Source organism: Muntiacus reevesi, chromosome 7 (assembly GCF_963930625.1).
Source record: "Muntiacus reevesi chromosome 7, mMunRee1.1, whole genome shotgun sequence".
Taxonomy (NCBI): Eukaryota; Metazoa; Chordata; class Mammalia; order Artiodactyla; family Cervidae; genus Muntiacus; species Muntiacus reevesi.
This window is the reverse complement of record NC_089255.1, coordinates 641061-749362: the sequence shown is the minus strand read 5'-3', so window position 1 is coordinate 749362 and position 108302 is coordinate 641061. Positions and strand designations below refer to the sequence as shown.

The following is a 108302-nucleotide window of genomic DNA, read 5'->3' as shown; positions in this document are numbered from 1 at the left end:
TAAGTTTATTTGAAGAAACTAAATATACACAAAGAATTCATATCCATTTAAAGTCACATAGGGGATTCCATGGCAGGATTTTGGCTGCTTTAAAATCAGGTCATGGTGGAGAATTTTGACAAAATGTGGCCCACTGGAGAAGAGAATAGCAAACCACTTCAGTATTCTTGCCTTGAGAACCCCATGAACAGTATGAAAAGGCAAAAAATAGGACACTGAAAGATGAACTCCCCAAGTTGGTAGACGCCCAGTATGCTACTAGAGATCAGTGGAGAAATAACTCCAGAAGAATGAAGAGATGGAGCCACAGCAAAAACAACACCCAGTTGCGAATGTGACTCATGATGGAAGTCAAGTCCGATGCTGTGAAGGGTAATGCTGCATAGGAACCTGGAATGTTAGGTCCACGAATCAAGGCAAATTGGAAGTGGTCAAACAGGAGATGGCAAGAGTGAACACTGACATTTTAGGAATCAGTGAACTAAAACAGACTGGAATGGGGTAATTTAACTCAGATGACAATTATACCTACTACTGTGGGCAAGAATCCCTTAGAAGAAATGGAGTAGCCATCACAGTCAACAAGAAAGTCCAAAATGCAGGACTTGGATGTAATCTCAAAAACAACAAAATGATTTTGTTCCTTTCCAAGGCAAACCATTCAGTATCATGGTAATCCAAGTCTACGCCCTGACCAGTAATGCTGAAGAAGTTGAAGTTAAACAATTCTATGAAAACCTACAAGACTTTCAGGAACTAATACCCAAAAAAGATGTCCTTTTAATTATAGGGGACTGGAGTGCAAAAGTAGGAAGTCAAGAGATATCTAGAGTAACAGACAAGTTCGGCTTGGGTGTACAAAATGAAGCAGGCTAGTGGAGTTTTGTCAAGCGAACACACTGGTCATAACAAACACCCTCTTCCAACAAGACAAGAGGAGAGTCTACACATGGACATCACCAGGTGGTCAAAACTGAAATCAGATTGATTACATTCTTTGCAGCCAGAGATGGAGAAGCTCTTGTTAGCAAAAACAAGACCCGGAGCTTACTGTGGCTCAGATCATGAACTGCTTAATTCCAAATTCAGATTTAAATTAAAGAAAGTAGGGAAAACCTCTAGAACGTTCAGGTAGGACCTAAATCAAATCCCTTAAAATTATACATTGGAAGTGAGAAGTAGATGCAAGGAATTAGATCTAACAGACAAGAGTACCTGAAGAACTATGGATGGAGGTTCTTGACATTGTACAGGAGGCAGGGATCAAGAACTTCCCCAAGGAAAAGAAATGCAAAAAGGCAAAATGGTTGTCTGAGGAGGCCTTACAAATAGCTGTGAAAAGAAGAGATGCAAAAGGCAAAGGAGAAAAGGAAAAATATCCCCATTTGAATGCAGAGTTCCAAAGAATAGCAAGGAGAGATAAGAAAGCCTTCTTCAGTGATCAGTGCAAAGAAATAGAGGAAAACAATTGAATGGGAAAGACTATAGATCTCTTCAAGAAAATGAGAGCTACCAAGGGAATGTTTTGTGCAGAGATGGACACAAGAAAGGACAAAAATTCCATGGACCTACAGACACAGAAGATATTAATAAGAGGTGGCAACAATACACAGAAGAGCTATACAAAAACATCTTCATGACCCAGATAATCAGAATGGTGTGATCACTCACCTAGGGCCAGACATCCTGGGGTGTGATGTGAAGTGGGCCTTAGGAAGCATCATTATGAACAAAGCTAGTGGAGGTGATGGAATTCCAGTTGAGCTATTTCAAATCCTAAAAGATGATGCTGTGAAAGTGTTGCACTCAATATGCCAGCAAGTTTGGAAAACTCAGCAGTGGCCACAGGACTGGAAAAGGTTAGTTTTCATTCCAATCCCACAAAATGCTGACAGCCACCCAATTGCACTCAGCTCATATGCTAGCAAAGAAATGCTCAAAATTCTCCAAGCCAGGCTTTAACACTACATGAACCTTGAACTTCCAGATGTTCCATCTGGATTTATAAAAGGAACAGGAACCAGGGACCAAATTGCCAACATCCGCTGAATCATCGAAAAAACAAGAGTTCCAGAAAAACATCTATTTCTGCTTTACTGACTGCACCAAAGCCTTTGACTATTTGGATCACAACAAACTGTGGAAAACTCTTAAAGAGATGGGAATACCAGACCACCTGACCTGCCTCCTGAGACGTCTCTATGCAGCTCAGGAAGCAACAGTTAGACCTGGACATGGAAAAAAAGACTGGCTCCAAATTGGGAAAGGAGTACATCGAGGCTGTATATAGTCACTCTATTTATTGAACTTATATGCAGAGTACATCATGAGAAACACTGAGCTGGATGAAGCACAAGCTGGAATCAAGATTGCTGGGAGAAATATCAATAACCTCAGATATGCAGACGACACCACACTTATTGCAGAAAGTGAAGAAGAACTAAAGAGCCTCTTGATGAAAGTGTAGAGGAGAGTGAAAATGTTGGTGTAAAACTCAACATTCAGAAAACTAAGATCATGGCATCTGGTTCCATCACTTCATGGCAAATAGTTGGGGAAACAATGGAAACAGTGAGAGACTTTATTTTGGGGGGCTCCAAATTCACTGCAGATGGTGATTGCAGCCATGAAATTAAAAGATGCTTACTCCTTGGAAGAAAAGCTATGACCAACCTAATAAGCATATTAAAAAGCAGAGACATTACTTTGCCAACAAAGGTTCGTCTAGCCAAAGCTATGCTTTTTTCCCATCAGTTCAGTTTAGTTTAATCAGTCGGTTATGTCTGACCTACTCTTTGTGACCCCATGAACTTCAGCGCGCCAGGCCTCCCTGTCCATCACCAACTCCCGGAGTCCACTCAAACCCATGTCCATCGAGTCAGTGATGTCATCCAACCATCTCATCCTCTGTCGCTCCCTTCTCCTGCCCTCAATCTTTCCCAGCATCAGGGTCTTTTCCAATGAGTCAGCTCTTCGCAGACATGTATGGATGTGAAAGTTGGACTATAAAGAAAGCCGAGCACTGAAGAATTGCTGCTTTTGAACTATGGTGTTGGATAAGACTCTTGAGAGTCCCTTGGACTGCAAGGAGATCCAACCAGTCCATCCTGAAGGTAATCAGCCCTGAATAGTCATTGGAAAGACTGATGCTGTAGCTGAAACTCCAATACTTTGGCCATCTGATGCGAAGAACTGACTCATTGGAAAAGACCCTGATGCTGGGAAAGATTGAAGGCAGGAGGAGAAGAGGATGACAGAAGGTGAGATGGTTGGATGCCATCACTGATTCAATGGACATGAGTTTGAGGGAACTCCGGTGGTTGGTGGTGGACAGGGAGGCCTGGTTGCTGCAGTCGGTTGGTTCGCCAAGAGTCAGACATGACTGAGCGACTGCACTGAACTGAACTGACAATTCCTAATGAGGTAATTGTTATGGGAGTAGGAGACCACAGGGACCACAGGCGCCAGTGAAGCCTTTGTATGGAGGAAATAAAATGAATTAGACTTGAATAGGCTGAAAGGGTGGAGACAATCCAAAGAGGGCTGAGACTGATGTGAGAACAGAATTTTAAAAGCTCATTTGGAAACTTGCTGTGAGTAGAGGAATGAAAGTGGGAAATGGGGGACAGATTGACCATGAATGAATGAAAGAGTCTTGCTGGAGTGACTAATGGATAGAGTTTGCTTCCTGATGTTGACTGTTTTTAGAAAGGATGAGCCAAAATTCCAAAGAAAGAAAAATGTGGGCTTGATGCATCTATCTTTTAGGGATCATGGCTGCTGGAAATAATTAATTAAAAGTAAATTTTTATTCAAGCAATTTTGCATTTCAGCTTTTCTTCTATTTTCTACTTTAATATGATGCTGATAAATCCCACCTTCATTTAATTCTTTCTGTAGCAGCTCCCTCTTTCGTGTATTCTTTTAATATTGATTCCGTGAGCCACTCCTAATACCAGTTGAAAGATTTGAAAAGGAATAATTGGCTAAAGGCAGAATTAATGAAAGAGTATATTAAATAATCCCAGAAAGTAGTGATTACAGAGGTTGGAATATCTGGACAGCTTGAAATCCACAAAGATGATTTCAACATTTCATTTTTTACTGTGTGCCAGTTTAAAAAGTCTTCTATAGGTATTTACCTCTAATTTTCGTTAAACATTAAACCTTTTTTTTGTTCTAGATATTCCTTCCTAATCCTTTTTTATATTTCATTCCATTTTCTCCTCAATGCTTTAGTTTCTACTCCATACCTTTTCTAAATTTTCTAAATTGGAAATATTTAGTATTAGCCACTTCTGTAATTTCCTCCTGTTTCCCCTTTGACTTCCTTGTGTATGAAGTTTTTAATTAAGTTTCTTTTTCTCTCATCATTTTCTTTTGTTTGCAATTTTTAAATGTCTATTCCTGGTTATTTTTTCTGAGACAGTAAATTAAGTGAAAGTCTTTCTCTTAAAGGGAAGGCTCTTTATAATCTAAAATACACAAATACATTAGAAAATTATTAATACTGTATACATTCTCTTGATACTAAGAGCATGAGTATTATAGTGAGAAAAATTATACACAGTCATATATTATACTATTATTCTAGCAGATGTATATAGTTTTCATTAGACTGTTCTACCCATATCTTAAGCATTTGGTTCCATGATCCTCAACTGGGGGCAAGACTTGTTGCAAACAAATATCCCCTTTTTAATAAATTAATGCTAAGCCCTCTTTGCTCTTTGGGAATGTAGTTTTGTTCAGAAAGGAAATTGACCTTGTTTATTGCTTTCTTTCTTTTGCTGCCCCGAGTGGATTTTCATGCTTGTGAAAATGAGATACTGGCAGGGGCCAGATTAAAAGGAGGAGGATATTGGGCCCATTTCCTCCTCTGACTCTGCCAAACCAACTGCACTCTTATAAGTAACCGTCCTGCTCTTCCAGGCTTGAGCCTCTCCTGTGCAGAAAATTAAGACAGCATCTGAGGAGGTCTAGGACAAGGACAACCGTCCACCAGGGACCAAGCTAAGATTGGCAGACCAATTTTCACTTGTGAACAATGCCAGAATTCAACCCATACGTCTCCCATGGTGAAGCACTGTAGCATGTCATTAACCCACTGAGCCACTTAGCAGCTTCTCTCTGCTTGCTGTCTTGTGAATTAACATCTCAGCTGCCACCACACAAGACCCCGGGTTGATTTCTTTTAGGAGTGTGGCTGAATGAATAGCAGTTCTCTGTAACAAGTGATCAGGGCATAGCACTTTCAAATTTTCAACTGAAAGCAATAGCAATTTGCCATTCAGTCCTATCTTGTCATCATCATTAGGTTGGGAAATCGCAATCCTAAGGCTCCTTGCAATGTGCTGTCAACCTGATATCTTGTAATTTTAATATGTCTCTGGTTAATAATTAATTACTTTAACTCAGTAGGTGGGATCTGAATTTGGCTTCGAAAAAGAAATCCCTCTGAGCTGAAATATTCTTTGAGACTCCAACATCTTTTGAAGTTCCCCCTCAATCAGCCTCCTTGCCTTCTTATTTAAATGATCTGCCATATAATAAAATCTGCATCAAAAGCTCCAAGCTTAAAATATACAACAAAAAGCTGCTTCTGGGTGAAGAGTTTGGATCTAAATCAAAACGTTTCTGTGTGCTGGCCATTATCACATGCAGTTAACTGCTGGGAAATACTGATGTTCAAAAGATATGGGGGAAAAAGGCATCTGCTTTCTCACGCTGGTGTATATTTGTCGTCTTGATAAAAACGCAAGGCAGCATATGCAGAACTTGTGCGGAAACGCCATTCACAGGTCATTCCTTTGTATTTGAATAATTTCTTTCCAGGTGCTGGAATGAATAGCAGACTCGGGGAGGGTTTGAGCACCTCCCTGTCTTAAGTTCTTCCATGACCATATTTTAGTGTCTCATTCATTTTTTGATCAAAGTAAACCACTTTGTCAGGTCTTCAGAATGAAGGTACTGTCCCTTGACTTTCCTGGATCATAAGCTATAATGTAGAAAGGTTTCTCACATTTTTGTCTGATGAATTACTGAAAATATAGCCAAGGTAAGAACTTACTAACTCTTTCTCTCAGCCCAGATATTTGGTCTACTACATTTAACAAGTGGAAGGATATGTGGGTAAATTAAACGATGCCTACCATAAATCAAGCCTGTGATAAATCTGAGTGATATTTCCACTTGCAGGTTCCAACTGTGCTCTGCATTCCCATAATATTAGGTGCACTGGCTGCTTGCTCTCATATATACCTGCCCAATGTTGAAATTCAGGAACTCTGAGCATTATTTTATTTCTATCAAGAAAAGCTTAAGACTTTTCAAAAGTTATTCTGGAACTATACAAAATCCTTAAAAAGTCTACAGCATGTTGAAAACAGAAAAAAAGTCTATATGTAAATGTCTATGTGATATTATACCCAGAGATGGTCCCAAGGCTTAATCTCATATTCAGTTACAATTAAGTACTAGTGATGTGCTTGAGGATCCACGTTGAGGCGGACAGGCTATGACCAGCCTCTGAAAGTGCAAGTTCATTGGTAAACCAATGGTGTTTGTTATTTAGTAGAAGGTGGAACTATAGCTCATACCCCACAGCCTTCACTCGGACCCTAGGAAACTGCTTGTGATAGACCTGTGGTGAAGTGCATATGGTAACCAGCTGGCAAAAAGAGAATTTCAAAGTCTCAATACATATTTTTTTTCTTAAATTCGTCAATACCTCCCCTCAACCAAGTCTTCTCAAATCTCAAAGACCCTTCAGAGGTAGCCAAATTGTTCTTTTTCTGCAAGAGGCACTTTTATGACTACGTATATTCTTTTTTTTTTTTTATTTTAATAAAGATATATTAAACATTAAAATATCTACATTAAACATTACATTAAAGTATCTTATGAACTCTGGTAAGAAACATGATTCATCATCATCCTAAAAATGCTGACATAAATATGACAATAGTGATGATAAAAAAGATTAAGATGAAATTTCTTCTATAGAATTCCTTTACATATTTGATCTGTTGAGAAAAGATTAGAGATCAATTAGAATTACTCTGAGATTTAATTTATGACAATTTAACATTTTAATATCTTTGAACTTTAATTTTGTGAACAAAGTTTTAATTATACTGTTTGATCAATTTGCATTTATTGAACATCTACTATATAGCAAGTACTATACCAGGCTCCCACAAAAAGCTTAAAAGAAATGACCCCTGAAATCTTAACTCACATTAAAACATCCCACAAAGTAATTGACAAAGGAATAATATGGGGGGAAAAGTTTTCTACAATGGAATATTACTCAGCCATAAAAATAATGAAATAATGCCATTTTCAGTAACATGGACGGACTAGAATTTGTCACACGAAGTGAGGTAAGCCAGACAGACAAAGACAAAAAGTCATGTGATATTGCTTATATGTGGGGTCTAAAAAGAAGTGATACAAATGAACTAACTTACAAAACGGAAGTAGAACCACAGGCATAGACAACAAACTTTTGGTTACCACAGGAGAAAGTCGGGGGATAACTTAGGAGTTTGGGATTAACATATACACACTACTATTTAAAAAAAAATACTGCTAAGCATCTTTTGCAGCACAAATACTGCCAAGATAATAACAAGAGGATATAACACAAGAAAATTAAATGCCTTTTTAAGTGGAAAAATTCAGAGAACTCACAGTAGCATATAAACTCTACACAGGGCTATTATGTTTTCTCCTGCAACGTATAATTTTTACAATGTGTACAAACCCACAAGTGATAGTTTAAGGCAGAGAAGCTGCTTCCAAAGTGAGAATAGTAAACTGAACTGAGATTTACTACTTTGGTAGTCATAATGCTGAGGTTAATGCTGCCTGGGATGAAAGGAGTGTGCTCAGTGAACCTTCCAGGATACCCAGGATGCAACGCGGCTTTTTACAAGAATGTGCACAGTGCCTCTGATGCTAGGAAAAGACAGACTCACACCACGTGCTTTACCTATTGGCGCTGACACATTTACTGTTTTCCCAAGCACTCCATATTTATAAATACAAATGGTTTACAAGAAGACTCTCAATTAAATAAAACATTTCCTATCTGGAAGAGTAAATACTACAAACAATCTGAAGCCTTAACTCAAATGGGGACAAGCAGAGGTTACTTGCTGCAGTAGCAGCTAGAATTCTGGGGAGAGGCTCCAGAGCAAAACAGGAATACATGAAGAAGGCAGGAAATAGTAGGAAGGCAAAGAAAGGGATGTGGAGAGGTACTGAAATTCCATGGATGAGGCTGTACTGTTAGCTCTTCCTACTTCCCTGTTCTCTGACAAAGCCCTGCATGTGATGCAAGGCCCAGCAGAGATTTGGTGCTGCCAGGCTGCTCCAGCCACTGTGGCCTCATCTTTTCTCTGCCATCACTGTGGCCCTCACCCAGATTCCTTTCTTGTCAAACTTGTATCCAATCACCCAAGCCCTGTGAGTCTATGACCTCTTGGTCAAACTGTCTGTTACCCAGGACACAAATAGATTGAGGGTGTCAGATAACATGGTAATTTGGTGAGGGAGAAGACAGTTGGAGCACAGTAATGCCCCTTTCCCCCACCATATGCATCCTTTAAAGTATCAATAAATGTCCTTTATCCATCTATGTTTCTCTGTATCTCCAAGTCACCAGAGGGCAATTGAGTGTGATTCCTATCTTTTAAAAAATTCATTTCCTTTGATCTGTTCATTCTCTCTGGGAAGCTAATGGCTAGAACATTTGAGTCAATTCTCTTTGTCTTGGGGGAAGAGGAGTAACACAAAGCTGGGTGATGATAAAGTGGGCTGTATTGCTCGATGGGCATCACAAAGAATGTCGTGTGCGCTGAAGTTAGAGCTGTGACACTGCATGAAGCAATGGACATCCTGCAACCACATCTTAAATTCAAAACCATTTCTTCTGGAACTGATTAGTACCCAACTAATACATACACATAATAATACTCCCACATGCTTGATGCCTGCTGACTCTCTGAAAAACCTTGTTCACCCGTGTCTCAGCTGCCACCCTCCCCCACCCCTGGAAACTCTCGGGATCACTATGAACACACTGAAGGAGAAGCAGTGGCCTTTCACGAAGCTAGGACACGACCGTGAGAGTAATGGAATGATGCAGGGTTCACCCCAGACACCCAAACCACCACAGCCACTTTATCACACACCCAGACACAAAGATTTGGGTGAATGCTCTCAGTAAAAATTATGAGCTCATACGGTGGAGGTGGGGAGGGGAGGGAAGTTTACCTGTTCAAAAAATATTTTCTGAGAGGTTATTATGGGTCAGGCACTCTATTTTGAGTAAAGCAGCTATTTTACATAGAAATAAACCAATCTTCTTAAGAGGTTCAAGAACTGTTGTGCACGTTGGTTGGCGATTCCTGAAAGCTTTTGTAACATCACATCTTTCTCCTGCTTGTACCCACTTTATCTCTTTCCTTGAATCGGGGAGAGAGAAAGGAGTCAGAGAGGCAGAGACAGACATACAGAAAGGGAATCACCTTTGCATTCAGGGATTTGCTAACGTTTTCAGGTGAGGGCACAAGAACTCAGGAGGTGCACCGCTTCTCCAGCTCTTGTTATCTTCTTGCAAGTTCTGTACATTGGACTGGGCACGTGGATCTAACACGCAAGTCAGTACCCTTGTAACTTTCTATCATGTATGTTTAAAGAAACAAGAGGTCTGAGTAGGAAAACGGCAGGACCGGGCGAGTGCGGCTTGCGGTGGGACCTGAACTTGGGATTTCAGCCCGAAACCTCTGGCCAGGGCTTGCGCGGTTTCAAGACTCGGGACCGGACACCCGCCCCTTGCGCCGCCCACTGCACGCCTCCACTCGGGCCCAGCTCCCGCTCAGCTCCCTGCACACCCAGCCCTGCCTCCGGGGTCCACCTGGAGGCGCCGGAGCTGGCGCTTGATCTCCGGAATCAACCGCTCAGCCTGGGCGGTCCAGATCCCCTGGGCTGCGGCTCCTCCTGGAACCGTAGCTGCTCCCACTAACCTTTGGAAGAGAGAAAAAACTGTTCCAGACCTTTCTGTGTACCTCAAGTGTGGGAGGAAAGGACGTGAGCTTGTGTTAGAAGGTGTAGACATTGGGCTCCTCAAGGAGAAAGACTGATCCGGGAACTCTGAGCCCTGCAGCCCCCACTAGACCCCGGCCGCCGGCAGCCGTCCTTGGGGAAGTGGCCGCCAGGAGGGTCGGTGCGTCGGACCGGTAACATGGCCGAGGCAGCACTGGACGCCGAGCTCGCTATAGGTGCTCTTTCCCAGGATCTGATAGATGATTCATTTTTATACGTAATGTTTTACCCCACTCTATAGCTCCGACTGGTTAATGTTCAACCCCGGGGCTTCGAGGGGCAGCTTGGAGGGAGGCAGCCAGGGAAGACCCATTCAAGGAATTGGCCGCTTGGGAGGAAGGCGAAGAAGCCCCAGAGAGGGTGAGGGGGATGCGGTGTGGCGGGGTCGGGGGGCTCTCCTCCGGCCAGGGCCTCGCTAAGCCGCCTCCCAGAGGGCAGACAAGCAGGCGGATCCGCGGTCAGAGCCCAGCGCGCGTCCCTGGAAGCGCAGCCGGGAGGCCGCGCCCTGGCCGGCCCGACCGCCCACGACGCCGCCGCCCAGGCCCTGAGCGGCGCGTGCAGGGGCGGCGGGCGCTTCGGCCCAGCGGGACTCTGAGGGCAAAGCTGCGGCTCCCGGGCCGCCTGGGTCCGACGCTCGCCCCGGGCGGCAGGCAGGCTAGGCACGCCGCGGGAGGCGGGGTGGGGGTGGGGGGCGGCGGCAGCTGCGGATTAGATTCCGGTTTTGTTGTCGGGAGGGAGCCGAGAAGAGTCCCCGGAGGTGCGTAGGTTGCCCTCTGGGCCGCCGCTTCTCCGGGTGCCTCTGAAAATACCGTCAGGGTCGTGCGAGGCGGCACGTCTGGCCACCGCCCTTCTCCCACGTCGCCGGCCAAAAAAGTGGAACATCAAGATAAAGCAGCTGTTGTGGTCAATAGCAAGTGGTGCCGGAGCCACAGTTCGGGCGGCAGGGAGGCCCAGGGTGATGCCGCCCCCCGGCGCGCGTTCGGGTGGAGCGGCGGCTCCGCGGCTCCCCCGCAGGGCTGGGCCGCGCGGCCCTGCAGAATCCAGGGGTCCAGAAGGCCCGGGCCAGCTGTCCAGGCTGGCACTCCGGGCGCGGGGCGCTTGAGGCAAGCAGGCTCCGGGCTGGGGAGGGGAGCTTCGCGCCGGGAGCTGCAGCCCTGAATTTGCAGACCGGAGTTTTTCGCCCCTGTCGGAGAATCTGACAACCAAGATCCTGCCTCATCAGATAAGAGTGGCTCCTGTGATTTCACGGGTTTTAGGCTGGGGTGGAGGCATTGAGGTTAGGAGAGCCCTGTGAATGAACATCCCCCGGAGGCCCAGCGCCCGCCTAAGAAGGGTTTTATTTTACTTTCTTTTGTTGGATATTATCTTATTTCCTAACAAAGTGACCTGTCCTCTGTCGCCCTGGGCTCTGGCAGTTGGCAAATCCCTTTCTGTGGCGCTGGGGACAGCCGGCAGGGTCTCCACCTCTGCCGTGCCCACATGCAGGGGTGTATCAGTCAGACTCACGGTCCATCCAACACGGGCGGCCGCGTGAAGTGACATTGGAGAAGGCTGTGCCAGTTCATCCGGGAGGACCGAGAAAGACGCCATCAAGTTGCATCTGGGTGCAGTAACCCCACCCAGATATCCGCCCAGAGAAGCAGGGTTGAGTGGGCTGGGTTGTTGATACTAACCAGAACGGAGAAAGGGCCCCCAAACCAGGTTACCATTAGTCGTGGTTCCAAGTCACGTTCCATATGCTGTTCCACCGACTTTTCAGGGACAGCACAAATGACTCCAGGTCTCATCTCCCCAAAGGAACGAAGATAAAGCTTCCTGCCCAGGACTGCCTGCAGGGGGGACTGCGGTAATAAATGTTGACCTGCAGCAAAAATCGATTGAGTGGGACCGAGGTGGTGGCAGTAACGATGGTTGGGGGAGTGGGGGGAGACCCGCGTGGAAGCGGGAGGGGCGAGGGAACCGACTCCGGCAGCTTGGGAACTAGACTTTTCTCACTTGAAGGGAAAAGGAGGTGCAGAAAGGGGCTGAAAGGCGAGCCAGGGTGGGTTGGGAAAGCGAGGTGAGGAGGGTCATTCTCCCTTCTGGGAGTCCTGGGAAAGGCCGACTACGTATATTCTTAAACTGTAATCAGACTGAAGTATTTGGGTTTTTTAATTTTTCTGTGTAAGGTTTAATGTTTGAGGCTATTAATTCATAGCTAGATTTCCAGACAATAAAATATACTATCAATAGGGCAGTGGTGTGTCTCCACTAGGGGCTCAAAATCAAAGCTCAAAGACTTCAGCTAAAAATATGGTTAGGGTGGAGAGGGAGGTGGGAGGGGGGATCGGGATGGGGAATACATGTAACTCCATGGCTGATTCATGTCAATGTATGACAAAACCCACTGCAATGTTGTGAAGTAATTAGCCTCCAACTAATAAAAAAAAAAAAAAAAAAAAAAAAGATACTCCTCATACATCATAAAAAAAAAAAAGATGGTTGGGGGATGAGAGAAGTGATGAACTGGAGCTACCTTATATCAGTCTTTGAAAGCACATTGTTAAATTCTCAGTACTCTCGTGAGCAAGTTGTTGCACAAAGCCATTACTAAAATTGTATAAACTTACAGTTAAATAATCTTAAAAACAAAAGAAATGCATTCTTAAAATTCATCAATTCCTGATTTAACTACAATTTGCTATTATCTGTGCTGCGAAGTTACTTATAGGATTTATAACTATATAGTAAAAATAGAAACAGCAATGTGTGGATTTGCAGGTCTTTCCTGCTCTGACTTCAGTGATTATCACATTGGTGTCTTGTAGTTTGCATGATGTAGGCATTTACATCACAATAGTTGTCAAATGCTAAAATAAGAGCATGATCTATGAGGTTAGCTGCCTAGATCATGGAGCAACAAACTTTTCTGTAAAAGGCCAGATAGTATATATTAACAGCATGTAGAACTTTAAATATATACTTTATAGTTTATATGCAACTAGAGAATAATGACTGACCTTTAGGTTGATAATTATTGAAACACTTTTCTATGTGTATGTGTTTAAATATTCTATAATCAAACAGAAATAAAAGGAATGCAGACTCTAATGCTATAGTACAGTTAGGCTTCTTAAAATTCTCTCATCTTGAGAAAGGATTTTCTTTAACTAGAGACAACTTTTTAAATAATGTTCAAACCAATTTGTTAGGCAGCCATAAAATATATGTCTAGTTCGTTAATTCTACTTTCTTCCAAAAATTTTTATACCTTATCCTCTTTCCTCCTTTCCCATGCTTACTCTCGGGTTAAAACATTTAGAGCAATCAGAACAGATTTTCATTGGCATCTGTCCTCATATTCCCCACCTACTCTTCCTTCCATGTTTCTAAATACAGTTCCTCAACTTGTAGCCTAGATAATCAAACCCCTTATGTCTACTCAGAGACATTTTCCCATCAGTTTTCTCCTTTCTTTCTTATATTATCGTCTTCCCTCTCTTCTTGATTACTCTTGTGCTATTATTTCTCTCATCTTAAACAAGAACTTCTCTTTTTTATATTTTTTAAATCGAAATATAGTTAATTTACAATATTGTGCTAGTTTTAGGTATAGCAAAGTGATTCAATTCTGTATATCCTTCAGATTATTTTGCATTACAGGTCATTACAAGATACTGAATATAGTATCCCCTACTAAGCAAAGTAAGTCAGGACAAAGACAAATATTATATGATAGCACTTTTATGTGGAATCTAAAAAGATAATGCAAATGAATCCGTGTATGAAACAGAAACAGATTCACAGACGTAGAAAACAAATTTATGGTTTGTTTTATGTTTATCAAAGGGGAAAGGGATGGGGGAGTGATCAACCAGGAGTTTGAGAATAACAGATAACAGACTACTGTGCATAAACAAGAACTTCTCTTAACCACACTTCCCCTGCCAGCTGCCATCACATTTCTTTGCTCCCCTTTATACTAAGACTCTTAAAAAGAGATGACTGTATGGGTTTCTCCAACTTCTATTAATATATTACCAGTCTCCACTACTCCACCAAAAAAAAAATGATATTATGGAGCTTACACATAACCTTCATTACAGCTAGATGAGTGGCTGGTTTGGGGTTCTCATGCCATTTAGTCTCACTGTATGACTTGACAGTGTTGATCACACCATCTTCCATGATTAGATGGTCTCATTTAGCTTATAAGTCACCACACAGTTTGCTTTCTCCTGCCACCTCACTCATTATTCTTTTCCCCGTCTCCTTTGCTGGCTTCTCCTTATCTCTTTGATTCTCATTGCTGTGGTCCTGAGTTCAAAATTTGATGTTCTGATTCTTTACTTACATTCACTCCCTTTAAGATCTCATCCAAATACTGGCTTAAATATCACCTACATGCTGACAGTATCCAAATTTATGTCTTTAATAGTCACCCAAATAAGAAAATGATTTAAAAAATAAATCTACATTTCATTGAAAATTTTATTATGTCTTTTCCCAGCAAAATTAAGTTTCTCAGGTAAGAATTTAGTCATTCATTAAAGATTTGGGTGTATTTTCTGTGTACCTAGTGGCTGGAAGTCAGAGAAGGGAGATCAGAAAAAATTTAAATTATTGGGGAAGACATGATTACAGAAAAATTATATGTCTTAGGTATTTGACAAGCAACAGTCTATGTAGGAGAGCCTTACGGTGCCCTTAAAAATAGGAGTGTTAGAGCCTGAATTAGAGAAACAAGGACAAAATGAATCTCTAAAGTCATTTCATCTGTCATCTCTCAATTCCTCTGGAGAAACTTCTGATTGCAATAGTTTTCAATGACTCAAGGGTTAGAAGTTCAAATACTTTTCTTGTAATGTTATGTCACAGTTATAAGTGACATAATCATTCATTTAATTTTAAAACTCTCTTCAAAGTCTTTACATTACATTTTGCTAGAGAGTCTTATTTATCCCATAGTCAACTACTGCAAAAAAATAAAATAATAATAAGATCTCACTGGGAAACATTTTTTCAATCTTAAATAGGTTAGGACTAAATCTGAATACAGGAGTTATTTGATAGTCTAAATGAAGAGTGGAGTTGATTGTTTCAAGGTACTATCTATAATTGAAAATGGAGGCTGATACTAATACTGAAACAATTTTAATAAAAGTTCTAATACTTGTAAATTCTTTAGTGGGATATTTTCCCCTTACCATACATTTGTTATCTCTTTGGGATACTGGTCAGACAAGTTCTAAACAGGATACCCACATTTAACCACGTATCATTAGATCTTATACACTGTAAGAGATTTGTTGGATACCAAGCCACTTAGCAAGCGTGTGGTCAGCCAAGCTGAATCACTGAAGATGCTGTTTGGTAACCGCCGGGCCACTGTGGTCTGGGGACGGTTATTTAGGCTTTGGCTCTCCATTCCTAATCTCCTGGAGAAGTGTTTACCTTCTCTGTTTACACTTCTAGTTCTACACCAAGTTGTGGCTTGCATTTTAGATTTTAGTGTCTTCTGGAAATCGGTTGGTTTATCTTTTTCAAGGTTTGCCTTGAGAGTCTGTGTTTCATTGCCAATTAGATAGGTTTCTTAAACTATAGTCTAAAGGGGAGAAAAAATTTCTAAAAACATTAACCATAATAAATAGGTTTTATAAAAGTTTTAAATTCCACTATAGTTAATCAGTTTGAACAAGACATTTAAGCTCTAAATAGCATTTTAAAGTAAACAGAGCTTCATACAAAGTGACAGTTAGAATTATATTTTCCGCTTCTGAGTGTGAGAAAATTAATGTACCAAAATAGTGCCTACTGTTTAAAGATGTCTTGCTCCAGACATATTTAACAACTGAGATTCGCAGTGGGTAGACCACTGAAGTGTCTCGTCATTAAATTATGCACTGTACATTAGAAACAGATGTACTCCTGGAAGTCTTGCATGACAACATTGTTTTGCAATTTCCCGATTAAGACATTGCTAAAAGTGAAAATGGAACCGAACTAACAGGTCAGGTATCTTACTTTAATCATGGAGGAGAGCGGTTGGCTTTGAGAAGGCCTGGTGCCTTTCCTTGGCAGTTTGATATAAACTCTAAATGCTATTTCTTTACCTTGTTTTCCTCTAAAAGCTAAGGAATTAATGAAATTACTTATTTTAAATATTGCTTGACCTTAAAGTATTTAGATTTTAATAGGCCAATGTCACAACTACTTAATATATTGAGTCACAAAACAAATCTTACAAATCAAGTGGAAAAAAAAAACTGGGAAAAATGTTATAGTCATTCTTTCTAATCCATGGAAAAATAGCTATGTATCTCTCTGGAAATAAATTGTATTGAACAATATATAAAAGAAAGTGAAATTTCACTGAAGCATAGTTATGTGGATGGACTTGGACAAAGTCAAAAGATAAGAATGGAGGGTCGTACTTCTCTGGTGGGTCAGTGGTAAAGAATCCACATGCCAATTCAGGAAACACAGGTTCAGGGTCTGGTCTGGGAAGATCCCACCTGCCAGAGATCAGTTAAGTCCATGAGCCACAACCACTGAGCCTGTGCCCGAGAGCCCTGATGCTGCAACTACTGCATCCTGAGTGTCCAGGGCCCATGTTCTGCAACAAGAGGAGCTACCACAATGAGAACCCTGAACACCGCAATGAGAGAAAAGCCCGTCCAGCAGCGAAGACCCAGCACAGCCATATGTAAATCAATAGTAAGGTGTTCCCAAAATTAAAAAAAAAAGAAGGGTTATTATCTGGCACTAAGAGGTAAAACTGAAAATCACTGACTGGTTCTAGTCTAGGAAGTATTTTTGAAAAGAATAGATGTTAACTATAAAAATCTATCAATTTATATTCCAATGTGTGATATATTTTCCATGGAAATTAATTTAGGAAAAAACTTCAAATTCAGGTCATATATGTGGAAATTCTTTCTTTTAAACTTAACCGTCCTCGAAAGTGTTAGTAATTACAACTTATAAAAGAGTCAGAGTTTGCTGGACAAATAAATTGAGATCAGTTTTGGAAATTTTATTTTATGAAATGTTATACAATGGAGGCTTCTGTTTGAAGTGTCGTAAAATTAACAAACCAAATATTTGACAGAACTGGGGGAAAAAAGGCTTCAAATTGTCTTTATCTGTGGTTGCCATTCTCGAATATGAAACAAGAACAGTAATTTTCCCCTATTTTTTTAAACTGTAGGCCACATATTTTTGACCACCATCTATTTATTCGCATATGTATTTCTTCACTAAAAACGTTTTGTTTCAAAAAGTAAATCTACAGTTGTTCTATATCCACAGTTAATTTTCTTGTGTCCAGATACACACATTTTTATTCCAACAAGATAAACATTCCAATGAGATAAACATTTTCACTAAAAGGTTGCGACACTTCAAAATGGCCACAGATGACTGATTCTTTCTTAGTTACTGCCTCATTGTAAATCTTTGAGCAAGAAAGAATTTCTTCGTACATTTCTCATTCCTTACAAATACAGGTTAGAATAGTGTGACTCTAGGGAAAATAGCCCCAATTCATATTTTTCTAACCTTAATTTTTAAATAATGTCCAATGAAAAAATTACCCATTCAGTTAGTTTTTAGTAAGTTTGTAGTTGTCTCAATTTTTTTGGATGACTGCAATTTCATTAGTTAAAGATACTGTTATATATGTAGTGAGGTTTTACGGGGATGGGAAAAATGCATAATGTTATGAAAGACAGACACATGTTCAAAATGTTGCCATTTGTTTTACATGAATTAGAAAATGATGACACGGCTCTGTTTTGAAATCATCAGTCTTCATGAATTATTTTATAAATAATATAGTTGAAATAAAACCTCAAACTTATTTTTTTACCACATTTCCCCCTGTGATCTTTAAATCCAGGCATATATTTAGGAAAGTTAAATCCTTAAGTTTTAAAGTTATGTATACTTCATGCACCAAAAAGAAATTCGAAGGCTTTTTTTCCCCTCTTTTTTGGCTCCCTAAATCTTTTGAGTAGTTTATGTTTCTTTGTTATAGAGAGGGCTGTAAGTCCTTTTTTTTTTCCTGGTAGAAACTGGGAATTGTGCTTTGCTAAATGTAAACAATATCAAAAACTAAAGTATCTTCTGGATTTGGATTGGATCCCTAAGTCAATGCGATTCAGTAGCTTCTTATATTGGCAAACTATGCTCCCATCTACCAAAGATGAAAAATGGGTCAACAAGTAGCTTAAGGATTTTTGCCAGATATTTACATATGAATCAAAGGTGATGTCTCCTTAAATTGTACTTAATATAGGAAACAGTCTGTTTGATTTCAAACTTAAGTGGTATTTGATGTAGTCATTGCCTGTTCATGATTAAAATCTTACAGAAAGCCCACCAATGATGAGCAATCTAACATTTGCAGTCTCAGTTGTCAACTGTGCCAATTTCATGAAAATCATATTATCATAGTTGGATCCAGGCTAACCACAGAGAGCTCTTTCTCTATCCATAATTACATAATTAGATTATTTTTATCTTAAAGCTTACTTTAAGTAACATTTTCTCTATGGTATATTATTAAAGAATCATGCCTTCTTGAAGTCTCTTTGTAAGCCAAGAAACCCACATGTTACACATTATAGGGGGAAAAAAATAGCTTTCATGTGATTTCTGCCCAGCTTTGAATCAAGGTTCAGGAACTGTATTACAGTCTGCCAGTGACATTTTGGGAATGAAGAGAATACAGTTGCAGAGCAAACTTTACTAAAATAATTGATGAGACAAGATATTGGATGTTAAAAAAATGCTATTACTCTTAGTGCCAAACCTATCTTTCTCAAGAGTTAGACTTGGACATTTGAGATAAGATTTTAAAACTATGTTCTCTATATAGAAAGTGCATCTGCTATCGTAGGCTGAGGGGAGGAGGCAGTCTTGATCTGCAATAAGTCTATTTTGTTTTAATGTTTGGTTATTAATATATACAATATCGTTCATCCTCATTCTCAGTTTTATATAAGCCAAAGAGAGTGTAAATTCATCAATACTACACAAACCAGGCATACAGAGTTTGGTAACTGACTGTGAATTCTGGTAAATTGCTTATATTTCTCTAGAAATCTTGGTTTGCAGATCTCATGCTTGATACGCTAGAAATGTGTGACAAAGATATTGCTCAAGATAAGGACACAAAGCCTAGGGAAATAGAAATATGTGAGATGATAACCCCACTCAACCAAATAGACAATGTTAGTTAAGTAGTGAATGTTTTTATTTCATTTATTTTATTTTCTATAGATTTATAAATGAAAAAAAGATGAGCTTAAGAAAGAAGGCTGCTCTGAATCAAATATGGAAGACTGTCCATTTCAAGTCTTAGCTAAATCTGAGTCTGAAATTGCTTATCAACTTTTTTTTTTAATTACAGAATGCTGCCTTATGCAGATGTGCAGTGAATCCTTGAACAGGAGAGTTATTTGTCCTCCCAGTCTTCCCTGTATCAAAACCCATTGACAACACAACTAAAAGTAAGTTATTAAACTTGTCCTTAATTCTGCCTATAGTGATACAGCTCTTTGAGATTTCTCACAAAGCTTTTCTCCAGGTTGGGATTCTACTCTGAGGAATTATAAACTGGAGTAAATTTCAGTTTCCTATATCTAAAGTTTAAGATCACTGTCGCATCTTTGTTGTATCCTGTGATGCACTGCATCACTGATACATCATTGGATATCTTCCCAACTGTATTAGAAACTCATGGTTTCCTTCTACCTTTAGTAAATTTTCTTTCACTGGCTTTGTTATTTTTCCATGATGCTGAAATTTGAGCATGGATATTTGAGTACACTATAAAGCATCCAGGGCAAATTGGGTTTGGTTATGTCACAACCCACTCCAATGTTTTTGCCTGCAGAATTCTATGGACACAGGAGCCTGCCAGGCTACAGTCCATGGGAACGCAAAGAGTGGGACATGACTGAGCAACTAACACTTTCATTTTTCAACCCAAGAAGGTCTGTGGGTTCATGGTGCAAATTCGCCTATCTCCATTCTAACAATATAGACCTATGTATCGATCATTAAAAAATAGTTCTCATCACTGAACTAAAATTATTAAAGACAATATGTATCCACTTTTAGATAGTTTACTACGCATTAGGGGGAAGTGTTGATTTAATGACACTTCTCCTCAGTTGTCTTGTATATTGTTGTTGTTGTCATTTAATCTCTCAGTTGTGTCCAACTCTTAGCGACCCAATGGACGTTAGCCCACCAGGCTCCTCTCTACATGAGATTTCCCAGACAAGAATACTGGAGTGGGTTGCCATTTCCTTCTCCATGGAACCTTCCTGACCCAGGGATCAAATCTCCATCGCCTGCATTGGCAGGTGGATTCTTTACCACTGAGCCACGAGGAAGCCCTGTTTTGTATATGATAACTGAAAAGGGAGAAAGACAGGACACTGAAAGATGAACTCCCCAGGTTGGTAGGTGCCCAGTATGCTACTGCTGATCGGTGGAGCTATATCTCCAAAAAGAATGAAGGGATGCAGCCAAAGCAAAAACAACACCCAGTTGTGGATGGGACTGGTGATGAAAGAAAGGTCTGAGGCTGTAAGAGCAATATTGTATAGGAACCTGGAATGTTAGGTCCATGAATCAAGGCAAGTTGGAAGTGGTGAAACAGGAGATGGCAAGAGTGAACATCAATACTTCAGGAATCAGTGAGCTAAAATGGACTGGAATGGGTGAATTTAACTCAGGTGACCATTAAATCTACTCCTGTGGGCCAGAATCCCTTAGAAGAGTGATAATCTCTAAGAGCAGAGGCACATGATGTGGTTGTACCAACATTACAGCTTAATGATTGGAAGGACAGCACAGGGATGGGGATCCCAAGTGGAGCCAGGTAATCAGGGTAAAGGAAGCAGAGATAAAAGCTCTGGAAGGCTGAAGTGGAATGAACAGTGAATGTGGGGCAGAATATGAGAGTGGAGGGGGCTGCATAATGAGAAAGTTCTGGAAAATTGCAGAAGGGTCACCTTGAGTCTTTGGTTAAGTACTGATCTACACAAACATTAGGGGAAACTCTGAAATTAGAGAAAGAACCTGGGAAAGGCCAGGAGTGACAAGTTTTTTGAGTTCACATAAGATGGAAGTAATTTCTGTTCTTGAAGTCAAAGTGGAAAGACCTCATGATACATCAGGTCTTAGCAGTGAAAGCAAGTGAAAGTAAGTTAGCCTTAAAATTCTCTGTGTGTGCCTGCTTCATCGCTTCAGTCGTGTCCAACTCTTTGCAACCCTATGGACTGTAGCCTACCAGTCCATGGGATTCTGCAGACAAGAATACTGGAGTGGGTTGCCATGCCCTCCTCCAGGGGATGATCTTCCCAACCCAGGGATCAATCTTAGGTCTCCCCCATTGCAAGCAGTTCTTTACTGCCTGAGCTACCAGGGAAGCCTTTTTAACCTTTTTTAACATGTTTAAAAAGTTAAAAAGAAAGTTTTGAAAAATTAATATGACCCACATGTAACCTAACTGTCTGCCTGGTGAAAATACAGTGCTCTTTAAAGGTATATATAAAAAAAAAAAAGTCCTTTATTGTACAATATGAAATACACAGTGTCCAGCATCTAGTCAAAAATTACTAGGCAATCAAAGGAACAGAAAAATACAGATTTTAATCAGGAGAAATATAATTTGATAGAAATAAATGCAGAAATAGCACATAAAGGAATTAACAAATGAAGAGTTTGGAAAGCTGGGACAACTTCCAGTTTATGGTCTACAGTATAGAAATCTTAGAAATTTCACTTCATTTTCAGAAAAAGAAAAAGATGAACAAAGTAAAAATCAGCAATCATTTTTAGATATATGATATACATCAGAGAATTGAAGGTCACAGGGCAAACTACTGCCCCAACTGGAGACAGATTCATATACTGCAAGTCAAAGTGTTTTCTTCACTAGGAGCAAAAGTCTAAGAGCAGAAGTCTGTTAGAAATACTTAAACAGCAACTGCTGAATTGTTGGAAGTTCTGTTTGGATAAGCTTGAATGTTAAGAGACTCCAGGCAGGCCAGTCATACAAGTTGTCTCATGCTTATGAGAGTTTTACCCCCAATAGTCCCACTAGCTTTTGAGGATGAACATTAGAGAGAGATGTCCTCATGATTCCCACAGTGTGAGAAGAATGCAGCATTCTGAAATATTCCAAAAGCATCCTATTATCCTTAACAAAGAATACCCTCTAAAGTTACTATTTTACCAAAATCTGACTGACTTGTATTTTAATAAAGCCTATCTGACTTAGGAGAAGGGAAATATCAAACTCCAGCCCCATTTTACCTTTGATGTGGGGAAAGGGAAATAACCAACTTCAGAAACACCTCTTCATTTCTGTGTCACCCAAGGTGAGAAAACTAGAAAAATAGCAAATTAAATCCAAAGTAAGAACAAACGAATAATAAAAAATTAGGGTAGAAATCAGTGAAATTTAAAACAGAAATCAATAAAGGTGGCAAAACCAAAAGCTAGCTCTTGGAAAGTATCAACGAAGTTGATGAACCTCTAGTCAAATTAACTAAGAAAAATAGTGACCAGTGGTTGCCAGGGATTAGGGTGCTGGGAGTGAGGGATGAGCAGGTGGCACAAAGGCCTGGGAAGCTATCTGTATGTTACACTGTAATGGTGGAGACCTGACATTATGCACTTGTCAAAACCCATAGAAATATACACACAAAGAATGAAGGCTACTGAATGAAGGCTACTGTAATCTGTACACTTTAGCTAATGATAATGTGTATGTATAGGCTTATCAATTGCAAAAAATTTGCCACACTACTCTGAGATACTAAACATGGGGAAAACTGTCTAGTTTAGGGGAAATTGAGTATACATTGGAATTTTTGTACTTTCTGCTCACTTTTTTCTAGAAACTTACTGACTCTATATAGTGTGCTAATTTAAAAGGTAGCTGAGATAAACATTAGAACTTCTCTATAAAGGATATAAAAGAAAACCTGAACATGATGAGATCTTAGACACAATAATCATAATGAAGTTGTAAACAAAATTCAGATAGATTTTCTAGAGATTAAAAGTACAACATATACTTAAAAAAATACACTGAATGTTATTATAAGTATATAAGTCACAGGCAACCTCATTACATTTAAAGGCATGCTAATGAAAAGTATGTTAAAAAGTCATAGAAAAAGATGAAAATAAATTTCACTATTAGAGGGATATTATCAAGTATTATAACACATTAGTAACTGGAGTCCTAGAAGAAGAAAAAATAATGAGGCAGGAAAGAAATGTGATGAAATAGTCATGAAAAGTTTATAAATTTGATGACTGACAGACACATAAATTCAATAATTTAAATAATAACAAAAGCACAATGGTGGTAATGAAACCAACACTAAGGTTTATAATAAAATCACTGAAAACCAGAGACACTAAGAAAATCTTAAAAGAAGGTAGAGAAAAAAGACACATGACAAAGAGAAAAATATACATCAAAATGAAAGCAGACTTCAGAAACTATAAAACCAGAAGACAGTGGCATAAGATCTTTAAGATGCTAAATGAAAAATATTTCTTGACCTAGAATTATTGCATGTATCACAATATTCTTCAAACTTACAGGCAAAAATATGTTTCAGACCAAAAAAAAACTTGTGAGAATTAAGAAGATTCATACTAAAAGTAATACTTAAGGAAAATATTCAAACAGAAGTTAATTGGTACCAAACGTATATTTGAATCTGCAAAAAGAGTGAGAGTGCTGGAAATGGTAAATATTTGAATGCTGTTCAGTTGCTAAGTCATGTCTGACTCTGCAACCCCATGGTCTGCAGCCTGGCAGGCTCCTCTGTCGATGGAGATTCTCCAGGCAAGAATACTGGAGAGGGTTACCATTTCCTTCTCCAAAATATTTAAATAAACATTCAAATATTTAAAGAAGATATATGTTCTCACTTTAAAAAATTTCTGTAGCAGATCATTTCCTTGTCATTATTAACAAATATACTTGACATTTATTATTAAGAAGTAATAATGCATGGTTTCGTTTATAGAATTAGCAGAAATAAAACATATGACAACAATACAACCAAAGAGGAAAAGTGAATATGGAGTTACACTCTTATAAGATTTTTATACTGTATTTGAAGTGATAATAACATAATCTTAATTTAGACTGTGATAAGTTAAAGATGAATATGGTAAACTCTAAAGCGATTACTAATAAGAAAAAGGAACAAGGTGAGCTAACTAAGAGTAAAGATACAATAGAATCATATAATTAATCTCATAACATCATTAATATAAAAATGCAGAAATATTTGATAAGAGAAAGATGAGATGGAACAAATAGAAAATAGCTTTAACTTCAGTCTTATTGATAGCCACACTGAATATATTGTGTCATCCAATGCCAAAGTCACATTTAGGTATTAGGGACATATATGTTTAGGCCAAATTGAAATGTGGTATGAGTATAAAACATGCATTGGCTATCAAAAACTTAGTATGAGTTAATCTAATGTAAAATAGTCAGTAATATATTTTTACATTGATTGTTTAAATGAGAATATTTTTTGATATATTTGAATAAATAAAGCAAAGTATTGAAAGAGTATTTTAACCCTTTTTGGTGTGTCTACTAAATTTTTTAAAAATTACATAAATGTGACTAATATTTGTGGCTCACATTTTATTTTCATTGGATAGCACTGGCCCAAATACCCCAATTAAAAGTCAATATTGTCAGATTGGATGAAAACCAAAACCTATATATACATGTTGTCTACAGGAAACCCACTTTAACTATTAAAATATAAATGCTAAAGAATGGAAAAAGTTATAATATGAAAACACTACTTAGATGAAAGCTGGAGTGCTCATATTGTATCAAACCAAGTTGACCTCAGAACAAGGAAAAATGCCAGGACCAAGAGAGACGTTATATATTAATAAAGAGGCCAATTTATCAAGAAGCTATAATAATTCTAAATTCAGTAAGAGAAGTTTGAAATATGTGAATAAAAAATAACAGCAGACTGACATCTTAAGAAATGCTAAATCAAGCTAAAATGATTCATTCAGGCTGAAGAAATGATACCAAATTCAAATTGGATCCTCAGAAAGAAATGGTAAAAATAAGGGTAAATGGAAAACTGTATTTCTCTTTATATACTTTTACAGTAAAAAATGGAGTTCATTGAATTTATCATCTGTTTAGGCTCATTTATATATGTAGTTGTACTGTGTCTACAATTTACATGAAGTGGTCCAATTTTAACTCTATGTTGGTTAGGAAAAAACTAAATATGTGCACTGTAATCCATCAAGTTAAGAAAAAAAGAAAGGGAAAAAACTATAGTTATTAAGATAGTAGGTAAAATAAAATTTTTTACGTATTCAAAAATCAGAAACAAATGAGAAAAGGGGGAACAGAGTAACAAAAAAAGGGGGATAAATGAAAAAACTGCATGGCAGATCTAAATTGAATCATATCAATAATTATATTAAACACTAAGAAACTAAACACCCAAATTAAAAACTGTCCAAATGGATAAAAGACCCAACAATAAGTCATATAACAGATACAGTTTAAGTAATAATACATAGAAAAGTGCTGCAATTCTAAGATAAGCACAGCCCTGTTAATAAGAGATTTACTTAGTAAATGGCTAATGAGGAGAAATATATTTAGCATGCCAAGAGTAAGAAAAGAAGGCTGTAGTGGCAGTGTTAATAATAGATAAAACTGACCTTAACACAAATTGTATTCCTAAAAATAGAGATTTCACAATGATAACTCATTTCATTAGGAAGACAAAATTATCATAACTATGTGCTTAAGAATAAAGTTTAAAAATATGAAGCAAAAATGAACAGGATTAAAGAAACAGATAATTGGAAAAATAAAGATTTTGATAGAGACTTTCTCCTCTTTAAGAAATTGATAGAGAAACTAGACTTTAAGCAATCAAAATCAATTCACCTTCAAAGAAGATAAAGTATCAAATAATTCAATATATATACATGGAGATATGTATATAAAAGCGAAAATAAAAATTTAATCCTTAAAAAGTTTTGGCTCTCTACATTTTATGCTTCATATCAGAAGATAAAACAATGTCTTTTATATAAAACAATGAGAACTAGGTTTACTTTCTTTTATTCTGATGTCTTTGTAAAAAGTTATTTTCTATTTTGATTAACCTTGAAAACAAACATTCAGCTATTAGGGCAAACAATGGCAAATATATGACATTTTATTAAGCCCTGTTCTAAACTAAGTCAACACCACCTTTGCTTCACCTTCTTACTTAGAAGTTAATGGCAAAAAAGTCAACGGCTAAAACTGACAGTAGTTTTTGAAAATTTGATTTCTTTTTCTCTTAGCCATGTGAGTGATATGCATGTGCCCCCTCCCTCACCTGATAGCTCAGTTGGCAAAGAATCTGCCTGCAATGCAGGAGACCTGGGTTCAATCCCTGGGTTGGGAAGATAAGATCCCCTGGGGAAGGGAAAGGCTACCCACTCCAGCAGTCCATGGTGGGCCACAGAGAATCGAACAGGGCTGAGCGACTTTCACTTTCTCCCTTACAACAATTTCCCCCTCCTTTTACAACTGGCACTTTTGGTTGGTGATATGTGTAGAGTTTTCCTGTTGCTGGTCCCAAATCTGGCATTATTTCTGACAGTCATTTTCTTTGGATAAAATCCAAATATTTTAGAAGATTGAAGTAAATTAATTGTGTTATCTATTTCAATAAAAGAGCCACCACAGCCAAGCCAACATAAACAGGCTATAACAGTGATGGCCAATTTAAAGGTTCATTAACAAATACCAGTAGTAGCACTATAATTTCCAACCTTTTATCACTCAAATAGGCATTGAAGACACCAGAGAAGAAACTATGTCACACCACAGACTGTCGATCAGTTTTTTACTTATCATTATAAACTTCCAAAATGTAAGTTAAGTTCTCGCTGTCTTGCTAATTTTCAGATTTAATTGTGCCCCCAAAATGATGACAGTGTTTTAGTTGTTCTTTTTTGTGCTTCCTTTCCCATTTGTCTCCTCTGGCAAACACTTACTTTCTGATCATTTACCCTCCTTAACGAATCTCCTTGTTTAATTGTTTAAAATGATCTATATAGTTTTAAGTGAGTTTGGAGCCTCAATGTTTACTTCACTTGTTCACAGTGTGATGGCAGAAAGATGTAGAGGAAACAAAAATGACAGTGGTACCCTAGAATTGAGGTATGGTTTCTGCTCTCTCTTCTGGGCAGAAAAGAAGTCACAGTCACAGGTAAGTTGAACTCCACCTTACAAAAACACCTGGTTGTAACTTGTGTACAAGAAAAAGCTAAAAGTCAAAGTGACAAATTGGGAAAAGCTATTCACAAAACTCTGTAGATTAATAATATTTATTATTCATCTGCTATAAATTTGTGAATGTTTTGCCTAGTTTTAATAATAACATTAATCATTTCTCTGCAAAAGACTTTTAACCTTTCAAGTGGCAATTTTAAAACTCTTAAGAAATGAAAATTGATTAAAATTTATAAAAAATTATAGAGGAAGAAATCTAAACATAAAGATAGGAATGACTTTTCACTCTTATCTGTGCCTTCATTTGTAATAATAGTACAATAAAAGAGCACACAGTTTTCACTCATCCTCTTAGTAATGAAAATTGAGGAATAGTGTTGGGTACTGTTGAGGGTGGAATGAGACAGGAAAAGTAAGTGCGGATGGTGCTCAGGGCCGATGGGACATTTATGCACTCTCTCCTTTGACATTCAGCTGCAGGGAACTAGACATTGTAAAATTCAGTGAGATAGTCACGTTTATGAACTAATTGTTTGAAGTACAAATAAGTATAATATTTTTGATATGTATTTGGTATGTGCTGTGATAATTTTAAAAGTGAATCAACTCTGATATTCTAGTGTGAGGAAACAATCACATGTTTAGACAAAAACTTAACTACTAAGTTGATTCATAACATAATACCATATAGTAATGGAAAGTCAGATATAATCTAGATAGCCAAAAGCATGGCTTAAAAGAACCTGACAATCTTTATGATGACATGTCATGCAAACAGTGAAAGAGAATATCAGGCAATATTTATTAACACGAGAAAACATCTATATTGTGTTGGTTGTTAAAATCAGAGGCAAAATTGTTTATAATATAAGCACGATCTTGTCAAAAGATATGTATAATGTCATTACATACATATTCATGTAATTATATAAAATTATATAAAAATTTAGTTTTATATATTCATATTTAAGGTCAAAAGGAAATGATGGTCTCTATCATCACTTATATTCGTCCACTCAAACTGTTAAAACACCATAGACTGGGTGGATTAAACAACAGAAATATATTTCTCACAGTTCTGGAGGCTGGAAGTCTGAGCTGAGGGTACTGGAAGGGTAGGTGTCTGGTGAGAAGTCTCTCTGGACTGCAGATGGCTACTTTCTCACTGTGTCTTCACATGGAGGAAAGAGAGAGCTCTTCTTATAAGGACACTAATTCCACCATGAGGGTCTTACCCCATCCCCCATGATCTCATCCTAACCTAATTCCCTGCCTATGTCCATACATTCAGATATCATCACCATGGGATTTAGGACTTTAATGTATAAATTTAGGGGATACACATACAGTGTAACTGAACACTTCACAGATGACTTATAATTTCTTCTTAAACAAAGCAATTAATCATATTCCATAGATTCTAAATAGGTTAATTTTTATATTAAACAGTATTAAAAACAGTTGAAACATTAAAATTCTAAATGGCAGGATGATGAATCTGGTTTCATTGTATGCTTCTGAGCATTTCACAAAGCTTCCCTTGATCACTTCTCTCATATTCAGTAACTTTTTGAGATCAGAATGACAATCATTAGGCATCCTATTTCTTAGTTATGCACATTAGTATTTCAAATAAGAGTCATAATTTAATCAGGGTGCATAGTTGCTACTAGGGCAAAATTGGGAAAGGAATAGTTTTAGATTCCTAATGTTTTACACACTATAGCAGTCCTGCTGTGTTTCCAGTAAAATACCTTGGAACATAGTCCATGACAAAAACAGATCAGGCTTTTCCTTCAAACATTAATTACTCAAGTACGAAAGTGCCAGTGAGGAAATAGTGCCAACTACAGGGATCACATGGGGGCAAGAATGAGCCTGCCGGGAACCCCTTCTTAAAACTTTACAGCCCAGTTCTATTTTTCCTAATGTATGGCAAACAAAACCATGAAGAAAAAGAGTAAGGAAGAAAGAGTAGGAGAGGAAGGACGCAAAGAAGGAAGAAGATGAGAAAGGAAGACAGGGAAGGGAAGAAGGAAAGACAGCAGGAAGGAGAGAAAAGAGGAAACAAGTGATACGAGGTTTGGCCCGCAATCCAAAAGTTAATCCTGTTAGGGGAAGAACTATATAAGCCAAATTTCACTGGTTGAAATTTTCACTTAATTCGTTACAAAATTGTATGAGAAGATGCTTTGGACTTACTTAGCTTTCTGGTTTGTTTTTGTTGGCTTAATAAACATACTTTGGAAAGAGAATGTACATTTGGAGCCCTGATATACCTCTACCCTCCCCAGGATACTCTACCCACTCCTGCCTCTAAGGAGGCAGAAGCCTTTGGTGCTGAAGCGCTGGCAGCACACTCGGGGCAGACAGTATCCTTAAAGACCACAGCCTGCTGGAAAGCAGAGTTGCTGCAAAAAGCAAGCTCCTAGTAGCTATCTCAAAACACTTTTCTTCTTTTTCTCCCTATTTTGGTCACCCTGGGAAACACTTTAAAAAAAAAAAATCAACTCTATTGAAATGTAATTTACATAAAATAAATATTACTCTTTTAAGTGTATAGCTTGGTGAATTTTGACAGATGTAATTATCCAGGTAGCTCCTGGAACAAACAAGATGTTATTTCCTTCACTCCAAAACTTTCCCTTATACCCCTTCCCAGTTATCTTTCCTATCTCCAACACCATTCTGTTACTCTGAATTAGATTTGTCTCTTAGGAACTTTCATATAAATAGACTGGACTGTTTTGTGCTTAGCGTTTTGTAGTTAGAAAGTTTTTGAGATTCATTCATACTGTTGGACATATCACTAGTTTATTCCTCTATATTGTAGTAGATATAGTTTTACCGCTCTTTCCTGTATAGTCGATACATTTTCTATTTTTTGTCTAGTCTTACTGCTCAAGGCCTTTAGTCAAATAAGTGATAAGAACATCCTTGCCTTATCTCCAATTTCAGGGGGAAATCATTAATTCTTTCAGCACTAAATGCTTGGCACAGGGTTTTTAGACATGCTCTTTATTAGGCTGAGGAACTTACTTTCTATTTTTAGCTAGATAATTTTAACATATTGAGTGTTTAAGTGTTTTAATTTTTTCTTACATCTGTTGAACTGATCATATAATTTTTCTGTTCAAATAATGAATAAGGTGAACAAAATTGATTTTTATGAGCTATTATTCAACCTTGCAATTCTATTAGAAACTCCAGTTGCTCATTTTACATATTCTCAAGCTCAATTTGTTATTATGTTTTAAGGGAGTTTTGATCTATGTTTATAAAGAATATTAGTCTGCAGTTTGATTGCTTATAAATGTCTTTGTCTTGGTTTAACAGAGTAATACTGGCCCTGTAACATCAGTTAGGAAGTGTTTCTTTCACTTCTATTTTCCAAAACATTTTGTTTGGGATTATTGCTCTACTTCCTTAAAGTTGAGCAGAACTCATCAGAGAAATTATGTAGTCTAGAATTTTATTTGTAGGGAACTTTTAAAGTAAAATTCAAATATTCTTAGTAGCTAAAAACTAGGGTTTTACAAAGAATTTGGCATGTCATCTAGTCTGCCAAATGTACTTGCCTAAAGATTTCATAACATCCCTATTATCAGATTAATGTCTGTAGGTTCTGTAGTTATATTCTTTCTGTTTCATTCCTGATAGCTAAAATCTGTGACTTTTCCATTTTCTTCTTGATAAATCTAGCCAGACATTTTTCAGATTCATTTTTTTCCTTCAAATTACCGATTTATGTTTCTGTTAATTTTCTCTATGATCTGAGCCACCAAGGATGCTCTTATCTTTTAAAATGTTCTTCCTTATACTTAATTTGGGTTTACTTTATGCTTCATTTTTTAGCTTCTTAAGGTAGAACCTTAATCTATTATCTTAAGATAATAGATTCTATATGTTCAATATAAGAATATTAAATCTATACATTTTCCCGTAAGAAATATTTTAGCTGCACCACACAATTTTTATTATATTTTCATTTTCTAAAACTATTTTCCAATTTCCCTTGTGCTTTTCTTTTTCCTTTGACTCATGGGTTATTCTGCAACACTTTGCATCCTGCCAAATGATAGAGTATTCTTCTATATATCCTACTAATGTCCTTTTTCTGGTCCATAATATGAATTAGGTTCTCTCATTTCATTTAGTTGTCATGTCACCATGTCTTCTGACAGTTCCTTAGTCTTATTCAGACATTTGAAAAATGAAAAAAAAAAAAAAAAAGAGTACCAAAATTGGGCAGGTCATTTATTTTTGTAGAATATCTCTCAACTTTAATTCTTCTGGCGTTTTCTCACAATTACATTAAAATTAAATATTTTTTTGGTAAAAAAACACCACAGAATGGATGTTATGACCTGCTCAGCGCATCATATAAGAAACTCCATGTCTTTGATGTATCTTGTGACGAGTAGCATTCAATGTGATCACGTGGCTAAGGCGGCACCTCCACTGTAAGTGTGCCATTTCATAATGACGCGTATTGTGGGAGATGCTTCACACTGTGCAGACAGCTTCTCAATGTGCCTGTGTCACACTGATTTTAATATTTCTCAAAGGTTCTGCCTTGTGATGATTATTACTGAAAATGAATGATTTTCTATTTTCTTTACTCCTTCTATATTCAGTGATGAAAGTTTTACTGTAAGAAAGAGCTGGCCCTTGTGATTCTTCCCCTTTTTTGTTGACATATTCAATTATTTATATTAGTATGGACTCGTGGATATCTTATCTTCTTCTCGAGGTTATAAATCTAACTATCTTTATTATTTTACAGCTCAAAATTTCCCAGATTTGGCTATGAGAGCTCCTTCGGGTTGGGTTTTGTGTCTTCTTCAAAAATCTCCATCATCATTCTGGGAGCACTTTCTTACTTTCTGGCATCAAAATATCCCCGACTCATCTTACATTTTCCTTGCCCGATCCTGATGCCAAATGTTTCTCCAAGGATCTTGACTCCTCTAATTAGGAACAATATTCTCATTGTTACTTCAGTGGTATTGCTTCTAGGCCCTTTTGCTGGAGGAGGTAGGAAATATATATATATATCAACTCATACACTCATATACATCTATGTTTCTACATTTATCTACTTGTCTGAGTACTAAAAACATACCATATGCTTTTCCCCCTAGTCTAACACTACAGCATTCATGCTGGCCTTCCCTTTTCCCTCATTTGTATCAATAACTATTTTCTGAGAGTAGACGCCCAGGCTTTCATTATCCACCATATATTTACTTTTTGCTCAATCCTAGCACACACACAAAGTAATTTCATATCTACAAACTCATAACCTTGTGAAAAGCACATTTACAAACTGGAGTCTAATATTGTTCACACAGTTCTTTTTTGTCTTTAGCCTTACAGATACAGTCAATTTGTGTGTGTGTTTAAGACTTCTTTTGCTGGTTTTTTCTGCCCCAGTCTAATCAATGTGATTATATTTATCATTTTGTAATAGAGTCAAGTTTGTTACCTTTTGAATTTTATTTTGTATATACCGTATTCTGACAGGTTTTAATCGCTTGAGACTATGGGAAACATTATCACCATTCTAAGAGTCATAGCTCAAAATATACTCAACAAAGTGTCATTTCTTCCTCTTCTGTCATGTTTCATTTCCAGCTGGGCTCTGAGGGTGAACTGTCTCAAAGGTTTCAAAATTACATTTCCTGCGTATTAATATCTTTTGCACAGAAGATCATGCATACATATTTCTTAAATCCTATTTTTTCTTATTGTATACTAAGGAGAGTCTTTTGCACTTTGTTTTTTATTGCTTGCTAGTTTATTATGTTCAATATCAAAATAGTTAAATATTGGTATAAGAGCTCCAATAACATCCTTTTTCCTGAGTTCCCAGAGAAAACCCTTCTCGTTTCTGAATTTGTTTCAGTTGTCTGATTTACTCCTGATTGTGGCTCATGTTGTCTTGCTTCTTGCCATGCTCAGTACTTTTATGTTGGAGTCATGTCTGCACTGTTGTTTTCCTTGAAAGAGTCTGTCCTTTCATCTGGCAGCAGTTTAAGCTACTAGCAGATCTGCTTGATCTCTTTAAGGCCTCTTGTTAAGCTTTGTTATGGTTGGCCTAGAGTAGGCTTCACTCCAGATAGAGTTTAGCTCTAGTAGTAATGCATGACCCAGTGGATTATCACCAGGGACCCTCAGTGGCCTGATCAAATGTCTTTCTACTTTCTCTGATCTCTGGGATTGTTCAGCTTACAAGTTACGGACTATCCTTTGTTCAGCCTCACGAACTTGAACTCTATACATAGACTGATTAGTTCTCAGCAAAAATGCAAGAGTACCCCGAGCACGTTTCTGAAGCTTTTTCCCCTTGTACTTCTTTGTCTGCAACTTTGCTGTGCAATCTCAGCATGCTCCTCCATGGTTTCTGTATCCTCAACTCAGCAAGACCTGGAGGATTTGCTTGGACTCCCTCTTCCAGTGCCCATGATTCAATAACGCAGCCAAGCAGAACATGGGTCCTCATGTGCTAATCTTGTTTCCTTTCTCTCAAGGTTCCCTGTTTCTTCTGTCCATTGTACAATGACTGAAAACAATCGATGCCTATATCTTGTTCAGCTAAGTTTTTACCTCACTAAAGCAACTTTGGTTTCTGTTTTTACATCAGGCTTGAAGGCTGAAGTTTGCCCTTTCTGAGTCAGTGATAATCAGATTATAAGCAGCACCCACTAGCCAGCATGCCACCTTTGTGCATCGTGGGATTAGTTGTCCATTCTTTAAGATGCTTAGTCACCATTCACTAATTGTGACAATAAATAGTATGCCAGTCTCTGAGGACTGTGATATGAACAGTGCTTCTGTGGCCGTGAGATGTATAACCTAAACCTGCACAAGTAATGAATTTTGACTCTGAAAGGATTCTAGAAAGAGAGAAGAATTACTGATACCACATCCTGAGAATGTATTATGGAATTCTACTTGCAGAATAAAATGGGCACTGTGATCTTATGTTTTTGTTAGAGGCTATGATGACTTGAAAGAATTCTTAAAACAGATTAGAAATATTTTGACTACTAAAAGAAATAGGTATATAGGTCAAGAAATAAGACAAGCTAATAAATATAAACTTTGAGAGGAACGTTGTGAAAAACCAGTCAAATGGTTGGATGCTGGAAACTAAACTGCAGGGTGTGATGCAATGAAGACATTAGGGATTCCCAGGATGTATATAATTATACACACACACACACACACACACACACACACACATTATAGGTGTATATATGTGTGTGTGTGTGTGTGTGTGTGTGTATACACCTGTATACACACAAAGATTATGTATATTATGTGTGTGCCTACAGAATCACACATAATAGTTAGTCCTTGAGTCATTTTTATTTATGAGAAATCAGTTTAAGTAAGCAACAGAAAGACTGCCTTAACTGGGAACAAAAGGCAAAAATTAGATCTGAAACTGTGGACAACCTGTCTCTCTTGATGCTCACTTGTTGACAAGTGAACTATGGGATTGAGACCTTTTTTAAAACCACTAGCAGATTAAATAATTCTCTGTCCTTAGCATCTTCTTGATTTACTGCCTAGGCATTTATATTATGGAAGTTCTCTAACTTCATCCACTAGTTTATTGACCCATCTAATAGCCATTATGATATATAGTGCCATGACAAATAAGACAAATAAAATGTGACCTTTGTCTTTGAGCATTTTATAATATTGCAGGAGGGATAGACAAAAGAAAAGTCATTTCAATGGAAGTGATAGCTTTCCAAAATGAACCGCATATGGAAGATGAAATTTTAAGGCGTATTAGTTGTGTAGAAGCATCCTCCCAAATCATTATAATCTACAGACCTCTCTCACTGCATATATGTCTCCATGCGACTACATGTATATATTTGTATGTTCATTTAGAGCACAGTGTTTGTGAATCCTTGTAAATAATTAACATAAGGTGTATTAAAGTTTTTGCTTCAAATCATATATTCTCTAGCATCAAAGGTAGATATTTATTGCTCTGACAAATATAATTTCAGTAATTAATGTGTTTCATGTAACACTGTCATATCCATCAGGCTGTATTTGGTGAGAATAATGCAGTTGCAATTGCATGAGAGCTTATATCATCTACTGCTATCTTTTGGGCTTCCCTGGTGGTTCAGAAAGTAAAGAATCTACCTGCAGTGTGGGAGATCCAGATTGGATCTCTGGGTCAGAAAGATCCCAAAGAAAGGAATGGCTACCCACTTGCTAGTAGTAAAGAAACTGCCTGCCAATGCAGATGTTTAAGAGACACAGGTTCGATCCGTGTGTCAGGTAGATCCCCTGAAGAAGGGAATGGCAATCCACTCCAGTATTCTTGCCTAGAGAATCCCATGGACAGAGGAGCCTGGTGGGCTACAGTATGGGGGATCACAAAGAGTCAGACATGACTGAAGCAGCTTACCAAGCATGCATACTACTGGTTTTTGCAATGGAACTCAGTGAGCTTGCTACATTTCCAGTGAAATTTAGCAGACAGGTTGCTAAGCTGAATGAGGAGCATTAACATCTAGTGCATTTGTATGGAAATACAAAAAACCTCGAATAGCCAAAGTAATCTTGAGAAAGAAGAATGGAACTGGAGGAATCAACCTGCCTGACTTCAGACTCTACTACAAAGCCACAGTCATCAAGACAGTATGGTACTGGCACAAAGACAGAAATATAGATCAATGGAACAGAATAGAAAGCCCAGAGATAAATCCACGATCCTATGGACACCTTATCTTTGACAAAGAAGGCAAGGATATACAATGGAAAAAAGACAACCTCTTTAACAAGTGGTGCTGGGAAAACTGGTCAACCACTTGTAAAAGAATGAAACTAAAACACTTTCTAACACCATACACAAAAATAAACTCAAAATGGATTAAAGATCTAAATATAAGACCAGAAACTATAAAACTCCTAGAGGAGAACATAGGCAAAACCCTCTCCGACATAAATCTCAGCAAGATCCTCTATGACCCACCTCCCCGAATATTGGAAATAAAAGCAAAACTAAACAAATGGCACCTAATGAAACTTAAAACCTTCTGCACTACAAAGGAAACTATAAGTAAGGTGAAAAGACAGCCCTCAGATTGGGAGAAAATAATAGCAAATGAAGAAACAGATAAAGGATTAATCTCAAAAATATACAAGCAACTCCTGAAGCTCGATTCCAGAAAAATAAATGACCCAATCATAAAATGGGCCAAAGAACTAAACAGACATTTCTCCAAAGAAGACATACAGATGGCTAACAAACACATGAAGAGATGCTCAACATCACTCATTATCAGAGAAGTGCAAATCAAAACCACAGTGATGTACCATTTCACACCAGTCAGGATGGCTGCTCTCCAAAAGTCTACAAGCAATAAATGCTGGAGAGGGTGTGGAGAAAAGGGAACCCTCTTACACTGTTGGTGGGAATGCAAACTAGTACAGCCACTATGGAAAACAGTGTGGGGATTTCTTAAAAAACTGGAAATAGAACTGTCATATGACCCAGCAATCCCACTTCTGGGCTTACACACTGAAGAAACCAGATCTGAAAGAGACACGTGCACCCCAATGTTCATCACAGCACTGTTTATAATAGCCAGGACATGGAAGCAACCTAGATGCCCATCAGCAGATGAATGGATAAGGAAGCTGTGGTACATATACACCATGGAATATTACTCAGCCATTAAAAAGAATTCATTTGAATCAGTTCTAATGAGATGGATGAAACTGGAGCCCATTATACAGAGTGAAGTAAGCCAGGAAGATAAAGAACATTACAGTATACTAACACATATATACGGAATTTAGAAAGATGGTAACGATGGCCCTATATGCAAAACAGAAAAAGAGACACAGAAGTACAAAACAGACTTTTGAACTCTGTGGGAGAAGGTGAGGGTGGGATGTTTCGAAAGAACAGCATGTATATTATCTATGGTGAAACAGATCACCAGCCCAGGTGGGATGCATGAGTCAAGTGCTCGGGCCTGGTGCACTGGGAGGACCCAGAGGAGTCGGGTGGAGAGGGAGGTGGGAGGGGGGATCGGGATGGGGAATACGTGTAACTCTATGGCTGATTCGTGTCAACGTATGACAAAACCCACTGAAATGTTGTGAAGTAATTACCCTCCAACTAATAAAAAAAATAGATTAAAAAAAAAAAGATCCAGTGCAATACCTGATCCTAAGGATTTCCAAATGGATCACACCCATGGTCCCAGTGAGCAGCCAAACTGATGTCCTACTAGAAAAGATGAGACAGTACTTAACACTGAGAAATAGAAAGATAGATCTTGTGGCATATAATCAGTGGGGAAATCTTAGAGCTGTGTTAAAATATAATTTACTAAAAGGATAGTTTGCCCATTGTATTAGCTCTATTGTTGCTGGAACAAATTACTACAATCTTAGTGTCTTAAAACAACCACTGTATTACCTTACAGTTCTAAAGTTCAGACATCTGAAATAGTCTTGTGTGGTTAAAACCAAAGTCTCTACAGGCCTTTCTGAAGACTCTAGGGAAGTGTTTAGTTCCTTGCCTTTTCCAGTTTTCAGAGGCTTCCTCGGCTCAAGGTCTCTTTCTAATTTCAAAGTCAGCAATCTCATCATTCTGACCTTGGCTTTGGTTGTCATATTTTCTTCTCCTCCTGTTCTCTTCCCCTTATGCCTGTTTCACTTATAAGGACCTTTGGAATTACACCAGAGGCCACCTGGGTAATCTTCCCATCTCAGTGACATCTGCAAAGTTTCTCCTGCCATGAAGGTATCATAGTCTCAGGGCAGGACTTAGTCCATATACTTCTTTAGGGGGCCATGATTATGCCTACCACACCCAGACTGTCATTTTTTTTTTTTAATTTCACCATGTTATTAATTTTGGTAGGTTATATTAGTTAGCTGATAATATTAAAAAAGTAATTCTGAGTTGCTGACTTAAATTAGGCATAGGAAACAATTTGATATTCAAGGTAAATTTAACTAAGTGTAGAAAATCTCTTTGAGATGATACAATACCTTTTCGTGTTGAATCTGTTACTAGAAATGCCTGGAAGCAAGGAGGCCTTGCATATTTAAAATATTTGATTTATATTTCTGTAAAAGAAGATGTCCAGTGTCTGCAAACCAGCTTGCTCTCTCTGTACTCCTGGTGCTTGTCTATCCGTTGGTTATTGCTGAGCATGGATACCACAGAGTACTTGGTCAAAACCTCCTTGTTGCTCTATTAGAGAACTTAATTGATTCTGCGTTATACTGGTGGCTGAGCAGAGAATCAAGTTTTCTGAGGACACATATTTTGGCTCTGAGAGTAGATTTTGGGGGAAAACAAACAAACAAAAAGCCTAAGCTGCATCCTATCTGCTAAATACCTCCCAGGCATCAGAAAATGTACTTGTCAGTAGCCATTATACCTAACTGCAAGGGGGAATACTTAAGGCAAATAGTCTAGGGACCTGGTTTCTGTTGCGAAGATTTTTTGCAAAATTCCTATTTACCCTGGACCCTCCCTTACCTCTTACAAGCAGTCCCTCAGAGCTGAGAGGCTGTCTTCTGGGTTTACATCCTCAGAAATTCCTTCAAATAAAACATAATTCTAAAACAAACAAACAAAGAAACAAAACAGCCTGTGTGTTTTTCCTTTGCTGAAGCATTCCTGCCAGGGCAGTGTCCTCTTCTGACTTTGAACAGAAACCGAGTCCCTTGAATCTCTGTTACCAGGGGTCTTATTTCTCTTCCTCTGCATCCCTCAGCACTGACTTGGAAGTTAGAGAAGGAAATGTGTGTTGTGTGCTGTGCAGAGATCCTCACATCGTTGGATGGGATGAGACTTAGTGGTAGTGGGTGTTAGCTATATTGGGCACATGTTATTGACAACTGACTCTTATTTCCTGTTAATTATTATCTTATGGTGTCGTCTCATTAAGTAGCAGGATGATCGGATTTTGAATAAAGGAGATAACCATGCTTTAATTTTCGTTTTCGGGGGGGAATCCTAAAATTTGATTATATTATTATAAAATTTTATTATATTAAATAATTTACATGGATACATTTATTTAAATCTTCACCAGTTATTGAAAATCTGCTTACTCCAGGAGTCCCTGTGCTTATTAATATGTGATTAATATATGATTCAACCATTTAATAAATACTGCTTATTTATATTTTTATAGGGTCTAGAAGAGGCATCTTGTGAATGAAGAGAATAAAAATACATTTTGAAAATGATAAATACCCTAGATAATTTTTAAATTTTGTCTTCTGCTTCATATCAGCAGAGATAATAAAGTAGTTTGGTAGCAGTGAGTTAAGTGGTTATATATTTACTCCTTGGAAGGAAAGTTATAACCAACCTAGACAGCATATTAAAAAGCAGAGACATTACTTTGTCAACAAAGGTCCGTCTAGTCAAGGCTATGGTTTTCCCAGTAGTCATATATGGATGTGAGAGTTGGACTACAAAGAAAGCTGAGTACAGAAGAATTGATGTTTTTGAACTATGGTGTTGGAGAAGACTCTTGAGAGTCCCTTGGACTGCAAGGAGATCCAACCAGTCCATCCTGAAGGAGATCAGTTCTGGGTGTTCATTGCAAGGACTGATGTTGAAGCTGAAACTCCAATACTTTGGCCACCTGATGCGAAGAACTGACTCATTGGAAAAGACCCTGGTCCTGGGAAAGATTGAGGGCAGGAGGAGAAGGGGACGACAGAGGATGAGATGGTTGGATGGCATCACTGACTCAATGGACATGAGTTTGGGTAATCTCCGGGAGATGGTGATGGACAGGGCGGCCTGGTGTGCTGTGGTTCATGGGGTCACACAGAGTCAGACACAACTGAGAGACTGAAATGAAAGATAACTTCATGTAAAAAATTGGAAATTTCTGAAAATTAATTATCTTGTTAACTTTATTGTTGGTTTCAAAGGTAGCTTTAAAGATGTTAAGAATATAATGAAATGTTCAAGTGTCCTGTCTGTATGATGTGCACCCATCAGATGTTGAATTTGATGAGCATCTCCCAAGAAATATCTCCAATGAGTGGAGCCCAGATTATAATCCCTGGAACCTCTGATTATGTTTACATGCATGGAAACGGGATTTTGCAGATTCAGTTAGGTCAAGGACATTTAGATGAGGAGATTATCATAGATTATCCAGGGAGAGTCAGTATACTCACAAGTGTCCTTACAAATGGAAGGAATCAGAAGAGAGTCAGAGGGAAGGATGACTGTGGAGGAAAGCTTGAAGTGATGTGGTGTAGTCAGTCAATCAGTTCAGTCGCTCAGTCGTGTCCGACTCTGCGACCGCATGAATCGCAGCACACCGAGCCTCCCTGTCCATCATCAACTCCTGGAGTTTACACAAACTCATGTCCATCGAGTCGATGACTCCATCCAGCCATTTCATCTTCTGTCGTCCCCTTCTCCCCCTGCCCCCAATCCCTCCCAGCATCAGGGTCTTTGCCAGTGAGTCAACTCTTCGCATGAGGTGGCCAAAGTATTGGACTTTCAGCTTCAGCATCAATCCTTCCAATGAGCACCCAGGACTGCTCTCCTTTAGGATGGACTGGTTGGATTTCCTTGCAGTCCAAGGGACTCTCAAGAGTCTTCTCCAACACCACAGCTCAAAAGCAGCAATTCTTCTGCTCTCAGCTTTCTTATAGTCCAACTCTCACCTCCATACATGACTACTGGAAAAAACATAGCCTTGACTAGACGGACCTTTGTTGGCAAAGTAATATCTCTGCTTTTTAATATGCTGTCTAGGTTGGTCATAACTTTCCTTCCAAGGAGTAAGTGTCTTTCAATTTCATGGCTGCAATCACCATCTGCAGTGAATTTGGAGCCCCCAAAAATAAAGTCTGTCACTGTTTCCACTGTTTCCCCATCTATTTCCCACGAAGTGCTGCGACCAGATGCCATGATCTCAGTTTTCTGAATGTTGAGCTTTAAGCCAACTTTTTCACTCTCCTCTTTCACTTTCATCAAGAGGCTCTTTAGTTCTTCACTTTCTGCCATAAGGGTGGTGTTATCTGCATATCTGACGTTATTGGTATTTCTCCCGGCAACGTTGATTCCAGCTTGTGCTTCTTCCAGCCCAGCGTTTCTCATGATGTACTCTGCATATAAGTTAAATAAGCAGGGTGACAATATACAGCCTTGAGATACTCCTTTTCCTATTTGGAACCAGTCTGTTGTTCCATGTCCAGTTCTAACTGTTGCTTCCTGACATGCATATAGGTTTCTCAAGAGGCAGGTCAGGTGGTCTGGTATTTCCATCTCTTTCAGAATTTTCCACAGTTTATTGTGATCCACACAGTCAAAGGCTTTGGCATAGTCAATAAAGCAGAAATAGATGTTTTTCTGGAACTCTCTTGCTTTTTCAGTGATCCAGCAGATGTTGGCAATTTGATCTCTGGTTCCTCTGCCTTTTCTAAAATCAGCTTGAACATCTGGAAGTTCACGGTTCATGTACTGCTGAAGCCTGGCTTGGAGAATTTTGAGCATAATGATGTGGTTTAAGAAGGGCTCAATTTTCTTTTGCTCATTTAAAGATGTAGAAAGGGGCCATGTGCCAAGGAATGTGGGCAGTCTCTAAAATCTGGAAAAGGCAAGGGAATGGATTACCCTCTATAGAGTCCAGAAAAAAAATGTAGTCTTTTGGACACTTCTGTTTAATCTCATAAGGGACTTTTGACTCCTGACCTTAAGAATTATAAGATATTAATTTTGCATTAGGCCACTAAGTTTGTAGGGATTTGTTATAGCAGCAATAGAAAACTATGCACATGAACCAGAGAATATTAGAATTATTACTATTGGTTTACATGCTACAAGCAGGTAAAATCATCTGTAGTTTAAAGTGAATTACAGAACTTTCAGATTGTTCCAAGAGAGAAAAAATGAAGAACTCTAAAAATTATTAGCTTTAATTAAAAAAAAAAAGATATTCATGCAAGCCAAGTTTTGAAGCCAACTTAAATTTAGAAAGTTATGATTTTTTAAAAAATATTGAATAGTTGATTTATTATGTTATGTTAATTTCTCTTCTATATAGGAAAGTGGCTCAATTATCCAATATATTCTTTTTCATATTTTTTCCATTATAGCTTATTACAGGGTATTGGATATAGTTCCATGTGCTATATAGTAGGACACTGTTTATCCATCCTATATATACTAGCTTGCACCCACTAATTCCAATTAACTCTCAGTCTTTGGGAGTTTGACCCTCCCTTGGCCAACAGTTTGTTCTCTATATCTGTGTGTCTTTTCCGTTTTGTAGGTAAGTTCATTTGTGTCGTAGTTCAGATTCCACATCTAAGTGTTGTCATATGTATTTGTCTTTCTCTTTCTGACTTATTTTACTTAGTGTGATGATCTCTGGGCTCATCCATGTTGCTACAAATGGCATTATTTCATTTTGGATGGCTAAGTAAATACTCCATTGTATGTATTTGCCATACTTTCTTTATCCATTCATCTGTTGATAGACATTTAGGTTCTTTCCATGATTTGGCTATTGTAAACAGTGCCGCTATGGACATAGGGGAACATGGATCTTTTCAAATTACTGTTTTGTCTGGGTAAATGCCCAGAAGTGGGATTGCTGGATCATATGGTAATTTTATTTTTACTACTATTTTTATTTTTACTACTTTCTACAGTGTCTGCACCAATGTACATTCCCATCAACAGTATAGGAGGGCTCCCTTTTCTCCACTCTTTCTCGAGGGGTCTTCCTTGGTGGCTCAGATGGTAAAGAATCTGCCTGCAATGCGCGAGACCAGGGTTCAATCCCTGGGTCAGAAAGATCTCCTTGAGAAGGAAATGGCAACCCACTCCAGTATTTTGCCTTGAGAATTCCATGGACAGAGGAGCCTGGGGAGTTACAGTCCATGGGGTCACAAAGAGTTGGACAGGACTGAAGAACTCCTTATTGCCCAATTCAGACTTAAATTGAAGAAAGTAGGGAAAACCACTAGACCATTCAGGTAGGACCTAAATCAAATCCCTTACAATTATACAGTGGAAGTGAGAAATATATTTAAGGGGCTAGATCTGATAGACAGAGTGCCTGATGAACTATGGACAGAGGTTCATGACATTATACAGGAGACAGAGATCAAGACCATCACCAAGAAAAAGAAATGCAAAAAAGCAAAATGGGTGTCTGAGGAAGCCTTGCAAATAGCTGTGAAAAGAAGAGAAGTGAAAAGCGAAGGAGAAAAGGAAAGATATCCCCATGTGAATGCAGAGTTCCAAGAAAAGCAAGGAGAGATAAGAAAGCGTTCTTCAGTGATCAGTGCAAAGAAATAGAGGAAAACAAGAGAATGGGAAAGACTAGAGATCTCTTCAAGAAAATTAGAGATACCAAGGGAAATTTTCATGCAAAGATGGGTACAGTAAAGGACAGAAATGGTATATGTCTAACAGAAGCAGAAGATATTAAGAAGAGGTTGCAAGAATACACAGAAAAACTATACGAAAAAGATCTTCATGATGGAGATAATCATGATGGTGTGATCACTCACCTAGAGCCAGACATCCTGGAATGAGAAGTCAAGTGGGCCTTAGGAAGCATCTCTAAGAAAAAAGCTAGTGGATGTGATGGAATTCCAGTTGAGCTATTTCAAATCCTGAAAGATGATGCTGTGAAAGTGCTGCACTCGATATGCCAGCAGATTTGGAAAACTCAGCAGTGGCCACAGGACTGGAAATGTCAGTTTTCATTCCAATCCCTAAAAAAGGCAATCCCAAAGAATGCTCAGACTACCACACAATTGCACTCATCTCAAATGCTAGTAAAGTAATGTTTAAAATTCTCCAAGCCAGGCTTCAGCAATACATGAACTGTGAACTTCCAGATATTCAAGCTGGTTTTAGAAAAGGCAGAGGAACCAGAGATCAAATTGCCAATATCCACTGGCAAGAGAGTTCCAGAAAAACACCTATTTCTGATTTATTGACTATGCCAAACATTTGACTGTGTAGATCACAATAAACTGGAAAATTCTGAAGGAGTTGGGCATACCAGACCACCTGACCTGCCTCTTGAGAAACCTGTATGCAGGTCAAGAAGCAACAGCTAGAACTGGACATGGAACAACAGACTGGTTCCAAAGAGGAAAAAGAGTACGTCAAGGCTGTATATTGTCACTCTGCTCATTCAGCTTATATGCAGAGTACATCATGAGAAACTCTAGGCTGGATGATGCACAAGCTGGAATCAAGATTGCCGGGAGAAATATCAATAACGTCAGATATGCAGATAACACCACCCTTATGGCAGAAAGTGAAGAAGAACTAAAGAGCCTCTTGATGAAAGTGAAAGAGGAGAGTGAAAAAGTTGGCTTAAAGCTCAACATTCAGAAAATGAAGATCATGGCATCTGGTTTCATCACTTCATGGGAAATAGATGGGGAAACAGTGGAAACAGTGTCAGACTTTATTTTTGGGGCTTCAAAATCACTGCAGATAGTGACTGCAGCCATGAAATTAAAAGACGCTTACTCCTTGGAAAGAAAGTTATGACCAAACTAGAAAGCATTTAAAAAGCAGAGACATTACATTGCCAACAAAGGTCTGTCTCGTCAAGGCTATGGTTTTTCCAGTAGTCATGTATGGATGTGAGAGTTGGACTATAAAGAAAGCTGAGAGCAGAAGAATTGCTGCTTTTGAGCTGTGGTGTTAGATAAAGCTCTTGAGAGTCCCTTGGACTGCAAGGTGATCCAATAGGTCCATCCTAAAGGAAATCAGTCCTGAGTCTTCATTGGAAGGACTGATGTTGAAGCTGAAACTCCAGTACTTTGGCCACCTGATGTGAAGAGCTGACTCATTTGAAGACCCCGAAGTTGGGAAAGATGGAGGGCAGGAGGTGAAGGGCACGACAGAGTATGAGCTGGCTGAATGGCATCATCGACTCAATGGACTTGAGTTTGGGTGGACCTTGGGAGTTGGTGATGGACAGGGAGGCCTGGCGTGCTGCGGTTCGTGGGGTCACAGAGTCGGTCAGACATAACCGAGTGATTAAACTGAACTGAACTGTTGGGAAAAACCATACATTTGACTAGACGAACCTTTGTTGGCAAAGTAATGTCTCTGCTTTTTAATATGCTTATTAGGTTGGTCATAGCTTTTCTTCCAAGGAGTAAGCATCTTTTAATTTCATGGCTGCAGTCACCATCTGCAGTGAATTTGGAGCCCCCCAAAATAAAGTCTCTCACTGTATCCATTGTTTCCCCAACTATTTGCCATGAAGTGATGGGACCAGATGCCATGATCTTAGTTTTCTGAATGTTGAGTTTTACACCAACATTTTCACTCTCCTCTTACACTTTCATCAAGAGGCTCTTTAGTTCTTCTTCAATTTCTGCAATAAGTGTGGTGTCGTCTGCATATCTGAGGTTATTGATATTTCTCCCAGCAATCTTGATTCCAGCTTGTGCTTCATCCAGCTCAGTGTTTCTCATGATGTACTCTGCATATAAGTTCAATAAATAGAGTGACTATATACAGCCTCGATGTACTCCTTTCCCAATTTGGAGCCAGTCTTTTGTTCCATGTCCAGGTCTAACTGTTGTTCCCTGAGCTGCATAGAGACATCTCAGGAGGCAGGTCAGGTGGTCTGGTATTCCCATCTCTTTAAGAGTTTTCCACAGTTTGTTGTGATCCAAATAGTCAAAGGCTTTGGTGCAGTCAGTAAAGCAGAAATAGATGTTTTTCTGGAACTCTTGTTTTTTCAATGATTCAGCAGATATTGGCAATTTGATCCCTGGTTCCTGTTCCTTTTATAAATCCAGATGGAACATCTGGAAGTTCAAGGTTCATGTACTGTTAAAGCCTGGCTTGGAGAATTTTGAACATTTCTTTGCTAGCATAGGAGCTGAGTGCAGTTGTGTGGTTGTCAGCATTTTGTGGGATTGGAATGAAAACTAACCTTTTCCAGTCCTGTGGCCACTGCTGAGTTTTCCAAATTTGTTGGCATACTGAGTGCAGCACTTTCACAGCATCATCTTTTAGGATTTGAAATAGCTCAACTGGAATTCCATCACCTCCACTAGCTTTGTTCATAATGACGCTTCCTAAGGCCCACTTCACATCACACCCCAGGATGTCTGGCCCTAGGTGAGTGATCACACCATTCTGATTATCTGGGTCATGGAGCTGTTTTTGTATAGCCCTTCTGGCTATTGTTGACACCTCTTATTAATATCTTCTGTGTCTGCAGGTCCATGGAATTTTTGTCCTTTATTTTGTCCATCTTTGCACAAAACACTCCCTTGGTAGCTCTCATTTTCTTGAAGAGACCTATAGTCTTTCCCATTCAATTGTTTTCCTCTATTTCTTTGCACTGATCACTGAAGAAGGCTTTCTTATCTCTCCTTGCTATTCTTTGGAACTCTGCATTCAAATGGGGATATCTTTCCTTTTCTCCTTTGCCTTTTGCATCTCTTCTTTTCACAGCTATTTGTAAGGCCTCCTCAGACAACCATTTTGCTTTTTGCATTTCTTTTCCTTGGGGAAGTACTTGATCCCTGCCTCCTGTACAATGTCAAGAACCTCCATCCATAGTTCTTCAGGTACTCTTGTCTATCAGATCTAATTCCTTGCATCTATTTCTCACTTCCAATGTATAATTTTAAGGGATTTGATTTAGGTCATACCTGAATGTTCTAGAGGTTTTCCCTACTTTCTTTAATTTAAGTCTGAATTTGGAAATAAGTAGTTCATGATCTGAGCCACAGTAAGCTCCGGGTCTTGTTTTTGCTAACAAGAGCTTCTCCATCTCTGGCTGCAAAGAATGTAATCAATCTGATTTCAGTTTTGACCACCTGGTGATGTCCATGTGTAGACTCTCCTCTTGTCTTGTTGGAAGAGGGTGTTTGTTATGACCAGTGTGTTCGCTTGACAAAACTCCACTAGCCTGCTTCATTTTGTACACCCAAGCCGAACTTGTCTGTTACTCTAGATATCTCTTGACTTCCTACTTTTGCACTCCAGTCCCCTATAATTAAAAGGACATCTTTTTTGGGTATTAGTTCCTGAAAGTCTTGTAGGTTTTCATAGAATTGTTTAACTTCAGCTTCTTCAGCATTACTGGTCAGGGCGTAGACTTGGATTACCATGATACTGAATGGTTTGCCTTGGAAAGGAACAAAATCATTTTGTTGTTTTTGAGATTACATCCAAGTCCTGCATTTTGGACTTTCTTGTTGACTTTGATGGCTACTCCGTTTCTTCTAAGGGATTCTTGCCCACAGTAGTAGGTATAATTGTCATCTGAGTTAAATTACCCCATTCCAGTCTGTTTTAGTTCACTGATTCCTAAAATGTCAGTGTTCACTCTTGCCATCTCCTGTTTGACCACTTCCAATTTGCCTTGATTCGTGGACCTAACATTCCAGGTTCCTATGCAGCATTACCCTTCACAGCATCGGACTTGACTTCCATCATGAGTCACATTCGCAACTGGGTGTTGTTTTTGCTGTGGCTCCATCTCTTCATTCTTCTGGAGTTACTTCTCCACTGATCTCCAGTAGCATACTGGGCGTCTACCAACTTGGGGAGTTCATCTTTCAGTGTCCTATCTTTTTGCCTTTTCATACTGTTCATGGGGTTCTCAAGGCAAGAATACTGAAGTGGTTTGCTATTCTCTTCTCCAGTGGACCACGTTTTGTCAGAATTCTCCACCATGACCTGATTTTAAAGCAGCCAAAATCCTGCCATGGAATCCCCTATGTGACTTTAAATGGATATGAATTGTTTGTGTATATTTAGTTTCTTCAAATAAACTTAAGATTAAGTAACACACACACAAAGTATTTTTTCAATAAACATTTTGAGATTATATTTCTCTTTTGCATACATGTGTGCTCAGTGTAGTCCGACTCTTTGTGACCCCGTGGACTGTATCTCACCAGTCTCCACTGTCTACGGAATTTTCCAGATAAGAATACTCAAGGGAATAGTCATTCCCTTCTCCAGGGGATATTCCTGACCCAAGCATCGAACCTGCATCTCCTGAATCTCCTGCATTGGCAGGCAGATTTTTTACCACTGAGTCATCTGAGAAGCCGATATTTCTCTTTTGACTTAGATATTCATTTTGATATACCAGAAGAGCTAGCATACTGCCTTTCTCAGAGTAGTAATTTAATAAATATACCTGAAAAAATGCTCACTATAAAATAATTACAACTTCTTCTTCTTTGTTAACAGATTGTCCTCCCCAATTCTAATATTTGAGACATTCAAAAAAATTAAATGTTTTTTTGTATTAGTTGGAGGCTAATTACTTCACAACATTTCAGTGGGTTTTGTCATACATTGATATGAATCAGCCATAGAGTTACACGTATTCCCCATCAACACTAAGCAGAATCATTAAATTCTCTATTATTAATTTGATGATGACATTTAAAAATAATAAGACTGCATTTTGATTTTAAAACACTTCATTCAATACATGGAATATTAGGATATAACTCAAGTGCAATTTTGGATTCATTCAAAACAAATTGTGACAAATTAAAATTCTTTAAGACCCTCCAAGACCCTTCCTACAGAGCATAAAATCAGTTAACATTTAATTTTAGGCATAGTAGAATGTCAACTAGAAATATTTATGCTTCAAAGTAGTTGGAAAGACAACATGCCAAAATATATCCCACATTTAGATTATTTGAAACACTGAGATGTTAAGAACCTGGAGGTCCACATTGGTGGGACGGTGGTCCATGTGAATTCTTCCAGTCAAGTAGTTTTGAAGAGAATAAATAAGGGAACTACTCATTGAATAATTTTAATGGGATAAAAGAATGTTTGAAGAGCTACATACCCATCCCTTCTCTGTGTTTTTTGTCTACTAATGTTTAAAAACTAATCAAAGCAGGAAAGTTACCATGTTCCTCTTCACTTTCTCTTCCTCGTTTAGAACCATTCAGTCTATTTCTCCTAAAATACAGGAAAGTCATCCTTTCATGTGATGGTCAGTTTCTTGAGGGGGGAAGAATGCTGTCTATGCCTGTCTTAAAGTTTAATGCTTCTCCTCTGATCTTTGATGCTCTGACTTTCTGCCCAAGAAAGAGAGACAGATGGACATGGACACACACACAAGAAACAAAGTAGAAATGACTGAAGGGAGAAAGGAAGAAACTCAAGGGGAAAGCGGTGGCCACTACTGGTACAATACATTTTGAGGGATGTATCAACAAGGGCTGCACTGTAGTTGTGGCAGGAGACAGCAGACTGAGAACACACATAACTCTGTCCATGGGAAAGCATTTGGTCTGGATGGATTGCTTCAAGAATCTGGTGTCACAAAGAAAAATGACAATAACAACAAAGACGTGAGCTATGAAATTTCCATAAGACAAGGGAAAATAAATACGATTCGAGATGAGTTTCTATAGCCAAGATTACAGCCAGTGTGCTGGCACTCATCTAGATGTGGCACGCAGACTACAAGTGGCAGAAATTTATTTTTTTCAGCTCTCAAAGTAACCAGGGGGAACCTGACATATAGCTGGAACCCATGAGCACTCAAGTTTGCCCTGATTCAAATGTCCCTTTTCTATGTGTTTGAAGAACGATACCAGAAAAAAACAAAAGAAATGATAATAAAATTATTCACTATCCCTGTAGTAAATAAAATGGCATGATTTTCATGAAAAAGAAGGAAAAGACGATTAAGTATTTAATGTCTATATTTGTTTATGTTACCATCAATTCAAACATGAGGTTTCTGGATCAAGACAGATTGTTATTACTGACAGTAATACTTGTGTCAGTTCACTACACAACAATTTCTACCTTCTTCTGGGGTGATGCTATATGGACAAGCTGGTGTGTTTGGGTGTCACATAACAGGAGAGAAGCCATGAAATTAAGAATCAGGGATTCAATACACATGCTGTCCAGTTAACATCCTTCCTTCCTGAGAAGAGAAATGATTCTCCCTTATGCAAACAAACTCTCCTAGGGTAGAGAAAGGGAAGTTCCCTTGTGGGAAGTAAGTAGTGGTCTCTAGACGAACTGTAAGTCAAGTGTCTCCAGGTTTATATATCCTGGTATACACCCAAGGTTCCAGGTTTCCTTCCCTTTTGGAATGTAAATATATAGTTTGGGGAGGTAAAGTTCTCTTTATGGAAAGCACAATCACAGAAAACTTACCAAACTGATTACATGAATCACAGCCTTGTCTAAATCAATGAAACTATTAGCCATGCAGTGTAGGGCACCCAAGATGGACGGGTCATGGTGAAGAATTCTGACAAAAGGTGGTCCCTGAAGGAACGGAAAGCCACTTGAGGATTGTTCCATTGAGAACCCCATGAGCAATATGAAAAGCCAAAACTATGACACTGAAAGATGAACTCCCCATTTTGCTCGGCGCCCAATATGCTACTGGAGAAGAGCGGAGTAATAGCCCCAGAAGGAATAAAGAGGATGAGCCAAAGTGGAAACAGCCAGGTGTGGATGTGTCTGGTGGTGAAAGTAAATTCTGATGCTGTAAAGAACAATATTGCAACAGAAACCTGGAATGTTAGGTCCACACATCCAGGTAAATTGGAAGTGGTCAAACAGGAGATGGCAAGAGAGAACAGTGAAATTTTAGGATTCAGTAAACGAAAATGGCCTGGAATGGGTGAAATTAACTCAGATGACCATTGTATCTAGTACTGTGGGCAAGACTCCCTTAGTAGAAACGGAGTAGCCCTCACAGTCAACAAAAGAGTCCAAAATGCAGGTCTTGGAGGTGATCTAAAAAATGACAGAATGACCCCTCTTTGTTTCCAATGCAAACCATTCAATATCACAGTAATCCAAGTCTGTGCCCCAACCACTAATGCCAAAGAAGCTGAAGTTGAACAGTTCTATGAAGACCTACAAGACTTTCTAGAACTAACACCAAAAAAAAAAAAAGAAAAGATATCCTTTTCATCACAGGGAACTGAAATACAAAAGTAGGAAGTCAAGAGATACCTGGAGTAACAGGCAAGTTTGGCTTAGAGTACAAAATGAACCAGGCTAACAAAGTTTTGTCAAGAGAATGTACTGGTCATAACAAACACCCTCTTCCAACCACACAAGAGATGAATCTATATGTGGAGGTCACCAGATGGTCAATACCGAAATCCAATTGATTATATTCTTTCCATCCAAAGATGGAGAAGCTCTATACAGTCAGCAAAAATAAGACCAGGAGCTGACTGTGGCTCAGACCATGAACTCCTTATTGCCAAATTCAGACTGAAATTGAAGAAAGTAGGAAAACCACTAGAGCATTCAGGTATGACCTAAGTCAAATCCCTTACGATTATACAGTAGAAGCGACAAATAAATTTAAGGGATTAGATCTGAGAGAGAGAGAGTGCCTGAAGAACTATGAACAGAAGTTTGTAAGACTATATAGGAGATGGAACCATACCCAAGAAAAGAAATGCAAAAAGACAAAATGGTTGTCTGGGGTGGCCTTACAAATAGCTGAGAAAAGAAGAGAAGTGAAAGGCAAAGGAGAAAAGGAAAGATATCCCCAGGTGAATGCAGATTTCCACAGAGTAGCAAGGAGAAATAAGAAAGCCTTCCTCAGTGTTCAGTGCAAAGAAATAGAGGAAAACAATTGAATGGGAAAGACTATGGATCTCTTCATGAAAATTAGAGATACCAAGGGAATATTTCATGCAAAGAGGAGAACAAAAAAGGATAGAAATGGTATGGATCTAACAGAAGCAGAAGATATTAAGAGTAGATGGCAAGAATATACAGAAGAACTACACAAAAGAGATCTTAATGACCCAGATAATCACAATTGTGTGATCACTCACCTAGAGCCAGACATCCTGGAGTGTGAAGTCAAGTGGGCCTGAGGAAGAATCACTACAAACCAGGCTACTGGAGGTGATTGAATTCCAGCTGATCTATTTCAAATCCTAAAAGATGAGGCTGTTCAAGTGCTCAACTCAATATGCCAGCAAATTTGGAAAACTCAGCAGTGGCCACAGGACTGGAAAATGTCAATTTTCATTCCATCCCAAAGAAAAGCAATCCCCAAGGTGTTCAAACTACCACACAATTGCACTTATTTCACATGCCAGCAAGATAATGTTCAAAATTCTCCAAGCTAGGCTTCAACAATACATGAATCCAAAACTTCCAGATATTTTAGCTGTATTTAGAAAAGGCAGAGGAAACAGACATCAAAATGCCAACATCCACTTAATCTTAGACAAAGCAAGAGAATTCCAGATAACCATCTACTTCTGCTTCAGTGACTATGCAAATCCTTTCAGTTGTGGATCACAACAAACTGGAAAATGTTTTAAGAGATAGGAATACCAAACCACCTTACCTGCCTCCTGAGAAATCTGTATGCAGGTCAAGAAGCAAGATACAACCAGACATGGAACAATGGACTGGTTCCAAATTTAGAAAGGAGTACATCAAGACTGTATAATGTCACCCTGCTTATTTAACTTATATGCACAGTACATCATGTGAAATGTCAGGCGGCTGGATGAAGTACAAGCTGGAATCAAGATTGCCAGGAGAAATATCAATAACCTCAGATATGCTGATGACACTACCATTATGGCAGAAAGCAAAGAGGAGCTAAAGAGCCTCTTGACGAAGGTGAAAGAGGAAAGTGAAAAAACTGGCTTAAAACTCAACATTTAAAATAAATGGATTAAAAAAAAAAAAACCTCAACATTCAAAAAAATGAAGATCATAGCATCCAGTCCTATCACTTCATGGCAAGTAGATGGGGAAACAATGGAAACAGTGACAGACTTTCTTTTCTTGGGCCCCCAAATCACTGCAGATGGTACTGCAGCCATGAAATTAAAAGACGCTTGCTCCTTGGAAGAAAAGCCATGACCAACCTAGATGGTCTATTAAAATGCAGAAACATTACTTTGCCAACGAAAGTCTGTCTCGTCAAAGCTGTGATTTTTCCAGTAGTCATGTTTGGATGTGAGAGTTGGACAATAAAGAAGGCTGAGTGTCAAAGATGTGATGCTTTTGAACTTTGGTGTTCGAGAAGACTCTTGAGAGTCATTTGGACAGCAAGGATATCCAACCAATCAGTCCTAAAGGAAATCAGTCCTGAATATTCATTGGAAGATCTGATACTGAAGCTGAAGCTACAGTACTTTGGCCACCTGATGTGAAGAGCTGACTCACTGGAAAAGACCCTGATGCTGGGAAAGCTGAAGGCAGGAGGAGCAGGTGACAACAGAGGATGAGACGGTTGGATGACATCACTGACTCAATGGACATGAGTTGGAGCAAGTTCTGGGAGATGGTGAAGGACAGGGAAGGCTGGCTTGTTACTGTCTGAGAGGTCACAAAGCATCGGACACAACTCATTGATGAACAACAAAATCTTTCTAGATTTCTCACTAGAATGCCTGAAAGAACTATGGACAGGTTTATAAGACTATATAGGAGGTGGTAATCAAAACTATGTATTTTCACACATCTTTAACTTCCATGGCTTGTTTATTAACTTTTGTTCCATTTATTCCTTGCTTAGAGGGCCCTAACCTTGCAGAAAGATGAAAATATTTACTTGTTGGCAAAGAAAGAGAAAGAAAAAGCTGAGGTAAAAAGATGGCAGAATACAATAAAAAGGGTGGGGGAGGGTTACAACAAGTAATCAAATTCTAGGAACTAACAAAAATGTTAGTCTGAGCTAGACAACCTACAGAACTCATTCAAAACTGCGTGAATCAAGGTAGACCTGTGGGATTATAAATGAGAAGGCAGCTAAAATAATACAAAAGATGAAAGTAATGAGCTGAGGCACTGTGAAGACAGTCCTGAGGAACATGAACTTGTACGAGACGAAGACCATTGCAAGGATCCCAAGAGAGAATATCCATAGGACTAGAATCTAATCAAAGGAATCTGTAGTGTTACAAAAAGGAGAAAACTTTAAGATGAGCAGGAATGTCAAATATTATTTTAAGCAATTTAACAGAGGAAAAATATTGTTACGAAGTATAATAAATAAGAAGATATTGGCTAAAGATGTTCGTAGGAACACAAAATGTGTTCAGACTCTGTGAGGAATGATTGGATGGCACTGAAGGGGTGATACAAATTTAATTTTTGAAAGTATATAAGCTATTAAGAGACAGGAAAGAGTAAATAAATAACTGGAAAAAGAAACTGTGTTATGCTGACATGTTTGAAACTTCATAAATGTTGTTAACTATATAATTCATAGAGTAAGGGTCCTGAGAAGGGCTGGAGATGGCATAGACAGAAGCTATCAATGGACAGGCAGAAGAGTCCTTCTTTAATAATATAAAAAGAGGAAATGTCAGGCAGATATGTTCTTAGGTTCCAGGACAGAAATTTGAGAGACTTATCTTCTGATGCTTTGATTTTCTCCGTGAATTAGAAGGTGGGTGATGAGGGACGAAATGGAATCATAATAAGAGTGGGTAACTATTTCAACAGATGCTATAGAGAATTGAAGAGTGAAGAGTAAAGAAACAAGGACACTTGGCTAGGCAGCGATAAATGTTGAAACCATTGTGTGATTGTTTTTTTAAGCATCACTCAGAAACCCAGCAATGGGAATAAAGAAGATAAAATGTTGAGTGTTCAGGATTGGTGTGTCTCAGGGTGTCTGTGACAGATGGACAATGGGTAAACAGACATAAGGATATCGACAAGAATAAAGGTTGACATTACACATTTTCATGAGGCAATTTTGTTCCCCAAAGGACATCTGATAATCTTGGAGACATTATTGATTGTCATAAGAATAGGCTATGGGTGAAATAGCAGTTATTTTAAATTATAGCTCTGATATAAACTTTAGTACAAAGAACTAGTGGTCACTGTTGGCAGAATTGCCAGAAGCCCAACTTTAGGCTTGCCCTGACATTCAAAAGGAATTCCTTAGCTAAAGTAGATCTAGGACCTTCCAAAATTGGTCTAGAAGTTCAGTAAGGAAGAAATAAACATGAACACACTTATCAATATGATTTTCCCACCCTCTGCGGGGCTCCCTTCTGGCTTCACTCTTTGTAGAAAGACTTGTACTTTTACAGAACTGTGGAGCTTTTGATGAATTTCTTCACCACCAAGGATCATGACTTTTTTTGTTGGTTTTTTTTTTTTTTTTTTTTTTTTTTTCCAGATTAAAAGCTCATCGATCATTTCTGTTGGATGAACCTCTCTGGTATACCATCTGAAGGGTATTAGGGAAAAAAATGTCATATTCCTCTAAAGACTGAAAAAGAAACATAATATTACTGATTCAACATGATAGCTGTTTCGAAGGCAGAATTAAAGGAACATAATTTCAGCAGCTTCCTCTTTTCCTCTAATCCCAGAGTTCATTGTTATTTTATACACTGAGGCACTTTGGAACCTCTCAGATGCTTTTAATCTGGCACTTCCTAGTTGGCAATTACTACTTCATCCTCGGTCTTTATGCTCTCAAGAATTTGAGCTCATAAAACAACATTGTTCTTATAATTGTGGAAAAACCACAGGAAAAGAAAAATTCCCTGTCTTGATCAAGCCCCACTTGTGAACATTTTTATATTTATTATACTTATTATACTTTAACATGTTTTAAATTTAAGGTGGAATTGCACTCTCTTTTTGAAAAAGGGGGAGAAATCAAGAAATCATTCTCACTGAACTACACTGGGAACATACATTAAGGGGTGTAAAAAAATTAAAGCGACTCCCCATGTTGCAAAATGAAGTTTAAAAGGCGTCTGAACTAAAGCTAACATCGCATGCGGCCAATGCCCTGGCAGAATGGAGGGATGCTAACTATGCCTGCCTGCAGTGTCACAGGAGCCAATTCATGGGAGAAGAATGATGGGACTTAATTAAAGGTGGATGATGTCACTTGAAACAACTTTTGGACTGAGGTTAGGTCAGGGTTAAGTTAAATTCTATGAGGAGTCCCTCTATGCCATGTCAGTGGACAGTTCAAACAAAGTTGATAGAAGGGAGGTAAAAGCCAAGAAGTTAAAAGTCGCACAGTAAAATAAGTATCAATGTGTAAAAAAAATGATGACAGTTTAAAGCATTTTGAATGCTGAAAATGTTTAAGCAGGAGCATCAGAAACAGGCTTACAAAAGCTGTTAGACCCCAGTAAGGGTGGAGCTTTCATAAGATATATCCAATGAATCCTGGCTCTTTGAAAAGGGCTCCATTTCAAATGAGTCACTTACATACTTTCCCCTGCACATCAAGAGCACCATCTTAAAAGGACCAAGGAACACTAGAGAAATCTCGTGGATAGTACACATTTTAATAGCATGTTAAGATTATGTAGGCAGGGTACACGGTTGAGAAATGTGAATTTGATCTACATAAGTAAATGATCTTTGTAAAATAATTTTAAGGAAGAAAAATTTACTCTTGGTACTATGAATTTTGCCTAAAATGTTTGACAAACAAGATATATCAATGTAATAGTCAAGAAATATGTATTGATTTCCCCATTGATAGACATTAATATAATGTCTGGAAATGTTTTAGAAAATGTAAAGATGAAATGGACATGACCATATCTTTAACAAGTAAGAGAAACAGGTATTAAACAAATGGTAACAATTAATTTAGGTAGGCATAGATATAAGAAGTCTATAACAGGTATAATCAATGTCATGAGGAATGATAGGTATAATCAATGTCATGAGGAAAAATGATAGGTATGATCAACATCATGAGGAAAAATTATGGCCTCCTTCACCTAGGAATAGTAACAATTATATGATAGGTATAACCAAAGTTGTGAGGAAAAAAAAACAACAACCAGTATCCTTCACCTAATTTAGAATTATAAACATGGATTACAAGCTTACCCCAGTAAGACTGGTGCATCTAACCACATGAACCAGGTCTAATCACATGGTTCCTCTAACCACGTGGACCACACTCTTGTCTAACTTAATGAAACTATAGACTGTGCCAAGTAGGATCACCCAAGATGGACGAGTCATGGTGAAGAGGTCTGACAGAATGTGGTCCACTGGAGAAGAGAATGGCAAACCACTTCAGTATTCTTGTCTTGAGAACCCCATGAACAGAATGAAAAGGCAAAAAATATGGCGCTGAAAGACGAACTCCCCATTCGGTAGGTGTCCGATATGCTACTGGAGATCAGTGGAGAAATAACTCCAGAAAGAATGAAGAGACAGAGCCAAAGCAAAAACAATAGCCAGTTGTGGATGTGACTGGTGATGAAAGAAAGGTCTGGTGCTGTAAGAGCAATATTGCATAGGAACCTGGAATGTTAGGTCCATGAATCAAGAAAAATTGGAAGTGGCCAAGCAGGAGATGGCAAGAGTGAACGTCGACATTTGAGGAATCAGCAAATTAAAATGGACTGGAATGGGTGAATGTCACTCAGATGATCATTATAACTGCTACTGTGAGCAAGGATCCCTTAGAAGAAATGTAGTAGCCATCATAGTCAACAAAAGAGTCTGAAATGCAGTACTTGGATGCAATCTCATAAAACAACAGAATGGCCTCTGTTTGTTTCCAAGGCAAACCATTCAATATCACGGTAATCCAAGTCTATGCCCCAAACCGTAATGCTGAAGAAACTGAACTTGAAGAGTTTCTTCAGCAGAAGAACAGAAGAAACTTGAACGCTTCTATGAAGACCTACAAGACCTTCCAGGACTAACACCCAGAAGGATGTCCTTTTCATTATAGGGGACTGGAATGCAAAAGTAGCAAGTCAAGAAACACCTGGAATAACAGACAAACTTGGCCTTGGAGTACAGAATGAAGCAGGGCAAAGGCTAATAGAGTTCTGCCAAGAGAATGCACTGGTCATAGAAAACACCCTCTTCCAAAAACATAAGAGAAGACTTTACAAATGGACATCACCAGGTGGTCAACATTGAAATCAGACTGATTATATTCTTTGCAGCCAAAGATAGAGAAGCTCTATACAGTCAGCAAGAACAAGACCGGGAGCTGACGTGGCTCAGATGATGAACTCCTTATTGCCAAATTCAGGCTGAAATTGAATAAAGTACAGAAAACGACTAGACCATTCAAGTATGACCTAAATCAAATCCCTAATGATTATACAGTGGAAGTGAGAAATAGATTTAACGGACTAGATCTGATAGACGAGGGCCTGTGTTTCTCCACTTCCCCCTCCAGCCTGTGACCCTGGTGCTTCTTTTCATCACAGCCCCCACTGAATGCTCAGGGCACAGCTGGTAAGTGAATAGATCAGAGGCTCCATTCCTCCACTGAGAAGCTCGGATGCTAGTAGGAGGAGGTATAGGCCAGGTCAGGGGCAGGGGAATGTGTAGGAGTGCAAGGGCCACTCTCCTCGCCCCCGCACTGGACACATGACCCCTTTGATGGGAACCTCTCATACTGCACACCCAGCAGGGAAAGCACAGCACAGACCCTACCTCTGAGAGACTTCAGGACACCAGCATTCCGTGGGCCCCAGGAGGGAATGTGAGAGGATCCACAGGAAGCAGGGGCTTTGAGAGGGACCTTGAAGAGGACCCTCAGCCTCCTCTTGTCCACTTCAGCCGGGGGGTGTCTCATTCGCTTCTCAGGACTCCTCACCACAGCCAGTGCAGATGTCCTGACCTTGATTCCATACGAGGTCCAACAAGGTGGTCTTTGCCTCAGTCCAGGAGAAATGACGCATGTTTCTGTCACCGTTGCCACCCCAAGGTCCACCCCTCCCCTGACCCCACTGCCTATGCTCCCTTCCTCTGACGTATGTCAGTGTGTACTTGTGTGCACACGCAGAGAATCTGCTCCACATTGCCAAAATATCCTGGGGTCTCAGGACCTCTAGTTCCCACGGCAAACTACGTGGCAGGGAGACAGCGCTAGCCTAGGAGATCCTAACTCTCCCTTCATCTCAAGACTCTGCCCCTGCCGAGGCTGATTAGTAGTAACACACACACACACACACACACACACACACTAAATAAAACTTCACAGGCTAAAACGTATTGACTGAAAATTTATAGAAGCAATAGATAAGTTTGGTACCTATTATCTGACTCAGTTGACCAAGTAGAAATTATTATTCTTAAATCTTACAAAGACAGAATCTATAGTCATGAAATGATGATTAGGATAAGAAAACTTGACATTTATTTTTTTAAACAACTGATATCAAGTCCAACACTCTAAGGAAATGTAAAGTCAGGATTTTCCAGCCAGGAGTCCTGGGGCTGACAAACGCCCCTCCCCGCCCCCACTGGGCCTGGAGCGAGTGCGCAGGCGCGAGAGGCTGCAGGTGCGAGTGCGCAGGCGCGAGCGGCCACAGGCGAGTGGGCGGAGGCACAGGGACGCCAGAGCTCCCGGACCGCTCCTGAGGGGAGGGAAGGTGGAGACTGGGTCGGTCCCCACTGCGAAAGGCCCCGGACCGGGGAGCAGCGCAGACACGAGTAAGTGCAGCTCTATCCGCAGCCCCTCACCGCGCGCCCCCGCCTGCCCAACGGCCAGCGGCCCCCGACTCCTCCAGCCTCGGGGAGCGCGAGCCTCGCTGGGTCCTCGGGTCCGGGGTCGCCGCCACCGGCCGCAGGGTGAGGACCCCGGGCCGGGGCCCAAGACGGTCGTGGAACTGTGGGCGCCCCGCGCGCTCGCAGCCCTCCCTAACTCGGCGCCCCTCGACCGCGGGGGGCGGCCTCTGGGTCTGTGGGCGCCGCCTGGACCCGGTCGCCGCGGGCTCGCGGGTTCGGGAAGGGGAGGTGCCTCCGAGGAGCCCGAAGTCGGGGCCGCGGGGTGCGCGTCGGGCGCGTTGGGTCCGCGGGTGTGAAGAGGTCTCTGCTCCCGGATGCGCGCCGGTGATGGGGGCGCCCAGCTCGGGATCCTGTTCGCTGGCCGCCAACAGCGGGTGTTCAGGTGGGACTCCGTGCTCTTTGCTAAAGCCTTCTGGAGGATAGGCTACAAAAGGTTATTAACGTTCACTTTCAGCGTTTTCAGGCTTTATTGACGGTCACTGACTCTAAGAGCGCGTCTTGGAGGGCAGTTTGTGACATACTAACATCTAAGCAAAGTTTGAAATAAAACTATTCCCGCCTTTGTATGTTTTGGGGTATGGTGAAGAGTTTTTCTTGATTCCGTTAGGCTTTTCAAGCCTAACGACTTTTGGCGACTTTTGGCGGAGCTGCACTGCTCTTAAATGGTGACAGTATTGTCGCTAAGTCATGTCCCAACTCTTGGGACACCGTGGACTGACTGTAGCCCTTCAGGCTCCTCTGTCCGTGGAATTCTCCAGGCAGGAATACTTGAGTGCGTTGCCATTTGCTTCTCCAGGAGATCTTCCCAACCCAGGAATCGAAGCCGAGTCTCTGGCATTGTAGGCAGATTCTTTAGCAACTGAGCTACTAGGGAAGCTCCTAAGTTAAATGAGCATTTAAAAAATACTTCTTTGAGCAGTTACCATAGACGCTCAAATATTTGAGAATTTTAGTTATAGTAATGGGCGTGGTTTCTTTGGTTTTTTGTTTGGTTTTGGGTCTTTGGTTATTTTTTGTTGTTGGTTGGCTGGTTTTGGGATTTTTGGATTTCTTTGGGTCGGGGTAGAGTTTGCATCAGGAGGAGATGGTATCCAAATCAGGAGAAATGTTTATTTCATGGTGTTCTGGTATGCAGTGTTGCAGTTTAAAGTATCTAATCCTGGTTAAATCTCAGATTGGCTCCAGCAAATGGATACTTTTATTGAGAATAGTTTGGGTTTTGTTCTGTGGGTTTTTTATGTGCTTTTCTTTTTTAGTACAATCTGCTTATTTAGCATGCTTCAAATCATAATAGATTGTAGTTAACACTGGTGGTTGATGCAAGGAACAATGCTTTGTAACACAGAGATGGGTTGTCTTTTTCTACAGAAATTTGTTCTTGAGTCAGTAAATTTCCACGTAAAACTCTCAGGAGTGACTTTTGCTATAGCACTTTGGTCTCTGTAATGAGGAATAAAGCATATCATTTCACTGTTGAAGATAATGGCATATACTATAAAGATAGGCATCGGGTACATAAAAGGAATTCGAGCCTTGAGTTTGGTGAATTAGTGTCCTCAATGAAACGGCTTGTCTCTTCGAAGAGAAGGAGAGCGATAACCACATGGTGATGACCAGGGTTCTTTCCCTACCTTGAACACCAAGAGGAACGGGAGGAGACAGAGTGATTTTCAGAAGAACTGACGTTCATTTATCAACCACGTACCCTCGTTCCTTGCTGTTTCTTAATTCCCAGAGAAATTAAAAAACGTGGTTCCTAACCAGGATATTTGAATGGGAAAGGTCCTTTCAGTTCCCAGGCAGGTAACTGAATCCGTTGTATAAGCGTTCATCTGCCTGTACCTTGGAAGTAACACTGAGAAAATCGTCTTCTCTAATGGATGAAGTGGGCAGAATAGGAGGGTGGTGGAGCTTTTTGGGGCAAGTTTTCCAAAAGTTGGAGCAAAAGTAAATCAGTCTCTTCAAAGGAACAGACTCATTAGATACCAGCATTTGGGCCTTAAGGTCTTTTGCAACATCATGTAGCTTGTTAGTAAAAATACTCCAGACCAGAGAAAAATCCACGTGGTCAAATGCTTATTGGATGAAAAGTAATGAAAGAAAAAGAACATGCTGAAGATTTTTAATATCTGGTATTTGACCCAGATCAGTTGACTGAGTACAAATAAAGGTCAGTCAAGAAATCTTCCAGAGAGAGAATTTAGTCATTCAGCTGTGATGTGGACAAGAAACCTGCTATTTATTTGTTAAAAATTAATCCCAACTAAAATACTTTGTTAATTAGCAATAAATATGGATAAACTGCAAGTAGTTTACTATGCTGTGTTTTCAAAGCAGGATCAAGGAATTAAAAGTTACTGAAGTTTTCTCTGGAAAGTACTTTCTCAACATTATTTTTCAAATATTGTAATTCTGATTGCAGTGTGTATGAATCTCAGAGTAAAATCTGTTGAGGAATTGATATTCTCTGAGGTCAAATGACTGATTCAGAAGAGCAGGGTTAAATTGGAGGGTAAAAGTGTCAATAACACAAATTGATGTCTGTCATTTTAAATGTACTAGATTGAGGGCCATTTAAGTGGATCGTATAATTAGCATAATTGTGCGTATAATGGTTTATGCTAAATTACCACACAACTCCCCAAATTTCAGCAGCACAGCACTATGGTTCCCACATCACAGCCCTGGGTGGGTATTCACTTTGGGGAGACTGCACTCCTTCAGATGGTCATTCAGGAACCCAGACTCCTCCCATCCTATACCGTCTCCCTTCCCTTAGACCTCATCCCCATCTGCATCCATCAGCAGAAGGGGTCAAGAATATGGAGAAATGCATATGGAAGTTTCTGATGAGCCAGCTCTGGAAGGATCCAGGTCAGTTTCTCTGCTGCTGTTTTGGCCACAGTCCATTTCTGTGGCCACAAGAGAGACTGGGGATTCTTCCAACTGTTCTCCCCAGGAAGGGAGAACAATTAAAGTTGTCAGCAACCGTGAGTCATTCATTTCGATTTAATTCGTTTTCAAATCTTTATTGGCTGTTTGCCATACACCAAGCGCTGTGCAGAGTGTGACCTGAGAATTGGTTGAGCAGCATCTTGATCTTGGAGGAGTTGTGAATCCTCAGGAGAGAAGACAGAGTATGAAGTGCCTGCCATCCTAGGAGAAAGGGATTAAGAGAACCTGCTTTGAAAGTTCAGGGAATGATTCTAGATTTGAAAGCTGCCTGGAAATGATTGATTTGGATTCCACTTTCAGAGATGAACAAGATATGATTGTGAAAGAAGCTGGCATCAGGAGCCGTAGAAACAGGTCCTGCGATACAGGGTATCATAAAGAATATCATGTCGTCATTGTTCAGTTGCTAAGTTGTGTCGGTCTCTTTGCGACTCCATGGAACTAAGAAGAGATATATCATTTTACAGCTAAAGCAGCTGAAGCCTAGAGTAGGAAGGTGACCATCCAGGTCAGGTAAAGGGGTTGAAGATCAGGTTTCAAGCTGAGAAAGAGTCCACGGGGACTCAGTCTGAGCAGTTCAAACACTGAAAGGAGACCACTAATGTTCTGGGAAGGCTGGCATCTGGCCTCAGTGTGGGATTTGAGACAGAGAGTGGGCCCAGGGGGAACTGAGCCTCCGCAGTGGGCAGAGGAGGCCACAACATCTCCGAAAAGTGCCACTGACCTCAGAGTGGGTGGAATGAGCAGTGAATTCTAGTCCACCTGAGAAAGCAGTCCAATCTGAATAACTCTGAGTTTAGGTTTATCTTACATACTTCTTAAGAAAGAACTTGGACAAGGCCAAGTCAAGTGCAGCCTCTTGAATTCCACACCCAGTATTCATTGGTGGAAGTGCTTAAACCCTCCAAGTGATTCCAGTATTTTAATTTTACTCAGTATTTAATTCCAAAGTTCTCTGTGCGATACAGTGGGTTCTTATTGTTTATTTTATATATAATATGCCTTGCGTGATTCACGCTGGTCAGACTACATGATTATGTTCACTTCTGATATAATCTTTTTAGGTACAGCCTTAAAGTCTTTGATAAGATATTTTAAAATAATTTTAGCATGTGTGTGTTCTATGATTACTTAATGAGCAAATAACTGGAATCAAAAAGAGTGTGAATGTATTTAATGTGAGGACAGGTGAAGTGAAGCAGTCTGGAAGAGGGAACCAATAAAAAGGGATCTTGGTAAATAAATAAAGACATCGTTTAGAAATGGAGAGGTATTTGGAAGGAAATTAGTGCCTGACACCATACTCTGCTCTTTGCATGTTTAGGAGCTAGTTTCTGATGTTATTTTCACCACAGATCTCCCTGTGGTGAATTGTATTTGACCTCCACACTGTTTATCTCCTGGACACATTGTGAAATTTTGAGAAGAAGCAGGTATTAGAATTTGTCTTGAGAGCAGCTATAAACATTTCCTGGAACCCCTCTAGGGTAGAAGAAAAAGGAAAGGAAAATGGAAACAAGGGATAAAGACAGCTAATAATGTTGGAGATACCACTGGGATTTGTGGTCTCTTTTTGAAATGGCTTCCCTGGTGGTTGAGACAGGAAAGAATCCACCTGCAATGCAGAAGTCCTGGGTTCGATCCCTGGGTTGGAAAGATCCCCTGGAGAAGGGAACGACTACCCACTCCAATATTCTGGCCTGGAGAATTCCATGGACAGAGGAGCCTGGTGGGCTACAGTCCATGGGGTCACAAAGAGTCGGACACAACGGAGCACTTTCAATTCACTTTTTGAAACTAAATAGAAGAAGTCAGAACGTGACTGTTTCTTGATCATGGTTTGTTTTCATTTTTGTCTTTTTTTTCTTACTCCTTCATCAGTTATTCCAGTTGATAGAACATTATGTCATCTTCAGTTTCAGTGTGAGTGCTTGTCTTGCTTCCATTTGTATTATTCATGCAAACGTTGATTGAACTGATGACCCCAAGTCATCAAGGAAACATTAAATACACTGATGAATACATTTCTTAATTTTAGAAAAAATTAATGAGTGAAGGTTAAAATACTCTTCTTAAATTTGTCATTTAAAAAATTCTCATATGCATACCTCATTGCCTAATACTGCCAGAAAAATGAGGAATTCCTATGTGTTAATGAGCCTGTATATTTTTTACAGGTATGACTATTACCGAGTGTAACAGCCCAGTTTGCTGGCCATGTCCTGTCTCCAGGAAAGTTGTAGCTGCTGTTGTTTCAGGTAGTCCCTTGGGTACCAGAGGTGAGTTTATGAAGCTATACGACCTTTTACACTTATTTAAAAAAATTGAAGTGTCGTTGATTTACAGTGTTGTATGTCAGCTGTACAGGTAAGTAATTCAGTTGTGTGTGTGTGTGTGTGTGTGTGTGTGTGTATTCTTTTCCATTACCGTTTATTACAAGGTATTGAGTAAGTTCTCTGTGCGATACAGTGGGTTCTTATTGTTTATTTTATATATAATATGCCTTGCGTGATTCACGCTGGTCAGACAACGTGATTATGTTCACTTCTGATATAATCTTTTTAGGTACAGCCTTAAAGTCTTTGATAAGATATTTTAAAATAATTTTAGCATGTGTGTGTTCTAATTCCAGTGGTAGTTATTAGAGATATGATTTTGCATGAAGTATTTCTCTTTTTGTTCTTGACCAATTAAAAAAATTGTTTTTTTTTTTTCTGATTGGTTTGCTAGATATTTGTGACTACATTAAAAATGTTAACTTTTGTCTCATCTTAAAATACGATCTGAATTAGCAATGAATATTGTGCTATACATAAGGGCTGTGACATAAATCTAGTTTCTAACTTCATAAACACATAATCTAGAAGGGAACACAGACACATATGTAACAACTGCATTTGTTTACTGAGTGAAATAGTGAGATGGATAAAGTTCTAGTAAGCCTTGAACAGCCAAATCAGCTTCAGAAATAGATGTGCAGTTATTTTAAAATATTTTAAACATTTTCCAGCTACATGCAGAAAATAGTGTGAAAGAGGTATGGTTCTTACTATAAGCAATTTAGCATTTTGACATTCTGAGCATCCTCATCATGAAATTAAGTCCAGAAGGAGTTTTCCCACATCTCTTGAAATGGTCCTTGTTCGTCCACAACATTTCCCATAATAACAGAGGTGCTTCCAAGGGCAGGAAACGTCAACGTTATTAAAGTTTCACAAAGCAAAGTCACTTTTAAGAATATGATGTCCCCAAACTGACAAAGGTCTTGAAAAATAATTTCAAGGGCGGCATAAATTATTTTCTGCTTGTCAAAGGGCAGAAATATTTAGGTTGAGCTAATGAATGGTAGAGTTTTAGAGTGGAGAATATCCTTAAAATATTACATAGATTTATACTGTCAGTAGATGCTACCTACATGAGGTTATTTGTATTTAAACAAATTTTAAAATTAAAACTGCAGTTTCTCAGTTGGATTTGCCATATTTTAAAGATGTTTATTAGCTACATGTGGCTAGTGAATACTGCATTGGCTAGTACAGATACAAAACATTTTCATTATCATAAAAAATTCTATTGAGCAATACTAAATATATACCCAGATATTCATAGAGGAGGCAACCAAGTCTCAAGGAAGTAATAAAACTTCCAGAGGTCACACAGCTGTGTTTTTAAAGAAACGCAGAATGATGCAAAGCAAGTAATAACAGAGGCATTAAAGAAACCCAGGAGGTTTCTGGAACAGATAAAGTAGAGTTTAACAGTGCAGGCTTAGTTGTTAGCAGGGTTGAAGCTCATGATCATTAGGACGACCTACCTGATTGAATTTGGACAGTTAAAATTTTATGCAGTGAATTAAAAGCAGAAAAATATTTCAATTTCAATCAAAGGCTGCCAGCTCCATATTTTTAGCCTGTGCTGTGCTTCCAGATTATGTTTATCACTTTAGTATACAGGGCACCACTCAAACCAAACCCGAAGTTTGGTTTGCCTGGCCCCAAGAAATGAAACAATCTTGAGGGGTTATGGCTATATTTGAAAAGGTTGATTTTTCAATGCATCATGCAGACTGGCCCTGTTTTAAAAGGGACTCCTGCCACCACATAGTCGAAATGTGAACTCTTTTCTCTCTTGGCAAAAGTCAAAGATAGGCCCTGCATTTTTATTATTTCATTAAAATCCAAGTGTTATTTTTCCATTTTCTACCTTGTTTTCATCACAGTGTGATCAACTGTAGTCAAGAAAGGAAAGGTTAGATTTATCAATCGAAGTGTGATAAAGGCCCTCTAAATAATTGAACCCTCAGGAGAAACAATCCTCATGTATTCTTTTTCTGTTGCTTCAATATCTTCATAAAAAGTCATTTCAGTATGTTTGGTCCTGTAGCAGAGATTCTGTGAAGTGCTTATCTTCCTCGGAGGTCCAGAAAGCCTGTGAGTGTGTGGATAAAGGTGGGTCTTAGAGAGAGAGAGGGAGGATGGAGAGAGACTTGATGCTGAGAGAGGACAATGTTCTAAAACCTCCTTGGGTTGAAGGTAGGGGAGCAGAAATACCCATGAGTAATCTAGAGTAAAAGTTAAATAATCAAGGAGATGAATACTCTGAAGGAATATGGTAACTTCCCTCCTAGAAATAAAAGTTACCCTTATTAATTCTCTTCCTTTTGCCCCAGAAAAGCATTAGTTAGGTCTAGAGAGGGGTATTATTGCCAGAAATGGAAAAGGCAGTTTGAAGAGACTAGCCTGGAGCAGAGAGAGCAAGAAAGCTGAGCCAGTAGATGGAAAGCAGACTTCATGGAAGTCTCCAGCTCAAGTTCTGGGAACACCAAGTTCAAGTCCAAAAGGGCCCACATGGGAACTGAGGAAGACTGGCAGAGAGGGCAAAGTTACACTGAAGGTACAGTATTTATTATGGGATTGAACTCCTGAAAGGCCTTCCAGTAGCTTCCGATCTGTTCAAGAATCCTTCATGTCCTGCTGCTTCCCAGTGAGTGGCTCACAGCTTCAAGACCTCTTCTCCAGGCTAAAGAACTATTTGTAATATACCCTGCCTGTATTTTTTACTTTGGCAACCCAGACAAGGAAAGTTGAACAATTTTCAGATTCTAGAGCTTTTGCCCCAGCCCTGGAAATGCTGCAGACAGCCAATCTCAGCTAAAGGGAGCCACTTAGCCCAGGGTCACATCACCCCTTCGTACAATGCCCTTCATCCAATGACAGGTGTAAGAATATAAAAGTTAAGACATCCTCCTGAATTGGGACATCCCCCTGAAGGGGTCATCTCATTTTAAGAACTCTCCCCCAAAGGGTCACCTGAGGTTTCCTGAGGCTGCAACACAACTTTACTTCTACCTTTGCCCAATCTGATGTCCTTTTCTTCCATACGTTGTTGATGCCAAGAGTTGTCCCTAATTAATCTCTTAGACACTAATCACTGTCTCAGGGTTAGCTCTGAACATGGTGGCATTTGTTTATGATTTGGAGTGCATACCTAGACTTTAAAGTGCAGCAGTGCCCAATTGCACAAATATGTCTTTCTATTTCTCTCTCTCATCTCTGTTTTCATTTTCTCGCTGCTAGATTAGTCAGGGGACTCCCAAGTTCTTCATTGTGTCATCCTGGTACCAAGATTCTCCTGGAAATTATAAAGTTATTCACCTTCTACATCAAGTACTTCTTATTTTTTCCCTAGAAACATAAATCATCCTTAAAAGGAATTAGAGTGTCAAATCTTAAATATATTTTAGTTTCTCCACCACTTTATACATTAAATGCTTTTTCCTGGAGACTGCTTCTGACATTGGCGTTCACTGTGCTCTCAAACTGCCTAATTTGGAAGCTACTCCTGTTTCCAAATGCTGCCTTCTGCTGGTCTCCTGAAGTTCTGAAGTCTGCCCTGCCTCCACTATTAGGTATAGTTCAGTAGTTGTCTACCTCAAGGTAATAGGGTATCTTTTGGAAGCTTTATTCTTTTTCCATTTACACAACACACACACACGTATATGATTACATATATTATATAATTCTAATACTTAAGCGTCTATGTGACCACAGCTTTATCTGCAGCCCACAGGTTTTGCTACAGTATATTTTCATTCAGTTCAGTTCAGATGCTCAGTCATATCTGACTCTTTGCGACCCCATGAACTGCAGCATGCAAGGCCTCCCTGTCCATCACCAAGTCCCAGAGTCCACCCCAACCCATATCTGTTGTGTTGGTGATGCCATCCAACTGTCTCATCCTCCATCGTCCCCTTCTCCTCCTGCCCTCAATCTTTCCCAGCATCAGGGTCTTTTCAAATGAGTCAGTTCTTCACATCAGGTGGCCAAAGTATTGGAGTTTCAGCTTCAACATCAGTCCTTCCAATGAACACCCAGGACTGGTGTCGTTTAGGATGGACTGGTTGGAGCTCCTTGCAGTCCAAGGGACTCTCAAGAGTCCTCTCCAACACCACAGTTCAAAAGCATCAATTCTTTGGTGCTCAACTTTATAGTCCAACTCTCACTTCCATACATGACCACTGGAAAAACCATAACCTTGACTAGACGGACCTTTGTGGCCAAAGTAATGTCTCTACTTTTTAATACGCTGCCTGGGTTGGCCATAACTTTCCTTCCAAGGAGTAAGTGTCTTTTAATTTCATGGCTGCAGTCACCACCTGCAGTGATTTTGGAGCCCAGAAAAATAAAGTCAGCCACTGTTTCCACTGTTTCCCCATCTATTTGCCATGAAGTGATGGGACCAGATGCCATGATCTTCGTTTTCTGAATGTTGAGCTTTAAGCCAACTTTTTCACTCTCCTCTTTCACTTTTATCCAGAGGCTCTTTAGTTCTTCTTCACTTTCTGCCATAAGGGTGGTGTCATCTGCATATCTGAGGTTATTGATATTTCTCCAGGCCGTCTTGATTTCAGCTTGTGCTTTCTCCAGCCCAGCGTTTCTCATGATGTACACTGCATGTAAGTTAAATGAGCAGGGTGACAATAGACAACCTTGACGTACTCCTTTTCCTAATTCTGGAACCAGTCTGTTGTTCCATGTTCAATTCTAACTGTTGCTTCCTGACCTGCATACAGTTTATTGTGATCCACACAGTCAAAGGCTTTGGCATAGTCAATAAAGCAGAAATAGATGCTTTTCTGGACCTCTCTTGCTTTTTCGATGATCCAGCGGATGTTGGCAATTTGATCTCTGGCTCCTCTGCCTTTTCTCAAACCAGCTTGAGCATCTGGAAGTTCACGGATCAGGTATTGCTGAAGCCTGGTTTGGAGAACTTTGAGCATTACTTTACTAGTGTGTGAGATGAGTGCAATTGTGCGGTAGTTTGAGCATTCTTTGGGATTGGAATGAAAACTGACCTTTTCCAGTCCTGTGGCCACTGCTGAGTTTTCCAAATTTGCTGACATATTGAGTGCAGCACTTTTACAGCATCATCTTTCAGGATTTGAAATAGCTCAACTTGAATTCCATCACCTCCACTAGCCTTGTTCGTAGTGATGCTTACTAAGGCCCACCTGATTTCATATTCCAGGATGTCTGGCTCTAGGTCAGTGTTTCATTATCATTCAATTAATGAAATTCTAATTCCTATTATGACTTTATCTTTGACATCCATATTTATCAGAAGTATGTTTTGGTTTTTTTTTTTTTAATTTAATTTGTTTATTCAGCTGCACCTGGTCTTAGTTGTGGCTTTCAGGATCTTCAGTCTTCATTGTAGCATGCAAGGTCGTTTAGTTGTGGCATGAAAACTCTTTGTTTGTGGGAACCAGTTCCCTGACTCGAGATGGAATTCAGGCTCCCTGCATTGGGAGTATGGAGTCTTAGTCACTGGACCACCATGGAAATCCAGAAGTGTGTTTTTAATGTCCAAATATTTGATAAAATATTGGTTATACATTTTAAAATTTCTTGATTATTCTGAGTCTTGTTTTATACCCAGCATTCAGTCAACTTAAAAATGTGCCATGTACACCTCAAAATTTGTATGTAAATGTGCATTTCATTCTTGTTAATGCAGTGTTTTATGCAAATGTAGGCCAAAGAGTTTTTCAATTAATTTATTTTAATTGGATATAGTTACATTAAGGATATTGTGATGGTTTTTGCCATAGGTCAACATGAAATGGCCACAGGTATACATGTGTCCCCCCCAATTCTGAACCTCCTCTCCCATTTCCCACCCCACTGTATTCCTCTGGGTTTTCTCAGAGCACCGACTTTAGGTGCCCTGGTTCATGCATCAAATTTGCACAGGTCATCTATTTTACATATGGTAATGTACATGTTTCAATGCTCTTCTCTCAAATCATCCCACTCTCATCTTTTCCCCCTGAGTCCAAAAGTCTGTTCTTTACATCTGTGTCATCTTTGCTGCCATGCATGTAGGATTGTTGGTACCATCTTTCTAAGTTCTCTCTATATGCATTAATATAGAGTATTTGTCTTTCTATTTCTGGCTTACTTCACTCTGTATAATAGGCTCCAGGTTCATCCACCTCATTAGAACTGACTCAGATGCATTCCTTTTTATAGCTGAGTAATATTTCATTGTGTGCATATAGCACAACTTTCCTATCCATTCATCTGCTGGTGGACATCTAGGTTGCTTCCTTGTCTAGCTTTGTAAATAGTGCTGCAGTGAATGTTGGGGTACATATGTCTCTTTCAATTCTGGTTTCCTCGGGGTGTATAGGCCAAAGACTTTAACAATGGTATTCAGATCTTCTGTAGTTTACTGATTTGTTGTTGTTCTGAATTATTGATCTAGGTAATTTAGATTTTATTTCTAGTTAGTTTTCAGAATTTCCCTTCATATATTGCCTCGAAGTTTAGTTTTATGACATGTTCCTTGTAAAGTAATGGTTGGTTTTATTATCCTGTCTTATCTCCAGTGATACTTTTTGCTTTCAAATCTCCCATTATTTTTTTTTCAGTTTTGCTTATTGTTTTTATGACATAAGTTTTGCATCCTTTAACTTGCAGTCTGACTATGGTGTCTTGTAAGGGGCATAGAATTAAGATTTTTGTTTGTTTCAAAAAATCTCTGCCCTTTAATGTGACTATTTACAGTTAACGTATCTTCTTATAGACCTTTTACTCCTTGTTTTCTGCTTGTCCTTCCTTTTTATGTTCCTCTGGCTCTTCCTTTTAAATTCATCAAACTCCATTTTCCCTTTATTAGCTCACAATGCTTATATAGGTAGCAGTTACACATGCACCGTGACTTATTAGCTCTTTTACTGCTTCTCAAGCAGTGCTGAGACCTTAAATTTATTTTATTACTTTTTCCTCTTCCTCTTGTTTTAATGCATTCTAATTTTTATATATTTCATTATTACTCTTATGTGCAGTTAGATTTTATTCAGATTTATTCACTTACGCTTCCTTTCTGTTCTATTTAATTCCTTTGTCAAGTCCTTATTTTCCTCTATGATAATTTTCCTTCTGCCTGCGGGTCTCCCTTTCAGTTGGTTCTGATGAGAACATATTCTCTAAATTTTGTTTGTTTGCAGATTTCCTTATTTCATCTTCCAAACAACATTTTCTCTGCCTCTAGAATTCTCAGTGAGCAGTTATTTTCTTTAGCATGTTCCATTATTTTCTAGTATTAATCATTTTTGTTGAGAAGTAAGCAGTAATCTTAATCTCATGCGTTGTTGAAAGGTCAACTGTTGTTTTTCCTCTGGTTACTTCTAAGGTGTTCTGTTTTTCTTTGCTATTTGTAAATTGTACTCTGGTGGTGTTAGATATGGTTTCTTTATATTTACTCTTGTTGCGTTTTTTAGTGCTTGTTGAATTTATGGCTTGATATATTCTTTTTAGTTTTTGAGAACTCTCAGCTATTATTTCTAAATATTGTTCTCGCCCGAATCTCTCTCTTCTTTTCCCTTTGGACTCCAATGTAAACATATGATGAAAATGTTTACTGTGGCCCATATGTTTCAAATGCTCTTTTCTGTACTTTTTTATCCTTTTTGTTTTCCACGTTTAGTCTTCCTATTTTTACTGCTACTCTGTCTTCCAGTTCATTTATCTTTCTTCACCTGTGTTCGGCCCACTACTGAGTTTAATTTTGAATTCTGTCAGTTCAACTTTAATCAGTTTCTAGTTGTCTAGTTAAATTCTCTACCTTGTCATCTATTTTCCTGAACTTGGTAATATTTATCAAAATATATTTGAACTTTAATATCTAGGTCATCCATGATTCTGATTCTGTTTTTTATTCTAATTCTCCTTTTCTTGGGAGTCTTGGTGGTTCTTTGATGAACACCAGACTTGGGATATGACAAGTTGTAGAGAATCATAATGACATTCCAGTTGACCTTTGAACAACCTGGATTTAGATTGCACAGATCCACTTATATATGGATTTTTTCCCAACAACTGCAGCACTGCATGATCCGTGGTTGGTTGAATCCTCAGATGCAGAACCATAGATAGGAAGGGCCGCCTATCAAGTGATATGTGAATTTTTGACTGCATAGGGAGTCGGTGTCTCTAAGTCTTGTATTGTTGAACGGTCAACTGTCCTTTTTTCAAGAGAGAATTTCCTATTCCCAGGTAAGGAGCAGAAGGAAAGATCAGCTTATTGATCTTCAGTCATTGCACAAGCTTCATACTCATTTTCCTTCTTTATAGATGTTTCCATCAAGGTAGCTGTTTCATCAACCTTCCTAACACACATTCACGTGGACACAGATACATATAGAAACCTCCAGTGTCCTAATTCATATCATTAGCTTTCCACCGGGCCACTATTCTTTGGTGGGTTCTGAACCTCAGTTTTATCTCCTCAGCATTACAAGACTCCTGAGTCTTTGTTTTGACTTCAGTTAGCTTTTGTTTGACTTCTTAACATCTTGCCTTGTCTACCTACGTGGAAAATGTGATAACGTCAAGGGACCACTGTTGCTGAATTGAGCTCGAGTCTCTGAATCTTTCCCATCTCTGGGATTTTGATCCTTAAAATTCTAGCTGCCTTGTTATTTCTAAAGTCCAACCCTGCTCTCTCCTCAGTCCTCCAATATTGTCCTAAGATCTACTGGCTTTTCTGCCTCTTAGGAGCCATATTTGGCTTCTCATGCTTTTGATTTTCATCAATAGTTTCTAAATGACTGGATTAGATAAAGCATGTGCAGAATACTGTTCTTACTTCTATGAGTTTCTTTTCTATTTTATTTTTCTATGTCATGTCTACCTCATTAGCTTTATAATGCTCACAGTCAAATGTTGCTTATGATTTATCTGACCTTTCTAGTATGGTTTCCTAAGGTAAACTGATATAGTTGGAAGCAGAAGTCCTTACCTACTATTGAAAAATTCTGTTTTAGCTTTCTATGAATTCTTTGATTTATTTTATTTTGTCCCATCTTCCATCACTTTTTCCTACCAGAAATTCCGATTCTCACAGTTAATTTTAAAATTAAAAATTATAATTAAGCTACTATGTTAATAGTCAAGGGATTAATTTTGCTTTGAAGAAGAACACAGATTGATGAATGGAATATGGAGAATTTCTTAAGACCTTTGTCATTTCTAAGCATGGGAATCAGCCATCTGCACCGTGATAAATTAGTCAGATATGTAAGGAAGCACTCATTATAAAATCAGCATTACTCAGTAACAATCTCAAAAGTTGCTTCACTTTCCTACTCATGTTACCAATTCCCACATGTTCAATAGGAGCTTAGAATCATGAGATAGGCCATTTTCCATGTCCTATCTTAGTAACTATAATTATTGGGAAAACAAAACTATAAATAAGGATTTGCTATGAATATATTCAAACCTTTTGTTCCTAAACATCTTCTAGAAGAAGACTGAAAAGTTTGACATAGAAACACCTCTTGATAAGTAAGAAACAGTAAAATTTCTCATAATAGTTCTTTTCTGATCCCATTATGTGATTCTCAGGTTCACACAAAATTATTTTTATATGAACTTCACAAATCTTATTTTTACTATTAAATCAGTGGCCCCACTCTTTTGAAACATGGGGCAAAATAGTTGAAATTGGAACAATTTTCCAAAACCCAGGGCATATGACATATGTACCTATAGAACGCAATATTTCTGTCTGGTTCTGCAGTAGAATTTTTCATACCTGCCAGTCTAAGTTGACTATTGTTTTTACAGTGCGTTAGTAGAAATCAAATGGTAAATTCAGTCAAACAGTCATTTCATACATCAAAAAGAAAAATCAGTCAACACAACTGTCTGACTGAAATAAAGGAAGAAAACAATTCAAGGCAAACAGTTGTCCTAGGAGACTTGTATAAATGCAGTAGCGGTGTCATGTGCAGAATTAACCTTTCCCCACCTTTAACTGGAGAACATTCTGCCAGCCAATTCAGTCAGCTCAGATAAGCCTGAATTTTAATATTCCAGTCTCATCACTCTCAGTTGATGGTGACTGCGCTTCCTTCTCCTTCCCCTGTCACTCAGTGGAGAATGTCAGAGCAGGAGGACAGTGATATCGGCATACTGTAATGGCCTGCCCTGGACTCTACAGCTTCAAAGTTCTTAAGCTGACTCAGTGATCTTACAGAGTCTGGTGCAGAAGGAATATGTGAATTAAATTACAGACCGTTGACTGCCTTCTAGCACTAACATCCCTTATTTCTGGTTCTAATATATCACTAAATACTCAAGAAGAAATTTTTGAGTGTTTAGCAGAAATATGGCTCCAAAGCAGACACATTGAAAAGAAACATTGTCATCTATGATTGGTTTTAAAGTTGACTTGTCTTTTACTCATAAACAGATTTAGTGTGAATTCAGTTTTGCTAAACGTTAGAGAATCTTTTGGAGGGACGTGCCAACTCTTTTGAGTTTTTTTGCACTCTGACTTTTAAAGCAAGGTTATTTTTCAAAAAGTTTAAGGGTTACTTGAATACTATAAAGATTATTTGTATTTTTGAGTTGCCAGTTCTCTAGAACAAATTTGTGTGCTTGAAGTTCTTAACTGTAGTACCTAGATGGCACGTGGAAAGCAAGCAAAAGAGATGACTTTTCTGCTTTGAGAGACCTCTGCCTATCTTTGTAAGTAACAGGACTCATTCCTCATGAAACAATGTTCAGAAAGGAAGGAAAGGTAGTTTTCTTAGTTGAAGCTTATGATACTGAAGAGGACTCTAAGAATAGCTTCATAAAGAGGATCTGCGTAAAACAGAAGTAACCCTAGGAAACATGTATTTTCTGATGGACTCTTATCTTTGTGATGGGGAAAAGAGGATATGGCAAGGAAGTGACACTAATACTGGCGTGTTACATCAAGCTGTCTCCTGGGATGCAGGGGTAAGCACGTGGGACAATAAAAGCACTTGAGAAAGAGTCAGCTCTCAGCCATCCATCACCTAGTTTGTGAGCATACTTGTGCCTCTCCTCCTCCTTTCCTTTTGACCATTTTACTTTTCTCAGCATATTTAAAAGAAGGCAAGGTGAAAAGAGTGGGTTAACTGTCAGATCAGTCTCATTTTCTGTTTTATAGTACCTCTCCCAGTTTGAGAACAGATAGAGAGCTTCGGAATAATGGGAAAAAAAGAGTCTCTTGGATCAGTAATAGACTCTCATGATAGTTGGCCAATCTTGTGCTCATTTAGGACGCTAAATAGCAGTAGAATGTACCAACTTCTAATTCAGTAACTAATTAAGTGCTCCTTTAGATAATATACCTGGGTAAGGGGAAAAAAACCCTATTTTTCTTTACCTTGTCATAGCATTAATGGATGTTGGGGGGAGTCTGTGTTTATCTGTCTATCCATCTAGATATAGATACATATTTTGGATTTGCTAGATTTATTATTCCTGTACCTGTTTCCCCTCAGATGTATTCCCTCTCCCTTTCTTGCTCTGCTGACCCCTAGAAGCCACATACTGTTCACATGATTAGATTTAATGAGAATCCTTGATATGTAGTTGAGGAGCAGGAGGAAGGGAGAAACCAGAGTCTTTTTCTCTATCTTGATCTTGCTGGCATCTCTGGCAGGAATGTCTTCAACTCTTTGACTCCAGGTCCTAAAAAGCCTGTCAGCCAGGTGACCATAGATGCTGTCTTGACTCTTGGTGATATCACCTGTTTCCTTTGACCTCCAGCCTAAGAGAATAGTAGTCTTCTGTTGGTGATAATCTGTGGATTGCACACATCCCTTATTTGGTCTCATGGCTCTTCCATGACTGGTATAACCAATTCTCTGTACTTAATTCCCTTTAATCTTGCTTGTAAAATGGTTTTCTTTCCTTGGCTAGCCCCTGGGATACAATGGATAGGGCAGTTTTTCTCATGACTAACTCACTAATCAGTGAGGATCAACCAATTCCCAGTAACATTAATATCCTAATTTTACTAACTCATTAGCTGCATTTGACTAACTGTAATATCTGAGCCATCCTTAGAGTATCTTTAAGGTAGCATGATTTGGGGGGTCTTGAGAAAGGTTGTAGGACCTTTCTACCAACTTCATCAATTCTCCTTCCAATGTCACTTGTATAATCATTTCTTAGTCTCACAAAATCTGAGGGATAGAGGGGGAATTATAACTCTGCAACATAGTTTCTGGAATCAGATGCAAACATTTAAAACATTAATCACACCTGTTTTTTCTAAGACAATATGAATATTTCAAATATTTGGCCTATATGAAACTTAGTAATAAATGCAATTTATAATCAGTGTCCCTATGAGATTTGCCTACTGCCACATTTAATTTTTACTAACAAGGCATTTCCCCATGCAATAACAAACATGAATCATTACACAATCGTAGGGGTACAAGTAATATCAGATTTTTCATATAAATACCATTTATTTTGGATCCAGACACAAACCACCTAGTTGGGCAAATGTACAGTGTCATCTAATAGTGGGAAACCCTTCCATTATTTTGTAGACGAGATCGGAGGCTTCTTCTATACCAGAAAAAGTGAAGAGAGACTTGGTCCTCATTTGCAAAGGTCATGCCTGCCAATACTTTTTGATCAGACCAGGAATGATCCCTTTGAAGGTGGAGGGGATTCCAGAATATCATGATTTAGAATCCACTCCATAGACACAGCACGTTTAGAAATCCTTCCATACATGGGTGCCATGTTCAATTTGTAACCACTGTCCTCTGCTTCATCCTCAGTGACCTCACAATAGCTAGGGTCAGATCATCCTTGTTAGACCTTGGCACTCACTCTGTCAGCCAAGTGATATGCCAGCTTCGTAATGGACTCACTGTGAAACTGAAGCCACAGTGTAGTGTTTGCCAATTTCTGTAGTGGGACTGCTCCCATGGTGGTCAGTTTCATGTTACCAACATGATGTCAGTGAAGGCAGAGTTGGGAACAGATTTTTTTTATTATTTCCACCATACAAATTTAAGACATGTAAATAACCTCAAGAAAGAGCACAGATTATAATAAAATGCAGTATAATAATTAGGAAGTGATGAGTTTTGAATATCCGTTAGTATTGTTGTTAATAAAATTAGTTTCACAGTAAGTTTATATCATTTAAATTTTAATGATGACTGTATTTGACAACACAAAATTCCTGAAAAAGATAAGCAAGAGAATATGAGCTCTCTGTAGTACACTACCATTTGTCTTTCTCTCCTTAGGTTCTCTTGGAGCCTGCCAGGCTCCTCCCGCCATGGAATTCCCCAGGCAGTAGCACTGGAGTGGGTTGCCGTTCCCTTCTCCAGGGGGTCTTCCGGACCCAGGGATGGAGCTCAGTCTCTTGCACTGCAGGCAGATGCTTTACCCTCTGAGCTACCAGGGAAGACCTGGAGTGTCCCCAGTCTCCACACAGAAAGAGCCGCTGTAAGAACTGACAGCGTCATGGTCCATGGTCCTGGGTCTGATTTCTTTAAAGAGGTGTGAAGAGGATCCTGTCTACTATGCACCTTGTCACATGGAGAGTTAAGAACTAGAACTGTGGGGCTGACTGTGCTTCTGGAGAGAAGGGAGTTAGGGTTGGAGACTGTAGGGAAGCTCATTTTTATATGTTTTTGTGAGTACAGAGCAGTAAAACACAAAATGAAAATGGATTTATCAGTAGACTATTTCACTACGTAAAATTTTGACTCAGTCACCCTACTATGAACAATGTTCCTGCTGCCCCCACTGTTTTAGGATGTCACAGAGGGCTCCCTTAGAGTGCTCCCTGACTAATGTAGATGCCAGGCACCGTAGGGGGCTCCCCAGCTGGCACTAGTGGTAAAGAACCCGCCTGTCAGAGCAGGAGACATAAGATGGACAGGTTTGATCCCTGGGTCAGGAAGCTCCCCTAAGGAGGAAATGGCAACCCACAAGAATGATAGTATCAAGAGTTAAGGGTGTAAGGAAGTGACTTAAGAGTCAAGAGGTGAACCCTTATGAATGAGATGAGTTTTCTTATAAAAGAGGCCCCACAGAGATCCCTTGTTTTTCCTGCTATGTGAGGATGCAATAAGAAGTCTACAACCCAGAAAAAGTCAGCAGCCAACCATGTTATCACTCCGATCTTTTGATGTACAACTTTCAGAACTCTGAGAAAGTTCTGTTATTTATAAATTGTCCAATTTATAGTGTTTTGTTACAGCAGCCCAAGTGGATTAAGACACCAAGTATTTGCTAAGAGTGTTTTTGGATGAGATTAAAATTTAAATCGGCATATCGAGTAAACCAGATTGCCCCCCCTAATGTGAGTGGGCCTCATTTAATCATCTGAATGCCTAAATAGAACAGAAAAGCTGACCTTCCCCTGTGAAGAGGGAATTCTGCCAACTTGTGTCCTTTGAACTGGGACACTGAATTTGCTCCTGCCTTTAGACTCGAACTAAAACATTAGCTCTTCCTGATCTCAAGCCTGCTAGTTTTTAGAATGGAACATCATCATTGGCTTTCCTGATTCTCAGAATTGTGGACTTAGGCTTGAGTCTTCAGCTCTGACTTACCACCCTGCAAATACTGAGACTTCTGCATCTCTCTAATCATGGGAGCTAATTCCCTATAATGAATGTGTTTGTGTATAAATATATACATATATTGTTATAAACACACATATATACATATTTATGCCCTATTGGTCCCATTTCTCTCGAGAACTCTAATGGATTGCCTGATATTCTTAATTTTGACTCTGTTGACCTCAGCACTCTATTATGGAAGATGGTATAATTTTTATTTAGCAGTAATTACCTTATTGAATACATTTTTGAAGTAGGAGGAAAGATATTTTCTTTTTTGCAGCAATACAGATTTTTCTTTTTTGCTATAGATGTAGATCCCAATGATTATTTCAATTAGCTGATTTAGTATTGATGAAAATGATGGAGAATATTTTTAAACCAAATTCCAATTACATAATCATAAACCTTCACACTTAATTAATCATAGTTTACATGTTTGGAAAATTGAATCACTCTTAAGGAGCCTAAGTAGTTATTTATGTATACTATAGAAAATTACAGAGGCAGGAAATTTGTTGATACTCCTTTTAAGGTTCTTTTGAATTTCCAAAATATTTTATAAGGTTTAGGTTACTTTGAAGTAGGATTCGCATTTATAAAGAAGTAATCAAAGTTGAAAGAAGGAGCACAAAACTAAAAGTCAAGTCTCTTAGAAACTAACCTTGACTCTGACAATGATTAGTTTTTAACTAGTTCACAGCAGTGGATCTCACTTTCATTATGTATGAGTACTGGTAATAATCAGATAATATGTATGCTTTTAGTATTATTTCATCTATAGGCAACAGTGTGAGATAAGTTTCTTTGTTCTGACTCATCTAAACTCATCTTACTGACTTGGGTTTTTCTCATCCTACTTCTATGACCACAGAATGACTCCCTCCTCTGGCCAGACTGCACTAAGGAAAAACAAATCTGATATTCATCTGTCATGAGTTTAAATAATTTAAAAGGGATTCAAGTGTGATTGACTCTGTGTTGCTGCATTTGTTTTGCATTTTAACAAGACCGACATTTTTAGCTAAATGAATGAAACTCAAAAGTGGAATTTCAGATGACAGTATAGTTTGGGACAGAAGTTTTCTTAGCCATTTGAGGAGCTTTCAGGGTGATTGTTTATTTGGCTTACCTATAATATTGAGAGAAGAATGTACAAGTCAGGATTGGCCAAGAGATAGAGGAACTGCTGCCAACCATACTTCATTAATTTTTAATCAAGTATTATGTTCTAGGCATTGTGCCGGTTCATAGGTATGTAGGGTTAGCGAAGATGGTGCATAGAACTTATTAACTACTTGTGCTTACTTGTGACCATGAAATCTACAAACTTAGAGAAATATTGAAGACCCCAGGCCCACAATGCCCTACATCGCATAACAGTCATCTCTTCTTACTTGATAGAGTTTGAAACACTGTTAAAAGCTGGAGGAAAGATTAGAACAATTCTTCATATCTTACTTCAGCCCTGAAATAACCTCCACATTTTCTCCTGTATCTTTCTTTCTTTTCTTTTTTTTTTTTTTTGGTCCTGTTTTGCTTTAAGGAAGAAAGGGCACTTAAAACAGTAAACAGGGTGATTGAGATAGAGACAAGTAAAAAAATAGTATCAATGCATTTTGATAATTGATCCCTCAAATTGTACAAATAGTATGAGATAATTGTATAATTAAATTGTAAAATTGTATAAACGTGTATGAGATTAAGTTTAATTGAAAAGAGTGTTACTGAAAATGATTAAATACCAGTTAGCAATATTTATCTGCTACTATTCAAAGTCACAAGCTGGACACTAATAGTAATGTTCAAATTTATAATCAACAGTAAGTAATAAATAGACTAGCAAAAATTCTTTTATAGGACTTCTATAGCCTCTTAAATTAATTCACCAAAACTCAAATACTGTCCTTGATAGCATTGGAGATGAAAGCTTTACTTTTTAATGGGAAATCTGCATCTCATTGTAAAAATGGAACACTTCATTCCTGGTCTATACATATTTTCAGAAACAGTAGTTTTTGGATTGCCAAATACTTCACATAAAGACAGTCTTGAAAATTCATTTCAGGCATAAGACACCTATATATATAGAAAGAGGACTATTAAAATGAAATAACCACTTCCTGGGACCAAAAGGTTATAATGATGAAAACTCTTCAAAGTGATACCTTTTGCCTTATGTTTTGCAATCCTAAGCCTGCAAGTACAAAAAAAGATTGAAGAGTGAGAAATAGATACAGTTTATGATGATTATTGATATAATTGCAGTTCCTGGTACTACTTGGGTCAACTATCAAGGAGCAGGGAGAATTTCGGCAGTAAAACAGTCTTATCAGATTTATCAAATTTTTTCTTAAACTTGATCATTAGTGTCTCCTACATGCAACCATTATTACATTTTTCCTTTTGACATTTTCCTGCTTTGCTAAGAAAGAAAATATATATTAGACTGGTAATATAGAGCCTCAAGTTTTGGTTCCAAGTTTGTGATTTGGAATAAGTCCTATATCTTATATAAGCCTTCTATTGTAAAAGTAAAACTTCCATTTCCAAAGTTTTAGAGAACAATATTTACAGTGGGTTTAAGTTTATGAAGATTTTTTAAAAGTCCTATATAAGAATTCCCTCTAGTTTTGATTATATTGACATTTGATTATAAATTTAGAAGGTGGATCATGACCCCAGTTACCAGTGCTGGGTACTTTCTACAACACCAAGACATCTCTCACCTTGAAGATCAAAAAAGTAAAGTGTGTTCAATTCAGATTGATCTGATCTGACACCTTGGTGTTGAGACTCAGGCTAACTACCATTTGTTAATGAATGTAAGCTGTCTCTCAGAAATGTGAGTAGATCCGTTGGTATTTAGATTGAGTTTAAAGTCAACCAGTTGGAATATATATTTCACAAAGTTACATGCGTTTGTAGATCAAATGATCCTGGGATTTCTATGACTTTGTTGTGAAATGCCTAACTGATAGAGCCTCAGAAATTACCTGTAGTTTGTGTAGGAGAACATAAGGACAATGTGGCAGATGTGGCTAATGGACTGATAATGAAAAGTCATACTTTCCTGAGCTTGTTTGCAGAGAGATGGGGCCCTGTGGCTGCTTCCCCCTAAAATGAATGTAAATGAGAGCAACACGCACATCTTCAGGGCCAAAGCAGTTAAGGACAGATGCACCTTTCCTAAGGTCTCTTTTCTCCAAATACACAGTGAGAGGATCCCAAAGACTGAGCCGAGGACAGGATTTCTGAAGGCCGTTAAATGAGGAAACCCCACCTGGCCATTCAAGTGTCAGAAATAACATCTGTTGTGTGAAGGCACTAAACTGTGGAGAGTTGCTGGCCGTACTGAATTATTACCAGACCTTCCTAATACAGAATTTGATTTTTTTTCTTTTCTTTCTTTTTTTTTTTCTTTGCTAGTGATAGCACTAACTCAAAGATATTTAAGGGTTGAGGAAGAATGATACCATCAGTTTGTTTGCAGTCTCTCAGTTTATATGGTTTACATTTATGTTTTTGTCCTGTTTATGCTGTTTGTCCCTACTGGGGAGTTGAGGGGCACAAATCCATAAAAACTTTACTGGAGAAACCGAGGGTTTAGGGGACTTCCCTTAGAACACATTGCCAGTGAGTGTCACAGTGCAGTGGAGATTTGTAACTCAGGCAAATGGATCCAAAGCCCACACTTTTCCAAAGTTCTTCAGCCTGAAAAAGCCTACAAGTTAGTTAATCCAAGAGATCCATGGTGGTACAGATGCAGTCTTAAGGTCCAACTATGTCCTTCCTTTGCAAGTTTTATTGAGGTGTATTCTATGTAGAGGAAAGTACAAATATCATGAATGTTTCATTTCAAAGACTGTGACAAATAAAGCACAACTGTGCACCCATCATGCAGATGAAGGCGGAGCCCTCCATACCCCCTGCACTAGTTCCTTTCAGCAGCTCCTCGCCTCCTTTAACCTAGAGACTAGTTTGACTGCATTGCATTTTATATAAATTTGGTAATATAGTGTGTATTCTTTGGTGTCTGGCTCTTGTTTTTTTTTTTTTTTTTTTTGGCTGATTAGCGTATTTAAGAAAGCCTCACTGTTGGGTGAAGTGAAGATGATTCTTTTTCATTGCTTGTGTTTTCTTCTTGTTTGTGTAAATCACAATCTGTTAATCCATCCTTCTACTCACGGGCACTTGGGTAGTCTTCACTTTGGGTTTATTGGAAATAATCATACTCAGTGAGTCCCACATTTTCCCAAGGGAGCACACAAGTGACAGGACCAGAGGGCGCAGTGTCTCCTGCTTGCCGCCTCCCCTGCGTCCCAGCCCTTCACGTTTCGCTGGTCGGACTCTTAAAGGAAAGGGAACCAGAGGACCCTTGGCATCCACCTTCTATCTGATTTTACACTGTGTGTTTTGGTATTTTTACTCCTTGGATACTCTGTATAGGTTTACCTTTTTGAGTATGCTGAATGTAGGAAGTCTAATTTTAATTTATTCTTTATATAAAATATTAAAACAATTAATAAGCATTTCAAAGTTGAAAATATCAATTTAGTATACAGAAAAGATCATTGGACTTTGAATTCTGGAAAAGTAGATTTAATTTCTATCTCAGGGACTTTGTTTCAAAAAAACCATCTTCAAGACTAAAATTTGCAATCTGCATGATAGAGCTATATTCCTGCTGCAGAAACTTTTTCTTGTGCAGATGTTACATTTGTGAATGCCTTTGGTAATCCTAAGGGCAGTACACAAATATTGGTCATTATTAGGGATAAACTTGCAAAGAAAGTGGGTGCTAAGTCTGAGTGTTCATAATAGCTGAAACAAATCTAAGGTCGAATTTGTTGAGATTTTCTTCATTTAATTTTCTTTTCTGTGTGTGTGTGTGTGTGTGTGTGTGTGTATGAATGTACTTTTAGGTCTACTTTTATTTAGTTAGACAAGAGAGTGAAAGAAAAAGAGAGAAGGGAACGCTATCCAGGAAAAATGAAGCTTAAAATTCTTGCCAAGAACTAGACAGGCTCCCCACAGAGTGAGGTGTTACGGTTATGGACATCCGTTGCCCCCTCTCTTGGGACTCATAAACTGGCTAGATGTCCTCCAATTTCTACCCCAGACATAAAACGGCTCGGGTGCATTGTCAGCCGTGATTACACCCTCCCCAAGGGTCCTGAAATTCAAGCACCCACTCCTAATCTCCCTGCTACAACAGAAGTCCCCTGCAATCAAAGACAAATTTGTAGGTCAATGAGTTGAAAATTGGTTGTCTTTAACTTTCTGATTTTTAAATACATTTTGTACAAATTGGTTCCAAGGAAAAATAGGATGGGATGGTGAAAAATAAGAGCTGCCACCTTGCATTAATATTCACAATATTGTCTACTTACTTTTGGTTTCTGGACTTGGCTCCTGTCTCTGTCAGTAATAAAAAGATAATAAAATGGGTAAATGGAAACCAGAGAATTTGCAAGCTGTATGATAAGTGTGGTTTTTCATGTTTAAAAAAAAATGTTCATCTGGGAACAAACTAACTTAAAGATTTTAAAAGCCAATTTCAGCTTAGCGGCTGGGGTTTGTTTGAAATCTTAACCACTGACTGAGGTGTGACACTTACATTTGATACAGCAAATCTTGTCGACTGTTATTTTAAAGGACTGAAATGTGCTTTTATTGCAAAATTGTCTCAGATAAAAAATATATTTTTACAATCTCACTCTGTCATAAACTTTCATGTCAGGTTGTGGCTCCGCAATGCATGCGGGGGAAGCATTATACAGAAATAAGAAGGAGACATGTATAATATTTTATTTTCCATTTTAAGAGAGGAACAGAGATGGTCTTATACCATTCTTGTTATCAAAATACTAAATATTACATACTTGATCGGAAATGATCTGTAAGCATATCTCAAGTCATAAGACTATTGCTTATTGTTGCAGAATCGTTTTCTTAGTTTGATATACTATAATGCCATATATATAAGAAGTTCTGTGAAATGTGTTTATACTTTCTCTCACTTATCATATTTCCTGAAATAATTACTAAAAACTCCAGGCCAAAATTCTACAGGAGAGGGGAGCTTGATTTATATGATTCTCACACTAACATTTCAAAAAATTGAGTTTCTCAAAAAAAGTTTTCAATGAATTGTGTTATAATTAATTAAACTGTAGATTTCTCACTATTATAAGTCCTATGATTTCAAGTTTAAAAGTACTTGAAAAGATTCCATTTATATGAATAAAATGTCTACTCTAGTCTGTGTTTGAGAATGGAAGGATACAAATTTGAAATGACATTGATTAGCACAACCATTGGCATATTTGTCAATAGATATCAATGATAGAAAACAAACTGGCAAGCAGTTTTTGTCTCAGGGCCATTTCTTTTTAGAATATATTATTTGTTTATTGACCTTAGAAATCTGGGCACACATTAAAGCTTTTAAACATAAAATAATGATGGTGGGAAAATTAATTACAAGGCATTGCTCACATGTTTCAAAACACCAAAATGCTATAATTCTCAAAGAGAAGTCCTCTGCCCTTAGCCTTAGGATTTTAGGGCTTCAGTGTATTTATATATAGGCATATCTCAGAGATTCTGTAGGTTCAGTTCCAGACCACTGCAGTAAAGCAAATATGATAAAGTGAGTCACATGAATTTTTTTGGTCTCTTGAGTGCACAAAAAAGTTATGCTTACACTATACTGTAGTCTAGTGTGCAACAGTATTATGTCTAAAAAAGTACATACCTCAGTTGAAAATACTTTATTGCTAAAAAATGCTAACCATCATTTGACAACGCAGTCTTTCCACAAACCTTCAATATGTGAAAACCACAATGTATGTGAAGCTTGATAAACTAAGCACAGTCAAATGAGGTATGCTTGTATGTGTATATTTACAAATAAAGAGGGTTGTTCATATTGTTCCTTCCCTTACACTGGCACTAGAAAATGCTCTTAGGGTAATTCAAACAGGATAACGAATGTTAAAGTGCTTTGCAAGCTAAAAAAAAAAAAAAAAAAAAAGCTTTGACTCCTGTGCCACCCCCCTGAGTTTGGTATACTCTTTACATCTGTTGACTTTTAGAATGACTTTTGTGATTATTTTTGCTTGACATGAGAGTCTCAAGTGAGCTGTGATTTCCACTTGATATGTGGGTGTTGAGCGCTTCCTTGGTGGCCCAGCAGTGAAGAACCCACTGATAATGCAGGAGACACGGCAGGAGCTGAAGGTTCAGTCCCTGGGTCGGGAAGATCTCCTGGAGAAGGAAATGACAGCACAATCCAGTGTACTTGCCTGAAAAATCCCATGGGCAGAGGAACCTGGTGGTATCTCTAAACAGTTCAACATGACTTAGCGACTAAATAGCAACAACAGCAGCAGAGGCCAACTCGTTCATAAGATTTCTGACACCAGATGTCTGGGATTTTTCCCACGCTGAATCTCCAACACCAGCTTGATATCCTTTATTCAGTTCTGACACTAACCAGCGGTAGCATAGAGGCTGCTGGTTAAGGGTTGTGAGACTGCCCCTCCCCCAGCCTCTAACTTCAGATACTAATCACTAGTAGTAGATCCTCGGGTTGCCTAAAATTTCTGACCAACTTGGCTGCAAATTGGAGGTTCCCACAGTACCCTCCCTGGATTCAGTAATTTGATCGAGCAGCTCATAGAGCTCAGGAAAACAGTTCACTGATTTTATATTTTATAAAGGTTACAAATGAAAAGCTGGATGAAGAGATACATAGGATGAGGTCTGGAAAGGTCTTGAGTGCAAGAGTCTACCTTTTATAATTGAAATGCGCTGTCCTCCAGGCACGTAGGTGTGTTCACTAACGGGGAAATACTCTGAACCCAGTACTTTTAAGGTTTTTATGGAGGATTCCTAATGTTAGCATGATCACAAACTGCACTTCCAAACTTTTCCCTTCCTGGAGAATAGGAGATGGGACCAAAAGTCCCAAAGTTCTGCTCCCAGCTTGCTCTTTCTGGTGACCATCCTCCATCCAAGAGAACAGAAAGATATTCCTATCACCTAGGAAATCACAGAGGACTTAGGAGCTCTGTGTCAGATGGTCCCATCACTCAGTAAATTAACGAAAGTCTCAAGAGCTTTGTGTCAGGAACTTGGGTCAAAGAGTAATGATAGTATCTCTCTCTACAAGTTCAAGAGATCTGTGTCAGACACTCGGGCCCTGACCAATATATATGCATATATATAATGTTTGTTTTCTTATTTTACAGAGGGTCTACACTGCTGAAGAATGAGACAGCTAGGCTTTTAATCTAGGCTTCCATGATAAACTCAGGGCACTGAGTTTTCTATCACATTAAAAATTCTAAGGAGATACTAGCATCATTAAAATCTTATTTAATTATACTTTTTATTAAGACGTGTTAATGTGGTTACCGAGTGCTGCTGGATTGTTAATAAATAATCTTTCCAACAAGAATTTTATGATCATGATATACTAAATAGAAAAGCTCTTTAGATTTATCCATGTTATGATTTTGAAAAGTAGTCAAGTTAGGTATTTCTGATGTCAGAAACCCAGTAAGAGTAAGCTGCTGAATTCAAGTTAGTAAAGATATTGAGCCATTTCTTATCTGTATGAACAGCAAGAATCTGAAAGCATAATTCCAGCAAATACACTCTTTGAGAATCAGCCCATATGTCACTAGACGTCTTAATATTTAAGGTGAACTAGAAAATAAGACCAGAAAGATTTCATTTACTTCCAATCTAATTCAACAAACACTTATTGAACTCTTATTAAAGGAAGGTTCTGTTTCAGAGACTGTGCATATATAGATGAATAAAACGAAAACAAACAGAAAAAGCCGACTCTTGCCGACCTCATCCGCAGCGTTTATGGTGGTTGAGCTTGCGCTACGTAAAGCCTGTTTCCTCTGGTCTGCCTTACTTAGACCAGGACAGAGACTCTGGGTACCTGCATGTTCCCAGTGAAGATTAAGACCTCTGCAGGAAGAGTCGACAATGATTTGCGGACCTGCTCAATCATTTCCTGCTGATTGCTATTGAAATTCCTTGGAGACTGACACTGGCTTACACATAGCTATCGCTATAGTCCCTACACACTTGTTGCTCAAAGTATGGCCTGTGGGCTAACAGTGTTTGAGTCTACTTGAAAAGTATAGATGACAACTTTTCTCTGTTTGGTAGAATTCACCTGTAAAAGCTATCTAGTCTTGGCATTTTGTTTTGGGTGCAGTTTTTAAATTATCTGTTCTGTTTCATTACTGGCAATTGGCCTGTTCCTATTTTGTATTTCTTCCTGACTCAGACTTGGGAAAATGTGCATTTCTAAGAATTAGTTCAGCACAGAGGGCCTTGAGACAACTCAAACTCTTTATTTAGTACTGAATTATGATTGGGTAAGTGTGTATGTTTCATGCTTAAGTGATTTTTATCCCACTTGTGTGTTCTTTTGGAGTTTAGATACCTAAATGTATTAATGCAGACCAGGTTATGTCCTGTACATTCTAGGTAAGCATTGTGATGTGTGTTTACTGAAAATGCCCAGTGCAGTCAGTGAGTTAGAATGCTGTCTCCTGCAGTAGCTGGTCTCTGTTAGGGTTCCATAACCAGTCCCAGCTGCAGCTTCTCTCAGAGTCACTCTGTCTGACGCTTCTGGAGACGCCGTGTGGAAACAGAGCTTCGGGCGCTGAGCTGTGTCTCCTGTGCGTCGTGGGCTCAGTTTTGTCCAGCTCTCTGTGGCCCCGTGGAGCGCTGAGTTTCACATGGTCTCAGTCCTTCCTCCTCAGATCGAGTGTGTTGTTTTATTTAAGATCGATGAAACATATCTCATTCCTGTCATCTATTATTTCCATTATGTAAGATACTTGAAATTTCACTTTTGTATTTCCTCCCGCAAGTGGTTAATTCTATATTTATGTATGCATTAACTTCTGAAAGATTTGCCTTCTTACAACTAGAATACAAGTCCCATGTATTTAGAGAACATTCGCTTTGTTAACCATTATGCACCAGTTCCAAAAACTTGACTCAACCTATAGTAGTTATTAAAACATATTTATTAAAAAAAATTTTTTTAAACATATTTATTGAATAAATAAGTACATTCCCATACTGTCAAATACCTTTAAACCTCTTTTAGGAGTAGATTACTTATCATATTATGAATGATTTAGTTCAAAGCCCTTCTACATGTTCCTCTGTTTTTCTCTTTAAAATGCTGTCTTTATAAAATGTGGCAAATTTTACTGCTTCTCTAGGCTGATATGATCCTCTGAGTTTCATTTTTCCATTTTAGATAATTTCTACACTAATTAGAAAGCAATGAAAAACATACTATTATTTTTAGTCTCTAAAGCATGAGACTGTAGTGCATTTGTTCTTCCACTATAGTTATTTTTAAAATAAAAGGCAGTGTTTCAGTTTCATAGGTTTCTCTTAACTGCCTGGTGAATGCAGTCATTCTTTTGGGAGGTACTTTCTGACATATACTTGGAGAGTAGAGTATAAGAGCCTGTCTTTAAAAACTCACTGTCCAATAGAATATAAAAATCTTAAGGGGTGTGCCAACAGCCCCTAAAGATCAACAGAAAATCCTGAATCCAGTAAAGCTAAATTTATTTGACATATTGCAATAAGGGAAAATACACTATAGCTGTCACACTCTTGGTAACATCTCTGAAGGGGAAAACCGGGGAGGTGGGGAATAGTTGCATGGTTTTAGAATTTTAGAGAGTAATTTTCAGGTGAATCTTGCAAGAGAGGGAACCAGCTGGGACCGGGCAGAGTTTATGCTGTAACTGCTTTGGGTTGGCATGTACAGGGAAGTGAGGGTTTTGAAGTACGGTGTGACAAATAAGTCTCGTCTCCACAAGTCAACTGCTCTTATTTGCTCAGCCTTCTCTTCTAGGAGGGAGTATTCCCTGGAGCAAAAACCTAATTTTACTTTGCTTATTCTCAGTATTGTTTAACATAGTCAGAGGAAGTTTGCTCAGTCTCTGTATTGTTTAACACAGGAAGAGAAAATTATTTTGGCATCAGGTTTCAGTCCTTCGTTTTTGTGATTTATCAGCTTTGGCTGAAGAAGACTATTATCATCTGATCACATGATAAATTATATATGTATCACTGTTTGAGCTATCCAGCTCTTTGGGAAAGACCCTGATGCTGAGAAGGACTGAGTACCGGAGGAGTAGGAGACCAGAGAGGATGAGACAGTTGAACGGCGTCACCAGTTCAAGGAGTCTGAGCAGACTCTGGGCGATAGTGAAGAGCAGGGAAGCATTCTGCGGTCCTTCAGGGCACAAAGAGTAGGACATGATTGAACGACTAAACACCAGCAGCACTGTTTGATGTTATGGCTGCATATAAAGTTTCTGATAATAATCACTGCAGCTGTTTAAGATTTTCTTCTCTATTGGGGGGCAGGTAATTTATTATATACATATTGTTTGATGGAATTGCAGCCATGAAACAATATTTAAGACTGAAGATTAAACAATTGAGCACTACAACACAGACACATACTAATATGAATTATTATCATCAGAACTGTGGTTCACTTCTAAGCCAGAAATAGTCCTCATTCTTGAGAATAGATCAAATCCCACACCCACATTATCTCAAATTATGTATGGGTATTTCTTGTGTTTGTCCAGTTTTGGCATCAGGGTAAATTGAAATAATAGAATGAGTTGAGAAGTATTCTGTCCTCTTCTGTTTTTTAGAAGACTGTGTAAGGAATTGGTCGTGTTTTCATTAACTGTTTGACCATAAAATTCTTTGGAATTCAGCCTCAAAGCAATCTGTACACTGCATTTTTAAAAAATTGTTCATCAACTCACAAATCTACAAGTTATCTGAAAAGTTTATCTGTAAAACTCTACCTTTCCGTAGCTTCATCACATACTATGGATATTACCTTAGCACTTTATGGAGCAGTGTCACATACAAAACAAATCCCCTCTTCTTTTTCCTGAATGTAAAGTATTGTTGATTTGTTACATTGAACTCATAGTGAGCAGCACTATAAGTCATGCTTGAATGAAGCTTATCTAACACACCTTTTTTCCTAAGAAGCACATCACAGCCGTCTTGTGCTTGTAGACAGCACTTCACTACAGTTGAGGCCATTTAAAATAGCAAAATCACAAAAAAAGCACAAGAACATGAAAAACTTGACACTAAGTATACGTCAGAAAAGAAACTTGTTCCGTGTGAGAGCTGAAATGACAGGGCAGTGTGTTGCCTGATTTGACCTCAGTTAGAACATGTTTTGGGTGACTCAGATGATTCATTACTTTTTATATAAGTTTGTAAATGACTGTGAACTTGCGCTGAGTGTCCGTTTGGGGGGTTACAAACACATTTTGCAAGTCGTCAAATTTGCAAATGCAGAATCCATGAAGAATGGATCCGTACGTTAGTATGCTCAATAGTGTCCTACATTTCTCCAAGGCTCTCTTCATTGTTCCTCATTCTTATTTTTTTTCTGCTCTCAGATTCTGTGATCTCTATCAACCTGTCTTCGTGTTTACTGGTTTATTCTTCTCCTAACTCCCATTTCCTGTTGACCCCTGAAGCAGAATTTTTGTTTGGTTATTGGGCTTTTTGAACTCCAAAGTTTCCTTTTGGTTCAACTTATCATTTCTATTTTTCATTGATCTTTTCTAATAGATGAGACATTATCATCATATCTTCCTTTAATTCTGTAAGTGTGACTTTCTTTAGTTCTTTGAAGGTGTTTGTAATAGCTACTTTAGAGTTTCTCTCCTCAAAGTACATTTGGGCTCTCTAAAATGCAGTTTCCTTTGCCTGTTCTTTTAAATCCTGAAACTATGCTTTCTTGTTTATTTGCCTTTCTCATAGTTGGTACTTTTTTAGTTCCAAACTGGATATTTGATAATACATTGTAGCAGTTCTGATACTAACTCCCTATTTCTAGGGCTATCATTGTTAACTAGTCTACTTGTTTGTTGGCATTTATTTTCTAGTTAGTTGCTTGTTTTAGCTGAGTGAAATTAGTTTTTCCCCAAATGTGCAACCCTTAATGTTGAGCTTAGAGAGTGCAGGCTTGAGTATGACTCCTCCTACCCCACTGGGTTAAAATGGTTTTATCTCTGTCCTCTTTGATTATCTCTTTCAGTGAACTCCCTTTGAGGATACTGCTTTAGTTGCAGATGGCATATCTGCATTGGTATCAGATGCCACAGTTAGCCTATGCTAATTTCTAGCTGATTGCTCTATTGTTTTGACAACACCCTGGTAAATAAATTACTCTGAAGTCTGATCTGATTCTGCCTGAACAGAAACAATCTGATTCCAGTGCTTCTACAACTTCTGTAGGAGTTGTCTTTGAGGTCACATTTTAAGGCTTCCGCCACCCCCAGGAGGACCCTGCTACTTCTTTCCTCAGTTATTTCTACTAACCTTCTAGCTGTTCTGCCTTTTCTCGTATTGCTGTTACAGAGCTATAAGCCCCAACTAATTTACTTATCACCAAAATCACCACTGGTGATTCCAGTGTCCTTAGGCTTGAACTTCTCCACACTCCATTCAATATAAGATGAGTCCTCTTAAGGAGAAGTATGGAGTGCTCTGTGCTTTTAGGCTTCCTCTTCTTCCCGGGCAGAATGTACCTGCTACTGCTTCAGAGTTTAAGGTGAGGACAGCACCCTGTTTCTCTTGCAGAGACACCCATGTTCTATGAGCAGAGTTCTAGGCAAAGATACTGTATGGTCGTCTTGGCTTTCTCCTCCTAACATGGAACCTCAGCTATACTCGTGTACTAAGACGAGGATGCTTAAGGTCTAGTATTCTCAGCCTGTCATGGCTGCTGTGGAACTTTTGTCCTACAACAAGGCCCAGGTAGAGGAAGAGAGCCTCTACCTTCTCAGTCATTTTTGCCTGAAATAGAGCTTTAGCCACATGAAGCTGGGAGAGGAAGGGATGAGAAATAGGTGGTCTGCTCCTCTTGGCAGATACCATAACCCTAGGCTTGGACTGTCATGAAAGACTTACTCCATCTTCTTAACTTCCCAAGCCTAGATTAGACCTCCTGTCACTATACCTGGGAAAGGAAGGGGGCAAGGCATGGTTCAGATGGCACTGACTCTGTTCTTCTAAAAGTTAGCAGGTTTTCTTGAATTAGTATTTCTCCATTTGTTATATGACCTTAGGATGGCTTCCAGACATATTTAAATTGTTTTCCATACTTTGATCATTTGTTTTTTATTGGGAAGAGGATCCACAGAGTTCCTCACATCACTATTCTAGAAGTGCTTCTGACTTGACTTTTCTGGGATGTGTCACTGTTTATAACATCTTTGCATGAAAAGTTCCCTTGATATCTCTAATTTTCTTGAAGAGATCTCTAGTCTTTCCCATTCTATTGTTTTCCTCTATTTATTTGCATTGATCACTGAGGAAGGTTTTCTTATCTCTCCTTGCTATTCTTTGGAATTCTGTATTCAAATGGGGATATCTTTCCTTTTCTCCTTTGTCTTTCACTTCTTTTCATAGCTGTTTGTAAGGCCTTCCTAGACAGCCATTTTGCCTTTTGCGTTTTTTTCTTGTTGATGTTCTTGATCACTGCCTTCCCTGCAATGTCACAGACCTCTATCCATAGTTCTACAGCCACTATCAGATCGAATCCCTTGAATCTATTTGTCACTTCCACTATATAATTCTAAGGGATTTTATTTAGGTCACACCTGGATGGTCTAGTGGTTTTTCCTACTTTGTCCAATTTCAGTCTGAACTTGGCAATAAGGAGTTCATGATCTGTGCCAGAGTCAGCTGCTGGTCTTGTTTTTGCTGACTGTATAGAGCTTCTCCATCTTTGGCTGTGAAGAATATAATCAGTCTGATTTTGGTATTGACCATCTGGTGAAGTCCATGGGTAGAGGCTTCTCTTGTGTTGTTTGAAGAGGGTGTTTGCTCTGACCAGTGTGTTCTCTTGGCAAAGCTCTGTTAGCCTTTGCCCTGTTTCATTCTGTACTCCAAGGCCAAATTAGCCCAGAGACTTTGAAAGATGGGGCCTGACTGTTCTCTAATTGTGATATACATCTATCATCACCGTGGTGGTTTGTGAACTTGATAACAGCTGTGAAGTTTGGCACTTCCTCACAGTTAATACATGCCGGTATCTGAAATTTGTTTGTTCTGTTGTGGGATAGGCATTATTTAATTAAATAACTGTAATGTATGGATGTGAGAGTTGGACTGTAAAGAAAGTTGAGTGCAGAAGAACTGATGCTTTTGAACTGTGGTGTTGGAGAAGACTCTTGAGAGTCCCTTGGACTGCAAGGAGATCCAACCAGTCCATCCTAAAGGAGATCAGTCCTGGGTGTCCTTTGGAAGGACTGATGTTGAAGCTGAAACGCCAATACTTTGGCCACCTCATGCGAAGAGCTGACTCATTTGAAAAGACCCTGATGCTGGGAAAGACTGAGGGCAGGAGGAGAAGGGGACGACAGAGGATGAGATGGTTGGATGGCATCACCAACTCGATGGACATGGGTTGGGGTGGACTCTGGGAGTTGGTGATGGACAGGGAGGCCTGGCGTGCTGCAGTCCATGGGATTGCAAAGAATCGGACATGACTGAGCGACTGAACTGAACTGAACTGAACTGAAATTCATGCATGAGCAAACTGTTCAGAGTGAGAACTGCCTGTATAGCATATGTTGAGTAATGTCCCATGGTAAGAAACAAATACCTAGAGGCCTGTAGGATGAGAATTTGTATCTTGTTATGAGGAAGTCTTTCTCTAAGCGGAGTGTGAAATTGAGATATAAAGAAAAAAGAGAGTTGCTTTGACTTCAGAAAAATGAAAGAATTCTGCATAGCAAAAGGCAACCCAAATAGAGTTAAAGATAACTGGCAAACTTGGAAACATAAACATTTGATGATGTCTTTGGCCAGCAATTCCCTTTTTTCACCATAGAATGAGGGGGAAATCTCAGTGAGCCAAACCTCATGAATCAATAGATAAGAGGTTAGACTAAATTTCTCATATGGTGTGGATTTAATTTTATGGAATGCAAAGTATCTTCCTGTAGGAAACACGGAGTATTAGCAGTCTTATCCAAATCCTTAGCAGTGCACGCAGGTAAACCTTGCGTAACTGTGTGATGGGTGAGTCTCTTTTCTGTTCTATAAGAGAGAGAGAACAATGAGCAGAATGTGTGTTTCTCCAGGGCCGAATTCTAGTATTGTCTCTGGACCACTGAGCTTTTCAAAAAATCGAAACGCACAGTCTCTCGCCAATCACTCTGAAACAATCAAGAGGGAAAGAAATGGAAAGGTTGATGAACTTGCCAGTCACCGTTGTGGTCCTGACTCCTGAAAATAGTGATGATGGGGAGGATGAGATGTCACATATCTGAAACTTACAGGGCATGAAGATTCAGATGTCCAGGGTGTAGATTCACATGGAGTAGGGAAGAATGCCTCTCATAACCTACCTCAGCTGAATTACTTATTGGGAATTGTTGATTAAGAAATGAGAGGATACAGGCAGGAGCAACTCCTGAAATAGTGCCTAAATAACTCAAATATTCCTAAGGAATCCTGCGGACAACTGTGTCAGAGAGGAACTGACAAATGGAATATAATAAGCACAGAGATCATGCCCTTGTCAGCTAGCATACGGAGAGCATTACTGATCCTCAGCAAATTGCCGGGAGCCAACACACGAGACCCTACCCCTAAAGAGGCCATAGGGGAGAAAACCTGACGGGCAAGGCGAATCAGGTTTTCAGGGGTTTTGGAAAGCTGCCCCCGGCTCTCACCTTAAAGATGATATCTGTCTTTCTGATGCCTGCCTCAATGGACTACTCCCTAATTTCTCTGACACAGGCAGGAAGGCCTTCCCCGATCTCTTCCCAAATAAGAATCAATTTAGAATTTTAATCAATAAGTTTCCCAGGTGGTGGTATTTTATGAGATTATTTAGGGTGAAAGGAGTGTTTTAATTTAAACTCCTTTGCTGGTATTTTAGTTTGTTTGGCAAATGCGTTTAGGTCCTTGGTACTAATATGCATGATTGCTTATAATATCCTAATCATAAAACAGCATAAAGAACCTGATCACCTAAAGTCTTTAGTAGGCACAGAGCCCTTCGGGGGTGAGGAAGCCCTATGAGAGAACATAAAAATATTATTCTAAAAGTGGTTATAGTTAAAGATTTAGAAAAATAAGAGTTTAAATTTGTTAATTTTAACCAGGAATGCTAAACAGGGGCTGCCTCACTGGAGCTGCAGAGTCTTTGTGTGGTAAACCTTTTAGATAAATTTAACTGATAACTTCTGCAAAAGGATTGACCTTTGTGTTCATTAAAGAATAGATTACGGAAAACAGCTTTGCATTCACCTAGGTCATAAAATGTCAATAGGCCCCAAGGCCAGAAGATAATGTACAAGACCCTCATAAACAAAGAAGTATGCAGAAAACACCCTGGTTTCGTGAAGGACAAGCTGACGTAATGTTAAACTATCTTCCCCTTAGAAATGTACAAACTTAGGGTATAAAAGCTATGGTAAAAAATAAAGCATTGCCAGACTCTTCCAGACTCTCTGCATCCCCGTCTGGTCATTCTCTCTCTCTCTCTCTCTCTCTCTCTCTCTCTCTCTCTCTCTCTCTCTCGCAGACTTGGCCCTATCAATGCTAGTCTCTCGTCTCTCTCTCTCTCTCTCTCTCTCTCTCGCCGACGCCGTTCATCCTGAGGGTATCCCCTGGATCCTGCCGAGGCTGGACCCCGGCAGCAAATCATTACTGATCCTCAGAAAAATGTAATGTGACTGGGCCTAAAACCTGGTTGGAATTTTCCATAGATGTGTGATATTGGAGATGTGTGTGCAGCTGCACTTGCCAAATCTCCTTTTCAAAGCACAGTAGGTCATGGCCAGAGGAGCAAGGGCAGCTCTGCTCGCTCTCAGGCAGAAAAGGATTTTAGAAATGTCAGGTTCTCTCCCACAAAGGAAGGGGTTAGCAGATTATGAATTGGTGATGAGTACAAGTGTCTGTGATCCCTCAACTAATTTCCATCTTGAAGCTGGGATATAAAGACTCAGGTGCTGGGTGGTGAGTCACAATCTCTGAATAGGTGCTTAGTCAGGACGGATGGGCTGAATCCGGGTCTCGGCATCTGGTACCCAGCTCTTTTTCCAGCAGGATGCCTTTAGACATGACCCTGACACCTTTGCATCCATAGCTTTTTGTTGTTGTTTGGTTGTTTGAGTATATAAAATGGTGATAACACTACTTGGTGGCATATTCAATTAAAAAAAAATAGCAACCTTTCATTACTCAGTGCAGATCAAACAGGAAATGCTTTCTCTTAGTAACCCTGCTTAACAATTTTCTGGACTCTTCTGCGCTGGGCCAGATTCAGAAATACACAAGTGAAAGATGAGACAGTACATCATGTTTTATTCAATTGGGTCTTGATACCTGTGTGTGACTCTTAACCAAGTAGTATGCAGTAGTTAAGGACACAGATTGAAATTGTTTAGAGTGTGTCCTAAACTCTGACTGCCAGGATTTAAACCTCAACTCTGGAGATTGTAAAACCTGGGAAAAATTGCTCTCCTAAACTTCATTTCCTGCAACCGAGAAACATAACTGTATCTTCCTTGTTGTGTACTGAATAATACCCTTGTCCCTAAATATCCATATTCTAATGCCCAGAACCTGTGAATGTCACATTAAATGACAGAAGGGATTTTGCCAATGGGATTAAATTAAGGTTATTGATAGGAAGATTCTCCTGGGTTACCTGGATGGGCACTCAGTCATCACTGGTGTCCTCACGAGAGAGAGGTAGAGGGAGATTTGACTCCAAAGAGAAAGTGATGATGAAGCTAGGTTTGGATTGATGCAGCCAGAAACCAAGGAATGCTGACAAGAAAACAGATTCTGTCTTAGAGCCTCTAGAGGGGGCATGAATGGTCCTACCAACTCCTGATTTCAGTCCAGTGAAACTGGTTTTGGACCTCTGTCTTCCAGAACCGTAAGAAAATGTGTTTCGTTTTAAGCCACCAAGTTTGTAGTAATATTACAGCAACCGTACCGAACAAATGTGCACCTCTTAGGAACTATTACCCCAGTTAAGATGTGTGCCTGGAAGCACACTTAGTGGAATAGCGGCATGCAGCAGGTTTGCCATCATAAGCCATTCTTAAAAACCTGAATCCTTGGCTTTGCGGGATCATCAGATCCAGTACAATGGTTGCCGTTTTTCTCCTTGTTCATTCTGGTTACATGTCTGGACAGCTAGTAGAGAGAGCTCTGTCCTTCTCCACAGGTCCTCTCACCTCTATTAATTAGAAGGAAAGTAAAAGTTGCTCGGTCATGTCCAACTCTTTGGAGACCCCATAGCCCCCCAGGCTCCTCTGTCCATGGGGAGGCTCCAGGCAAGAATACTGGAGTGGGTTGCCATACCTTGCTCCAGGGGATCTTCCCAACCAAGGGATCGAACCCAGGTCTCCTGCATTGCAGGCGGATTATTTGCCAACTGAGCCACGAGGGAAGCCCAAGAGTACTGGAGTGGGCAGTTTCCCTTCTTCAGGGGATCTTCCTGACCCGGGAATCGAACTGGGGTCTCCTGCATTGCAGGCAGACTGTTTCCCAACTGAGCTACCCAGGAAGTCCTAACGAGAGGGAAGAGGTTACTTAAGTAAGACGTTACTTAAGCCACCATCTTCTTTTCCTCTCCTTTATGACTCTTCATCCAACTGGTCTTTATAAATTTTAAAGAAAACAAAGTCATTTCTCAATGGATTCAGATACTACCCCAAATTAATATTCCCCAAAAGTTCTTATTCTTATTTCTAGACCTCATCACCAGAAATTCCTGAGCCTAAACCCTGCCTAGCTTCTAGGATCAGTCATTTTCTCATTTCTCCCTTTTCCTTTTAGTTGAGTCTTGTCATTTTTGTCCCTTCCCTAAACATAACTTGTAATAAGGTGACATAGCAAAGTGATGAAAGTATAGATGGTTTGTTTTAATCCTGGGTTTTTGCCATCTACTTACTGTGCGACATTGGACAGGCTCTTTAACCTCTCTGGGCCTCAGTTTCAAAAAAATAAGTCAGTATTATAAATAATACCTACCTAAGATTGCAATTGTGAGGATTAAATGGGCTTAAGCACTTGCTAAGCACTTAAAATAGTACTTGTTGTAGTGTAAGCACTGTAATTGTGCTTGCTAATAATCATAAGTGCAATTCCCAGCACATAACTTACTCAACTTTCTGTCATCACTTTGAGGTATGTATTTGATGAAATCAGTAAAATCATTCTGTTTCAAGGGGAACAGAAAAGTATTTTTGAGCAATTGTCCATGTGGCTATTTCACCACATTTAGTGTTTTCAGATTTCTGTACAACAGCCTGGGCTAGTCCAGCAGCAAATTAAAAATGGACAGAGCTTATGTTTTGCACCCTTTATCTCACTGTCCCCCCGCCTCCCCCACACACATCCCCATCTCTTTGGACATAAGCTTTCATTTTTCCTCCATGTTCTGAAAACCTACTTCTAAGAAAGTGTCTCGGTTCATCCATGTCGCCACAAAGTAGCATTGGCATATAGACACTATCACGTGTGAAATAGCTACTAGTGGGAAGCTGCCGGATAACCCGGAGAGCCCAGCCTGGTACTCTGTGATGGCCTGGAGGGGAGTGAGGGGAGGGCTGAGGTAGGCTCAAGAGGAAGGGGAGATACAGATATAGATAATTATATGTTTATATTATATATAATGTATATATTATATATGTATATATAATTATGACTGATTTGCTTTGTTGTATGGCATAAACCAACACAACATTGTAAAACAAGTATCTGCCAGTTTAAAAACCAAAGGTGTGTGATCTCCAACTTAGCGTGAATTTAAGACAATAGTGCCACTTGTCTCAGAGAGACAACTTTTCAAGCCTGGTTCTGTTTCTCAAGGTTGTTTTGTTTTTCTGTCTCTCCTAGCCTTTCCACCTTGGGCAAATACGGGAGGTCCACATTGTGGCTCCAACACTTAGCACCCGCGGCGTTCTCCAGGCCCGAGAGGAGCGTCTGAGGGCGGCACCCCTGTCCCGGGGCTGCTGAGGGACCGCGCCCGGCTCCGTCTCACGTGAGGCGTCAGCTGCTGCTCAGGCAGCCCCTCGCCTCTCGTCACCCTGGGTGACGGCAGCGCCCGGTCCAGGGAGGGCCTGGGTGGGCTCAGCATAGGCAAGGGTGTTTCTGGATCTCTGAGAAGAAAATATCGGCGACAAGAAAGACATGCATTCATGAGTCTGGGATTCTCAAATCTTCCACAAGCCGCCTGCTAATTCTTGAGAGGTATATGTGGGGAAAATGCCCTGCTTGATAATAACGAGAGTTTTAGCCTGAAGTTCCACACAAAATTTCTAATCTTAAGAAATGTAAGAGGCCCTAGGTGAGATCTCACTCGTGGCCTAGACCAGTATTGGGCACAGTATGGAATAAGGACTACCTGGCTCATAATGACCTGAAGTACTGGTTGAAATCCAGATTGTTAACTCTCCCACAAGGCAAGGAAATTAGGAGTGATGGGGCCAGAATTATGCCGTTTTCATGATCAGTAACTAGTGGTTATTTCCAGTCTAACCTGAAAGCAATTTGGTCTCTTTTCTTTCAGGGTCTTATGCTTCCTTTGGTCTTAGAGCTTCAAACTGAGGAGGGGGAGGGGCAAGGGTTCTGAAAGAGGAGGGGATCCAGGCAAGGAAACAGTGTTGCCTTTGAACATTTTAAAAATAGTTTATTCTGGGGAAATGGTTCAAGAGAACAAAAGAAGGTGGGTCAGATTTTAGGAGAAGTGATGACATTTTGTGAGAAAATAGCAGTTGAAGGAAAAAGCAAACTGAAATACAGCATGAGTTTAAACAGTTGATGATAGAGACAGAAGTAGGAGCATCATGCCTACAGAGAGGGAAATACAGTTCTACCATTCTGTTGTCCCCAGGACCGAGCAGAACTTAGTTAATTTAACTTACTGGTTTTCAACCCATAGCATCAACCTGTAAATAAAACACAGGACACTTTGTTGTGTTTGCATAACAAATTATAAATATTATCATCACAGGTAAAGCAAACATGCTATTGCCCAAAGGTGAGCTGTACAAGGGGAAAGACAGAACTGGGGGCACAAGCAGTCTCAGGCATAAAGAAAATGATGAGATTAGAGTGAAAGTGAGTACTGTAGCTATGTCCTATAGCTAATATTTCCTGAGAGCTTCCGTGTGTTGGACATTGAAGGCTGCAGATGTGTTATTATTTGCATCATCACGAGCAAATCCACGCAGTGGTGGTTATCATCCAGTTCCTCATCATACAGGTGAGGAAACAGAGGCCCAGGAAGGTTGAGTAAATTGCTCAGGATTGCAGAGCTAATATACTGAAGAACAAAGCTTCCGAGCCAAGTGGTCCATCTCCAGAACCAAGGCTTTTAGCCACTAGGCTACTACTTCTCCCTTCAATAAAAGCCAGCAAAAATTGCATGGCATTACAGAAGAGAGGCAGCAGAAGTGATGAAATGAATATGATGTATTGGAGGGAAGAGGGATGAGAAGTAGTGGGGGTAGGAGTTTATCTTCCTGCCTCATGCTAGGGTGCTAAAATGGATCTACAATGGATACAGCAGATAAACATAATGTCTAGAATTATGGGGGCAACATTCCTGTGGCCAAAAACTGTCTCTGGAGAGGGGAACTGGGGTTAGAAAAGTTGAATTTCTGTATTTGAGATGCTATCATGTCCACATAGTATTTTCATAACAATATTTCCATTTATTTAGATGTAGCTTCAACTGTGTAAATGCATTAAAACATGAAATTCAAAATCATCTTTATATCTCATACATTTGCTAAGTGCTTGCCTTATCAGAATTGTTGTTTTCAGCTTTGAAGGATTTTTGTTTTTTAATGAAAAGCATTATAAATTTTAAAAGTTAAAAATTGTCCCTGGTGATGTTGTCCTGCATGGCTGAGAGAAGGTGTGGAACTATTAGAAGCAAACTGTATTTCAGCCCTGCTTCTGGTAGGGAAGGAGAGTGTCTGAAGTCAGGCAACAGGAGCTTTGATCCTCTGGAGTCGGAAGGAACAACTTGGAGTAAATGAATCAGGCGGCAGGGTGCCGGGAGGAGGCTGTCGGCCTCTCTGTGATGGTGTTCTTTGTTTTGCAGGACTAATCTCAGAAATGTTGCATTAGGCTCAGTGCTGTGCATTTTTAGGCTGCAGTATTTTTCCATCTGTATACTTCATGAAAGCAAGCACTTTTATTCCTTTAAAATGGGAATCTCCTATTTGAATTGCCTGGTGAGGACATTTGAAGTAATTCATTAAGCATACATACGCATGCTCTATCTCCATCTATGTAGCTATCAGTTATCCTTTCCCTACTCACCTGCCTGTATTAGTCTGCTCAGGCTGCTATAACAGAATAGCATAGACTAAGTGGCTTAAACAAGAGACATTTCACACTTCTGGGAAGTCTTAAGAGCAAGGCAGAAACACTTCCAGGTGAGTCCTCCATTTTTGGCTTGTAGATGGCCATCTCCTTGCTGTGTCCTCCTCACATGGTGGAGAGAGAAAGCTTTCGTGTTTTTTCTGTTTCTTATAAGAGCTAATCCTATCATGACAGCTCTACCCTCATGGCCTCTTCTAAACCTAGTTACCTCCTAAAAACTCCATCTCCTAATTCCATCACACATAAGGGGATAGGGCTTCAATATATGAATCTGTGGAGGGGGACAAAAAAATTGTCTTAACTCTCTATATCTGTCTGTCTATCTGTCTTTATGTGTAGAATAATAACAGTGGCTTATAATTCATTTCCCTGTGTTATTTTATCCTTCCAAACTCGTGTGAGGTAAATTGGCCATAGGAAAATCACTGATTTCACTGAAACTTTTGAAGGTTGAATTAACTTTGTGATCACACAATCAATAAACGATGATGCCACAATTCAATCCACATCTTCTCCACCCTCCTTTCCTCTTCTCTTCTCCCTTCCCACTTTCTGACTTTCTTCCAGCCGCATTATTTACTAGCTTTTCCCTTAGGACATTGGTGTCCTTCTTCTGGGCCTTGCAGAGGTTATTCCCATTATCTGGAATGCTTTTTCCTCAGGTATCTGACTCAGTTCCCTCCCGCTACACTGTTCAAACTCCACCTTCCCAGTAAGACTTATCCTGTTCTACTGTTTAACTGGAACACCTTGTTTCTCTGCCCATACACTGCTCAATCTCTGTTGCGTTTGTTACTAGGCTTCCCTGGAGGCTCAGTCAGTAAAGAATCCACCTGTAATGCAGGAGACCTGGCCCGATCTCTGGGTCAGGAAGACCCCCTGGAGAAGGAAATGGCAACCCACTCCAGTATCCTTGCCTGGAAAATCCTGTGGACAGAGGAGCCTACAGGTGGGCTACAGTCCCTGGGGTTGCAAAGAGTCTGACACAACTTAGCAACTAAACCACACCACCAGCTTGTCAGATAATTTACACTGATTTCTGTTCTCCCCTCTGACTACAGGATAGGCTACAGAGAGTCAGGAGTTTTGCCTTTATTGAACCTCCTGGAGGCCCAGCAAAACTCTAGGGTCTGCAAGAACTGGACACAGTTATACCTCTTATATTTGGTATTTTAGCAGCCTATCTCAGAGCCAAGCCAGTTATTGAAGAGAATCTTTTCTGATACTTTAAGCAGTATGATCAACTTGAAGTAAACTTAAATTTTCAACAATTACAGAGCAGGCATGGACTCTTCCTTTGTTTCTCCAGACACATGAACCTGGATACAAAGTCCATCCTCTCTGGGTGAAGTGGGAACATACAAAGATGACTGGCCTAAGTTTCAATTGGATCAGAAGATGCACAAAAGAGACATTTAAACGTTTTCAAAAACGAAAACCATAAAGTGTGTTTCCTCTTCACACATCAGGGATTGTCTGGCCTCTGGTGTGGTTCGAGTGGTGCAGGGGGAGAGAGAGAGACATAGAGAAGTAAGGATGAGCTGCCCTGTCTCTCCCTCCTCTGGACCTTAGTTCTTCCTGGACTGTCACTCCTTACACTCAAAGCAGATTTCAGAAGTCAGCACACATGGTCATAATGTATGCCTAGCTCCACAACCCAGCCACTGGGACCCAGAAAATTTTGCAACCTTAAGTCTGCCTCAACACATCATGACTCATATATATCAATGGGTAAAGACACACAAACAGTAGTAGATTAACAGGAATAAGTTTTTACTTATATATAAATTACCTATATACATATTTGCCCATAAAGCTGGGAAAGATAAGTGTCCATTGAGGCAAATGGGTAGGGGGAGAGGAAGCAGCTAAAGACAGCTGTAGAACTTGCCAGTTCCAAGTGTAGGGAAAATATCCAGAAGTTTGGGTCGGCCAAGTTTACAGTCAAACCAGGGATGGCATAGTGGATGATACATGCAGATTACTTTCCATCCTCCACATGGAACTTCTCAATTCTGGTATGTAGTTCTGAACTGGGCTCAGATACTTCTCAGCCTGCACGACACACACACCCACCTTCCTCACCCATGCACATACAACACACACCTACCCGTGCATATCGCTGAGCGTGTGGTCCTTTGGCTCATTGCTGCTAAAGGCAACATCGTGCTCCTCCAAAGTCAGAGGGGTGCCCTGAGTTGGGGTCCCAGGAGTTCTGAGTGCAGACGTTCCTCTCTAAATATATATGGTGCTATCCCCCATCGTACTACGTGGGTTTGGGCTGGGGAGGCCTGGGTGCTTTGTGTGAATGGGACAGCAGAAGTGTACCCAGTCACAGCGGGTGAGGTGCTGGCCCCCGTCACCCTCTCTGTGCTTTGCATATATGAGTTCCGAGCCCAGTGGCAGGTGCTGACACTGGGGCCTCCCATCCGAGATGAGATGTGGCTCCTTCCATGTGTTCACCCATGGTGTATTGGCCAGGTGGGTCCCAGTTGTACTGATGGGAAGTGTGGATACCAGGTCCTCCATTCCTGGGAATGATGACGTTCCCTCCTATACCACCACCACTTGGATCTTGGACAGGTGGACCCCTTGTGTTTGGAAGTCAGGTGGAACTTCTAGTGGGTTTCAAGCCAGGGGTGGGTCTCACAGTTGCAAATCCAATGGATGCAGTGTTGTTCTAGTGAAAAGTTGAAATTGACTTGTCCCTTGACACAAATTTCTTCTTCATGGTGATGGGATTTGTAACTGTAGATTGTCTACACTCATGTGGGTCCTGGGTGCAGTGATGGGAAGTGGTAACACCCCGACCTCTAACCATAAGGATGGTGGTTTCCCCTGCCGTGACTCTACCACCTGGACTTGGCTGAAGGAGACCCCAGGCGTTTGGATTCAAGTTGGAACCAGATACGTGCCCGGATGCTGGGATGGGGGCTTGCTGTTCCTACTGCAGCAGCCAGCTGCAATGAGATGAGCCCAAGGTGATCTGGCCACAGTAGGAACACAGGTGGTGCTGGGTGTCCCACACAGTTCTGTGCAAAAGTGAGGTGGGCCAGATGCTTCTGAATAAGTGAGGCCTAGGGCATTCACACCAACCCAAAACTCCCACCAGCCATAGAGGCTGCAGCCCCATCAACAGTGGGCCTCATGTGGTACTAGCAAGACAGCAAGCTACTGTCTCCAGGACTGGGCACTGTGGTATCCATTCCAAAACCAGAAGTAGCAGATACATCCCTGGGGAAAATACCTGAGCTGTAGACAGAGGGCGGCTGCATGTTGATGGTGGTGGTGGAAGACAGGGGATCTGGTAAACCCGAATCCATTATCCTTCCTCTGGGTGGCTGGACTGCAGAAGAGGTTAGCTTTTCATCTTGTGCTAGGGCTAATGGGTTTCCCAGTGGAATAGACTTGTTAGGCTTCTTCCTATTGTTGGCCCCAGATGTGGGTTCAATGGTGAGTTCTGGGTTTCAAGCTTCACTTGAAACATGGGTACCTCTGTTGACCACGTCCACAGGTAAATAAGTCGAGGCTCGGGTCCAGGCATCGCTGCCACTGGGTGCTGTGTTCTCAGAACCAGGAAGAGCCATGTGGTATGAGTAGTGGTTGTCCTTGGAGTCAGAGGTAGACTAGAAAGTAAAGTCTGAGGAGGAGGTGCATCCATAGCTTTGATGTCAAAGACTGGTTTGACATCTGTAGAGATGCTGACTGCTGAAGCATAGATAACTGCCGAAGCCATAGGTGGGGGGCTGGGGGAGGCAGGAGCCGAAGCCATAGATGGGGTTTGGGGAAAACAGGAGCTGAAGCAATAGATGGGGGGCTGGGGGAGGCAGGACCTAAAGCCATAATTTGGGGACTGAGGGAAAGAGCCAAAGCCCTAGAGAGGGGGCCAGGGAAGACAGGACCAAAAGCTGTAGATGGGGGCTAGGGGAGAGAGTGGGCAGAACCCTAGATGGAGGGATGGGGAAGACACTGGCTGGAGTCCTACACAGTGGGGCCGGGGAAGACAGGACCCAAGGCCGTAGATGGGGTTCCAAGGGAGACATTAACCAGAGTCCCAGGTGGGGGCCCGGGGAAGGCGCCAGCCGGAGCCCCAGATGAGGGCCCGGGAAAGGTAGCAGCCTGACCCCCAGGTGGGGGCCCGGGAAAGGCGGCAGCCGGAGGCCCAGGTGGGGGCCCGGGAAAGGCGGCAGCCTGATACCCAGGTGGGGGCCCGGGGAAGATGGCAGCCGGAGCCCCAGATGAGGGCCCGGGAAAGGCAGCAGCCTGATACCCAGGTGGTGGCCCAGGGAAGGCGCCAGCCGGAGCCCCAGATGAGGGCCTGGGAAAGGCAGCAGCCTGATACCCAGGTGGTGGCCCGGGGAAGGCGGCAGCCGGAGCCCCAGGTGGGGGCCCGGGGAAGGCGGCAGCCGGAGCCCCAGATGAGGGCCCGGGAAAGGCAGCAGCCTGACCCCCAGGTGGGGGCCCGGGAAAGGCGGCAGCCGGAGCCCCAGATGAGGGCCCGGGAAAGGCAGCAGCCTGACCCCCAGGTGGGGGCCCGGGGAAGGCGCCAGCCGGAGCCCCAGGTGGGGGCCCGGGAACCGCAGCAGCCTGACCCCCAGGTGGGGGCCCGGGAAAGGCGGCAGCCGGAGCCCCAGATGAGGGCCCGGGAAAGGCAGCAGCCTGATACCCAGGTGGTGGCCCGGGGAAGACGGCAGCCTGACCCCCAGATGAGGGCCCGGGGAAGACGACAGCCTGACCCCCAGGTGGGGGCCCGGGGAAGGCGCCAGCCGGAGCCCCAGATGAGGGCCCGGGAACCGCAGCAGCCTGACCCCCAGGTGGGGGCCCGGGGAAGGCGGCAGCCGGAGCCCCAGATGGGGGCCCGGGAAAGGCGGCAGCCTGACCTCCGAGTGGGGGCCCGGGGAAGACGACAGCCTGACCCCCAGGTGCGGGCCCGGGGAGGGCGCCAGCGGGAG

The 108302-nt window shown here is 39.8% G+C and overlaps 2 long non-coding RNA genes across 2 annotated transcripts; both read left to right on the top strand.

The window, feature by feature from the left end:
• The first annotated feature begins 19500 nt into the window (after positions 1 to 19500).
• On the top strand, positions 19501 to 55759 carry LOC136172199 (uncharacterized). The gene is made up of 3 exons (XR_010663972.1): positions 19501 to 19607; positions 27308 to 27413; positions 55627 to 55759. It is a non-coding gene; the product is annotated as an uncharacterized lncRNA (long non-coding RNA).
• Positions 55760 to 59774: 4015 nt separating this feature from the next.
• Positions 59775 to 78801, top strand: LOC136172404 (uncharacterized). Its single transcript, XR_010664021.1, has 3 exons — positions 59775 to 59897; positions 65105 to 65206; positions 78529 to 78801. It is a non-coding gene; the product is annotated as an uncharacterized lncRNA (long non-coding RNA).
• The last annotated feature ends 29501 nt before the right edge of the window (positions 78802 to 108302 follow it).